Source organism: Aplidium turbinatum, chromosome 5 (genome assembly GCF_918807975.1).
Source record: "Aplidium turbinatum chromosome 5, kaAplTurb1.1, whole genome shotgun sequence".
Lineage (NCBI taxonomy): Eukaryota > Metazoa > Chordata > Ascidiacea > Aplousobranchia > Polyclinidae > Aplidium > Aplidium turbinatum.
The window spans coordinates 8,201,006-8,332,853 of record NC_137476.1 but is presented as its reverse complement, the minus strand read 5'-3'; the positions used below and the strand labels follow the sequence as shown (position 1 = coordinate 8,332,853).

Below are 131,848 nucleotides of genomic sequence, written 5' to 3'. Positions count from 1 at the left end.
TTTAAGAAAATAAAGTTTTTCATACCGATTGTTTTTACAATGTTAGGTAAAAATATAGTTTTTTGCATTCTGTGTTACATGCAGATGGCATCATTACATCACGCGTCAATCACACAGATATTTATTTACCTCACGTAAGCCGCAATCAAGTTTCGGCAGGACGATATTGTCCAAAAATATTCTCTGATATACCATTCAGTAGGCCGTGTGTTAATGTTTCAGAGGACGTTCGCGCCGAACCCCTGAAACAGCTTCGTCGAACCCCAAGAGTTCGATCGAACCCTGGTTAAGAACCACTGTGTTAGAGCAAGAGAGAACTGTGATACCGTCAAAAGAGATTTTCACTGTCCGAGCATATAGATTTCCTCAACCAAACATTTAGCCTATGTACGAATAAACATAAAATCAAAAAGATTTCTTAGAAAGCTAACGTACAATATTTAAATACACTAGGCCTATATTAAATACTCGTTTTATCAACGTTAGTTGCTTACATAAGTTCAAGAGGTAATGCATTGTGATGGCGGAGTGATTGAGATAATCTGAGAAAGCTTCTTTCAGAGCTCAAGGCCTGACACTTTCGCACACTTGTACAATGAGGCTTTTAACCACTGTCGCAGACCCGGTCACCGAGTTTGACAAAGGGAAGCTTCCGATTACTGAAATGTTGTTGTCTGTAAATTATTTCCGTATCTGATTGTTCCATCTATTAGCCTATAAGTGCCGCTGCATGGAGAGCAGTCTTTTTAGTGCGTTGCTCAAGCGCACACCTCGAGTCGAACCAGCGCAACTTGGATGTCGTTAGGCCATGTTACAAATTTAATAGCCTACTGGAATATTTCAATTTGTGACGTAACAGGAACATCAAATGGAAGACATCCTCTCAAGCCTTAAAGTCACGTGACCAAATGGAGTTAAGCGAAATGTCTGTGTACGACGGGCTTCCAGACGAGTTTTCGAAAAATATTACACCTCTTCAATTTGAAAAAAAAATTTTTATAAGGTGATATCACTCCTCGTTTATTAGCCAAATTTTTCTCACCAAATTAGATTGACTTTGTTTTCACGACAAGCTCCTGAAGAGAGTCAGACGAAAATTAGCTGCTGCAACTTCGAAGTAGGCCTAATGATTAACTTTCTTTTCGTCATATGCAAGTTCTGTACCTCAATCAACTCTCTGTGATTGTTTTGCACGTATTTATTATGATTGCTATTGTTTAGTTAGGTCAGTGTAATTGTTAGGTCATAGCCTAATCAATCGCTACAGTTTCGTAATAATGAGTTCACTTCAATTTTATTTTTTATTGCTTGCGCGAACATGTAGAGAAAGATAAAGTAAATACCCGAACTTGGCATCAACAAAAGGAAAAGATGACAAAACCAAAAGGTTTAAAATATGCATCGATAAAACAGTGTTAAGTTGAATACACATGCCAAATTATGTGGTTGTTCAGTAAAGAAGTAGCCTAACTTGTTAGATCGTCCACATTTAAATCTTCAAATATTTAGCTTAGCTATGATAAAATAAAAAAAAATATTGTGAAAGCGTTTATAATTTTCTACTGTAGCCTACTTCTATCACCAGGCCGGAGCTGCACTCCAATGGACGAGTGTTTATGACTTTCTTTGTCAAGACGGCTTGTGAGCGAATAAAGAACCGAAACGTCATCAGATCGACTTGGGGCTCGGTAGTGTCCATCAACGAAAGCAGGTACATTTTTCTGTCGCAAAGTAAAAGCAAACCACAAGCAAGGAGTATTTAAAATGCCCACAGGAAAGACCGACCAGATTCTGAATGGACAGTGGGTTGCAGTCATGATTTTTATTGCATTGTTCGCTTAACCAACATATTTTTAATAAAAGAACATACGGTAATGTTATTGGAGCTTACTCGACAATTTTTTAGCCCTCAACATTAGCACAATTACAGGCCTACGTCTTGTGATTTATCATATGGATGAAATGGTCTCATGCAGTTTTTTTTCAAAACCCCAATCCTGAACATTTTCTGCGTATGCCACTGGTCTGCTATAATCTCATTTTTTTAATTTTATGATACAAGGTTCAGAGTTGTCTTCATTGTTGGTGAATCGGATCCGAATTGCTCCCAAAAACTTTTAAGGGAAAGCAAACGGTTCAATGACATACTGCAGGCCGAGGTATCCGACTCTTACAACTCCTTGCCGGATAAAGTCCTTTCTGCTTATCAATGGGTTTATGAGGACAACCACAACAGCAGCGACTTTTTCGGTTTTACCGATGACGATTTTGCAATCAATTTGTTTAAAGTCTATCACCACTTTCATGAAAAATACAATTTCTTCATCTCCAATGACAGTGTCTTTTGTGGATATCACTTGACAAAAAATGAAAGACCTGTCAGGTAAAGCATGATGATAATAGTATTAATAATAAACTAAATAGGATTATAAATAAATAATTATAGCTGTATATATATTAATTTATGAACTGTAAACAAGTTTAATTATACTTTATCCTTTTGTTCAGCATTAATAGCGCTTGTGTGGGCTTTATGCTTCAAATCAATGTTTCGCTTTGAAATCAATTAGCGCTGTTATCTATAGTAGATATCTACAAGTGCTGTCTGTACACGGCAACAAAATTAAATTTATCTAATAAAATTTATAATTATAAAAATTATATAATCCCATGATTGTAAAATTTATCTATAAAAATTCCACCCCGTTAGTTCAGTGATTAAGCACTCGCCCCATAATCACGCGGCGATGATTGGGCTGTTGGAGTATGCACTAAATAAAGCAACGCATTTCAAGACCGCTCTTCATTTATGATTATGCAAATATCCTCAGAAAATTTAACTCAACTGTGAAAACGTGTAGCTATAGGCCTAGCCTACCATGATCTAATAATTCATTCACAGAAATCTTGCTGTTTAAAATTTTTTTTTGCAGGGACTCCACTTCAAAATATTTCACTCCGTTGCAAGTTTACACCAAACCCCGATTCCCGCCTTTTTGCAATGGAGGATTTACCGTGATGACGTATCATTCACTGAGGGGCATTTTTGAAATGGCAAAGATAACAGACAGAAATGGAATGATTCTTGAAGATGTTTTCATTAGTGGTATTCTGAGAGAAAAACTTAACAGAGGAGAAAACAGTATTCTCGACTTCTCAACAGAAATAAAATTTACATCTGACATAATGAAATGTGATCAATTTGCTCTTCATATGGGGGAATCCCGGAATCTGAATATCAGAATGAAATCTTTTTGGAAATATTTGCTGCACAAAACAACCAGGCCAAACAGAAACAACTCAGATCATGCAGAAGAAAATAGAGTGGTAATTGACCGTAAAGGAGCAGTTGTTGTTATGAATACAAGTATGTTCGGTTATAGTACACCATGGCCACGAGTACACCTAGTCCATTAGTTCAAAATTTTGAACTATCCTGACATGTTTTTAAATTAAACGAATTCTTGGAAAGGTGCTACAATTTTTGGACTTTGCGTTTTGTGACATTAGGCCTACTATTCACGCTGTTCATATTTTCGTCATTAACGTAACACTAACATTAACGTAACGTAAAATCGGGACCTAAAAGGTGATACCAGCTGTAAAAATTGATTTTTGCCGGCTTTCAGATTGAACAATATAGACATACGAAGCCGAGTAAAGTAATCAGATTGAACGTATTCACGTTTATTTTAACTTTTACAGAAAATAATAACTACATTGAAACAAATTAGCCTACACATCGAACGTTCCGACATCACATGATTTCCTTTTCAGGAATAACACTGTAATTTATTTCAATGTAGTTTTCTTTTTGTAAATGTTAAAATAAACGTGAATAATTAAATCTGATCACGTTACTCGGCTTCGTTCAACAAAACAAACTCTCTACCGAAGCTCTAATCAGATTGTTGACGAGCAGTCGTTGTGGCAGGTTGGAGGATAAAATCGAATATAAACTCAGAAGAGGCCTAGGCAGTAGACCCTTTCCATGTGTCCCAAATAAGCATAGTGGTGACTGACTGGTGAGCTCTTTCCACCGTCAGGCCACACACCACGTAGTCTACCGATGGTGGTTTTAAAGATAACTGATGTTTGGAATAAGCCTAATGGATTTGCTTTTGAATTTAAAGCTCTTCTATTATTCCGTTAAATACCCATTCAGACCTTCATTACAGAAATTGATAATTAGGCCTAAGTTATAAATCACAATGCTCTGTTAGCCTAATCAAGTCTTTTTTTTAGGCTATGACTTAACAAGTGATTAATTAATCAATTTCTCACAAAGTTTTTTCTCTGCAAAACGTATTTAATCAGATCATCGCTTATTGTGCTTTTATCGGTTGTGTTACGTAATCTATTCTCTAGTAACTGTAGCCTGCTAATTTTGTGGATTGTAAACAAGCTTTACAAACATTTGAAAAGAGCTAAACGTAAAGCCGAAAACGCTCAAGATTTTTTCTTTATAGGCCTACATCATGATAAATTCTGTGAAGAGGCTTAGCTATGGTTAATGTCCAATGCCTGCCAACAAAGCGAAAAATTTTTATTCTGTTTAGATCTATATGGTGTGTTCGCACGCAATTAGCACAATGAATGCTGGCCGGATTATGGTAATAACTAATAATAATCATAGTTATGGTTTTATTTATTGTCGCTCTTCAACAGTGTTGTGTCTGCCTAGCCTGCTTTACACAACTTGATAGTTCAGATTTAACATAGCACTTGTATTTGCGTGGCGGAACAAAGAAAACAAACAGCGAGACACGAGTCATTTATATACTAGCACGTTACGGGTTTCCAATACAGATTATGTAAATACACAGACACTACATCTCTTTCCTTTTCAGAATCAAACACTATTTCGAAATGTAGTCAACAGATCAAGAATTAAACATAACAGTTCTGGCTAAACACAACACAGTAAATTACATAACAAAGTCTTTAAACCGTTGCGGTGGTTTGATGTTGCGGTGCGGCCTGGTTAGAATAACAGCGTCAGTAAGGTTATCAGGCGAAACATTTTGTTCAGGTATTACATCAGTTGAGTCAGAGAAAGCCTCAGTCGAGACATTATGTCACGAAGACACATCAGTGGTTGGGTCATTGTTTGAATCATGAAATTTCTTAACATGGGTTACGTTTGCAGTGTCACCAGGTTTAATATCAGCTTGAACTGCACCACGTCTAAGATCAGCATATAACTTTCCCTTTTCCTTCATTTCTGAATCTCTGTCACGAACAGATTTAGAATCATGGTCATAAGACCGATCAATGCATGGTAACTTAGTACGCAATTTTCGTTTGAACAACAATTCGGCTGGACTAACTCCAGTCGTTGAGTGTGGTGTAGAGCGATACATAAGTAAATACGAATACAATTCATTTTTCCAGTTTTTACCTTCAGCTTGTGCAATTTTAATGCGTTTAAGCAATGAGCGATTTTGAATTTCAACTTCTCCGTTGGCTTGAGGCCACAATGGAGTCACTCTACGATGCAATATTCCACATTCGCTCAAAAATGAATGAAATTCGTTGCTAATAAATTGCGGACCATTATCAGAAGTTATTGAACAAGGTAAACCATGCGTTGCAAACATTTTCTTTAAACTTCCAATCACTTTTTCACTAGTAACTGTTTTCATAACATCAATTTCAAAGTAACGACTAAAATAATCGATCACAACAAAAACATAATCACCAGAAGGCAGAGGTCCCATTAAATCAATAGCAAGATCTTGCCAGGGTCCTTCCGGCAATTCGGTACGTTTCATGGGTTCAGGGGATACAGGTTTTGAAACAAGTTGACACCCAAAACAATTTTTACAAAAACGATCGACATCTTTGTCTATGCCAGGCCACCATACTTTAGTACGAAGACGTCTCTTCATGACAACGATACCAGGATGGCCCTCGTGAGCTAACGTAAGAACATGTTGTCTCAATGTTTTTGGAATCACAATACGTGTACCGCGTAATAGAAGACGGCCAATGACAGCTAATTCACTTCGAACTGTTAGATAAGATTTACATTCAAGTTCACACCAGTCGTTCGAAAGAATGCAATCCATGACATTGCGCAACTCAAAATCAGCGTTTGTTGCACGCTCGATGTCACGTGTGCTCATGGCAATAGGCGTCGCTTCTTTTGCTACAAATTTCACATACTCATGCGTGTCATCAACGTGTTTGCACAGCGCTTTTGAAGAAAATAAGCGAGATAAGCAATCGGCAATGTTTTGCCTCCCTGGAATATACTTCACTTCATACTGATAAGGCATTAATCTTAAAATCCAGCGTTCCATTCTAGCATTCGGCTTGGAGCGGGGAGTGAAAATGAATTTTAACGGTTTATGATCTGTTAATAAATCAAAACTGCTCCCATACAAATAAACGTGAAATCTTTCGCATGCCCACACAATAGCTAAAGCTTCTTTTTCAGTTTGCGAATATTTACGTTCAATTTCAGTTAAAGTACGGCTAGCATAACTAATAACATAATTTTTTTCATTTTGGTTTTGCACCAGCACTCCAGCTAAACCATAAGGACTAGCATCAGCAATTACTTGAGTTTTAGCATGTTTGTCATAATAACCCAAAGTTACACAATTGCACAATGAAGACTTTAGCTTTTCAAAAGATTGCTGTTGAGCTTTACCCCAATGAAAATCAACACTTTTACGAGTTAACATACGAAGCGGTTCCGACACCGTGGCTGAATCAGGTATAAATCTAGCATTATAATTCACCAGTCCTAAAAAACTTCTTACTTCAGCGGCGTTTTCTGGTGCTCTTGCTTCCTTAACAGCTTCAACTTTTGCCTCTTCCGGGTCAATTCCTTTAGACGACAGCACATGTCCCATAAATACAAGTTTGTCTTTGTTGAATTCGCACTTTTCTTTGTTCAGCGTGAACCCACTATCTCGAATTCTTTCAAGTACCTTCTCGAGTCTTCGGTCATGCTCTTCTTGAGTCGATCCGTACACGATAATGTCATCAAGGATATTCTTGACTCCTGTACAACCTTGTAGCGTTTGTTGCATTACTCGTTGGTACATCTCCGGAGCACAACTAACTCCAAACATCAGTCTCTTGTATCGATATAATCCTTCATGCGTCACAAATGTAGTAATATTTCTAGAACTAGGTTGTAATTCAATTTGGTGATACGCCCATTTGACATCTAGTTTAGTGAATACCTTGCTTTGGTTCATGTCATGCAGCACTTCTTCAATGGTAGGCATCGGGTGACGTTCTCTTCTGACAGCTTTGTTAGCTTGGCGCATATCGACACACAAACGAATGTCTCCATTTTGCTTGGGCATGATCATTGCAGGTGAAACCCAAGTTGACGGTTCTTCAACTTTTTCGATGATGTCAAGGTCTTCCAACTGTTTTAATTTTTCTGCTAACTTGTCCCGAAGGTTAAATGGTATTCGTCTTACAGGTTGACACACAGGCTTTACATTTTTATCAACAGGTATTGTTAATTGAAAGTCTTTTAATTTTCCCACACCATCGAAACATGACTGATATTTATTCAAAAACGAAGGACTTTTAGTTACAGCATTTAGTTCACAATCAAATTTAATTATTTGTAACTCTGTGGCTGTTTTCAATCCTAGCAGCGGTTGCCCTTTTCCTTCGATCACTACAAATTCGACATTTTTCAGTGCTTTTTTTGTTGTTTCAACGTCTGCAGTGAAAATTCCTGCTATTTTCAAAGGTGCATCACTTCCATAAGCGTAGATTGTTTTGTCCGAAAGATGGCTTTTGCACTTAATGCGCTGTTTTTTTAAATCTTCCCACAGTGCACGATCAATTACATTACATGTAGCTCCCGAGTCGATAATCATTGAAATATTGATTCCACCAACATTTACCGAAACTTTTCCAGTATTGTAACTACATACATTAAAGATATAGTCCAACTCACCATCAGCATTTCGTTTTACTTGTCTGATGTTATTTTTTTGGTTCGTCCTGTTGCTTCCATTCGTCGGGTTCTTTTCCACGTGGCTGGTTCCAACAGATTTTGTTCTGCAGCAGCTTGCAAAATGACCTATTTTATTGCATTTTCTACATTCTTTTCCTTGCGCTGGACAATTCCTGTCGCTGCTTTTGTGACCTTCCCTTCCGCATCGGTAACATCGGAATCGAGATTGATAGCTTTTCTTAGCTGATTTAAACGTCGAGATTTTGTTGACTTCCTGACTGTATGATCTTGATTGAATTTCTGACACTTCGAATGCCAAGGCCAATTCTCTTAACGTTTTTAGGTTCAAGTCACTTCCTTTTTCTAAGAGTCGCCGTCGTAACGCATCCGATCTACATTTTTCCACGACTTGATCACGAATTTGATCATCCATGTCTTCAAAACTGCACGTTTCTGCTTTTTGTTTTAATCGAGTTATAAATTGTTCTACACTTTCTTCCTCTTTTTGAAATAGAGATCTAAATACATGGCGTTCAAACGGGACATTGTTTAACGGCGTAAAATAATTAGTTAGTGCTTGAACAGCAGCTTCATAGCTGTTCAATTCCCCTTCAAAGGTAAAGAAAATGTCCTGCACTGCCATTCCAGCACAATGCAGCAGCAGAGCTCGCTTTCTAGAAGCATTCGTGACATTCTTTCCTTCAGCATACAACTCAAAAGCTCGCTTCCATCTGGTCCATCGCGTGCTTGCTCCAGGACTTTCACAGTCAAAAGGTTGTAAATCAAACGTAGGTATCTCCATTCTTTTCTGAGTATTATCCTACTATCCTCGTCGCCAGAATTGTTGTGTCTGCCTAGCCTGCTTTACACAACTTGATAGTTCAGATTTAACATAGCACTTGTATTTGCGTGGCGGAACAAAGAAAACAAACAGCGAGACACGAGTCATTTATATACTAGCACGTTACGGGTTTCCAATACAGATTATGTAAATACACAGACACTACAAACAGCAATGGTCTCTTAGCGATAGGGTTCATATTTAGTTTTATAGGTTTACGTTGTCATAACATTATTACTCGGCTTATCCTCATTGGGTTATGACGTCACCTCCGGTTATGCACAATCGGTACCGTTTCTAAAGTCTTCGGTTTGGCCCGACCTGGGTTCGAGCTAAGATCAACCAGCACCAGAGCTGAAGGCAATTACCACTCGGCCAGTGAGCTGGTTGCTGAATGAAGGTAGGTTAATACCTCAGCGCTTAATTAGCCAATCATTCAGTCTTTTTCACGTTGATTAAACATGCGCAGAGATTGAATCAATATGAAAAAGGATTCGTTCGCTCGATTCGTTCTCTCGATTCGTTCAAGGACTCGTTTGCTAGTAAGCAGTTTGACGTGCAACAATACTGCACATACCTGAGTGTTAAAAATGCCGTTGAATGTGTTAGCTCAAGGCCAACGCCTGCTGCTTGCACGCGAGGCTTATGAGAACTACTTGCAATATCCAAAAAGTTTCGAGGACTGCTAGGAAACCATTCACAACTTCAGTCACTTTTAATGGTTTGTTTCACAAGATGTTGACCATACAAACAAATCATAGACCTTGAACAAATAAAACTGTTTGCTTAAAAGGATGTTGAGTTACCAGAAACAAGCGTTCGAGCACGCGTGAGTACAAATAGAATCCAACACTTTTATTCTCTCGGCTTGTATGTCAGCTGGTTAGTGAAATGAACATGCGTCAAAGGTGCAAACTTAATGAAACTATTGCATGTTAAACTACCAGGAGAAAGCTTTCAGAAGGATTCTTAAAGACTAAATCAATATTGCAGTCCGAAGCTATTTATTTAGAATACAGATAGCCTACTTAAAGCCCAAGTTTAAAGCTTAAATATATTGCCGGACACCTTTTTAAGTAGGCTAACTCTAGTTTGAACAAAGGGTATAATGGCTCAAACTGTTTGCTCGTATTTTTATAAGATCGGTAGCTTGAAACAATATTTCAAATGAGTAGGCTATAGGCTTACAACCAGAGGTGGGCAAACTACGACCGCATGCCGCTCGAAACAATTTTCTGTGTGGCCAGAGAAAGCTTGAAGCAATTATATAAAAAATAGTAATAAATTGGCTTGAAAAGTTTAATTGATATAAGTAGGCTACTTAATTTAAACTTTTTCTGCATGTATTTCATCTTGATAAAGATAAATTATAGTCTTTTTGCCGCATTGTAGTGGTTTGTTGCAAGAAAGAAGCAACGATTGCGAAATCGATTGGAAAATCAACCTTAAAGATTTTGCCAAAAAAGTTGTTTGTGATATTTGCAACAACGTACATTTGCGAGCAGACTTTCTCTGTAATAAAAATCAACAAATCTAAGAATAGAACACTGCTTACAGATTCAAATCCCCATTCTGTTTTAAGAATCATTGTAGGCCTAACCAAATTCATCCTTTATTTTGACAAGTAGGTTAATGACCAACTGCACAAATCTCATTAATGCTTCTGATACATGTGAGCTAGATGTAAACAAATAATTGAAACAGACATTTTGTATATCTTTTATGTAATATATAAAATCTCCATTTCTTTGATCACTTTAAAATTAATAAAAGCTTATATTTTAACTATTTTAAATTTTATGCTTTGGCTTATAATCTTAATTATACTATAGTGTGACCTTCGAACAAATTTAGACTCTGCGGCCCTCGAGATAAAAAAAGTTTGCCCACCCCTGGCCTACAACTGCTTTGGCATATTGAAAATTGCAGTTTTCCTATTTGCGGTTGACCAAGTTCAGTGATTTGTTTCTCTTTTGAAATTTTTCACCTTGGCTATTGCTTTATGCAAGATTTTAGGTCATGGCTACCAAAAATTACCGCGAAATTGTGGTAACGTTTATATTTACGTACAAGAATGATTTTCATGTGATAGCATTTATATTTAAAGTCTAATAAAGTGTTTATATTGTGAAGAAAGGGGCTTTCTTCCCGGCTATCAGCACAAGGCTGAGCACTCACTAGTACAGCGAGCAGTTGCGATTCGCTAACCATAACGGTGTAGCTTCCACCCTAGCCATTCAGACCATCCAATCAACAATATGTTTCTCGGCAGCCGATTTGTAGCAAGAATTGACAGCGATAGACACCGTGTTTCGCCCATGAGGCTGGGCTCGTCAGTATCGCACCACTAGTGTTGAACTGTTTTATTCGCATCAGTAGCTCACGGTACAAAAGATTGACACGGTGAGAGAGTACAAGTGTTGAACTGTTTTATTCGCATCAGTAGCTCACGGTACAAAAGATTGACACGGTGAGAGAGTACAAACAAACATAGCCAGGTCGAAGACTTTCAGAAACCGGCCTGCCACACCCCGCGGCGGCGGGGAGCGGCGTGATTTATGGGGTGACGATGCACCCGGAGGGTTAAGTCCACCAGCTTAGGTCGCGGGAGCCAGGCTGGGGAGTCGAGGTACCTGTGGAGGGAGAGTGTGGATCGAAACACTATATGGCCCGTCCGCAAATTTAGAATGGCGGAGCGGGCCAGGGAGACAGGCTCTTTCTGCATAGCCCAGAATGAAGCCCTGCGACGGACCGGGCGACCCGTCGCGTGTGGACGCTGGAACCGGCAGTAATTGACCGCCGGGCAGCGCCCACGTCTCCTTCACGCGTCCTCGCGCAGGTACTTTGACTCTTATACCCGGTCTGCCAGTAGGCAGAGCGGATAAAATTGGGGTCTCCCATGAGGAAGAGAGTCGAACCATTTAAGGATAATTTGGCTCTCGTGGCAGACGAATATTCAATAAAAATGTGAAGCAGAGGCTCGATGAATCAATATAATGTAATAAAAAAAAAATATATATATATATAGGTGGGAGTGTAATTAATACTCACTGGAGAAGAGTAAGCTTTCATTCGGCGAGCACGGATGTGCACTGGCCAGACGTTGAGGCAGGTTTGCCCAGCTGGGTCGGGGAGGCTAGCGATCGAAACCAGAGGCACTGATAGGCTACATTTCCGGTAAAAATAGAAAATTGGGGTAGAAGTTTTGAGGCTGCATCGAGTTGATCGGGGGATCTTGTTGATCAATGCATTGAAAGCGGAGCGATGTTGATCCGAGCGGGCAAGAACAGCATTACAAGGCGAAAGCAGCGTATGACAGTTCGAAACAATTGATTGATTAGTACATAGAGAATCTAGTGATGATTGAAATTGCTTAACTGCTATTAAACCAGTTTCAAGTCACAATGTACATTAGACATTTTATTTCCTTCCTTTTTACTTTAGAATGATTGTTTTTGAAGAGACTGGAGTATCATGTAAAAGAAATGGCGCAGGTTTATAGAAATAAGGTGATGACATAAGGTGATCAATTTTAAGCCAATATTGTTATAAGGTTATAACGTCTAAACGGTTTGCTGTCTTGCGCGCTCGGATACTTACTGCAACGTTATTAGGGAATAAGTTTCTGATCGCTGATGTCGTCTTTTCTATGACGTAGCCCCTCCACAAGTGAGCCCGGCGTTCCAAGCTTTCCAGACGCGGAAGGATCCTTCGATTGAGAGGGAAGCCACTTTTCTAGCCACCTCTGCTACCCCACGAGCAGGAACGCCCAAGGCCGTCAGAGCTCGAGAGCTCGTCGGGGCATAGCTCCCGAGGGAGCCTACGACGAACGGAAGTGACAGGACGTCCCTGCAAGGGCGCTTCCTGTCTTCCTTTATGTTGACACATAACTCGCCGTACTTGTCGTGTTTCCTGTCGGCGGCTTTTCGAAGAGAATCCGCGCCGTTGTCGAACGGACATGTGACGTCACATACGACCGTGACACCGTCAGGGCGTTGCAAGACGATGTCAGGACGCAGATCGGCACCGCCCGCTTCCACGTGCTGTGGAACCGTACTATCTATGGAAAGCCCGGGTTGCCATTCGGCAGGAACGTGCCCCACGATCTCCCTTAATACTGAATTGTGTCGTTCCGTGATGACAGTCATCACGGTAGGGCAGTGATTCAATATGTGGGGGAGAGTCTCTTCCGCTTTCCCACACGCACGACACATGGAAGGTAGGTAACGGCGGCCATGGCTTGGTTTTAAATCAAGTGGCATTAGATTCAATCTAGCTTTGTACGCAAATACTCGGTCCGCGTGATCCAGGAGCTCCGGGCGCCGGGTCCAGGAATTTGAAAATCCGGACAGGTAGTGGGCACTGACCGTCTTGCCTTGGTCAGGTTTGGATTCCCACTGTCTCTTCCACCACAAGTCATTGTGTTGATGGAGGGTCGGCACCACTTTTTTCCTTATAGGAGAGGTGATTGTGAAGCTCCCCGCGGCCAACTCAAGGCCGCCATCCGGGCGGGCGGACCAACGTACGTTCAGGCGACGGGTAGCCGCCGGGACACGGCCCCACAGGCTCTCGCCTGTAAGGCACGGTCTAGGACGGGCGCCGTCAGGAGGGGGGTCACTATTCAGATAACTAGCCAGGTGGTCAGTCGTGGGATCTGGAGTGCTGAACCTCAGACAGGCATGACGCCTAAGCTGCCCGAGAGCGACGGCAGAGACAATGCTGTCAGGTGACGTCAGCATCTTGAAAGCATGAGCTAGCGAAAGCGTGTCACTTTCGCGACACAAGTTCGTGATGCCCAAACCTCCCAATGCAGGCTTACAGTAAAAGAACGCGCTGCAGGCCCACTTGGGAAGACGCCACGCCACCTTCAAACACCGCAAAACCAGTCGGTCAAGCTTCAGAAGCTCATACTGTCTAAAGCGCCGCACTCGCAGATGGTATGACGCGGACGGGAGAATTATAGAACTGAGTGCCAGAAGTTTCTGGCTTGGGGTGAGAAAAGATTGCATTAAAGAAGAAATGTGTTTCTCCAGAGTGGAGATGAAGGGTTGGGTTAGGGATGCGTCCAAGGCGTAACCGGTTCGAGCGCCGAGATATTTATACGTCTCGCCTTTGGGGATGACTCGAATTTCCTCCCCGGCAAGGGAGAAAGGTTTCGGGTCGACCCGCAGACGGGACGCCTACACTTTCCCATAGGACAGGGTGCCACACTTGCGTGGGTTGAACCGTAGCCCGGACCAGGAGGAGAAGGGTTCAGTAGCAGGTCGAATACCTTTGTGGCAAAATTAGTGGTGCGATACTGACGAGCCCAGCCTCATGGGCGAAACACGGTGTCTATCGCTGTCAATTCTTGCTACAAATCGGCTGCCGAGAAACAAAGTGTTTATATTTTAATTAATATTAAGACTATCTGACTACCTGATGAAAATTCTATATATGTAATTTAGCTATCTGACTCCAATTAACTCTTTCCACAAAATTGTTACTCGAATTATAGTTTTAAGTTATCAGAAGGTGTTCGTATAATATTGTAGGTCTATAACAAAAATTAATTTAAACATTACAGGACAGTGAAACAATATCACGAATTATTACATTTCAACAGTCGTCCAAATTGTTACGTAAAACTACACAATCAATTTAATGTTTTATGAGCTGAGCTGGTCTGGTTCTTCGCCAAATGCGAACAAACCATTTTATCGTCTGCTTCCTTTTTCCTATTTACTTCGGGAACAGCCCAGGTTGCATGGAAAATTACAGAATCATTAGGAAATAATATATAGGTTAAACTGGTTCACTATAGTTAAAAAAAGGGAAACTTGTTGGACGCAATAATGGATCGCTACACTATAAATGGGCATGTTAGACTTGAATACATTCTATCCATTAGATAACGGACAACAGTATGGTACCGTATTTTCCTGTTGCCTTGTCCAATGTCCATGTAGTAAGAGATTGTCACGTTAACAAGCAGGCACAGTCTACTTTTTGTTTCTGAGACAGCAATTTAAGCTGGTATAGTCAGAGCTTTCGGCCTGCAACAACTCAGCAAATGCGTTAACTCAGCAAGTAGGCTACATTTCAGTTACTGTCCAAGTCAGAAAATGACATTTTCAGCAAGCATCAACTTGCTCAGTTAGGACTTGTTTAGTTGAGATTTGCTCAGTTGAGATTTGTTCAATTATAATTTGCTTGGTCATTGCTTGCTAAACTGCATTTCCAGACTGATGACATGCCAAGTTTCGGCTTGCTCAGTTAGGTCTTGCTAAGTTTCATCATGTGCCAACTTCAGCCACTTGCTGAAATGTCGCTTGCTCAAACGAAATTTTCTCACTTTACACCTGCTGAATTGAAGGCGACTCGTAACATCTCTCATCTGCTGCAACCAGTACTCTGTCTCAGTGTTAGGGTCTATGTCAGGGCTACTCAACTGCTGGCGGACCGCGGTCCGAATCCGGACCTTCTGGGTGTTGATGGTGGACCCTGAGCTTTTGCAAGAATAACCTCATTACCACGTTTCAGGGCTTCTTTAAACAAGATTCTACTGTGAGAAAACAATTTTTACTGTGATTATCCCCCAGACTTCCCAACACTTTTTCAGTAATCCAAGTCGAGTCACATTTTACCTAAAAAGTAGTTTGGTACAGGTAGTTCAACTTTCATGGTTGCGTGTGAAATAACTTATTCACCAAACCATTAAAAATATTCAACTTGTTAAACTGGACCTTTGTTAACATTAGTTGAGTAAACCTGGACTCTGTGTGGTTCACATGTCCTGTAGATCGAAAAACTGCAGCACAATGATGTGCTGTTTGAGGTTCGCTACAGGTGCAAGCTGGAAAGTCCCACAAACCATAGTAAAATGTAGGCCTATTGTGCTTAAAGCAACCAACACCAGTAGTCTACAGGGCGATTTAAAGTCACCCATTCGTTTCTTGGCAGATCTGTCGTCTAAGCCAGGTAGTATAGTGTACTTTAGCAGTGTCTGGTGTGCTTGATCAGGCCGTGAGGTATTTTCCAAGCAGTTTCTCATAACTGCATAAGGCGAAGTGGTCCTTATGGAGCGCCATAATGTGTCGAGAAAAAGGGCGCCTGAAAGGCAAACGTTGGCGTGTGAGCTGTTGTGCGTCAAGGACTATACAGTGTGATGAAGACAGCCATCATTGACCTTTGCCTTGCCAGTCATTTTCTGAAGTTCTCTTTGCCTAGTTTTAGTCGGAAAATGCCTGAAAGCACCGGTAATAGGTATGTGGGGTTGGGCGTAAGCACCCACTGATTATGGGCATAGTGTCGTTAAGGGCGATATCTACCTTCCTTGCATGTGTGCTGCGGCACCAGACTGGAGAAGCATAGCAGCACTGTAAGCTACACAAACGTAAGGGTGCTGGTGCGCAGTGTTGAGACTTTAATACCCAAGTCAACCTGACCATCTTAAAAGTTTGTTTTTAGCTGATGCTTTGGCACAAACTGACTCACAGTGTTTTTGTACTAAGTTGCCGATCTAGGGTCACTCCCAGGTATATAGGGCAGGGGTTTTGTCGGATAGGGATTCTATTTAGAGAGACTCGTAGCTGACGGCTAGCTTCCTTGTTGAGGACTGAGGTGGAAGGGCGTGATGGTAGTTGTAGCTGTGCTGAGTTTTAGTCTCCAGTTCTATAGGTATTGTGAAATTAGCTTTATATCCGTAGTAAGGGCATCCTTTATCTTAGTCTATGTTTGTTTGTATGCAGTGAGACCGAGTCGTCTGCATAGCTGTACTGTGTGGAGTTTGTCGGAGAAATATCGCTAATGTAAATATTGCACAACATGAGTGTTAAGCAAAGTCCTTATGGAACGCCATTTCTTAGACGGTGGAGTGGCTATAGTTTGTGCGTCGCTGGTTTTCAGCACAAATGTGCTGATTGCTATAATGTTGACCAGGAAGCGACCAAGGTGTTTGTCTTTGTGGAATCTTTGTAGGAGTTTTGGCCCTAGTGACGCACTGTGTCATAATTATTACACCTATTACTGTAGATCTACTACTACGTCACCAACTTTATTGCCCCTCTCGAAACTATTCTCTATGGCTATGCCATTGGTCAATTTAACTGTTTTGTCGGTTGTACTACGCCCGCGGCGGAAGCCAGCTTGTTCCGTGCAGAGTTGCAGATCAATGACCGGATCAAGGCGGGTCATAATGAGCGAATCAAGAATCAGGCACAATGAGGCACACCAATCGCATTTAAGTTTTCAGAATGAAAACATTTTTTGCGACTTTGTTATATAGTAAATTTTCAGCGATTTTTTTAGTGCATCACAAGCTGACAAAGTTTTAGAACCACTGCATTACAGCAGTCTGTTACGTGGCAATTGGACTGTGTTCGGAAACAACATGTTGCTTGTTGTAACCACGCTCTGCTGTGTCGTCATAGCATCTTGTCTGATATGGATGCTAACAAGACGTCGCCACGGGAGCAACGAACCTCCGATCGTCCCTCATTGGATCCCATACGTCGGTGAGATTATGACACATAATAAAGATTACTCATCAGTGATAACTTGAAGATATGCTTTGACTTTGTTTAATGCATCAGATAACTTTAGGACAGTGGTTCACAACCTGGGGTCCGCGGACTTCTTGGGGGTCCGTAAGAAAGCATTTGGGGGTCGGTGATTACTTTGATGAATTTTTGAAAAGAAATGAAAAGCGATCTTTTTACTTTCATTTCTCTCTTTAAATGCAAATATGTCAAGCTCAAGCCTGCGAGAATAACTGTACCGGTATGCATTAAAATAAATCTATTCTGCTGCCTACAGTGTGTATATTTCCCTTAAACTATATCTACAACAACGCATGTCGATTACAGTCAAATCAGGATGGGCTCGTCCATTACGTAGTAGTAAGTATGCGGTGCAACCAAAGTTTACCTCATAGTGGCGGGAACGACACCACTGCTTGCATTTGGAGACTACGCTGTAGCCTACTGGTAGGCTTGTAGAATGTAGATATGTACCGGTAAGCATATAGGTGAGTGGTGTGCATAGTCATAGTCATTATTACAATAGTCAATAATATGTTAATTGAATTTCAGGCAAAGATTAGGCAGGGTTCCGCAGAATTAACAATTTGTCTAAAGGGGTCCGTGACAACAAAAAGGTTGGGAACCACTGCTTTAGGATGTAAAGAAAGTATCACAATTTTATTTTATTGCCGGGAAAAGAACATTGGATGTGATGATGATCATTTTGTTTTCTATTAAAAAATACTATTAGTGCTATTATATTCATGGGCATTGTTTTTTACCATTTTACCATTTGAATTTATCTTATAGGTACAGTTGTAGGACGTGTAGGATAATATCTACTTTTACATTTTGCAATTTTAGTGAGAAAAAAAAATTTTGTGCAGGCAGTTGTCAGGTTACCTCATGGATATCGTTTGATCCAGTTAATTCTTTTCGTCGCTATAGTAGCCTATATTTGCTAGTATAGACGCCTTGTCAGTTAAAGCGCAGACTTTATACCATACTTTTATCCTTTTAACCAATATTTTCGTATTGTTGATGTGTTCCTGGTTATAGGCTTATGATGGTACTATCCTGTACCATACTCCTTCGTTCCATTTCCTTTTATTTCGCCTTTGATTGTTAGTTTTTCCATCAATTTTTTGACGTAGCAAGAGTAAAACGTTTTTCGTTCCTTCGCACTTTCATGATTTGATTTTTTGTGCTTTTTGCTTTCAGCTTAACTGAAGATGATCTAGCTACTAGCTGATCGAAATCGATTTTTAGATATTTATGATTGAACTGACTCGTGTGAGAATAGATTCCTTTGTATTGTATTCATGGGGGTGCAAAGTAACTAATTTTTAAATTTATTAAAGTTTATATCAAGAGAGCCCTATTTTTATAATTATTATGTAAAGCGTTGTGATTTTTAACCCACTGAGTAATTTTTCATCATGATTTTTGTTTACAGGATCTGGATTAGAATATAAAAAGGACCCTATCAAATTTTTAAACACATTACAAAAGAAATATGGCCCAATATTCACAGTTTATATGGGTAAGAACGGCTTAGAGTGTTTTTTTATTTCTCTGCACTAACATGCATAAAAAATAAATTCTGTTTAGTCAATTGTGTAGCCTAGTGGTGTAAAATGAATTTTGGAAACGTTATTTGTTTGTTTGTTTTATCTTTATCCTACATTGCGGGAAAGCGGACTTGAGCGCTATGCATCGGTGTACGCCGTCCAACGTACACCTGACCCACGCTGCAGCCGACGGTAATGTCTGTTTCCGACTGTCTACTCTATTTATGACTTAAATTTGGTACTACCCATTTACTCGAAATCGATCACTGGATAGAGGCAATTATCGTAAAGTTTCTTGCCCAGAGAAACAACAGCAAGTGCGGGTAGCTGGAGCCGAACAGGCAGGCTCTCGACTGCGAGCCCAATGCACTAACCACTCGGCCACTGCTGCCGACTGGTTAGTGCATTGGGCACTTGTTTATACCAAGAAGTTGCTGGTGACATTTGAGGTGCCAGGTCAGGGTGCCAGGCCTAAGCTGTGAAATATATGAGCATTCTCCAAGCCTGAAACTTATCAGTTCTACAAATATTTACCTTAAGCAACGCACATCTCCAATGTATTCGACGCTATACAAAACGGACATTATCATTAACCTCACTAGTAGAGGCAAAACCGATAATTTGGATGATAGTTATTCATCATCATCATCATCCAAACTTGGTCTTATCCCACTTGTGGAGGTGGCCGATTCTTTCGTTACAGCGATTGCCTTCACTCCTATTCTCTATCTCGTTCTGTTTATTGGGTTTTCTTTCTTCAGTCCGACTTTGTCTGCCCATTCTTCACTTGTTCTTTCCATGTTCTTTTTGGACGTCTCCGTTTTCTCTTCCCATCCACCTTCAAAGTCAAAGCCTTTTGAAGAAAACTTCCCTTCTCTCTAATTTATACATGTCCATACCATTTTACTTCGTTTGCCCTGGCAAACTTGTTTAATAGCAGTTGTTCAATAGTAGTTAATGTTTTATTATTCCAAATTTCATTTTTATCATCACGCAATGTGAAGGGTTAATGTATAAATACACTTCGTGCAGGGGGGGACTACTATACTTTCGTTGTGGATCCATTCTCTCATCCCTTCATTGCCAAGGAGAGTAAGAAACTTAGTTTTCGACTCCACACTCGATTGCTGACCAAGAAGCTGTTCGGATTCACACGACCACTCGATGTTCCTACCATGGGTGGATTTTTGCCTAAATACTTTCAGGTTTGCGGCTGGAAAACTCTCAAATACTTGCCGTTGAAATATTCTTACTTAAAAAGTCCCCTTTTTGAGGAGCGATCTTGTTTTCAATCGTAACTGATCAACTAGGTTCGTTGAATGTTGAGCTGCTGTGTACGCAATTCTATTAATGTTTTATTTTGCAGTCGCACACTTTATTGTTAGAGATTTTCTTGTCCATATTATCATGACGTTACTGGCTGTCATTCTCGCAGGGTGAAGGTCTGGAGCGTGTAGTGGAAGCCACCATGGATAACTTACACGAGGCTATAGATCAAAACCTCTCCACCTTCAAGGAGTGGAAGAAGACGACTCTTCACCAGTTCTCGTTTGATCTTCTCTTTCGTGCTGCTTTCAAAACCATGTACGTTGCATACCTCCTCATAGTAACATAGTTGGTTAGATTTGTCATGTATGAACAGCTTATCCAATAAACTTTTTAACAGTATCAGCAAAAATGCAGAAAATTCAACCATCAAGGTTTTCGCTCAGTTATCCATCAAAGCATGTTGGAAAGTACTATCTGTGTCTTTTTTTAAAAGTGACAACTGAGTTAGAGTAATGACAAACACGTAAGAAAAACTGACAGAAACCTCATCATCAATGAAGCTTGTGCTTCAGATAAAGTAAGTGACCTGATCAATGTAAATCATCAATTTGTGACAATTCAGGTTTGGCTCGGCAAAAGTAGGATTTCCTCCTGATGACATTATTGACATTATGAAGAAGTTTCAAGCTTTCGACAAGGTCCTTCCGCTCTTGGTGCAAGGCTACCCTATCACAAAATTGAAGGTTGGTCGGACAATAATGCTATACTGTACAACATCTTTTCTCCACCTTTGCAGGTGACGGTGGTATAAAGGATATTATGCAAACTTTAAGTTGGTTGTAATTGGTTTAATTAAATTTAAATTGGTTGCAATTGGTTTTAAATTGTTTAATTGGTTGCAGCAAAGTTTGTTCGTTGGCCTCCGAGTGTAGCAACAATTGGTGACAATAAACACCAAATTTGTGAAACTATTTACGTAAATTACTCGTTGCTTTAACGTATACAAACGTTGATGTTCAGTCTGATTCGTTGAACGTGGCAGAGGCTAGGAACAGCGTCATGGATACCATTAATATGAAGAAGAGAGATGGAGCTTTGAAAATCTTTGCAGACTTCCAGACACAGAGTTCGATTCCCGTGGATGATATGACGTCACAGATGTTTGGAATATTATTCGCAGGCGTGGTATGTTACGTCACGAGTTGAAGAATAGCTACTCAAGAAAATTGTTAGCCAACCGGCAGAAAATGACTATAGAACGTGTGGCAAAAATTGCACCTTTTATTTGGCTCCTTGTCTCATTATTTTCTCTTCATTTTCTAGGCCAACTCTGTACCTTCTGCTTTTTGGGCCCTGTATTTTGTTTTAAATGATTCTGTCGCTATGAAGGCTGCCATGGAAGAAGTCAAAGCTCTTATAAAAACGACTGGCCAGCAGCACAATGACAACTTCCGCCTGAACAGGCAACAGTTGGATAAATTGCCTGTGCTTGGTGAGTCTAGATTTATGCTTAGGTCATCATATTTACTTTAAGTTAAATTTGAATCATTGTTTTTTGCTTGGTGATGCATCTTCATCAACAGCTAATTTTCCAGAGTTTTGAGTCTTTTTTCAATTCAATTTGTGAGGTTTTATGGCCACGTTTGATGAATTTGTATATCTGCTCAACACAAGACGTGGTTTCAATTTAAGTGTGATTACAGAATCCAACAAGGCTATCTATGTTATCACATAGACATTTGATATCGTCATAAACCCTACATGTGTAACTATATCATGTTCGTCTTGAGATTACAGGAGTAACGCGTGAATGATGTGTTTTGCAGTCATGAAGTTTTCTCTTTGAAACTTCAAAACAAATACTTCTTTGGGATGCCTTGTGTTACAAAAAAGCAAGCTTTTTGCCTAAATCTTAAAGTAGACATGAAAAATTCTCTTGTATGTAGATTCTATCATCAAAGAATCTTTAAGGATGTGCATCTCTGCATCCACAGTCCGACAAGTGGTGGAGGATATGGATTTGAGAGTTGTATCTTCAGGAAGAAGTTACAAGTGAGAACGCCCCGAAAGTTTGAAAAGCGCTAAGTTATTATCCTCACACACACTATTTTAAAGTTGTGATTATGGTGAGGATTTGATCTGAGCACGAAGAGGTTGGAAGGTTCCATGCTTTTACTGTTCGTATCGTCATCACCATCACGAGCATTCTTTTTGAGAGCAGTCTTATTGTTTTAATACAATATATAATATTTCAACATTGCATTCAATATCTGAATAATTTTTTTCCAATTTGTCACCAGTTCAGCTATAAAAGATTCACTCTTTATGAAATCTATAATAGGCTAACCTGAAGCGGATTTATCAAGCGGATTGTGCTGCATTACATCATCATAATCCATCGTCGGTTTGTTCCCCACTAGTGGGGGTGGCCGATCGTTTAATTAAATACGTCTCCTTAAAGTTCTAACTGTGCCAAATGAAAATATCCTAAATCATTGTCAAGTTGTGCAAAACATGTGGAATGTGCCGATTCATTTGTGTTAAAAGTTCCTATAATACTCTCGTTTTTATCACACCACTAGGTGGCTTGACCTACTTGACAAAATATTTATTTGAACAGGGTCCGCAAAGGTGACAAAGTGATGGCATTGTTTCAACTTACCCACTACGACCCCGACATATACGAAGACCCTTTCACCTTCAAGCACGATCGCTTCCTTAACCAAGACGGGACTGAAAAGACGACGTTCTTGAAGGACGGGAAAAGTGTCAAATATTATTACCAGCCGTTCGGCAGCGGGTTAAGGTGGGTTCATGATGATTGGTGATCTGGTATGGGATTTTTAAATTACAGTATATCAAAGACAATACATTAAAAACTTGTTGTGAAATCGTGATTCTGTGAAATTGATTCCCACGTGAATCCAGTCTCTATCACTGTCCATTCTTGCTACACTCGACGACAGGAAAACAAACCGTGATTGAGTTCAAGCACATCCGACCATTTATTTGCTTCATGAGATGTAAACTTTCTGCTCTAGGAGGCAAAAAATTATAGTCAGTATGGTATTCTGTTTTCCCTGTGATATTCTCGGACCAGTGGTGAAACTCTCCTTTTTCGTCGTCGTCGTGTGAGCCTCTGGGGGCAAGGGTCTATCCTTTTATTACCCAAGATTTACGATATTTTTGGACTACACTGGAAGGCTACTAGAGTGCAGCTAGTCTTTGGGTTCATCATCCAAGACAAACAGACCTTTCACTCAGTTATATGGGTTGAAGATGGTGCAGTCATCTGTGATGTAGTCTGCGATCTGTTCCTCGGCACCACATTTACAGGAGGAGGAAAAGACCATTCCCAATTGTTACATGGTTGAGCGGAAAAGCCCGACACCCGTGCAAAGACGGTTGAGACGCACACACGCTTGTCTTTGTAATGTCAGGCCGATGAAGCGTGTGTCGGCGTTGGGGATGAACGAATGAAATCTAGTGGTACTTGACTTCCATTCGAAGTTCCATTTATTGTTTGCCCAATTAGCCGCAGAGATGTTTTGTCCATTAGTTTTGTTGATCAGAAGCTGAGCTGCTGGTGCGAATGGGTGTATTGATTTCAGTTGACAGGGGTGTTTATTTGAAGAAGCAGGGTCTTGAAGGAGATGGTTGGGCTCTAATGCCCATCGACCAATGCCCCATTTTGGGGAAGTTGCATACACACTGGGAACCTCGCCGCTTTGTGCCTCTTTTTGCCAACTAAGATTCCAACAACTGTCAAATCTACTTCAGCTCTTCTCAATCGGTTTTGGTGGCAATGTTTGAATTGGTTTGGTGGCACCGTATCATGATTGTTTCTTTTCAAGATAAATCTTTTTGACAGAATCAAAAATAATTCAACAACTTTTTGATTTAAGGCGTTAATTGACCTTGGTTATGAAATTTCAACTTGGTTGTTTGGCTCGCAGTTGATTGCAGGCGAGGTATTGATGTAAAACAAACCCTTCCTTCTTAGATATCCTTCGTTACACCTTTCTAACATTTCTTCATTTACGTACCTATAAAACGAACCTTAAAGGTTTTAAAATCACTTAATATGATGTTTGAGAAACATCTTTCAAAAAAAAATTCCTTTTTCAAATATTTTTCTTGAACATTTCCAGAATATGTGTTGCTGGCGTCGCACTCGCATTGATAATAATTTGATCATTTGTTTTTCTAGCAAGTGCCCGGGTCGTCTCTGGGCTGTGGCCGAAATCAAGCAGTTTCTCGCCTTGGCCCTACTCCGCTTCGACTTCGAGCTACTCAGCCGTGACGAGAAACCAGTGGTGCAAAACGATCGAGTTGGGTTTGGGGTTCTGTCCCCATCCATCCCCGTTGATATTCGAGTAAAATACAAAACGTTGTAAAATTCTGAGGCCATTGTTCCAAAGACTTCTGGTGATTGAGTGGAAATCAAAACAACATTTTTCAAAAATTATTGTATGCTAGTTTTGTGTCAACTATGAGGATAATACTATAGTGCAATAGCCTAATTGTAAGCAATGTAAGGTAGCCTACTTTCGCGTCGGCGATTTTGGATATATTATCAAAATTAAAGGATATTGGCAAAAATATTGAAAACACTTCTCTACTTTATTATACGATTTTTTCACACTTGTGTATTAATATCTTTGATTGCCTGTGATAGTAAATGTTATAACGTAGAACACATCACACGGTTACCATGAGTTATCCTATATGTCATCTCAGTCTCTAAAAAATGGTTGTTTTTTCCCCTTTGCTTGCGGATGTCATGTGTAAGTCTGACAAGGGATTTAAGAAAAAACACTCTTGCTTGAAAGCTTAACCCTACCTCTATTATATTTTACGTTAATTTAGTATTTATTTAAGTATTTGTCAAGCCAAATAACTTCATTTCATTCAAACAACGTTCTTATAAAACAATTTCTATCTAATTTATTCGACTACAAACCATGTTGATTTTAACATGTCTCTGTTTCTTGTTGATGTAATTGAACATGATTCACTGTAGGCTACATGTATGCCGAGATAGATATCTTGCTACATTTGAAGAAATTGACCCAAACAAGAACAAACTACTTTGTGTTACACACTCTCGAAGCCCTACGCTCTAAAGCAGAGGTGACGAACCTGCGGCCCATCAAGAATCTTGTGCGGCCCGCAAAACACTTTGACAATCGCTCATGCATTAAAGACAAAAGACATCTCAAAGCTGTTTTATACCTTCACTGGTACACCTTTCCTTTGCTATTTTCTTGCCCTAAACACTAACTTTCAGGGTTTAAAGTTAGAAAATAGGAAAGCTATAAAGCAAAGTCATGAAAATACTATTCACCAACTTCACCTTGTAATTTTGGTCGATTCCAATCTATGATATAATAGTAGATTACGATTAAAAATTTGTGTGGCCCGATAACTCATGTGTAATTGACAAAGTGGCCCGAGACCGCAAAAAGGTTCGTCACCCCTGCTCTAAAGCCACTAAATCACACGCTCTAAAGCCACTAATCGAGGCTCTGTTCTTTATATCAGACATTGTCAGGAGTTTGACTTTCTATTGTATATTTTTGAACCTTTACTCTATTTTTTTTTTGCCGAGTGGGCTACAGGCTTTATGCCGGTATTTGAAGATTTACAGAGTGGACGAAAAGACAAGAAAGCCAATCTTTGTGTCCACCTTCTGACTTGTCTTTAATTATTCTGCCAGTAACACAACCGCATGCACTTGAGCGGTGTCGAACCGGCGCCCGTTCAAAGATTGTTCCAGTAGGGTTCTCACCACTTTGCTATGCAGCAGACTAATCAATTAATTGTATCGTTAAGTTCTTTGTGACGAACATTTCTGATCACAATTGTGACAATAGCCTACTTGTCGGCTGGGTAGTCGATTGGTGAGAACGTCTGTGCGACGTTCGAAAGGACGTGGGTTCGATACCGTTCCAGAGCACTCGGCAAGGACACTTAATGGCAAGCCAACATAAGGGGAGCAGCTGACTCGAAGACTATATGTCATTTCGCTGCTTCCTGTCGTCTGTTGTATCGCAGTGTATGATATCGCAATGGGCGCAAATAAAAACACGATTATTATTATTATTTTACACTGGGTCATTTTCTCAATTGTAGCCTACGTCACCAATCGACATGAATTTTAACGCAAGCTTCCACCAGATATGTTATGTTGTAGCTCAAATTTGACTGGTTGAGAGGCAATGCCCACCTTTCTGAGAAGGGAATCTGTGAGGTCGATATTGCACACGTGCAGAACAAACTTATATTAAGTTTGCAGATCAATTGCTTGTCTTGCCAACTTGTCATCGTATGCAAGCATTGTTTCAGCAATTTTTGAAGCTAGCCATGCGCCAACATTCTTACCGACCAATTGTAATTTGATTTGATCATATCGACACATTTTGATCTACGAAAGTTATTAGCTACAAATTATTTTTTAAATTGTATTGCTGCCAAACTAAGTTGACGCCTGTTTTCTTAAAAAAGATTAAATGTAGCGGTTTCCACGCCATGTGTTTACTGTTTATTGCTAGGTTTTATAAAGTGCTGTTTGAAAAAGATCAGTTGTTTCTTTGTCATCAACTTGATGCTTTTATTATCAAATATACATTTTAAAAACAGGATCTCCGTTGCGTATTCTGCAGTCCTCAGAACTCAGTCAAGCTACCTGAAACCAAAGACTATCCAGCTAGAAAAATTCGTCTTTTTACATTCGTTTAACTCTGCAGCAGTAGCTCTTACCGTTTCCGTGTGGAGGAATTTACTGCTATGCTATGTAATTCTGGAGCTTTTCATGCGGACAGAAAAAAAGATACATATTATAGCCTAGCTTGTGGCAACACAGAATGGGTTCCACTACAACTGATCTTAAACTACCTGCCCTGAAGTTTGAAATTCTGCTTTATTCAAATGAACAAGACCAAAAAATTGAATTAAACCGAATATAGGCTATTATCGTCACAACTCTGAAACCTGGAATATTTCAACAAAAATGGTAGAAAAGATTAATGCTTTTGAAATGTGGTGCTTCCGTAGAATGCAACGCATTTCCTGGCTGGCAAAGAAAACAAATAAAGAAATTCTACACCAAGTGAACCAAAACAGAACTCTGTTAAAAAGTATGAAAACCAGACAATATAAATTTCTCGGCCATGTAGTAAGAAAGCAAAAACTGGAGCATCTCTCTTTAACTGGTAAAATTTTTGGAAAGCGGGCACCTGGCAGACAAAGACAAACACATCTGGAACAATTTAACGACAAGACAGAAACAATCATCCATGCAACATATAATAGGAACATTTGGTCTAATTATTCATCTGAGGCCGTCGATGCCTGGTTCAGGCAAGGCAATTGAAGAAGAAGAAGAAGAATAGGCTATTAAGCAAATTAAAGAGAAAACTTCAAGGAATTTAATCGAGCATAAAGTCCAGTATAGTTTTGTGCGAAGAAAATTAAATTACCATGTAAATGTTGTCTAATGTCAGTTTCAATTCAGTTCCGAAGCTGCCTATTTGTTAGCAAGCCCAAAAGCATCTCTAAATGCCGCACTTTTAAATCAAAATCAAGTTAAGAAGCTAACCGGGGTCCTTCGGATCCAGTTCAAGGGTTGCACTATACCTTTTACGTTTAGAACTTATGGATTCGCATAGGCCCGGATTTAGGGGGGCAGAGGGTGCAGGCGCCCCGGGCCCCCTTTTGAAGGGCCCCCGACGTGGAAAAAATGTGATTTGTGTTAGGCTTTTTTTCTTTCAGCCTTTGAAGATTCTGCAAAGTGCTGTGCAGTGCAGTGATGGATTAGTGCTACTGTAGACGTAGAGGTGTTTTTTTTGCACGGGGGGGCCTCGATCTAAAAGTGCCCCGGGCCCCACATCAGCTAAATCAGGCCCTGGATTCGAACCATGTCCGGTTATTTTCAAAAACTAATAATGCTTGAAATAAATGTAATGACAATTTTTTCACAAATTTCCTTCCTGCGTAACATCCAGTCATGGCGACCAATATCTAGTACACAGGCTTGCCAAAGTCCGAACTTCATATTTGACTAGAGGCCAATCTACTTAGCTTGATAGCAGTCAAAATTGCTTGGTTAAGTTGATAGTTTGAGTAGCTGCTAATACATATAGTCTGTAATTTTGAGCTACATTTTTTCTATTGTCACCATTCAAATATTGGAATATATTTCGCACTCGTGCTGGAAGTCCAGTAAACATCTGGCAACATCGGTATAGGAGAAAGATTTGTGATTTTTAGCAAGAAACTCAAATCGGTAGGAGCATATATGGTTTGACACCAAAAAATCGCAACAAAAGGTTTTTAACTGATTTGGGTAGTACTAGGTGTCCATTATCACATATTAAAAATGTTAAGGAATGCAACTTCCGGAAAATGATTATTTTCAAAATGGCTGCCAAGATGGCTGCCAAACCCACTTAAAATATATAAAATTACCATAGCTCGGTTATTTCCCGAGCTTAACCAAACGGGCGATATGTAGTAAGATGGTGCAACAAATTCTGGGCTGGACTAAGCTCAGGTTTTGTAATCGAACAGACGAGGTCTCTCAAAATGAGGTCTCTCAAAACCAGTGGAGGCTTGACACATGGTAGCGGGATGAATGAAGAACAGCGCTCACTCTAGAGTCTAGACAATTTCCATGCCAGTTACAGCAATGTACAACATGACAACGCAGGACTCAACCTGACATAATATACAACCAGTGATTGACACAAGAAAACTACAGATGCACGCCTAAATAGAGACATACATGATCTTGCTAAGATTAACTCCAGACTGATTCCATTCACATCGTTTTCTGAAGGTCGTTCATTACGAAACATTGTTATTGGCATAGAGGCTCCATCTGATAGCCTACCAATGTTCACGAATGCAAGGCAATCGGAATGAACATAATTAATACCATGGTTGGACAAGCTGCGTTTCAGTGTTCTTTGCCCAGTGTTCATTGCCCCAGATCGCACTATCGATCCCGCCTTGTTGTTTCAGAGATTCATCGTCGTATCCCAAACAGGTGATCTCTCCATGCAGGAAGTGATGAAGCACGAGCTCAGTACATACCTACCCGCCTTGTTTGAAGCTAGACATACTTTCCGAAAAGCCGATAAGCCTCAAATAGCTACCGCCATCACAGAACATGCCAGCAGTGTGACGTCAGACGATTATGAAGTACGGTAGTGAAAGAATCTGCCACAAAAACCGATCACTACGTCCTTGATGGAGGGTCCTTGTTGCATCGAGTGCCGTGGAAAGCTGGAGACAGTTATGGGTCTATTGCACAGTCGTATGCAGATTTTACCATTCGTCATTATGGCTTAGCAACGGTGGTCTTTGATGGATATAGTGATCCGTCTATCAAAGACAATACCCATCAAAGACGCGGCGTGAACGTCCACCCGGTTGTTCACTTTACTGCAGACACCAAGTTCATTGGAAAGAAGGAGCAGTTCTTGTCCCGAGCTTTCAACAAGGAAGGATTAATTTCTCTAATTTCTGTTCAACTGAGGAATAGAGGCTGCAATGTGATTAACGCACCAGGTGATGCAGATGTTGACATCGTCAAGACGGCAGTGGACAGCTCTCATCGACATAGTACGACTTTAATTGGTGAAGGCATGGACCTTTTAATATTGTTACTACACTATGCTGACACTGACCCAGACATTAAAGACCTTTTACTGACCTTTACTTCTGCTCCGACATAACTTACGCAACCAAGGTAGCCTACACGACATCAACAGACTGAAAGCAATCATCGAACCAGCCATATGCTCATTGCTCACAGCTCCTCTTCATACATGCATTCACGGATTGTGATTCAACGTCAAGGATATTTGGTATTCGGAAGAAGACGGCTTTCAAGAAACCATTGAAAGGTCGACCAATAATCAAAGAATGTGCAAGTTTCTTTATTCTTCCAAACCAAGCAGACCACATCAATACTGATCTTAGAAACAAAGCTATGACCGTTATGTGTGGCAACGATGGCAGTAGTAACCTGGAAACACTGCGCTACAATACATTGGTCAAGAAAATTACAACAGCCAAGTCCTTTGTTCACCCAGAACGTTTGCCACCTACATCATCCTCTAGCAAATTCCAATGCCTCAGAGTTTACTACCAGATTATGGTCTGGATGGGTGCTGACGATGGTATGGATGCTCTAGACTGGGAATGGAAAATAGACAATAATCAGATGGTTCCAATCATGATGGACATGAAAGCTGCCCCGACAACCTATTAAAAATGATAAACTGCAATTGCGAATCGTGTCCACTTCACTGTAGTTGCCGGAGATATGGGCTATCTTGATATGCTGGATGTGGAGTACTACCGGTAGCCTACTTGTTTGTAGTTATTTTATCCTACTATTATTATTATGACTGCTCATCCACATCAATATTGGAACTGGCAAATTCAATCCACAACACTTTTCATTAGGCTGTCATTCATTACTACATGTGTGCTTCTCCCTGTTTTTGTTTGGCAGTGGCTATTTGACCGGCGCCGGTCTTCGAATCTGAAACACTATTTGACCGGTCATGACGTCACTATACAGTCACTTTTTTTCTTTTTCTCTTTCAAAGCAAAAGACAAGAAGCGCGCATATAAGTTCTAAATCCAACCATTCCATTCAACTTGATACGTGACGCGTGCGATACGTCGCCCAAATACCCGGAAGAGTTCCTTTTTTTATTTTTTTATTTTTAACTAAATTTTGACACGAAGTGCATTTTTGTAGTCAGTTTTTAATTTGAGTTGCCTACAGCCCAATTTTTTATGTCTTTTTAAATGCCAGTAATAAAGTTAGAGTTTTTTTAATTTGCTGGAATTTGAGAATTTCTCTGGGTAATTTTCCGTTTGTGGCCGTGCTAACTACTGATATATATAGCCTACTACATAATTTAAACCTTTCAAGGTTTTGCCACCTTTTCCCGTTCATTAACGTGCTGGTAGGTCAGGGATATGTAGAGAAGGGAATATGAAGGCTCACAGCGATTGCCTTATTTTCGTGACACTACCAGGGCGGTAGTTTGTAGCGAGTGAAACATAAGGTTCTTTTCAAAATTGCAGAAAATTTTGTAGTGCAACTGGTACAGTCAGCTACCAAAGACAGTTAGTAAACGTTACATAGAGCATATTTAAAGAATACTTGTTTACAAAGATAGTTGAAAAGTTACCAGTAAACTGTTTTTTTAAACAAAGCCTTTGCAGTAGGCTAGATGTAAAGCAAGTATATGGGTAGTTAAATTAACAAGCAACCATGAGCATGCTGTGAATATCCAGGCCTGATGCTAATAGCGCAATGCAAGTTATCATAACAAGATTTATTATACTACTATCGGTGCCAATTGTCATTTTACGATAAACATAGATTATTTACGATAAACAAAAGCCCTTCTATTGTCAGACGTAATAAAAGCCTTCGTATCCCCTTCTTTAGATATCCCTGTGGTAGGTCTATATCGATTTTTGTAGTTAGTATCTTTTTCGTCCCGGACGCGTTAATGACGAAAAATAAAATGATTGATTGATTTTAACAAAAGTTGAGTGAATGCATGGTTGCCAATCTGTCTGAAAGATGTGAATAACTGGAAAAACACCTATAATTTGGGACTGATGATCGGGTGCAACCTAGTTCGTACCTTGAACCATTCGTACGGTCAGTTCGTACCCTGAAAAGATCGAGAAAAAAATTGAAAAAGCCGAAGTCGCTGATCGCAGTTTAATCATAGATATCTTACATATGTAAGATATCTATGGTTTAATAGCACAAAGCCGAAATCGCTGATCGGAGTTTCCCCAAACAAATTGAAACAAACTCGAGGGTTGGGTTAGCGGAAACTGCGGTTAGCAGAAACTGCAAAACTTCGGAAAAATGTTTGCGAAAACTGCGATCAGCGAGGGTTAGGGTTAGAGCATAGATTACTTTATGGTTAGAGTTAGGGTAAGCGGAAACTGCGGTTAGCGGAAACTGCGAAAAAATGTTTGCGGAAACTGCGATCAGCGAGGGTTAGAGCATAGATTACTCTATAGTTAGGGTAAAGGTTAGCGGAAACTGCGGAAAAATGTTTGTGGAAACTGCGATCAGCGAGGGTAAGGGTTAGAGCATAGATTACTCTATGGTTAGAATTAAGGTTAGCGGAAACTGCGGAAAAATGGTTGCGGAAACTGCGATCAGCGGACTTCGGTTTTGAGCTATTTTTTCTCTCGATCTTTTCAGGGGGAAAACTTTAAAATGATTGCGGAAACTGCGATCAGCGACTTTGGCTTTTTTTAATTTTTTTCTCTCGATCTTTTCAAGGTACGAACTGACGGTACGAACTGTCCATGGTACGAACTAGGTTGCATCCCTGATGATCAAGCTCTCTGGAAGAATTTTGTATAATAGCCTATCTCTTTGCTAGGGCTCCAATTTGGGCTCCATTTCAGAACCCCCAAAAAAATTGGGCTACTATTGGGCTACTTTTTGCATAAGCTTGTGCTCTTTTTTATATTAACCTCTGGCAAACTTTGGCAAACTAACCTCGGTTGGGGTTACAACCTCCCTTTGGCACCGTATGACGTCATGATATTGAGAATGATGCTTTCAGTCTCTATGTCTCTAAAAAAAGTTTGCCTAATTTTAAACGAAACTGCATTAAAAGGGCGAGTTTTGCCAATACCAAACATTCAAATAACTCATCCAAGAATTAGCAACAAGAAAACATAGAAACTTAGCTTTATTTCCGAAAAATGCCGAAGAAAACATGATCTTATCCTTTTGCCATGCCACCGGACAGCACCATTTTACAGGAATATTTATACCCACATTTTTGTTGAAAATGCTCTCAGAGTGCACCAAATTCAAAGTAATTTTTCAAAATTTTCTGGGGGAGGCCCCCCAGACCCCCGCTGCTGGGTGTCGTCTTCGGCAAAAACGCCGTCGGACTTTGCCCGCCGGCCGTCAAAACCTCCCCCTTTCACAATTCCTGGCTACGCTACTGCGACTAGGCATCTTCAAAGTTGTTTTTAGCTGGTGCTTTGGCACAAACTGACTCACAGTATTTTCTATGTAGTAAGTTGCCGATCCAGGGTCACTTCCAGGTATGAAGGGCAGGGTAGAGTCGAATAGGGACTCCATCCAGAAGGACTCGTAGCTGACGGCTAGCTTCCTTGTTGAGGACTGAGGTGGAAGGGCGTGATGGTGGTTGTAGCTGTGCTGAGTTTTAGTCTCCAGTTCTGTACCCCATAAACACGGGCTCGTGAAAAACACATGAAATTCTGAGGAAACTCGTGTAATACACGTCTATTTCTCGTGTTTTTACGAGCCAATGTTTATGGGGTAGGTATTGTGAAATTAGCTTCATATTGTTGTGCATCCTTTATGTCAGTCTAGTTTTTGTTTGTATGCAGTGGGACCGATTCGTCTGCATAGCTGTACTGTGTGGGGTTTGTCGACGAAATATCGCTGATGTAAATATTGCATAACATGAGTGTTGAGCAAGATGTTTATGGAATGCCATTTCTTAGGCGGCGGAGCGGCTAGTTTGTCCGTCGCTAGTTTTCAGCACTAATGTGAGGATTGCTATAATGTTAACGAGGAAGCGACCAAGGTGCTTGTCAGGAAACTTTTGTAGGAGTTTTAGCACTAAGCCCTGGTGCCGCACTGTGTCATAAGCACCTGTTACTGTAGATCAGTGGTCGGCAACCTGTGGCTCCGCAGCCGCATGCGGCTCTTTAGCTCCTCTGAAGCGGCTCCTTTCAGATTTGACATGATTTTGTATAGCCCAGTGGTTCTTAACCTGGGCGCTACCGCCCCCTAGTGGGCGCTGTTAACTTTTAGAGGGGCGGAAATATTCAGGGGGCGTTATAGGGGGCGCTACATTCAGAAGGTGTAACGATATTTTCCTCACTGCAAATTTGCTTTAGTAGTTCTGCTGGGGGTACGAGAATCCACCGAGGATGAGGAGCTATATACAGTATAGAGATTGTGTTTAACAAGGGAAGTAGTGATTCTCTCTCAGAGCATTCTATGTTGGCCTATACAGCACAATGCACAACACCATCCGACAAGCGTGGACGTCGGATGGTGTTGTGCATGGCCTTTGTTGTTGATAATGGGCATTGTTTCCCTTTCCTTGTAGTAAGTAAATGGCATTTTGTTGTCAGCTTTTGGCAGGGACAGCGGGCAGGCAGTGCAAGCAAACCATAAGGACTGGTCATAATAATAGTCAGTCAATAATGGTTATTAGTGTAACTCTTACTAACTACTAAAAAATCAGCAGAGATGTGCCTTAAGACTTTTAAGTTAAGAGCCTTAAGGCACATCTGTGCTGATTTTTTAGTATTAAAACTAACATCGGCTTAAACTAGTTTTTTCTTACTAACTAATAACTAATTACTACTGGCTGTAGGCTAGCCTTATAGTCTTGGAAGAAAATGTCATTAGTAGGCTACAGCCCTTATATTATGGTGGGCGCCAGACTATGGAAATCTCTGAAAAGGGGCGCTGGGGAAAAAAAGGTTAAGAACCACTGGTATAGCCTATGCGTTCGACTGTGATAAAGAAACAAAAAAACGGCTTCAAAACGTTGTTTACTAGTTGTGCAAGATGGTGCAGCAATGATCTAACTCTGATAGAGTGATAGCCTATACTCTGTCAAAAAATAATATACTTTTTTTACAATTTTTGTTATTCCAGTTTTGACTTTATCAGGTCAGTTTACAGCTTTTGGCGTGAACACTGAACAGCATACCCTTTTTTATCAGTAGCCATGCACAAATAAACAATTGAAAAGTTTTAAGCGAAAGCAGAGATGTTACTCAGCATGGACAATTGGACATAAACATGAACTTTGCATTCAATGTAAATGATGTTGACATATCTGCATGCTTAATTGCCTATGTGGGAAAAAATCCCGAAATCAATGACTTCAAAAGGCACTGTCAGAACAGCCATAGAGCATTACTTTTGCTGCACATTATCCCATTTTGGAGATTAGATAAAGTAGGCAGTATTGGAACTTATGCAAAGATCGGAGCAGAGTAAGGAAGCTTTCAATAACTGGATAACAGCCCCATGTCACACCAATGTTGCTAGTTTTGTGACAGCTCAATAGATTGTAAGCGAGGAAAGGCGTACAAAGATAGAGATGACGGCATAAAAAAGAATTGTTCGATAGCCAAGAAACTGTGGTCTGATCTACTTGAAACACATATATTACGTTTTGTGGCTCTCAGCTGGTCATTTCTGCCAAAATATGTAACAGAATCGCTCTTTTGTTAAAAAAGGTCGCCGACCACTGCTGTAGATCAACTGATACGTCACCAACTTTATTGCCCCTCGCGAAACTATTCTCTATGGTGAGTCTATGCCATTGGTCAATTTAACTGTTTTGTCGGTTGTACAACGCCGCGCCGGAAGCCAGCTTGTTCTGTGCGGAGTTGCAGATCAATGACTGGTTCAAGGCGGTTCATAATAAGCCAATCAAGAATCAGGCACAGTGAGGCACAAGAATCGCATTTAAGTTTTCAGAATTAAAATATTTTTAGCGACTTTGTTGTATAGTAAATTTTCCGCGAATATTTTAGTGCATTACAAGCTGATAAAGTTTGAGAACCACTGCATTACAGCAGTCTGTTACGTGGCAATTGGAGTGTGTTCGGAAACAACATGTTGCTTGTTGTAACCACGCTCCTCTGTGTCGTCATAGCATCTTGTCTGATATGGATGTTAACAAGACGTCGCCGCATGAGCAACGAGCCTCCGCTCGTCCCTCATTGGATCCCATACATCGGTTAGATTATGATACATAATAAAGATTACTCATCAGTGGTAACTTGAAGATGTGCTTTGACTTTGTTTAATGCACGAGGTGACTTTAGGATGCAAAGAAAGTATCAAAGGCAAAAGAACGTTGGACGTGATGATGATCATTGTTTTATTTTCTTCTTTCTATTAAAAAAATACTATTATTACCGTACTATTATATTCATGGGGGTTGCAAAGTAACTAATTTTTAAATTCATTAAAGTTTGCATCAAGTGGGTCCTATTTCTATATATAACTATTATGGAGAGCGTTGGGATTTTTAACCAAGTGATTTTTTCATCATTATTTTTGTTTACAGGATCTGGATTAGTATATAAAAAGGATCCTATCAAATTTCTAAGCACATTACAGAAGAAATATGGCCCAATCTTCACAGTTTATATGGGTAAGACCGGCTTAGAGTGATTTTTATATTTTTCTGCATTTACATGTGTAATATAAATTTTGCTAGGCCAATTGTGTAGCCTAGACGCTATACGAAGCGGACATCATCATTAACCTCACTATTAGAGGCAAAACCGATAATTTATATGATACTATCATAGTTAGTTATTGATACTATCATAATGATAGTTATTTAACATCATCATCATCATCTAAATTCGGTTTTGTCCCACTTGTGGAGGTGGCAGATTCTTTCCTTGCTGCAACTGCCTTCACTCCAAATCTCCATTTCGTTCTGTCCATTGCATATACAGTACTTCAGGACTTCAGTCCAACTTTGTCTGCCTCATTCTTACCTTGTTCTTTCCATGTTCTTTTTGGACGTCCCCACTTCTTCTTCCCATCTACCTACAAAGTCAATTCCTTTCGAAGAAAACTTTCTTCCTCCCTCTTTAGTACATGTCCATACCATCTTACTTCGTTTCTCCTGACAAATTGGTTCAATAGCAGTTGTTCAATAATATTTAACATTTTGTTATTCCAAATTTCATCTTTTTTAACACGTCAATGTGAAGGATTAATGTACGAATACACTTCGTGTAGGGGGGGACTACTATACTTTCGTTGTGGATCCATTCTCTCATCACTTCATTGCCAAGGAGAGAAAGAAACTTAGTTTTCGACTCCACACTCAATTGCTGACCAAGAAGCTGTTCGGATTCACACGACCTCACGATGTTTCTACCATGGTTGGATTGTTTCCGAAACACTTTCAGGTTTGCGACTGGTAGCCTTTGAAACGCTTGCTGTTGAAATACTCTAACTTAAAAAGTCTCCCTTTTGAAGATCAATTTTGTTTTCAGTTGAAACTGATCAACTAGGTTCGTTAAAAGATAAGCTGCTGTGTACACAATTCTATTAATGTTTTTTGCAGTAGCACACTTTATTGTTAGAGTTTTTCTTGTCCACATTATCATGACGTTACTGGCTGTCATTCTCGCAGGGTGAAGGTCTGGAGCGCGTGGTGGAAGCCACCATGAATAACTTACACGAGGCTATCGATCAAAATATTTCCACATTTAAAGAGTGGAAGAAGACGAGTCTTCACCAGTTCTCGTTTGATCTTCTCTTCCGTGCTGCTTTTAAAACCATGTGCGTTGCATAACTCAACTCTTAGTTAGAATCGTCATGTATGAACAGATTATCCAATAAAAATTTTCTTACCAGTTTCATTAAAAATGCAGAAAATTCAACCAATAAGGTTTTCGTTTAGTTATCCATCAAAGCATGTTGGAAAGTAGGCTACTATCTGTGTCTTTTTTAAAAAAAGTGGAAACTAAGTTAGAGCATTCATAAAAACCTAAAAAAAAAACTGACAGAAACCTCATCATCAATGAAGCTTGTGCTTCAGATGAGAGAGAAGCTATAAAGTAAGTGATCTGATCAATGCAATTCACCAATTTGTGACAATTCAGGTTTGGCTCGGCAAAAGTAGGATTTCCTCCTGATGACATTACTGACATTATGAAGAAGTTTCAAGCTTTTGACAAGGTCCTTCCGCTCTTGGTGCAAGGATACCCCATCACAAAGTTGAAGGTTGGTCGGACAATAACGCTACAACATCTTTTCTCCACCTTTGCAGGTGACGGTGGTATAAAGAATATTATGCAAACTATGGTTTACTTGGTTGCACCAAAGTTTGTTCGTCGGCCTCCGAGTGTAGCAATAATTGATAACTATAAAAACCAAATTTGTAAAACTATTTGCGTGAACTACACGTTGCTTTAACGTATACAAACGTTGATATTTAGTCTGATTCGTTGAACGTGGCAGAGGCTAGGAACAGCGTCATGGATACCATTAATATGAAGAAGAGAGATGGAGCTTTAAAATTCTTTGCAGACTTCCAGACACAGAGTTCGATCCCCATGGATGATATGACGTCACTGATGTTTGGAATATTATTCGCAGGCGTGGTATGTTACGTCACGAGTTGGAGAATAGCTACTCAAGAAAATTGTTAGCCAAACGGCAGAAAATGACTAACTTATAGAATATGTGGCAAAAGTTGCACCTTTTGTTTGGCTCCTGGTCTCATTATATCCTCTTCATTTTCTAGGCCAATTCTGTACCTTCTGCTTTCTGGGCCCTGTATTTTGTTTTGAATGATCCCGTCGCTATGAAGGCTGCAATGGAAGAAGTCAAAGCTCTTATAAAAACGACTGGCCAGGAGCACAATGACAACTTCCGCTTGAACAGGCAACAGTTGGATAAACTGAATGTGCTTAGTGAGTCTGGATTTATACTTACGTCATCATATTTACTTTAGGTTAAACTTTGAATCATTGTTTTTTGCTTGGTGATGCATCTTCATCAACAGATAAGCTTCCAGAGGCCACGTTTGATGAATTTGTATATCTGCTCAACACAAGACGTGGGTTCAATTTCAATTGTGATTACCGGATCCAACAAGGCTATCTCTGTGATCACAAAGACATTTGAAATCGTCATAAACCCTACATGTGTAACTGTATCATGTTCGTCTTGAGATTACAGGAGTAACGTGTGAATGATGTGTTTTGCAGTCATGAAGTTTTCTCTTTGAAACTTCAAAACAAATACTTGTTTGGGATGCCTTGTGTTACAAAAAAGCAAGCTTTTTGCCTAAATCTTGAAGTAGACATGACAAATTCTCTTGTTTTGATGTAGATTCTATTATCAAAGAATCTTTAAGGATGTGCATCTCTGCATCCACAGTCCGACAAGTGGTAGAAGATATGGATCTAAAAGTTGTCTCTTCAGGAAGAAGTTACAAGTGAGAAAGCACCGAAAGTTTGAAAAGCGCTAAACTATCCTTCCACAAACTATTTTAAAGTCGTGATTATCTTAGCCGATTACTTATTGGCTGTGACAATCACAATGAGGATTTGATCTGAGCACGAAGAGTTTGGAAAGTTCCATGCTTTCACAGTTCATATCGTATCATCATCACGAGCATTCTTTTTGAAAACAGTCCTCTTGTTTTAATACAATGTATAATATTAGAACATTGCATTAAAAATCTGAATAAATTTTTCCAATTTTTCACCAGGTCAGCTATGAAACATTCACTCTTTATGAAATTCAAAATAGGCTAACCTGAAGCGAATTCATTAAGCGGATTGTACTGCATTAGATACTTCTCATTAAAGTTCTAACTGTGCCAACTGACAATGTGCTAAATCATTTTCAAGGTGTGTTAACCAAACATGTGGAATGTGCCGGTTCATTTGTATTAGAAGTTCCTATAATACTCTCGTTTTTATCACACCACTAGGTCGCTTGGCCTAATCAGGGATATCTACAGTAGAACAACGGGATTGCTGACTTTGCAAATTTCGATAAAGCGGTGGACACTAGAAGGGTCAGCGCTGTTAACGCCCGAAAATGAAAAAGGCGAAAGCGCGTGTCAGTTACGCTGTTGAGAAGTCGCCTTTTCTAGATATCCCTGCTGTGAAGCTAAAATAAGGTCTTGAAATTGGGCACTCCTAGGCATCTTCCCTAGCAACGACCATAGCAACAACTAATGGCTGGCCTTGTCTATAACTTAAGATCATCATTTTAAAGCAAACTTTTGCTGTTAGTCATCCAAGACTATTGAGTATTGAACACAGCTTTAGTTTTCATGTATAATTGATCATTGCATCACTTTGGACAAGTTTTAGTCATCAAAAATAGGAAATAAAAAAAACATGAAAAGAAGTAAGAAAAATCAATTTCGTGGTATTGCTAAACAAAGAAAGTTGGATAAGGTTGGTTGTAAGTCTAACAATGGTGGTAGACTTGATGAACTGTTACTGTAACACAAGTGTAACCTTTCCTGTAACACCAGAAAGCCATTCAACAACAGAAGATCAAAGCCCTTTTTGCCAACCTTCTACTTCAGCAAAAAAAATTAGGAAAAGAAAACAGTGGCAAAATCTCTGCATATTCAGAAATCTGCCAAATACTCGACAAGTTTTGACTTGACAAATCAAGAAAAAGAAGCTTCGACACATCCAAGGCCAGGAGAAAAACATTAAAAGCACTTAAAAAAAAATTACAAACCCAAGTAGAGGCAAAAAAGGGGTCTACTTATGATAAAGGAGGCTTTAAGGTGTTGAAAATGTTTATTGTTGTTTTTCGTAAAATATGATTTTTGACCAAGTACCAAACTTTAATCCCAAATATCTCTTTCATTCATTTGTCAATCGCTTTCAAATTTTTAACACTATCAGGCAATGTAAACATGCAAAGCCTCTAATCAAAGAATTTTGGAAACTTTGCCCATGATGTTGTTGGCACCTATTTGTTTCATGTCCGAGGATCAAAAATTTTTGAAAAAATGGAACAATTCGAATAACTTTTTATTTTCTCAAAATATCTTCATTTCCTTCCATAGAGCGTCAGTCTTGATACTTATAAACATTCTGTTAAAATTTGACTCAAATCCGGTAAGTGGTATTAAAAATATTTGTGTTTAAAATTTGTGTATTTTTACCACTTGGTGGCGGTTTGGAGAAAAGCGGCCACATTTTCAATTTTTTTTTGCTTTTTTTAAATTATTTGATCTTCAAGCATCATTTTAAAAACAAGAAGTGGGTTGTATGTTGAGAAATCTACAGTTTAGTTTGTGCAGTAATGATGCACATAGCCGTAGGAGAGTAAAACATTTTGGGGGGGCGAACAAAATTTGCCCAAATTTTTCAAAGTTTGCCCAAATTTTATCTTTGCGTGTATATTTCAAAAGCACAAAATTACTCACAATCTCTGAGGTACAGTAGTGCATTTAATAACTCTACAGGCATCAACTTGTCCGTGTACGAAAACACAGGCAACATAACGTAGGCTACAACAGCAAAACAAGGCTAACTTAACTTTAACGTGCATTCATATAGACCTGTCTGTGTCCCAATTAAATAAACGATCAAATTGAAACACTCTTGTGTGGCACAAAAATATATATTAAGCCAAGCTGGATTCAACAACAATTTAAACTGACTTCAGCAATAACCGGGTAACAATTGATGAATATCCTTGTCATCAGATTATTTGAAAATCTCCAGCCTAACTTCACTAAAAGACCAGACAAAAAATAGCTCAATCTTTACAATATAAAGATAGTCCAAAGACTCAGTATTTGTAAATTGCATTAAAAAAAATCTAGAATGACAACCTATTTACTTATCAAACTAGTAACATTACTTTATCCAATATCCATGCTACTTCAAATACTATGGCCTAAAAAGAATTTGACAGTTTATGATGCTATGCACATCAAACTTGCACCTTTGAACAAAATTACTTTTAATATCACAAATATTGATATCAAAATCATATTACAATGAAATCATACTCAATGTTCTTACAGAACATAATTAGAATGATATTCTGATATTCTTACTTCATAATGAAGCAGCTACTCAAATCGCAAGCACTGAAGAAAAGCAACTCCCAGGTAGTAACTTCAAACTTAATCCTAGCCACAAAATATTACAGACCTCATTACCAATAGCACTATTTGCATTGCCTGATGCATCAACTGCGTGAATTGGATGACAGAACATAAACAACATAACATGTGTTTTTATATTTGATTGTTGTTGCTCTAATACTGTATCATAGATAGTAGTATAGCTGAGCATATCAACCCCAGGACTAGCAAAGACAAACAGCAGTTTAAACAAAAAACTTCTTTACATAATTATAGAAAACAGTTAAACCGTAGCCCACAAATTACATAAAACTACCGTATGCTGGAAAATTTACAAATTATTTTCATTTAATATACTTTTTCACTTTGTGCAGGCCTATGCGGTAGTTCGTTGCCGAGATCAAATGTTCACAAAAGTGGTGTAGGCTATATGTGGCCTCACAACTGTTGATTTTTAAAGTTTATAACAAATGCTTAACTTGTTTGGCCATATCTAAAAATGATGAGCTATCTTTGTAGTATTTAAGTTAAGTTTTGTGAGCATAGCATAACTCATGATAAAATTAATTTATCCGAAAAACAAAACCTCATAAGGTTACGAGAATCCAGTAGGCTAGGGTTTCAAAATTCTACCAATGAAGAAATGAAAGCTAGTGTGTATATATCCTAATGAAGATCTGTAATAAGCTTACCTCAGCTCGCCAAATGCATTATTTTACATTTACTTTCTTCAGATAGTGAATCGAAAGTTACATTCTGCCCAAATTTCTATACCATACACAAAAGTTTTCAAAATTGTTGATGCTACATTTACATTCAAAGAAAAATGTTAATGTAGGCCTACTACAAAATGCAACACTAAAAAGTTACTAAACTGGTAAAATGTTGAAAACTCATGGTAAGAATTAACAAAGTGGCTATTTTTACACACTTGTTGCCATGGTTGCTAGTGAAAGGTGTTGCCAGAGTTAGGATTAACTTTTCTTAAATTAGGGCAGAATTCCTTATCTGGCAATACTATTACGGCTATATTCACACTATTATAGTGTAAATATAACCACAGCCAAGAATTAATTTATTCAAATACCTAGATATTTTTGCCCAAATGAGTTTTGCAAACAACTACATCACAGTAGGCCTAGTAGGATATTGTGGAAAAAAACAAAAAAACCCTCATAAAGTTACCAGTACCCAGCAAGCTTTTAAATCTTATATATCTAACTAATGCAGCCTATGTTTTGGTGAAAATCAGTGCTAAGCGTACAATGCTAAGTGTGCTCTTTTACAGTTACTTTTTGCAGTTTTGGAATCGAAACTTATCATTTAAATGCCCAGATTGCAATACCACATGCAATTGTTTCCAAAATCGATGATAATGCATTTTACATTCATTGAAAAATGTCAATGCATCTCATAAATTATAATCATTGAAAAAAGTCTATAAACTGGTGAGACTTCGAAACATACCGTAATGGTAAGATTGATTTGCCCAAATAACTTGACACTTTTGCCCAAATTCGCGACGTTTTTTTTTTCAGCGGGGGAGCGATCGCCCCCCCTGCCCCCCCATCTCCTACGGCTATGATGATGCAGTAACCCTCCTATTGTCCACTTCAAAACAAAGTCAGCAATCCCGCTGTTCTAGATATCCCTGAGCCTAATTGACAAAATATTTACTTGAACAGGGTCCGCAAAGGTGACAAAGTGATGGCATTGTTTCAACTTACCCACTACGACCCCGACATATACGAAGACCCCTACACCTTCAAGTACGATCGTTTCCTTAACCAGGACGGAACTGAAAAGACTACGTTCTTGAAGGACGGGAAAAGTGTCAAATATTATTACCAGCCATTCGGCAGCGGGTTAAGGTGGGCTCATGATGATTGGTGGTCTGGTATGAGATTGTTAATATATCAAGAACAATAAATTAAAAACTTGTTGTGAAATCGTGATTCTGTGAAATTGATTCCCACGTGAATCCAGTCTCTACCACTGTCCATTCTTGCTACACTCGACTGTAGGAAAACAATTCATGATTGAGTTTAAGCACATCCGATCATTTATTTGCTTCATGAGATGTAAACTGCCTGCTCCAGGAAGCAAAAAATTATAATCAGTATGGTACTCTGTTTTCCCTATGATATTCTCGGACCAGTGGTGGAACTCCTCATTTTCGTCGTCGTCGTGTGAGCATCTGGGGCCGAGGGTCTATCCCAGGGTTACTCAACTAATGTCATCAAAGGTCCGGTTTGACAAATTGAATAATTTTAGCCGTCCAGTGAATAGGTTATTGCACCCGCAATCACGAAAGTTAAATTATGTGTACCAAACCACTTTTTAGGTAAAATGTAACTCGGCTTGGATTTTTGAGAAAGTGTTGAGGAGTCCGGGGGTAGAAGGCCCCAGAAACTAGGATAATCATACTAGAAATTGCTTCCTCCCAGTAGAAATCTGTTTAAAGAAGCCCTGAAACGTGGCAATGAGGTTATTTTTCAAAAAGCTCAAGGTCCACCATCAACACCCAGAAGGTCCGGATTCGGACCGCGGTCCGCCAGCAGTTGAGTAGCCCTAGTATCCTTTTACACCCCAGATTTACGAAGTTTCCGGACTACACTGGAAGGCTGCCAGAGTGCAGCTAGTCTTTGGTTTCATCATCCAAGATGCGCAGACCTTTCACTCAGTTAGATGGGTTGAAGATGGTGCACAGTCATCGGTGATGTAGTCTGCGGTCTGTTCTTCGTCATCACATTTACAGGAGGAGGAAGAGACCATTTCCCATTGGTGCATGGTTGAACGAAAAAGTTCAACGCCCGTGCGAAGACGGTTGAGACGCACCCACGCTTGTCTTTGTAATGTCTGGCCGGTAGAGCGTGTGTCGGCGTTATGGATGAACGAATGAAATCTAGTGGTACTTGACTTCCATTCGAAGTTCCATTTATTGTTTGCCCAATTAGCCGCAGAGATGTTTTCTCCATCAGTTTTGTTGATCAAGAGCTGAGCTGCTGGTGCGAATGGGTGTATTGATTTCAGTTGACAGGGGTGTTCATTAGAAGGAGCAGGGCCTTGAAGGAGATGGTTGGGCTCTAATGCCCATCGACCAATACCCCACTTTGGGGAAGTTGCATACACATTGGAAACCTCGCCGCTTTGTACCTCTTTTTGCCAACTAAGATTCCAACAACTGTCAAATCTACTTCAGCTCTTCTCAATCGGTTTTGGTGGCAATGTTTGTGTTGGTTTGGTGGCAATGTTTGTGTTGGTTTGGTGGCACCGTATCATGATTGTTTCTTTACAAGATAAATCTTTTTGACAGAATCAAAAACAATTCATCAACAACTTTTTGATTTAAGGCGTTAATTGACCTTGGTTATGAAATTTCAACTTGGTTGTTTGGCTCGCAGTTGGTTGCAGGCTAGGTATTGATGTAAAACAAACCCTTCCTTCTTAGATATCCTTCGTTATACCTTTCTAACATTTCTTCATTTACGTACCTATAAAACGAACCTTAAAGGTTTTAAAATCACGTAATATGATATTTGCGAAACATTTTTCAAAACAAATTCCCTTTTCAATTTTTTTTCTTCAACGTTTCCAGAATATTTGTTGCTGGCGTCACACGCGCATTGATAATAGTTTGATCATTTGTTTTTCTAGCAAGTGCCCGGGTCGTCTCTGGGCCGTGGCCGAAATCAAGCAGTTTCTCGCCTTGGCCCTACTCCGCTTCGACTTCGAGCTACTCAGCCGTGACGAGAAACCAGTGATGGAAAACGATCGAGTTGGGTTTGGGGTTCTGTCCCCATCCATTCCCGTTGATGTTCGAGTAAAATACAAAACGTTGTGAAATTCTGAGGCCATTGTTCCAAAGACTTCTGGTGATTGAGTGGGAATCAAAACAACTTTTTTCAAAAATTATTGTATGCTAGTTTTGTGTCTTGCTACAATTATTAGGATAATACTATAGTGCAATAGCCTAATTGTAAGCAATGTAAAGTACTTTCGCGTCGGCGATTTTGAATATATTATCAAATTTACTTGATATTGGCAAAAATGTTCAACACGCTACTTTATTATACGATTTTTTAACATTTACGTATTAATATTTTTGACTGCCTGTGATAGTAAATGTTATAACGTAAGTGGAACACATAACACGGTTACCACGTGTTATCCCATAGGTCATCTCAGTCTATAAAAAATGGCTGTTTTTTCTCCTTTGCTTGGGGGTGTCATGTGTAAGTCTAACAAAGGATTTAAGAAGAAACACTTTTGTTTGAAAGCTTAACCATACCTCTATTATATTTTTGCGTTAATTTAATATTGATTTAAGTGTTTGTCAAGCCCAATAACTTCATTTCATTCAAACAACGTTCTTGCAAAACAATGTTTATCTAAATTATTCGACTACAAACCATGTTGATTTTAACATGTCTCTGTTTCTTGCTGACGTAACCACGTAACTGAACATGATTCACTGTGGGCTACATGTATGCTGAGATAGGTATCTTGCTACATTTGAACATGTAGTTTGAACATGTAGTTTCTTGCTACATGTAGTTTTTTTATGTTTTTTTTTGTGTGTTTAATGTTAAATCCATTAACGTTACTGAGTGTTATATGTATCTGGTACAAGCCAAGCTCTCTACCAAGGCTCAAACATAACATCTTGTTAAAACATAATCAAGTTAATCATCTGACCAATCCTAACCTTTCTTCATTAACTTTTGCATTCACCACATGCCCAGCACTAGCAGAGGTGAACGAGAGGAGTCACTTTTTTTGACTTCGGCTCTGGCCCTGCTCCGAAAGTATTCTCCTGCTCTAACTCCGAAATTCATTTTCAAGTGAAATAAGCGTGAAACTACCTCTGTCAAATAGTTTTTAAAAAACACAAAAGAAACAAAAACACTCGGGCGTTTTGCCTGGGTTTTTCTCAAACCTGCTTTTCCTACACTCTTCAGAAATAATTATAAGCTACATCTAAGAGAAATAAAAAAATGAATTTAAAAATTTTACATTAAAGATGTACAATAAGCGACACCTCTCAACAGCAGTAGAGTACCATCAATAATTGACACACGAATTCAATGCAGGATACAGAAAGTGGCGAGGGTCAGATCACATGATATGCACAACACAAAATAATAGTTTTATTGAAGCCTGATACTATTATTGCGCACAGATGTCCAATTCTGCAGTAAAATGTTGTATGGTGTGCAATACGTCTAAGCAAACATCACACTTTTTGCCCAAGACAAAAGGGGCCCGGAGTGAGACAAAAGGGGCCATGACTCTTCGTACCCCTAGTGAAAATTTCTCTCAGAGGCCCTGCCTGCCTGCCAGTAACACAACCGCATGCACTTGAGCGGTGTCGAACCGGCGCCCGTTCAAAGATTGTTCCAGCAGGGTTCTCACCACTTGGCTATGCAGCAGACCAATCAATTAATTGTATCGTTAAGTTCTTTGTGACGAACATTTCTGGTCACAATTGTGACAATAGCCTACTTGTCGGCTGGGTAGTCGATTGGTGAGAATGTCTGTGCGACGTTCGAAAGGACGTGGGTTCGGTACCGTTCCAAAGCACGCGGCTGTGTCTCGGCAAAGACACTTAATGGCAAGCCAACATAAAGGGAGCAGCTGACTCGAAGACTATATGTCATTTAGCTGCTTCCTGTCGTCTGTTGTATCGCAGTGTATGATATCGCAATGGGCGCAAATAAAAACACGATTGATTGATTGATTTTATTTCGTTGTAGGTAAATATAGTACAATAAATACAGCAATAAAAAAGGATTCAATTATTATTTATTATTGGGTCATTTTCTCAATTGTAGCCTACGTCACCAATTGACATGAATTTTCACGCAAGCTTCCACCAGAAATGTTGTCTTGTAGCTCAACTTTGACTGGATAATAGGCAATGCTACTTTTCTGAGAAGGAAATCTGTGAGGTCGATATTGCACACGTGCAGAACAAACTTATATTAAGTTTGCAGATCAATTGCTTGTCTTTCCAACTTGTCATCGTATGCAAGCATTGTTTCCGCGTTTTTGAAGCTAGCCATTCGCCAACATTCTTACCGACCAATTGTAATTTGATTTGATAATATCGACACATTTTGACGCACGAAACTTATTAGCTACAGATTATTTTTTAAATTGTATTGCTGCCAAACTAAGTTGACGCCTGTTTTCTTAAAAAATATTAAATGTAGCGGTTTCCACGCCATGTGTTTACTGTTTATTGCAAGACTTTATAAAGTGCTGTTTGAAAAAGATCAGTTGTTTCTTTGTCATCAACTTGATGCTTTTATTATCAAATATACATTTTAAAAACAGGATCTTTGTTGCGTATTCTGCAGTCCTCAGAACTCAGTCAAGCTACCTGAAGCCAAAGACTATCCAGCCAGAAAAATCCGTCTTTTTACATTCGTTCCACTTTGCAGCAATAGCTCTTTAGCGCGTCCGTGTGGAGAAACTTACTACTATATGATGTCATTCTGGAGCTTTTTATCAGGACAGAAAACAAGATACATATTACAGCCTAGCTTGTGGCAACACAGGACGGGGTCAACTACAACTAATCCAACACTACCTGCGCTGAACTTTGAAATTCTGCTTTATACTAATGATTTAGACCAAAAATGAATTAAACCGAATATCATCATCATCGTCCATATCTGAATAAGGCGTCGGCTACCGTGTCCGTGAGTCTCCACAACGATCGATTGTCCATAGTTCTTATTAAACAATATTAAACATTATATATTAAAACATTAAACATTTAAAATATTAAACAATATATTATACAAATTAAAGCGAAAAGTCAATGCATGTTAATCGAGCATAAAGTCAGGTAGTTTTGTGTGAAGAAAATTAAATTACCATGTAAATTCTGTCTAATTTCAGTTTGAAATCAATTCCGAAACTGCCTATTTGTCAGAAAACCCAATACCATCTCTAAATGCCCCACATCAAAATCAGGTCGGATCCAGTTCTTCGGAGTCCTTCGGATCCAGTTCTAGCGTTGCACTATACCTTTTACGTTTAGAACTAATGGATTCGAACCATGTCCAGTTATTTCCAAAAACAAATAATGCCTGGAATGAATGCAACGACAATTTTTTTCACAAATTTCCTTCCTGGAAAACATCCAGTCATGGCGATCAATATACAGTACACAGTGGTGCCAAAGTGCAAACTTCATATTTGAATAGAGGCCAATACTGTAATTACTGTATGCTTAGCTTGATAGCAGTCAAAATTGCTAGGTAAAGTTTATAGGTTGAGTAAAAAAGGTGAGTCCCATACTGGAATCCAAGTATCGGGGGATGAGAAGATAAGGTTCTCATTATACTAAGTCATTGGCACTAACGAAAGTAGGGTGGCCAGTTCCTTTCTCTCGGCCGCCTTTACTTCAGCAATTATGCCCACCCAATTTATTACACCCTGGGTAGAAGTGAGCGGTGTTTGTCAACAACCAGCATAAGCCGGGAGTCAAACCAGGATTAATTTTAAGCTAAATTTTGCTATTGCTGCCATACAAATATTGGATTAAATTTCGAACTTGTGCTGGAAGTCCAGCAAGCAGCTGGCAACATCGGTAAAGGAGAAAAATTTGTGATTTTTTAACAAGAAACTCAAAGTTTTGCAGTGATTTGAGGTTACGTGACCACACGTTGGCAATTCGGATTCTCAAAACTGTCATTTCAGGTAGATTTCGAGCAGGCTGCATTTAGCCTGGAGTTCAAAATCAAAGTTAACATCGACCCCAGCCTTGTGTGTTGGTTTGTACCTTGACTTAGATAATCGCATGGTTTTTTCGGTGCCTCCATGGTGTAGGCGAGTAAGAAGTGACATTGGACCCAGACATTTTTGATAACAACCATTTTTTAGTTACAGGAGGCTTGTCTGGTAGTTAAACCGACGATTCTAAAATTCGGCAAAAATCGGACCTAAGGAACTGCCCCAAACCGCATTTTAAATTTGCATAGCGCGCCATCTTTCGGTTGTAAATATCTGCTCTAAATAAAATGCAACATATGACGCATATATTCACGTAATTAACAATCACAAAAAGATAAGTGTATTAAAACTATTTAAAAAGGTTGTGATCATAGGTGTCGCAGTAAAGGAGCACTAAACCTTCACCCGGATTATGATTTTACAAGTAATTTGCTTGCAAGAGTGCAATTTTCCAAAATCGGATTCGCCTTCCAGGCAAATACTTTCCCATCAGGTTTTCAACCAACCCTATTTTATTTTTTTGATTTCTCTAAAAAATTTTCCGCCGTAGGTTCAACAACCACATACACCAGACGTTAACAGTAGTTTTTTTCACAATTCTCGCACCTCAACACTCAAATGTTACTTTAAATTGAGAACTTTTCTTACCTATGTTGCAGCTTACAAGATGAATTTGGCTTTAAAAATTGTGTCTTTGCAACCCCCGCCTCTCCCCCACCCCTGCATTTTTTTTATGTGGACACCCATGTTTGTGACGTATTTGGTCATTTATTACAGTTTAATGATTTTCACGCAATTATAAATCGCCTACGTTAAGTTGTAATGTAGGCTATATGACACTTCAACAACATTAGCAACTGAAATAAATGGTGATGCAACGTTGGCAGATGTAGAATCAACGTGTAATAGGCTAATAAAACGATGAACATCAGCAATTTGAGCGATTAATGCTTCAAGAGAAAAGACAATATTTAATATATGCGTTCACTTTCATTAACAAATCATTCATTGCAAAACATATTTTACTTGCAAAAACTACCACAGTAACAATTTGAGGTCCCGTTCTACAGATACAACTATTTTTATTAAAGTAAATATACTTCTACACTTACAGCTATTGGGTATCTAACACTCTAAAAGTGATGAATTTTCACACTGAGCTTCACAAGCACAGTGAATACTGCATTTAAAGCTTTTCTTGGAGCAACCACAAGATGTGCATAAACGTTTAGCGCTCCTGCGATTGCACCTAATTTCTTTCAGAAAGGTTTTGGGTGCACATTCATTATCTGTCATTATTGGGACCAGACCAGAAGTTGTTTCCTTGTATCCATAGAAAGTAGGATTCAGCACAGTTTTTAAATGACGCCATGTTGACACTTGATGATGCACACGAAGGCTGTGAAAGTAGCATGCTCTACTTGTTGGAGGCATTCTTTCAACTGATATATATTTGGAGAAAAAGCGTAATTGTAGCGCAATAAACTCAAAGTATCCATGGAAAACCCTTGCTTGTACAGAATTTTTGGCAAATTCTTTTTCAATTCTGGAAATGTCTTCTTTCAAAGCTTCCTTGTTTTCGAAGGCGGCACATTTACGTTGCACTTTGTTCAGACCTTTTAAGATTTTAAAAACTTTTACTTTTTCTATTCTGTAAAAGCAGGATGTTGTATCGCAGCCAGAGAACGCGTGGCAAAATAGCAACGTTCGGCACATATTTTCTCGGAGAGCAAGCTGCTGCAAGCAAGCTGCTCCGAGAAAAAACATCAGTTGATGAAAACCACCAAGTCGTAAGCAAACATTTTTGAAAATGCGAAAATTGTCCTGTTTAATTTTGAATGCTCTGAAGTAGAGGAGTTGGTCAAACGTTAGTGGTGCACAACATATGCTCATTTTCCTCGCTTGGTCTTAAAGGAATATCATTGTACTGTGAACAGCTTCATCTGTTACGGGATTAAGCGGTATCATAGGATTAAATGATACTGACGAAACTTGAAACTCACCTTTAACTACATTGGTCATGAACCCTTGCCATTTTACTGGCTTAGAATTGAATATATTTGAACACAGCCACAGAGTGTCAAGCAATTCATAGTGCGTAAATAACACAGTAGAGGCATTCAGCTGCTTGATTCGTACGCTTTCCAAGTAAGCTACCCATCTTTGCAGCAGTATACGGTTTGATTAAATTGCCAAAATTACCTAATTCCAGTAGTTCAGTTGCACTGACGTGTCGTTTTTCAATAACTAGTGGCCGAGTTGCCGTTTTTGGTGTTTGACAGTTTATAATGCCCATCACATGCGTTGTATCATGATTCATGACCTGTCAGAGTATCTTTGTTAAAATCGAAGTTATCTGCTACCCACTGACAGAAAGAACCGGGATGACTTGTAGAGTCTATTGTCTCATCCGTATTATCACTATTCGCTTGGCTTACAGTAGCCTAGCTGATCGTTGAAACGCTATTACTTGACCATAACTTACACAAAAACCAAGGGATGATAGTAGCCTACATCCAAGAGAATACGCGATCTTGTGACCTGATGTATAAAATGCCAATTGACAATAAAAGAGGGGAAATGTAAAATAGCCTGCTTGCTGACTACAGAAATACATGGGGGTCATTCCATGTCAACTCAACAGGGTGTGCAAGCTCGACCCTCTTAGATTTTCTTGAAATTCACACTAAAGTTTCATATTGATGTATAATGAACACAAAAAATATTTCAGCTCATTATCTCAAAACGTTTAGAAATTACAGCCCTTCAAAGTCACCAAGGTCCCTCAAAATGCGTTCGCATGTAAATTTTCCTCCATGTTTGGGTCTTCACAACTTTTCATGTAAAGCATTTACCAATCTGAAATTTGGTATTCTGATTAAGAAGTAGCCCTAGTTTTCATATCTACCATCGAAATTGCTAATTTCAAATTAGTTTTAGATATAGAACCTTTCAAAAATTGAAATTTTTTACATTTGAAAAAATTACATCAATTTTTGATGTCCGCTATCTCCCAAACCAATAGTCCCAGAACTACCATTTTGCATATTATTATTCTATACTAGTTGGTAATTAACCCCCATGAGACTTACACTAAAAAAATGTGAAATTATTGAAGTTTGGAGGGTGCAAAGATGAAGCGCGAGCAAAAAAGCGCAAAATGCGCCATCTTGTGGTTAATATTTGACCCTGTGGACAGTCATTCAGGAAGTTGAAACTTTCAGAAAAAAATCTTCTTTGCCTAAGCTATAAACAGTTCAAGTTTCAAATATGTAACCCAACTCCTTCAATAGTAAATGCAGCTGTGAAATCATGAGTTTGACCATCACATGCAAAAGTCTTGGGGGTGTAAGGTAGTGTAGCTTACTTGGCAAACATAAAAATGTTTTGAATTTTGCTGAGGACACCCTTTTAAATTGTGAAGTTGTCAGAAAAAATAACTCCTTCAAAACATTTTTGAATTTGAAATTGATTTAGGGGTGGCCCTCTCCCCCTGAAGTTCTGCGCCCTCCCCCAAAATACCAAATCTTCATATCTCAAAAACTGCTGGAGCTAGAGATACAGTTTTTGTGTCAAAAGATGCAGAAAACATGATTTCCTATCTGCTTTCTGAACAGTGATTGTGTCTATCTTGAGTAGAAAAGCAGTTATTTAAAAAAAAACTTGTTTTGGGTATTCTAGCACAAAACAGCGCTGAACAAGTATTGTGGTCCAAGCTATTCAATACACAAAGTTCATAAACTAACTTGTATATAACTGGTTAGTTTCAAGATAAAAATGAAACTAAACAAACAAGCAAGCAAACAAAGAAAAAAAAGTCAAATGAATCAGTAATAGGTCACAACTCGCAGCTATAACTAAGTCAAAACAGGAGAGTTGTATTGTTTCATGTTTTTGTGAATCTCTGCTATTTACTGTTGACTTTTTAAGATCATAGCATGCATAACCATCACAACGGGCAGATGGCTTTTCCGTGTTTCAGCATAATTATCTTTAAATGCCTTGCTCTATAGCACATTGAGTTGGTAACAGTAAAATAAAGCAGCACTAACACAACAAAGCAAGTATGGTACTGTAGTTAGCAAAGCACATTCAACAGTATGAGGCAAAGAATATTGCACAGCAAAATAATATAACTCCATAAGTGTACAGGATATATTTGTCACAGGACATCCCCGGCCAGGAATAAAAAAAAAAAAATAATACTGAGATTTGCAAGTCAGAACATCTTACATAAGACTTAAACACTGGAAGCAAAGTAACGGACCCAAAAGATTGTGTTAAGTCATTACAATTCATTTGCAGTGTGATGGCAAAATAATCATAATTCGATCATAGTCCATTGTGTTTAATCTGTACTGTCTGCCACCATGCCCTTGCAACTGTAGAGGACTTATTATACACAAAATATCCCGAAATGGAACCCAGTACTCATTCGTGAGTTGTGAGAGCATCTTCTGATGTGATGCTGCTACTACCTATTGCTGATTCCTTTGTTGTCCATGGGACACCGATTTGTAGAAGCTTCTTCTGATTCACTCCGCGATCGAGGCATTATTTCAGACATTCAAGACTTTAAGCGACTTCGGTATTTCGGAAGCAAGATACTCCAGATTAATGTCTTCAGGAACAGGATAAGATGTTTGAGCTTTATCAATTTTTTTAATTTTTTTCTTTATAACACTTCCAGCTTGCTACTCAGTGCTGCTCAGCTGCTCATCAAAGTGCTCCAGCAAACGCCATTTTAGATGTTTGCTACTGTAAGTTTGAACATCGCTAGATGAAAATGTCGACATATGATCGCGTAGCTCTTGCAATGTATATTGCCTACCTACTCGATTAATATCATTCATCCACAAACAGAGTTTTTTGAATGCTTCTTCCTTCAACAAATCTGAGTTGCGGAAGTTGAGCATGCTTCCACCAACCTGATCAGATTTTATAGTACAGCTACTGAGAAATCGCTGAAGACAATCTCTGTGATATGTAGCTTCTACAGCTCGTCTATCTCCTGCACAAAGTATCCTAGATTTAATTTGAATTGAAATGTCATTTGTTCTCTTTTCACATTCCGCTATTAATGTATCCTGTAGCAAACTTCTCTTTTTTTTTTTGTCAACAATTTCCACATTTTCTATCGAGGAAAATTGCTTTGGATTCTGTTTGAGTTTTTCAAAATCTATTTCTTCACCGCAAATCAAACAATGGGTTTTATAGTCGAATGTAGTTCTCCTTAATCGCGAAGCTGTAGATTGCGGTTTGTGTGCATCTGCTTGGTTTCGAGCAAAAGCTTTCGATTCGTATAATTTCTGTAGCAAATATTATGTACTGCAATTTCCCGTTGGTCGCCAATATTCTCATTTATTTGATCACGATACTTAACAGACCACTGGGTTAGTGTTGATACTGCTTTTGAACCCAGCGTTCTACCATTTTTTCCACAAACAACCACTTTCTGACAAATTTCGCAGATTTTACTTACATTGCTTTCCATATTGGCTCAAAAACTCAACGTTTTAAACTACTTGCTTGCACGCGTATTAGAAGTTAGAACTAAAGAATTGGTCATGTAACTTACTGTCCCATAGCTCCGGCCACGTGTCAATATGAAATCAAGTTGACAACCTGCTGAGAAAATTGCTCCATTTTACCTAAACTTAACGTTTGGCGACGTTGCATCGAAGTAAGAATGGCTACCTATGTAACGACATATTTCTTCAGATAACCACTTTTGTGTTGCTTTGGCAATGAAGTTATTGATTTAATGATTTGGCTGGTCTGATGTTATAGGTGTTATCCAACTCCTTAATTATGCAAGAACATTTGTTCGGAGCATTTTCTGAAATCTTTTTTTTGTAAAAAGTTCAAAGTATAAATCATTACCAAATTTTATGTGCTCGTAGTTTTCATGTTCTTCAAATACGTTTTAACAAACGAAATTACGTTTTCCGAAATCAATCTTAGTTAATTAGTATTTTGCATAATTTTACAACCACTGCACTATCATTGCAGCCTAGTTTCTGTTACATGAGGCACTCAGTAAACAAAATATGTTATTTTACGTCGATTCAACGTTGCCAGACGTTGAATCAACGTAAAATAGCTAATTCTGCTGAAGGGTAATTCTAGACACTATGTTAATCATCTTTGTTTCACTTGAAATTTGCGAATTAGCACGACGGAAAATACTTATGTTTTTCTTCCGCTAGACGGCGCGCCGTTCAATAATTGCTTCCCTCAAAAAGGCCTTTCCTTATGTCCGAATTTTGCCGAATTTTAGATTTGGAGTCTCAAACAGGTAACCTATCTTTTTATGAAAAAAAATGGTTGTTATCAAAAATGTCCGGGTCCGGCTATTTTTATGTCAATTCTTACTCGCCTAGTGTAGTTTCCATATAAAAAGCGATTTGTTATATCTTCTGATGTGTACATTGAAAATGAATGTGGAGCTATGCCGAAATAAACTTGATTGATTGATGATTAATTGATTTGTACGCTAGCAAAGCCTGGGTATATTTGTTGCTATTGTAGCATGGCGTACTTAACAGAGGCCAAACCAACGTGCGTGCTGGAGTCTAAACTGGAGGCGAACATTTTCATTGACATATTGCATTGCAAACACAGTATATTTAAACCTAAAACGATTATAATGAAAATTTTGCTTTTAAATTTCAAAATGTAAAATACATTTTCATCCATGGCATTTCATATGCTTGACATAGTCTATTCCAATGAATAGTTGTTCCCGTGTGTGTTACAATAGTAAAAACAATTACAGTAGATGTGTAAGGTTTTAACTTTGAAGTTATTATTTTTTATAGAGCTGATTCACAAAAATACAATGTACCTACATGGTCAAAACTACTACATGAAAGGACTGTGGCCAGTAGCGCAACCAGGATTTTAGTAAAGTGGGGGGGGGGGCTAAACCAAGCCCCCCTGGTTGCGCAACTAATGTGGTGCTACTTTAGTTCAGATAATGAACGAAAAAATTATCTGTTACGACAACTTTAAATAATATCAGTGCAAGGACTTCTCAGGAATGAAAATGGACATTTAAAGAAGTTCTATAACAGTCCTTACAGAAGTCTCAACAACAAAGAAAAACAAACAAAAAACAAGTTTTTAATGCACAAGTTTTAAAATCTTTTGTTTTACTTCCTTTTCTGATACAGGTAAAAATAGACAACAATAATTTTTAAACTTTAATATTGGCCAATGTAGCTGCATACTTTTTGTTCACAGATAACTGGTATTGATCTGATATAGAGTGAAAAACACGACATAACGAGGTTCTGCAACAGTGGTTAACAACTTCATGAAACATGATATAACCATAAAGTACCCATTGGCAAACTGTGTCACCTGATATATGTATAATTGTATATATGTGGTATATTTCTTTTCAGGATTTCGAGGTAAACGAAAAGTTGTTTCTTTGTTTGCCTCATCATAATTTCCATGGCAATTAGTCACACAACATTTTCTACCCATCTTAATTAAATATCAAATAACCTCTTAACATACTTTGAAATATACATGAAAATGAAGATGTAATGAAAACTATGCCTGCACTAACTATAGGCTACACTTTGCAATGGCACAAGTTTGACAAAATTCACAAATGATGCTTTGAGACCGCATAAACTGACCAAATTCAACTTATCAAACTTTAAGCAGCAAAATTTAAATGCACAGTTTTTATAAGAACAATCTAAACATGTTAACGTTTTGCTTTTTTTTTAAAAACTTTGCTGGTCTCAAAATTGGAGACTAAATTTTTATTAATGCACACAAACTTAAACGCGTTTGTTAGACTATTCCTTCTTATACCACATTAGACTATTCCTATTTATACTACATGCACAGTATAGAACAATCGGGTATATTAGACTGCAACAAAATTTTAAAACCAGGTTCGAAAATGAAAGTGTCTCTTAATTCCTGGATGCCTTCATGCCACATTTTTGCTGTACTGTTCTACAGTGTAGCAAAGTATTAGCCTGCACAAGTCTAGCCAGACTAAGCAATTATTTTTCTAAAGTAGAATTTCAAAATGCTGCATAGGATTTCTAGATTTGTCTGAGCCATGGCGACCTTGAAATACTGACCATGCAAGCAATTTTAGGCTTAAGAGCTGAAGGCTGACACTGCAATCATGCGTTTAATATACTACAGCTCTACTAAAAATAAAAACAGCTACAACAATTTGGAAAAAAAAAACAAAGCTAGCCTCAACAATTCCCATCATTCTCAAAGGTACCGTACAGTACCTACAGTACCGTAAGTTACTTTTCACACAATTTCATAACACTTCTGGGTGTGCCCTCAGCCCCTCAAGTAGCCTAACATTATTTTACCAAAACCGACGCGGCTACCGGCATTCGCTAGCTGGCCTTCAGCCTCGGTACTCAATATTTGTTTGCATGGCCAGTATTTCAATAAATCAACATTTCATTTATCCAAATATCCTACCCTAAATAACATTTCAACAGCAAGCACCTTAAAAACTACCGCAAAACCTAATTCAATTATTGAACACAATATCAGTGTTGCCAGAAGTTTAAAACAATTAACTTTTTAAAGGAAATGCCATGAAAAGAAGTGCAATTTTCAAAACAAAGCTGAGTAAAATTAAAAAAATTGCTCAATATATAAATTATAAAAACCGCAGATAAAGCTGCTAAATGAAACGTTTAGTAAAGTTTCATCACATAGGAATTATATTAAAATTGAAAGAAAAAAAAAGTATTTTAAAAACTAAGACTTTTCTGCGTTTTTGAAAAGTAAAGATAGTTCTTGTAGATTTTTCCTGTTCAAAGAAGGGTATGTTAAAACAATTGTGCAATTTCAATAACAGAACAACGGGACAGTACCGATTAAAGCACACAGATATCTGTTGGTGTTTTCACACCTGGCAACTCTGCATAGTTTTAGTATGCTTGCGCAAATGGCGAATGAATATACAATTAAAAATTGATTTTCTAGCAAACTTTTTCATGTAAGATAAATATTTAAGGTGAAAAACGTTCACTTCAACTTTTTATACATATCTTTTCAATATGATATGTCAAAGTCATGAAAACATGTTCGCCTCCAGTTTAGACTCCAGCACGCACGATGACATGGCCTCTGTTGAGTACGTCATGTATTGTAGCAATCCAATATTATGCCAATTGCCAAACACGTTTTCCTTCCTAACAGTTTGACCTCTAATCTGCAATTTTGTATTTTTCCATCTCAGCTGTTCTAAATAGAAAAAAGGTAACAGAAAATAAAACTGTTCACCCTCACCCTTTGATTTGAGAAGAGGCGGACTGCGGCACGTGAGAATGAGAGACTAAGAGACACAAGAGAGAATAAAAATTAGATCGTATACAATTTGGATGACGGCTAAAATGTGATAATTTGTAATCTCTTATTATTCCGTTAAACAAAGGCAGACCAAGAATGATTTGGACAACAAACATGGACAAAATTAAGTTATGAAAGTGCAGTACGAACAGCTCATGGTCAAGAACAACGGCGCATTGTATTCAACCCTCGATACGAGAAAGGAACATAATGATGATTAGGCCTACTTCGTTATTCTATAATGCTTAAATTCATTTTTGCTATGAACCTACAATATTATATGAACACCTAATGATCACTAAAAATTATAATTCGAGTAATAATGTGTGGAAATAGTTTAATGGTGTCAGGTAGTCAAATCAGTTAGGATATCCGTCAGGCAGACAGAATTTCATCAGACAGCCAATTAACATTCAAAATCTCAATAAGACCACCTTTACACGTAAAACATATGTTACCATCCTATGCAATGCATACGGCTTTGTGAAGCGAAATATATTTTATATGCCTTTTAAAACGATTTTATGTTAAATTTGGTTACCTTCAACAAGTTTCACTTGGAAAACTATAACGTCAGTGTTGAGAGTTTGTTATTACTTAATTATAGTTAATTTTTAAGACATCGATATTTGTTCTCAAACTTTTACAATTAGCTTTGAACTTTTTGGCATTGCGTATATGGTCGGTTTGTTTCTGGTTACATATTTGTAAACTTTCACTTTTGTTACGTCCTTTTCTTTCCTTGTTATGTCTTGACAGCCCGCGCTTCTTTTTTGTTGAAGATGACGGATTTGATGTAAGTTTACTTAATGACTGTTGTTTTTCTGGAGTAACTCCCATGACCTCAGTCGGGTTTATGATTAAATTTAAGACGTGCCAAAGCAGATACTTCTATCGTATATAAAAGATAACGCGTTCTGCAACACTGTTTTTTGCACTCTGCAATGCCTGATGCAGATTTATCTGTGGATTTCCATCACGCATTGAAGCGGTGATCTGACAATGAAATTTTCTACGGTTCGAGAAAAAGTTTTCTCTGCCTATAAAACGTTGAATAGTAGTTTAACTAATGATTTCTGAAAGTTCCTTGGTTTCATGTTATCTGAAAAGATAAAGACAATGCGTTTTTTTTTTTTAAATGATTTTCCATTTCTTTTCATTTGCTTTTTTAGACACCGGTTCTAAAAAGTCGCCTTCTCTCAGACATTGACCATCGTTTGGTTGCACTGCACTCTGCACAGTTGATGAATTGATTGATTGATTGATTGAATCTTTATCCTCGGACTGGGAAAGCTTCTTGCAGAGCTTATTCCTGGCAGTTTCGCATACTTGTAGAGGCTTTGAATCACTGACGCAGGCCCGGTCACCGAGGTTGACAGAGTGAAGTTTCCGATTGTTGAAGTCTTGTTGCCGGGGAACTATTCCATCCATTAGATGCCGCTGAATGGAAAGCAGTCCTTAACGTGCTCAATTCTTTTATAACTTGTAATTGTCTGTCACACCGTCACCGAACAACCCGAACAAAGCTTGAGAGAGATCAATGTTTACCGTTTTACTCATTTTAGTGTGATGATCGTTGCGATTTGACTACTGCAATACAATAAAAAGTAATTTTCACACTCCAATATATAATTGTGCAGCAGGTAGCCTACTTCCAGATTTGTGATCTACCTTTCAACTTTACAACCGTGATTGAAGTAAAGTTACTTTGGTCATAAATCTTCTTCTAATCGGCGCCATGAAGACTTGGAGTCATATCCGATGAATCAGTTCCCTAACAAAAAAATCATCCCCTTTTTACATTGATTCAATGTCTACAGACGTTGACTTGTTGGCTGGGTCGCTGTTACCCAAAAAAGCGTCCTCCTCTGATCTGCAAACCGTCTACGTGCAAACTTTGCAACAATTGCTATTAGGAAATCACCTCCTCAAACGGGCAATTGATCTCTTCGCTTTTGATGCTATAAAACAAACCAACCATTGAAGTGGAAACTGTGCACACAAAGCCTAGTTGATTCTTTCGACACTTTGTTGATTCTTTCGATGATTCTTAAAACGCTTTTCTTCATCATAAATAGTTGTTCATTTTTTAACGTTGCAATGCAGTAAAATGCATTAATTTTTTTCGCTTTAGAAAATGAGATTAATGAGTTGAAAATGATGAAAATGAGATTAATAGACCTGAAGACATCGCTGCGCCTCTATACGGCTGCATCGACAGTTGACATTGTCTGCTTTGCAAAGCGCTGAGAAACAACGCATTCTGCGATAGATGCAGCGCTATGTAAAAACAAGCATTATTATTATTAATGTAAGAGCTGAGAGCTGCCACACAGTAACGCGTGAGATGATCTGTTGACAGGCAAAAGAAAGGTGTAATCAATAAGCATACAGTATGCATCATATCAATGTGAAGCAGCTTGATATCTTTGAACCAAAGTAACGTAATAGCTTCAAACCACCTTCAAATCTTTAGAAAGGTTATTGAAATAAAAAATAAGAAAACGTTATTCCAATATAAAGTAATATGAAGAAATGAGTTTGTGTGGGTCTTCAATAGATAGCTATCTTATATTGGAATCTCTTACCAGGGAGTGAGTCATTTTATGTTTGTTCAGTGATTCTGAAAGTATACTTTTCCACCCCGATTAGGTCGCGACCGATAGTTTGGAAAAGCATGCCCTAGAATCCTAGATTCTTCTACGTAAAGCAAAGATTTATAAAGGAATTAAACAGTCTACGATAAAATTAACAAGATCCGAAATGCATACAGAGTTTGCAGATTTGGCTTTTACTAGCGACAGTGATGTTAAAGTTTATGTTACTTGTGGGATTGTTTCCTTTCTTGGCTTTCGGTAAGCAATTTACGATTAAGCAAATTAGATTACTTTTAATTATAGCCTATGAAGTTAAAAACATACCACCGCACTACATTAGTATGCGGGGTATAATGATGCAGTGTAATTTGTTGTGCCATTGAATAAGTTTGATTGAGCATTACAGAACGGTGTTAGGCGATAGCACACCAAGAGGTGCAGTTAGAATAGAGTTTAAAACTTTGTAAATTTGTACCACGTATGATATTCAAAGTACAACTTTTTGCGTGTAAAAGGCGTGGCTTCTGTCTAAACGTAAATTATCATGATATGAATACGAACAAAACAAAATATTGGTATTTAAAAGATTTACTAAATTTTAAACCCAAAAACAAAAAGAGTGAGAGAAGAGAGTGGTGCTGCCTAAATAGAGCCCGCTGCGGAGTCGGGAGAAATAAAAGCAATCTTTTCCGATGGAAGATGACTCCTGACCCAACGTGTGATTGCGGCCTAGACAATCAGACGATGAAACACATCCTCGCCAACTGCTCCCTCAGCCCTTTATGTGATGACAACGACCTCAAAAACATCACAAACAATGCTCTTACCTGGCTCCGACACTGGCGTGGCAAGCTATGAATGAATGAACCCCAAAAAAAAACTTTTCTTATTGCATTAAAATCCAAATTTATTGTATGCCATGTTGGTTTTTGCCATAAAGTGAGAAAAAATAATAATTGCCTTGTAACCAATAAATAACTGCAGGATTGCAATTCAAAACTCAAAAAAAACTATAAATTAGAATTGTAGCCTACTCTAAATTTCTACATTTCATTGAAATTAAGGGGAAGTGAGATTTGTAAAGTCATTTAAGCCCCGATCGAACGAAAATGGAAGAGGTCATACTCAAGTTTCATTCTTGTTTAGATTTATCAGTGGTGCATACAGTAGCATAGGCCTATCCATGATTATATCTTGAGCAGGAATCAAACTTCCAACTTGATGGGAATTGTAAACACATGGATATGCACCACTGATGATCCCAAACAAGGGATAAAACTCGCCTATGGGGCCTTCATTTTTGTTCGTTCATGGTTTTTGTGACTTTATCGAAATTGTTCAGCTTGTCAAAGCTATCTGTCATGAAAACCTCAAAAAATGTATTTCTACAGAAAACTGATGTTAAATAGAATGAATCAAATTAATTTTTAATCTACATGCTTCTTGTTTCAGCAACCACATCTTCAGTGCATTATGATGTGATTTGTGAGAAATCCAAATCGACCATCAAGTGTCCTAATGGTCAAGCGATCGAAGTGATCGCAGCATTTTATGGACGAAAAGACAAGATAACGTAAGATTGGCAAACAACTTTTATATGAGTAGCCGAATTATTCAATGGCTAATTCATTCTAGCAACCCACTTGTACAATATACAAGCAAGCACCTGTCACATTTTGCAGATTTTGATTAGCCTACAGCTACTGCTAGTGTTTGACTGACATTTTCTGAGATTTTTTTTACTTTTTGCTGTCTCCTAATGATATAAAAGCTTTTTGTTGCTTTGGGGAAACAGTAGCAAATGAGAAAAAGTAAGTTGAAAAACGCTGAATCAGACTGTTATTGAAAAATTAACAGTATGACTAAAATCTTCGAAATCAAATTTTCTTTGTTTTTCTACATGTGAGGATGTTAAAACCTATTGTGTCATCTGGGGAAAACAGAAAAGAAAGCGTAAAAATATAATTTAGAAAAATTTATGTAAGCATTCACCCAAAGTTAGCAAACTCCGGAAATTTCTGCAAAATGTGAATCAGACCGTATCTTTTTTCTTTAGGTAGCCATGCAAGTACTAAGCTTAATGACGTAAGTTCACGTCCGAACACTATTTTTTATTTGCCAAACATCACATGCTTTATTTTAACCCTAGTATATAACTGTGATAGTTACCACATCACAATTTGAAAGCGCTTATTTACGATATAAATGTGATAATGAAAACAGACTGATAACTACATAACACCTTAGAATATGTGGCTTCGTGGCATAAACAAGATCTGACTTTGTCAAGTGACAAGTTGGTCTGCCTCAAATGCTCAGTTGGTTAGCGCCTGCCATCTTGAACGAAGAAGCTTTCAGATAAAGCGGCGCTGGTTCGACTCTCTGGGTGTGCGCTTGAGCAACGCATTACAAGCACTGCTCTCCATTCAGCGGCACCTTATGGATCAGCAACTTTACTGCGTCCCACACCTTTGGACAATCTCCCCATTCTCGCTGGCATCCAACCCGCTGAGCTTCGTCGCGAAGAAGCTACTCTGTCCCTCGGTCGACGGGCACTGGAGCCTAACCACCTTCTCCACCACAAGATCTCTGCTTTCCCAAACGAGCACCCCCGTCGACTGAAATCAAGACACCCATTCGTGCCAGCCGCTCAACTTCTTATCAACGACGCTGATCTTACAAGACATCTCTGCGGCTGCTTGGGCGGACCATAAATGGAGTTCTGAATGGAAGTCAAACGCCACCAGACTCCATTCGTTCATCCCCAACGCCGACACACGCCCCATCGGCCTAACACTACCTAGACAGGCATGGGTGCGCCTCAACCGTCGTCGTACTGGCGTCGGGCTATTCTGCTCAACCATGCACCAATGGGGAATGGCCTCTTCCTCCTCCTGTGAATGTGGTGCCAAGGAACAGACCGCAGACCACATTATCAATGACTGTTCCATTTTCAAGTCACCTAACGGAGTGGAAGGTCTGCGTGTCATGGATGATGAAACCAAAGACTAGCTGCTCTCTAGTAGCCTTCCAGTGTAATCCGGGAACATCGTGAATCTGGGGTGGTAAAAGGACAGACCCTCGGCCCCAGAGGCTCACACGACGACAACGAGCAACTTTACTCTGTCAGTCTTGGTAACCGGCTCTGCGTCAAAAGCCTCTACAAATATGCCAAACCACTAGGAATAGTGCATTAAGTTTAGTTGAATTTACTGTTTTGCTGGCGATTGTCACGCTTTCTTTCTGTCTCTTACCAGGAAAAAGACTTGAAAAGGTTTAGTGACGTAGTTTAACACTTTAATAGGATATCACCAAAAAGCAGTCAATTAAATGGTCGAATAGTTCTACTGGTGAAATGATAAATGAATATTCTTGAAAGACTTTAACAAATGGTTCACCACTTACAGCAATTAGACTAATCAAAGTAGGCTAACAGTAAACAGCAATAGATTCCAACGCTTGCGGCTTTTGATCGAGTTTAACGTGATCCACTCACAGCTTCTCATACGATTCTAATTTCAATCAGAAATTATATTAGCATCAACTTTGCTTTACTCGTATTCATTACTTCAACTCTCGATCAACAATAATCTTTGCGTCTATTAACAACTGCTACTACTACAACAATGATCTCTCATCACCAACTCATCATAATAATCAACTCATCATAATAATCATGATTACGCAAATTACACCACTATTTATAGCAGGTTATTCGGTATAGTAACTTCGAGAAGGTTACGTAATGTTACATCATAGGACTCATGGTTCTGTCAAGTTGCACTAAATCGTAAACAAGCCCAAGGTTCTAGATTGTCACGTAGGGAAAATGATTCTAGAAAATACATTGCATAATAATGATTTCGCAATCAGAGATCCATTGGTAAACATCCTTGTGACATCATGACAAACGATGTTTGGTGATTGAGAAAACAACAGAATGTTCGAGGTTCGCATCTTACAGAATGGTCCAGAACTGCGTTACATAACAAAGATTTGCAACAAAAGTACTTACAGATTGAGTGACTATCAGCACAACAGGATGGCAACGAAAGACCTGTAAGGTGATCTATGTCAGCTTCCACCCTAGCCTGGCTTAATCAAGGCTTAGTCAGTCCGAGGATGAAGATTCAAACCAAGAAGTCATAACAGCAGCAACGAAATATGCAAGGAGATCAAGGCAAGCAACTTTCTCAAACAAGCTGGCATCACTCATCCATTTCAAAAGTTGTAATTGAATTTTTTTTGATTACTTTGCAAGCGGTTGTGAGCAGTTTTTCGGTTTGTTTTGTTTTCCAACGTTCCAGGAACATTATTTTAGCTTGCTACGAGCTAGTCCTTTTGTTTTCAAATTATAAGGATTCATGGGATTACTGAGCGACGCCGTGTGTGGAACAGCAACGCAGATGTCTCATGAGTTGGCTGTGTTGTAAAGCATTCAGCCGTAATGATTCCGCCTTTTTTTGCAAACTAGAGTTTAGTGTTGCTTTAATTCAGTGGTTCCCAACCTGGGGGTAAATTACCCCCGGGGGATAATTTGCTTATTTTTGGGGGGTAACGAGACCCTATTTGGAAACAGTAAAGGTTGTGAACTTTACAGTATAAAAGCGAATGAATTGAAGGAAATGTGTCTTTTCAAGGAAATGTGCAAGAAGATGGGAAAAAGATACGAAGCATTACTGTACCGCACAGAAGCACGGTGGCTGTCTCATGGCAAAGTGATTACCCGCCTGGTCGAATTTCGTGAGGCTGTCCATGTCTTTCTGGTAGAAAAGAAGTCCGACTTAGCTGAATACTTCTCTGACCAGCAGCGGATTTCCCAGCTGTGCAACCTGCCTGATATCTTTAGTGAATTGAACACAGGCAATCTTTTAATTCAAGGCAAGAATGTAACTGTGATCGACACCAAAGTAACCGTAGCAGCATTTATCGCGAAGGTTCAGTTGCAAGCGAGTTGGAAGAGCCACAGTGGCGCAGTTTCAGACACTCGACAAGTCGTCGTGTACCTCGAAGGTAATGGACTTGACTTGACAGCGGCACTGAAGGAGGACATAGCTGACCACTTAGGCCAGCTAGGCAAGAAGATAGACAACTATACTTTCCGAATTTGGACGCGCTAGTCTCCAATGGTGCATTGAGCCCTTCACGTGATGACAGCCAGGTGGATGATGACGACTTTCCGGCACTGAAACTTGATTTCAAGAGAAAGGCTTGAAACCCTTCTGGATTGGCAGACTTCAGAACGCACCAACATTAGCGACACGGTCATTAAATATCCTGACATCTTTTTCAACAACGTATCGCTGTGAACAAGGATTTTCAATGTCTTGCGAATGAAGACAAAAAAGCGTAATCGCCAGGATGTCAAAAGTGACGCAAGAATCGCCCTCAGCACCACAAAGTCCAGGATCACAAAGCTAACGTCCAGGCCCAACCTTCGCATTAAATGTTTACCACGCATTGTTATCTTGTATTCAGTATTGTATTGTACATTGAAATACATAGCAATAAACACCTTTGTTTTTGAAAATTGATCTTGGGGTAATTGGCTCACTTCAGGGTAGAGATTAGGGTAACAGCCAAAAAAGGTTGGGAACCACTGCTTTAATTAATCTTTTAATTACATCTGAGTTTCTTTGAAATTTTCAGAGAGCATACGATAAGTCATGCTGAAAAAGATGTAATTTTACGTTGTTTTCTATGGCCAATACAATTTGTTTCTAACTTATAACAAGAAGCAGTAGGAAAATTCTGGACAAAACTCAGTTTATCTTTTAAAACAAACAGACTGATGTGGTAAGTTTTTTGTTGATTTCTTGTGGGAAAGCAACAAGGAGTGAGTTCTTGACCCGCCAATAAACTTCTGCATGTACCGGTACACTTATATTCATATAAATATTTATGGATGTTGTTAAAATGTTTTATAAAAACGATAGATTGAAGGATACTGAAAAGAACTTGACGTCGGCTATCTAAACTGATCTGCTTTTGTTGAAAAACAAGCGCAGCTAAATTATTGTGCTTTGATAAACATTGCACATATTGTAGGTTATCAGCACTGAATCTTACCTAAATGGTAATTTTGCAGTTGCTTGAGAGATTACAAAATTAATTGTTCTCTAAGAGGATTTGAAAGTTTTGATATATCTCAGCAGAAACACTATAAGGACCAATAAATTCAAACTTTTTATTCAAATGTTGGTCTTCAAAAGCTTATTTTCACAAAAGCTTACCTCAAAACGGTGTAGGCCTATATCTTTTTCTTAATAAATTTGGACGTTAATGTCATTTGGAGCAAAGTTGTTTGTTGGGTTGAAAGAATCTGCTGATCTGAAATCAATGCCTCGTTTTTGTAACGTAATCTATCAGTCAGCCGCTTTTGCGCCTTTTTGATTTCAAATACATTTTCGTGACAAATATCCGTGATATTTCCGTTGTGATAATGCCATCAACCATAAAGTTGCATTCTCTAACAGCATCTCAGATTCTATACCATACTCAGCAATTTTTCTAAAGCATTCTTGCACAAAATACATATCTGACAAAACAAGTGAAATATGTTCTGAACTGAATTATTTTTTTATGCGGATCGTTTTCCTTGTGTCATAAAACTAATTAAAAAAAGGAAAAACGATTGGTATCGTTTGGCATAAAAATATGTATATTGAGGTTCACGTTGGTTTGCATAGTGAAAAAGGAAAATGATAACAAAAAATTGCTCGAAGTGATTTACACAGCTATTTGATCCTTTGCGATGATATCAATTATAGTTTCTATCAGATGAAACTTGTTTAAATTATTTTTTTAAAGTATGGTTCATTCAAGAATATGATACTCTGTAAGCTGCAAAAAGTGCACACCGTTTCGGCCTTCCGGTCTCTTCAGTGCAGTGGGTACACTGGTATGGTCATGGAGATAATCCTGCTCCATGTGACATTTTTCCATTGGTGGAGCCTAAGGTCCGAAAATGGTACTACTGCCAAAGTGCTCAAACTGTAAGCAGCGAGCTTTGTGCAATGCATAGCAAGGCGCCTCCAGGAAAGTGCTCAATCGGCGTAAGCCAAGAGCGTCCATTACTGCAGACAGTGCACACCTTTTCGGCCTTCCTGCTTCTTCAGTGTTGTATTGCAATAAATTTTTTAGGTAATTTTTCGAAGAGTGTTAGTAATTGCAGCATGGTTGCAGTAGCATTGCGGTTTTTTGATGTGCATCTATCGCCACCCAGACTTTCTTCGCTACTGATGTAACACCACAATTAAACAGTTTCTTTTTGTGTATTCTTATGTTACATTATGGTTTTGCGTCAAATCTTAATTAAGAATTGTATCCTGAAAGGTTGTTGCATTACCCCTTCTTTACTCTATGTACAAACAAGTAAAAATTTTACCGTATCAAGACAGTTTTGACATATTCACAAGTTGGCTACGTTATCAAGGCATTCGATTAACAACAAAAACAGCCGTGTTGCTGAAACTGCACCAATTCAATAGTTTTTATGTACTTTTAACTAAAAATTACACAGTGGAGTTACTAGACTGATATGTATCGTTTTGACGATGTTAGATAAATCGTCACTGTCATTAAACATCGTTCAATAAACCGTTGTTTGATGCAATTGATAAATTATTGCGCCTTAATGAGAGCCAAAAAAAGTCTAAGCTTGGGTTACTTGGCAAGGTTAGCATGTTTGAAAAGAACTTTAAATAAGAGTACCTCACTTAATTTAAGTTAAAAATTCATTCTCAACTATAAAAACTAAACTTGACACATGGCTTTATTCTGCAGATGCTCTGCGGGCCCTATCTTGACAACAAACTGTGAAGCTAATGGGTCTTTAGCAATTATTAAAAAAGTATGCGATGGGCACAATTTCTGTGTAATTAACTCTTACAACTCGGTATTTGGCGATCCATGCAATGGTACCAGCAAGTACGTGGGAATGCAATACGCTTGTCACAATCGTTTTGACTGGTTGGAAGCTACCATTTGTGACTTTGATGAGCAAAACATCGCCTGTCCACATGGTCAAGCCATCACTGTGACATCGGCTTTCTACGGCCGAATGGATTCAACCACGTAAGCTTGTGCTTCGATGCCAATAATAGGAATGAAAAATCAGCGTAGTTTTGAAGCAATGAAGTTCAGTTTTGTAAGCTGTTGTTTTCTCTCAAACCTTACAAGCCTTTGTGATTTTAACAGTTTTACAACTTTACAGGCTTCCATTGAATAAAAACCCATTCCAAAAATCCATTAACATAAAACACCATATTAAGCAATTTAATAAAACTTTTTATCTTTGTGCTAAGTGTGGGACAGCTGGAAAAAGCCGAAGCACATCGAAAAATGTAAACCCCAAATGTTCAACCCAATTTGTGCATAAAATTCAAATTTTATGGAAAAAAATATTGCAAGACAATTTGGAGGAAAAAAGCTATAACTAGGTTTGCAGTAAAGTAAATGGTCTTGTTTTGGTTAAAGTTATAAACAGTATGAATAGTTAAACAAAGAAATTTCAATGGTAACGGCGATGCTACAAGAAGGTTGTGTGACTAGCAGGGTATTTTGTTTCAACATTTTCATTTTTTAAATAATGTAAATGTTCCATTGTTTCCCTTGTCCAATTCTACGAAATATTTTGATGACAATTGTGTCAGTAATTTGAATAATAATTTAATAAGTTTAATTATTTTTTTTGTGCAAAATAACAAACGATTACAATCTGAAGATGTCCTGGCCCCTTCATGACAACAAATTGCGAAACAAATGGAACTTTATCAACCATCAAAGAGAAATGCGATGGACTCAATTTTTGTTCGGTGTTTGCCAACAACTCTGAATTCGGAGATCTGTGCCAACATACAACAAACTACGTGAAGATGAAATACTCCTGTAGCATTTTACCCGAAGGTGTTAAAGCTGCCATCTGCGAAGGAGATCGACAAAACTTCACCTGTCCATTTGACCAAGTCATTAACATAACATCGGCTTTCTATGGTCGAATGGATTCAACTACGTATGTACTTGCGTTGTTTATTTACGATCAATAGAATCTTAATTAATGCAGCAATGATGTAGTAGTAGTCCGGTGATGTCCCCGTTACCGAGGGTGGCCGGATTCATGTTTTGTCAAAATTGCAACAACACTAACGGCAATGTTGAACGGTCAAGCCAATAAAGTAGGCTTGTTGTTACCGTTTGTAATGCTTTATGACATGATTTCTCATGGTAATTTGTACAATTAATATCAGATTGTAAATTTGATTTACTTATCTTCGACATTTTGTCAAATTTAAAGTTCTAAGAACTACATTTACGTTTGAGATCTCTGTTTTTAACGGTTTCTGTTTTTTGTGCCGTTACCTCTGACCTCGAGTTCTTTATTTTCATTTTTGCAAGTTGTTTATATTTTGACTTTTGTTTTGGCATTGCATCTTCATCTTTTAAGAATTTCTGATTACGATAAAAGTCGTGCTATTTACCTTACGAAAGTAGAAAATCAGTAGATATCAATTGTTTTTTAAATGCTCATGTTTTTAGATGCCCTATCAAGCCTTTGTGGACAACAAATTGCAAAGCTAATGGATCTTTATCAACAGTCAGAACAATGTGCAACGGGCGTAATTTTTGTTCAGTCTATGCCAACAGCTCTGTATTTGGCGATCCATGCCAAGATACTACAAAATACGTGAAAATACAATACACTTGTCATACCCCATCCGAAGGTGTAAGAAAAATTGTTTGTCAGCATCATTGGCAAGCCATCACATGTCCATTTGGTCAAGCCATTAAAGTGCTATCGGCCTTCTATGGTCGAAATGACTCAACCACGTAAGTTTATCTCTCAGCTATATAAAAACATGAGAAATGGATCATTGTACGTTGTAGTGATGGTGCAACCTCCGGATCCGACTAAACTCCGCCTTTTTTTTCAACTCCGGCTCTGGCCCTGAGCCGGAGGCGAAATTTTTTCCCACGAACTTTCTGTCTCATTTGCATATTTCTGTAAGTGTAGCCATTACTGGTTACCGGCGGCGCGCGTAACTGTTTTTACCGATTCATTTTTTTGCACGGTTTTCAAAGTCAGCAGCCAATCTTTGCCCTCCAGGTCCAAATCTAAAAATTGAACTTGAAAAAAAAACATAACCTGGAGACACACCTAGTCTAGTCAAGTTTGAAAAAGTTGAGAAAAGAAATTGATTGTGGTCACTCTAAAAATAAGAGTTTCCGAATTGATTAAGAATTACCTTAACCCATTAACCCTAACACGACTTTTTTATGAAAAGCTTTTGTGCACCGCAATAATTAATTTAAAGAAAAATGTTGACTTTGATGGGAAACGAACCGTTGTCCTCACGAACATAAGGCACAAAATGAAACCACTAAACTAAACACATGAACGCATTCTCATGGTATTAATACAAAGTCTATGCAAAGTAACAAAAAGTTCGTGGGAAAACAATTCGCGAGCCGGAGATGGGTGAGCCAACTGTGTGTGTGTGGCTGTGGTCAAGTTTATAACCTTGGATAAATCCAATTTAATATGTCATTGTGGTATTACGGTGATGCAAGGATGCACAATTGCACATGTTGGGTGTAACATTAAATGCACATATTGTTGATTGGATGGTCTGAATGGCTAGCGTGGAAGCTACACCGTTATGGTTAGCGAATCGCAACTGCTCGTTGTACTAGTGAGTGCGCAGCCTTGTGCTGATAGCTGGGAAGAACGCTTCCTTCTTCACAAATGCATATGTAAGATTGAAATTGGGTTTAAAGAAGTCTTCAATATCTTAAAAAACAATAGTACATCAGGTGGATAGAAAACATAGCCAAATTTAAAATCTAGCCTAATGTTCACTTCTAAAAGAACCCTTCCAAAGGACCCCAAGCATTTCCATAAAGCACCTTTTTTAAGAGTAACTGGCTATCGTGTACCAAGGAGACTCTCAGGACCCAAATTCAGACACTTTAAAAAAAATGCGCCATATCCAAAAAAATACGAGGTGATTTCTTTAAGTTCCCGGGCCTCTTGAAATGATTACTGCTTCTAAAATCATTCCGAGTCCAAAAGTACCATCTGGACCTCCCTATCAACGCTACTACCCACAACTGCTTGGGTAAACCTTAGACGTTAACAAAGCCCGGAAGCTTTGGCGTTCTGCCGGAGTTGCCATTTTTTGCTGCTTTTGGCCTCCGGTCAAAATGTTGCCTCCGGTGTATGACTAGTACGTTGTACTGATAGGTTAATCAGTCAAACAACTTCTTAATATTCTTCTGTAGGTGATTACGCAACGATGAAAAAAAATGATTTTTTTTCTGCTGTTCACTAGCCGTAACAATTTCGAATTGTACACAGCAGTAGCCTAGACACTGTTACAGTGGCGTAGCCAGAAAAAAAATTTGGGAGGGGGCCAAATATTTGATGAATTAAAGAGAACGACAAAGTGTTTAATTTAAGCCATCGCCACCTGATGTGCAGTGGCCTGGCGTATCCTGGTGGCTTGAGCAAGGAAAGCAATGAAACTGGGAGTTAGAGCGTGCCTAAGGCACGCGTACTCTAGGGGGGTCCGGGGGCATGTTTCCCCGGAAAATTTTTGCAAAATTACACTTAAATGATGGATTATAGCGCTTTCTGGAAACACTTTTAGGGTAATATTTGTATGAAATTTATTAGCAGATAAACAGCTATTAACTTATTAAAGGTAGCTCTTAGACACAAACGGGCAAAATCTGAGGCTACAATTAGAGAACACCAAAAACTCAGCGACACAAAAACCCAACAGAGTAAGCCATTCTGAAATTGCTTCCACAAATTAGTTAAAAAAAATGTAAATTGCGTAAACTTTGCGCGATTTACAATTTGCAAAATTTATTGGTGTCTTTCTGTGTGTCTAAAACAAGTCCTTGGGGATGTTAATAGCCAGATGTCTTGGAAAACGTTATAAATTTCTACAAATTTTATTATATTTTCAACAAAGGGCTCAACTTCGGAAGCCAAACTTTGAAACTTAGCGGCGGCCATGGCCGCTTCCCCCCCCCTGGCTACGCCTATGCACTGTTAGGATACGTAGAATGGTAGATATAGGTCAGGCATTTGGTATGTATAATGCTCAAGTGTGCCATGTTTTACATTTGTGAACATATAGTTTAATGCATGTCCATACTTTTTCTTTAATAGATTATTATAAACTTTAGATGCCCAAGCAATCACATCAATACAACAAGTTGCGAAGCCAATGGGTCTTCGTTGGTTATCAGAGAAAAATGCAACGGCTACAATTCCTGCTCAATTTTTGCCGACAATTCTATATTTGGAAATCCATGCGAAGGCACCACAAAATACTTGGAGATGCTTTATCGTTGCGTACGCAAACCATGTAGGTAACAATAATCTTGTTCAAACAGTGGGTTGTTTTTTTTTTTTGGATCGCAGTGGTTTTTATGTTTATTGTTTTCGCTGTAAAAGTCAAAAATGAAAACAACTGATCTGAACTGAACTTTATTGACAATCGGACATCAATCCAAAATATTGCAACTCTTTTCGGTTGAATACAAGTAACCACTGACCCATATGTGATCGGCATTGATGAACTGATGCTAATCATATGCATTTCAATATGAGTAATCGCAGCTGGAGGTTACTGATATTGATATGTAGGCTAACATTTACTGACATCTGTAGCAGCTGCCTGTGAGATTTTACGGCCCTTTATACTTATTTATATTAACGGCCCTTTATAGTGTTAGTCTCCATTGTAGACTACACATTTTGCATCATAACTTCGTTAGAAAACAATTATGCTCTTACGGTTCTTAAATTCGCCCAGCATATTGTGTGTTTTTTTCATAAGCTATACTTTAAACTTCGTATTTATGTCATGCTTACACGCTATGCTTAAAAGTTCTTAGCAGCGCCTACACTTATACGCCACACTTTAAAGTTCGCTTCGCAAAGAAGTAACTTCTGTAAATGAAAACTGCTATAACGTTCTATTAAAATATTTGTTGGCGAAATGAGGTGTTTTAAGCCAAACTGACAAATCGGTTGAAAATCACTGCCTATATCAGGGCTACTCAACTGGCGGACCGCGGTCCGAATCCGGACCTTCTGAGTGTTGATAGTGGACCTCGGGCTTTCGGAAGAGTAACCTCATTGCCACGTTTCTGGGCCTCTTCAAACAGACTTCTACTCGGAGAAAGCATTTTCTTCTGTGATTATCCTTGTAGTTGGGTGCGTGGTGCCCCAACACTTTGTCAAAAATCCTAGAAGAGTTACATTTTACCTAAACAAATGGTTCGTTACTATCATTGATACTTTAACCTTTGTAGTTGCGTATGAAGTAATTTATTCACCGGACCGCTAAAAGCATTCAATTTGTCACACTGGACCTTTATTAGTTGAGTACCCTTGGCCTACATGCTTGTTTAATATTTTCTCGAAACTTTGCATTGTGTTAAAGATTGGAGTCCGTGGATGGAAGTTGGAGAATGCGGAGTCACTTGTGGAGGAGGAGAAGTCGAAGAAAGTCGAACCTGTATCAACGGTCCCGGATGTGAAGGGAATGTGAGTAGAATATCAAGATGCAACACTCAACCTTGTCCATGTAAGTTGCTTGTCTAAGCATTGGTGTAGGCCTATCTAATCTTATCCTATCCACAACTTTTTGCTGCCACACACAAAAATACATTAGGTTATAACTGGATGAATAGCTCAACCTCTGCCTTCGGTCGATAATATTCAGCCAGATAACAGCTTTGCTTGATGAGAATCCTCACTTCACTTAATACTGATTTGACCAGACATTATTCTGTTTTATCCCGATTTTACCTAACCTGGTTTAATTTGACCCGCCAAGTGCGTTGCATCTAAACTACATAAAATGATTATCTGGGCAAGGCTGTTGGAAATCAAAGACTTTCTTACATTGCAATTTAACTTTATCAATAAACACTTTCATTATTAGTTTCTTTGAAATTAAGGCCATATACTGTAACTTAAGTTAGTAGTCTAATCGAAAAAAACGAAACCCCACAATGCAGCCCCATGCTCATTCAAATACAATTAATCAACTTAAAAACTTATTCTATTGTATTACGTATCTCTCACATGATGGCAAACGTACGTACAACCTTAGTAACTCTAAATAAAAATTAATAATTGCTTGAACCTTTGTGTCATGGTTAAGATTGGAGTTTGTGGATGAAAACGGAAGAATGCGGAGTGACATGTGGAGGAGGAGAATACGAGGAACGTAGAAGGTGCATCAACGGTCCCGGATGTGAGGGAAATGAAACCAGAATGATAAAATGCAACACTGAGACTTGCCCATGTAATTCAATTACTATAAATAATGATGTAACTATATAATTAAAATTATAATTATAGGCCTGCTCTATTTATTCTTACAGCCAGTAGCGTATTTAGGTGGAAGGATAAAGGGCGATCTCCCCTAATAACCAGGTAAAAAAATATAAAAAAATAAAAATTTTGCAAAAAAAAAAAGTTGTAGCGCAATGCTCGGATGATTCATTTTGCGCAACTGTGTTGCAAGACCTAAGGGGCGATAATAGACTTTTTCATCAACTTTTTGGCAAGGCTTGCTCAGTTTTTGGCGAAGAAATCCGAATGCCAAGGAGAGCACCTAGACAACATCATCGACCTAACATTCCAGCTGAAACTGCGGAGATCTATTTCAAACGAACAGTTTTTCTTCGTTTTCTTGACAATTGCATGGCACAAATTCACGAGAGATTCAATGAGCACAGCTCGCTAGCTTTTAAAGTCAGCACATTTTCATTGATTCATGAAGATGAGGACTGCCCGATCGACGAGATTTTCGACTTCTGCCATGAAATGCTGGTGTTGAACCAAGCAATTGCTTTGCAGCTACTATTGAATTGCGAAGATGGAGAGCGCATTGGCTTGCAGTTTCTGTGGATAAACTACCTGCGACTCTTGTGGATGCGTGTCAAGCTGCTGAACAACTCGGCACTTATCCGATTATCCATAAATTACTTCGAATCGTTGCTACGCTTCTAGTTACAACTGCCTCCAATGAGCGATGTTTCATTTCACTAAATTAGCTCACCTGAAAAATTATTACCGCACGACCATGACAGAGTCGCGTTTAGATGGTCTAGCTCAGATGTATTTAAACAAGGATATTGTAGCCTACTCGAGTATGATGCAGTCATTGATATATTTGCCAAGCGCAGCCATCGCATTAAACGGTAAATTGTCATTGCGAATCGCCGAGAATGCTCAAAAGGTATTCGAGGTCGGTAAAAGGTATTCCCCCTCCCCCTATCTGACGGTATTCTGACGGTTTCAGCTAACCTCCTCTCCCCGTTCTGACGCATCATATGACATTTTGGTGTACCACTATTTAAAGGGTCAAACAAGTCTAATTTTAACCCAAGTAGAAAAAATTTGAACCAATTAACAGCCATTTTCATCAAATTTGACCTTTCTTTGTACTACCATTGAGACTACCCCGTGTGTACTACCGCCAGACCCCCATTGGCCTCCAGACGCCAAGTAAGCCGCTACGCGGCTGACTGACACAATGTCTTGGCCGTCCCCTAACAAACTTTCTAAATACGCCACTGCTCTCAGTCTGTTTAGTCTTATGTTGGCCCAATGTAAATCAAATGTAATCTTTTGTCACAACATCATTTAACAGAGTTTTTGTATTAATTTGGCTAAAAGTACTCTCAGAATGCTTATTTGAAAAGTATTATTTTCAATACTTTCTAGGGGAGGGCCCCTCAGACCTCCTCTGGGTGTGCACCTCACTAAATCAAAGTCCAAATTTATTGTAAACCACATTGCGTTTTTGCTAGAAATTGAGAAAAAATAATTTCTTGCTAACAAAATGCTGCATACATTTAATTTAAAACTCTACATGATTAGCTGTGCATTACACCAAATCTCAAGCCTGTTATGAAAACCGTAAAAAATGCACGTTTGCAGAAAAACTGATCGAACCAAATAAAATACCGTAATGTATATTTCAGATTAAGATCTAGCTTGATTTGTCTTGTAGGCCCATGTTTCTTGTTTCAGCAATCACATCTACAGTGCATTCTTCCGTGATTTGCGAGACATCGAAATCGATCATCAAATGTCCTAATGGTCAAGCCATCGAAGTGATCACAGCATTTTATGGACGCAAAGACAAACAAACGTAAGATTAGCAAACAATTTTTATATGAGTAGCCAGTGGCAGATCAGAGAAGGGGAGCGATTGGGGCAAACCTCCCCTAAAACACTGAAAAGTTACTTCATTAAGGGTGTATTTGCAAGGTTGGATTAATGTTGATCTATTTGGATCCTGTGTGTAGCCGAAATATTGATATATTCAAAGGCTAATTCATTATATTATTATTTAGTTAATTAATTATTCGATTATTACTAATTCAAATTATTATAACCTTTAGATGCCCGAGCAATCACATCAAGATAACAGATTGCGAAGCCAATGGGTCTTCGTTGGCTATCAGAGCAAAATGCAACGGCCACAATTCCTGCTTAATTTTTGCCGACAACTCTATATTTGAAAATCCATGCGAAGGTACCACAAAGTATGTGGACATGCTGTATACATGTAGCACTCCAGACGAAGGTATAAAACTGACTATCTGTGAGGGAAGTATGCAAACTGTCATCTGCCCACCTGGTCATGTTATCACTGTGACATCGGCATTCTATGGTCGGAATGATAAAACGACGTGAGTCTACATCATTTTTCTATGCAAATTTAGAAATCAACAACTTGGGGCAGTGGTTTTCAATTTTTTTTGGCCTACGGCACATTAAAGTATTTCAGAATCTACCGCGGCACATTTATTGACTTACTTTGTTAATATTTTTTTCAAAATATTGCATTTTTCCAATTGTTTGATCGAAACTACTACTTTGAAGAAACTACACAATGATAGACGTTATAGGCTATAAAGCAGCTCCACTTGAATGAACACATAAACCAGTAAAACCGTTTACTTTTACTGGAATGTAAAATGTGTGCCTGTTCTTGCTCACCAATCTTAGTTTGCGGCTTCACATCAGATGAAAGTGGTTTGATTATCAACATATTGACTCAGTTAATTTCGGTCGATTGTAACACGAAAGCACATGCCAGGGATGTATCCTCAATGGAAGCAAGGGAAGCATTGCTTCCCCTGTCAAAATTGAAAAAAGAGAAGATGATGTTTTTTTAGTAAAACGATTTGGTAATTTCTTTACTTGAATACGACTTAAAACAGCTTGTAACTCATATCATGTCCCCGCATGATTTCAGCTCGGTTTTAATTTTGAAAAAAGTTGGAAGTTTACGAAAGCAGAGAATCGTTTCCCATCCTTTGCTCTCGTTTTTGTTGTAAGAAGAAACACGTGGGAAAGAAAAGAAAAAAAGCAGCGCAATTTAGGTTTCTTTAAACTAATCTGTGGAAGCAATTTCAAAATTGCTTACTCGGTTAGGTATTGTTCAGGGTAGCCAGATTGCCCTTTTAAGGATTTTTTTAGTCTGTTGACCTTAGAAATTATACATTTGGCCTTTTTCTAGATTGGGATTTTTTTCAATTTACTCGTCAAAATGCATGTTAGCGTTATACACTGTTACACTGTTATACTGGATGGATAGACTATGGCATAGCCTAAGACATGATATGTGAGGTCTAGGCTAGACTTGACTAAAATGAATACTGGCTTAAGCTACTACAGCAGTAGGTAGCTGTAGCTGCGTGTTGCTAGGTAGTTGTTTATCTGCTAATAAATTTCATGCAAATATTACCCTAAAAGAGTTTCCAGAAAACATTATAATCCATTATTTGAGTGTAATTTTGCAGAAATTTTCCGAAAGCATGCCCTAGAATACACGTGCCTTCGGCACGCTCTAACTCCCCCACGAGTTTTATTGCTTCCCTTGCTCAACCCACCAGGATACGCCACTGGCACATGCTATCTTTTAAACTAATTTGACATTTCCCAACTTCCTCTTCGGCTACGACGTTTAAAGCAACAGACTTTTGCGACACACTTGCGACCCCCTACGGCACACAGTATCCTGCCCTAGAATATTTACACTTTTCGGTAATATTTGATCCAGTTTTTTTTTTCTTTCTATAAATATTACTTCTAAAATTGTAGGCTAATCAATTTTTCTAGCCTGCATATTTGTAAGCCTGCCTGGGTAATAACCAAAAATGCAAAGACTATAAATGTTCAAAATCCTGAGGGGTTATGATTTGATTTTTCTTGAACATGGTACTCAGAAGTGAGTGTATAAGGCACTGGTGCACAACAGATTGCATGCGGTATGTAGGCCTACATTTTGCGATGGCTTACTCAATATGTATTAGAAGTTTTATTTTGTAGGCCAACAGCATTGATGTAAGGTTTATTGAATGAACATTTACGTTTCTTAGATGTCCTGTCAATCCCATTTTGACTACGGATTGCAAGGCTAACCAAAGTCAATCAATCATCGAAGCTAAATGCCAGGATCGGAATTCCTGTATTCTTCGAGCCTCTAGTGCTGAATTTGATGATCCGTGCGTGGGTACCACAAAGTACTTGGAGATGCTTTATCGTTGCGTACGCAAACCATGTAGGTAACAATAACCTTGTTCAAACAGTGGGTTGTTTTTCTTAGGATCGCAGTGGTTTTTGTGTGTATTCTTTTCGCTGTTAAGGCCAAAAATAAAAACAACTGAACTGCACTTTATTGGCCAATTGGACATCAATCCAAAAGATTGCAACTCTTTTCGATTGAATACAAGTAACCACTGACCCATATGTGATCGGCATTGGTGGAATGATGTAATTATATGCATTTTAAATAATGACTAATGACAGCTAGAGGTTACTGATATTGACATGTAACATTTGCTGACATCTGTAATGGCTGCGCGTAAGATTTTACGGCCCTTTATACCACTAGTATTAGTATACCGTGTAGACAACACAATTTGCATGATAACTTCGTTAGAAAACAATTAAACTCTTACGGTTCTTCAATTCGCCCAGCATATTGTGGTTTTTCCATAAACTATACTTTGAACTTCGTATTTATGTCATGCTTACACGCTATGCTTAAAAGTTCCTACACTTATACGCCACACTTTAAAGTTCGCTTCGCAAAGAGGTAACTTACTGTAAATGAAAACTGCTATAACATTCTATTAAAATATTTGTTGGCAAAATGAGATGGTTTGAGCCAAACTGACAAATCGGTTGAAAATCACTGCCTATATGCTTGTTTAATATTTTCTCTAATCTTTGCATTGTGTTAAAGATTGGAGTCCGTGGATTAAAGTTGGAGAATGCGGAGTGACTTGTGGAGGAGGAGAAGTCGAAGAAAGTCGAACTTGCATCTACGGTCCCGGATGTGAAGGGAATGTGAGTAGAATATCAAGATGCAACACTCAGCCTTGTCCATGTAAGTTGCTTGTCTAAGCATTGGTGTAGGCCTATCTAATCTTATCCTATCCACAACTTTTTGCTGCCACACACAAAAATAAATTAGGTTGTAACTGGATGAATAGCTTAACCTCTGCCTTCGGTCGATAATATTCAGCCAGATAACATCTTTGCTTGATGAGAATCCTCACTTCACTTAATAGTTAATACTGATTTGACCAGACATTATTCTGTTTTATCCCGATTTTACCTAACCTGGTTTAATTTGACCCGCCAAATGCGCTGCATCTGAACTAGATAAAATGATTATCTAGGCAAAGCTGTTGGAATTCAAATTTTCGTGTTTTAAGGCTTTCTTTTGTTGCAATTTAACTTTATCATTAAACGCTTTCATTTTTGATCTCTTTGAAATTAAGGCGATATACTCAGTCTTCGAAATTAGCCTCGGCAATCGGCAATTGCCGAGGTGATTGCCGAGGCAGATGCATGAATGGCACATTAGCCTCGGCAATAAAAATGCCGAGGCCACACGAGCGCTTGTTAAGACCGCAACATTACAAAAATAACCCTAATTTTCTTAGACCACACCAGACTAGGAGGTTGATTCAATCTTACTATTGCTTGCCAGCTGGCAGAATTGAATCTTTTATAGAAATATCACCCTATTTGCATTGATTCAACGCCAGCAGACGTCAAATTTTTGTAAGCATTTACTCCTAATCGCGCTTCGCCTTCCATTATCTCGTCCAGCTGTATCAGAAACGATCGCGCCGCTTTCACAACGAACCACACAACATCAACAGACGTCGAATACATGTAAGTAATAGGTTAACGCGCTTTAGAGTGAGCTTTGTTAATTGCGGTTTGTGATAGATGTCTGGTTGCGTAACAACTACAGGTGCAATTTTATGCGCTGACAATGCTCATGTGAACTAAGTTATAAAAAAAGTTTGCAACCTTATAAATACTGGCTTAATTGTTACGCAAAAGTTATTCTTTCATCGAATGCTTGTTCTTTACCAGTGTCATTGCCAATATATATCATGGTAAAGGAAGATACAGTTAAAAAGTGGAATTTACCTGCTATAGGTTATGAAACAGAGGGGACAGAAGGAAAAGTTAGTGTAGTATTTTGTAAAATTTGTAAAGAATTTTATGAAGGAAACAAATCGGAATTAGAAAAGCTACGGGGCCCAGTTAAAAAAGTAGCACAAAATTGGATAAATGGTACTTCGGCAGTAAAGAAAAGTAATGCTTCCAATCATATGACATCGCGCGTTCATGAACGGGCAGTTTTGCGTATTCAAGAAACTAGCACCAGCAGCGAAAGTTTGACTCCAGGGGAGACTGCAGCGTGTGCTGTTTCAAGTACCCAAAGTAGCATTCTTCACCATATTCAGGCGCTAAATTTGCAGCAACGGGACCAACTCATGAAAAAGTTCCAAATGGCCCATTTCTTGGCTTTGAACAATAAATCTTTCAAATTTTACGAAGAACTATATAAATTTGAAAAAGACGTTTTTAATGCTGACTTGGGAATTGGATACTCTACTGATAAGGCTTGTAGAGAAATGATTCATTTTTTATCCAACGCATTAATACAAGACGAGGTTACTGTGCCTTTAAACAGTAAAAGCAAGCAATATTTCAGTATTTTGTACGATGGGTCGTCAAGTGCCAAAACTATGGACGAAAAAGAAGTTTTCGTCATTAAAACGTGTTCTTTGGGAAAACCTACCTTTCACGTGCTATCTGTCGAGGAACCAGAGGACTGTAATGCAAAGGGTTTGAAGGATGCATTCGACGAAGCGTATTCGAAGGGGAACTTCGAATTTCCGAAAAACAGCCGACTGATAGGCATTGGGTCCGATGGTGCCAGCGTGAACAAGGCCGCGTTCAACTTGCAAAAGGCAGAAGTAGGCGATCATTTGCTTTTAATGTTATGCTCGTCACATAAGATTGAGTTAGCCGTTAAAGATAGCTTTAAGCATTCCGAAATTAATAAAAAAGCTGAAACATTGCTGGAAACTGTATATTATCTGTTCAAACGGGCTAACCTGAAATGGCGATTGTTTAGGCGACACGCCACTGCAGCAAACAAAACAGTATATCGATACAAACGTTCCCTCAGCACGCGGTGGTTAGAGCACCAACACAACGCTATTGACGTCTACTTAAAAAATTTGGAAACGTTGATCAGTTTTTTAAACCATCAAATTGCCCAACCTTTCAATACCACCATGAAGAAGGATGCAAGCAAATTAGAAGGAATTCGGCGGGAAATTTGTAATCTTCAAACTATCATCTTCCAATGCGTCAAGTTTGACGTAGTTGCTTGCATAAAACCACTTTCTTTAATTTTGCAAAAAAACGAGTTATTGCTTTCTGAAGCTATCACAGCTATCGATACCTGTTTGGAAAGTATTCAATCCATGCTATCGCAGATTGAAAGTGGGGTCGACGCGATGTTTTCGAAAGAGTTGTTTCCTACTCTTAACACTGTGCTTATTCCCTGTATCGCCACTAGTTTGACTCCCGCCCCAGCCGAACAAGCTGCGCGCTCACGCCAATCTACCACTCAGAGCCAGGGTTCTGTAACTTTCTGTTCATACGCGATGCGCAATGGTAATCTTGAGGAAGGGGTAGCTCGGGTTCGCATTGAAATGATGGACGTGCTGGATGCATTGCAAGTTTCGTTGCAAGAACGGATGAAGCAAATCACGGAAGACTCGTTTTTTACTGCAGCGGCTACCCTCCTGGACACCAAGTCTTACGTCAGTCAAGAGATTGAAAATATCCGAAATGCTGCAAACCGAATCATGGAACAATTTTCATCTGTGCTTGAGCAAAACAACTTTAACCCAAGCCGCATAGGTGAGTGCTATTTTCATCTGTATTGGTTTACTAGAGGTAAAAAGATGAACAACATTCGGTTGACGTTTTATTTGTTCTTTCAACAAATTGGTAATTTTTTTTAAGTAGCTGGTTACTTTTATGACTTTATTACGTTGATTCAACGTAGTGAGACGTTGAATCAACGTAAAAATAACCGATTTTTGCCTGTGTGGGGATTTTGCCTGTGGGTTGTCTCTGGCAAGATTGTAGCGAAATAAAATGGTTGTTCCTGATCGCAATACCACACTTTTGTAGATTCCACGTCTGACGATGTTGAATCGACAAAAAATATTTGCAGATAAGTTCACCACAAAAGGCATTTATCAAGACGCATTTTCTTTAGGAATTGAAGTCAATCTGGCTGTCTCGCACGTGCGACGTTTCTTCCCTTGTTCCGAGCCAATGAAAGTATGGAAGCAACTGTTTATGCTACGAGACAAGCTGCGACTCCACAACGTTCTGCAATTAATTGAGATATGCGTCGTTTTGCCTCTTTCCAATGCTGAAGTTGAGCGTGTGTTTTCTTCATTTGCAAGAATGCTCAGCAAAGACAGATATATGGATAATGAAATTACGTATGATAAATTGATAATCTATATGTATAAAGATTTACCAATGAAATGTAATTTATTGCGTACGTTTTGGTTTACACTGTACTAAATCAAGGATAAATGTAAAAAAATAGTTGGCTATGTTATTGAAACTGTGTTATTCTTTTCTCTAGAATGCGTCTCAACAATGATAGCCAAAGAGCACTAATGCGAGTGCGATGTGCTGGAAGAGACATTCCTCCCAGTCGATATGCTACAGGCATAGATTTGTTCCTTAGTCAACACCCCAATGGAGTTTTGCGAAAGAGAAAGAGGCGTGTTGATGGGTATCAAAGCACGAAAGCCGCAAAACGTGGACGCTTCATTGCGAACGACGAAGACAGTGTAGATTTACAGCCAAGCGTTGAGCCTCTTGATGTGTCTGATTCCAGTGATGACGAGATAACCTCATCCTCCGATGCAGCATCTGATGATTCCGATTCTGACTAGTTCTTATCAAACAGTATTTGTGTTGCTCGCCGTATTCCAATTGTGCCGAAAGTATGTTAGTGTAAACGTAAATGGAGGCAATCTTCTCGCAGGAAGCTATTAATTTGTTACCGGTACCTGGTTGAGCAATTAACGCTATTTTATGATAATTCAACGTCGCTAGATGTTGAATTAATGTAAAACAAATGTAAATTTCTTTTTGGGCATTGTTGTTACGCAATACAACCGGTCGGGAAAATTAAATCGATTTGTGCTGACTCGAACGTTGAATCAACCCAAAATTAACATACTACCCCCTCCCCGTGAGTTATTTAACATGAATTATCGTAACAGCGTGCGTATCGCGTTGCTCGCTTTATCGCTACTTTTGGTATTATTACATCACAACAAATCAAACAATGCGGTCTTGATAGACTACTCTATTATATTTTTAACTTCTCGTTTTACATGTTGTGGTAGCCTGCAATTTTTTCGTAATAAACGTTCACAGCAATTGCCGAGGCAATTTCAACTTTTGCCGTTTGGCCTCGGCAACGTTTTTGCCGAAGTAAAAATATGCTAATTTCGAAGACTGTATACTGTAACTTTATTGTCTAATCGAATAAAACGAAACCCCACAACAATATGAGAACAAACAATAACATTTAATTTGAGAAATTCGCAATCATTCAGTGTTGCTGGTGTTCAAAGAAGAAGTAATCAAACAATTTTCAGACCAACACAAATCATTTTTTGACACAAAATTCGTTTTACTTTTTTAACAATGATAGGCCTTTTTCATCGCAATATTCTGTCTTGTTACAGTTTGACAAAACAAGTTGTTTCAAACAGCCTTGGCAACACTTTTTCAGCCCCATGCTCATTCAAAATACAATTAATCAACTTACAAACTTATTCTATTGTATTACGTATCTCTCACATGGTGGCTTAGTGGTTAGTACGCCCGCCTCTGAATCGGTAGGCATGGGTTCGATACCTTGTCGGGTCATACCAAAGACTTTTTAGAAATGGTACTGAATCTAATTCCTGCTTGGCCCTGAGCAATGGAGTGGATTCGGGTAATAATGTACTCAGTGGTGCCTCTATACGTCTGCATTGACACTGTCTGCTTTGTAAAGCGCTGAGGAGCAACGCATTCTGCGATGGATACAGCGCTGTATAAAAAATAACCTTATTATTATTATGACAAACGTACGTACAACCTTAGTAACTCCAAATAAGAATCAATAATTTCTTGAACCTTTGCATCATGGTTAAGTTTGGAGTTTGTGGATGAAATTCGAAGAATGCGGAGTGACATGTGGAGGAGGAGTATACGAGGAACGTAGAAGGTGCATCAACGGTCCCGGATGTGAGGGAAATGAAACCAGAATGATAAATTGCAACACTGAGACTTGTCCATGTAATTCAATTACTATAAATAATGATGTAATTATATAATTAAAATTATAATGATAGGCATGTAATTATAGGCCTGCTCTGTTTATTCTTACAGCCTGTTTAGTCTTATGTTGGCCCAACGTAAATAAAATGTTATCTTTTGTCACAACATTATTTAACAGAGTTTTAGTATTAATTTGGCTAAAAGTACTCTCAGAATGCTCATTTGTAAAGTATTATTTTCAACACTTTCAAGGGGAGGGCTCCCCAAACCTCCTCTGGGTGTGCACCTCACTTAATAAAAGTCCAAATTTATTGTAAACCACGTTGCGTTTTTGCTACAAATTGAGGAAAAAACAATTGCTTGTTAACAAAATGCTGCAAACATTTAATTTAAAATGTTTGATATAAGAAAACTAGCGTTTACTGTCGTGTCAACATTGAGAAAATTCCAAGTCTGACTAGTTAGATTGCTAGAAGATGAAGACTTCCGTTTCTTCGACTTGTTGTTTTTCTTTAGCCATTGCAAACAAACAGTATTTATTCAGAAATGTCTGCATATAAGCTAGCACTAACCGATCAATGCAATAAACAAAGAGAAACGAAACACATGATCAGACACTGCTTCAACGCGTGACGGAAACCTAAAAGAAATTACCATCAGGCATTGCAGAGTGCAAAGCAATGTTGCATAACGCGTTTTTGAATAATAAATTCTCATCAGTGCAACTACGTTTGAACACGTAATAACAACATTACAATTTAAAACTCATTACATATATTACAAAGATCATAAAAACATATTCTCAGCGTTCAATTGAATATGATATATTGAATTGATATTGATTACAGTACCATCTATTAATTTGTTACTTACTATAGTAATTTCAATTAGTAGGCTATACTACGGTAGATGTTCATTGTGATGGTTGTTTTGCTTTGAACATTTTAAGTCTTTTCATAAAAAAACACTCAAGCGAGTAATGTCGGTCTGGAATCACATGCGGGAAATTGATTTTCTGATGTCTCTGGGTTTATTAATATTTAATTGAACACTGAGAATATGTTTTTATAATCTTTGTAATATAAAAACTCTACAAAATTAGCTGTAGGCTACATTATTTCATAGAATCTGTTTACCAAATCTTAAAACTATTATGAAAACTGTAAAAAAATGCACTTTTGCAGAAAAACTGATCGAACCAAATAAAATACCGTAATGTATGTTTCAGATTAATTTCTAACTTGATACTTGTAGGCCCATGTTTCTTGTTGCAGTAACTACATTTTCATTCTTCAGTGCATTCTGACGTGATTTGCGAGAGATCGAAATTGACCATCAAATGTCCTCTTGGCCAAGCGATCGAAGTGGTCACAGCATTTTATGGACGCAAAGACAAACACACGTAAGATTAGCAAACAATTTTCAAATGAGTAGCCAGTGGCAGATCAGAGGAGGGGAGCGATTGGGGCAAACCACTCCTAAAACACTGAAAAGTTACCTTATTCAGGGTGCATTTGCAAGGTTGGACTAATGTTGGTCTATTTGGATCCTGTGTGTAGCCGAAGTATTTATATTCAAAGTCTAATTCATTCTAGTAAAAAACTTGTGCAAGATGCGAGCACATAGTTTACTGACGTGAGTGATGAATGAATAAAACATGTTCACATCTGAATATTATGTTTTATTTCCTAAACATCACATGTTTTATTTCAAGACTAGCATGTGAGTGTGGTTACCAGGACCACAAGGCCGTTGACAGGATTGCTCGGGCCTGGTACCAATTTATTTTCGGGACCCCTTCATCGACAATGTTATGAATAGAAAGATTGTGTACCAAATTTTATTGATGTCGTTTAAGCATAGACATTTAACAAATCTTGAGCAATCTTAAAATTTCTTGAACAGCAAAACTTACTATCTCTATATAGTGGTTGCTTTTTTGAACTTTTATTTGTCACATAGCGCTAGAGTATTACTTCCCGATTCCATTGGTGTTTCACTGGTCCTTCTAGGTCAGAGGTGACGAACCTGCGGCCCGCGGGCCGCATGCGGCCCGTCAAAGAATTTTGTGCGGCCCGCAAACAATTTGACAATCGCTCATGCATTAAAGACAAAAGACATCTCAAAGCTGTTTTATGCCTTCACTGGTACACCTTTCCTTTGCTTTTTTCTTGCCCTAAAGTCCAGTGGTTCCCAACCGGGGGAGAATTCCCCACTATGGAGGAATTTTGCAATTTTAAGGGGGAGTTTGGTTTTAGGATTGTAAACCTTTTAAGCCTAGTAAGTTGGCCTAGATTAGAGCGTTAAAGAGGAAATTATTATTAGATTAACTCCCGATTATTTAAGTGCACTGACAATCTGACATGGATGCAATCCATCACGTAGGCCTACTCCTTTTTCATTTAAATACTCCATGGCTTTCATGATGAGGAAACGTAACCAAACGAGCGTTTGAGCTCATAGACGAGCTTAAATTATTTTTTGACTTTTAAATAAAATTGAAATCTGTTTCATTGCTGAATGATGACAGATGGATTAGATTCCTTTCTTATTTGGTTGATATGTTTGGTCCATTGAATAAACAAAATCTGAAAATGCAAGAGAAAAACAACAATATACGGTATATATTCAATTGCCATCTCTGTTTAAAGGAAATTGCTCATCAACATGGGTTATCTGTATCCATGAGCCATTGACATATTGATACAATGGAAATTTACAAACTGTAGGCTACTGCTTCCATGATGGTTCAAGGAAGGTTGGAAGAGAGTGATTGATTTATGTCATCGTCATTTGGAGATTGTCTTAAGGTACTAGAAGCAGTGCCGGTCTTTGGGGTGTGCAAACCGCGCGGTCGCACAGGGCCCGCAAATTAGGGGGCCCGCAATTCACTCAAAAAATGCAATAATTTTTGTCATTTCCAATGGAAAAATTCAACAAAGGAATTAGCAACAAGAAAACATAGAAGCTCAACGGGTGCAACCTATTTCGTCCCTGAACATTTCGTACCTTGAAAAGATCAAGAAAAAAAACAACAGAGCCGAAGTCGCTGATCGGAGTTGTCGCAAACATTTCAAAATTTCTCTCGATCTTTTCAGGGGACGAAATAGGTGGAAATCTGATTTGTTACTCCAATTTCAGGGTACGAAATAGGTTGCATGTAGAATCAACATAGAGACATAGCTTTATTTCCTAAAAATGCCTAAGAAAGCATGATCTTATCGTTTTGCTATGCCACCGGACAGCACCATTTTACAGTAATATTCATGCCCAAATTTTTGTTGAACATGCTCTCAGAATGCCCCAAATTCAAATTAATGTTTCAAAATTATCTGGGGAGCCCCCCCAGACGGGCCCCTGCCGCTGGGTGTTGATTTAGGCGAACACGCAGTCTGGCTTCGCCCGCCGACCGTCAAACCAGCCCCCTCCCTTTTCAAAATGCTTAGCTACGCTACTGAATTGGATCATTGTCGTTGGGGCCGCAAAGCATATTCCGCACAGGGCCCGAAATACCCTAAGACCGGCACTGCTAGAAGGCTCTGCTGTCTTCTTCGTGAGGGGAGTACGTTTTGTCTGGCCTCTACATTTCGACCAGCCTGGTTTGGGTGGCCCTTCCAGGAGTAGCTACCAGTACCGTTCAGCACTTAAAGATGCTTTGGAAGCTTTCACCTGCAAGCTTGATAATAAATGAAAGAGAAAAGTTAGAATGGACGATTGAACATGTTCCCATGTTTAAAGAATTAGCATTGGTGCTGGTTGTTGATGGCAAAGAACAAGTTCTTCCAGAGTTGGAAAAAGAATTGACTTTGCAACATCTCACAGCATTAGAATTAGAACTGGAATTCATTCGATATTTTCCTAAAATTTATGACGATGAGCTTGATTTAATACAAAATTCATTCACATTGCTGGTGGAAAAACTTCTCGATAAATTGCAGGATGAATTTTTAGAACTCAAAACGGATTCTTGCCCAAGAGACTTAGTCAGAAAGATATCAATCACTGGATTTTGGCCATTGATGTGTAATTCCTATCCCAAAGTGGCAGAGAAAGCTACTCGAAGTATCCTTCCGTTTGCTTCCACTTATCTATGCGAATCAGATTTTTTAACTCTTGCAAATGAAAACAAAACAAAGAAACAGATTAGACGTGGAGAATGATAATCGTTGTGCGCTTTCCAATACTCTTCCACGACATTCATGAGTTATCGAAAAAAATCACAAGATTCACACAGACTGTTAAATGCATTGACTCTTAGAATTTTGAATGCCTATTCTTTGAATAAAATGCTTTTCAGCTACGTTTTTTTTTAATTAAATTATTTTAGTTTGAAAAGGAATATTACCAGCTAAAAAGCTTATTACTAGTGAAAGTTTACTTTATCTTCCAAAACTTAGATTAAAATATGTAAACGAGTTTTTAACAAACTAAATTTATAGGGGGGAGGATTTAGATTTGAATATCGACTAAAAGGGTCCACCAGGTAAAAAAGGTTGGCAACCACTGCCCTAAACACTAACTTTCAGGGTTTAAAGTTAGAAAATAGGAAAGTTATAAGGTAAAGGTGTCGTCGTCGTGTGAGCGTCTGGGGCCGAGGGTCTATCCTTTTACCACCCCATGATTCACGATGTTTTCGAAGTAAGGTGTGGTGTGTAAAAGTGTGAAAACACTATTCACCAATTTTGGTCGATTCCAATCTATGACGTCATGGAATTTTGACGATTAAAAAGTTGTGTGGCCCGATAACTCATGTGTAATTGACAAAGTGGCCCGCGACAGCAAAAAGGTTCGTCACCCCTGTTCTAGGTTCACCAGAAGAGAATTTACAGCAAAGTTAGTGCAGACAGTCAGAAAGTTTTCAATTTGATTTGGGAAAGGTGTTTGGGCCTAGGTCAAACATTTGCTGATTGCTGCAATCTGAAAAGCGGTTTTGGTCTAATTTTAGTGCAGAAATAGGGATAGCAATCTTCTTACCTGTGCCATTTCAGTTTTTGAGTTTGAACAAATATTAGCCTGTTCATTTTGAAATTCGTGTTTCGGGTAATATTCGTGGTTAGAGAAATCACTATAACTAGACGAAATTCTTATTTTATTGTTTGGTGGCTGAAGTGGCTATTTTACCACCAGAAAGCTGCACTGGGCCCGGTACCCAGAAGGGGGCGCGGTACTTTACCATCTGACGGCTGAAATGGCTGTTTTAACCTCTGATGGCAATTCCTTTAGAATTTAGATCCATGATTAACTTATATTAAGAAGTTGATAATGTTTGAAGACGCTGGAAATTTTTTCAATCCGGGCCCCTTAAATATTCCGGGCCCGGATCCAAAAGTACCACTTAGATTAGACCTCTTTGTCAACGCCACTGCAGGACCACATCACAATTTGAAAGCGCTCGTTCAAGCTAAAGATGTGATCAAAAACGATACCAAACTTAGTGGTTCTATGAATATAGATTAATGGACATATAAAACCTTTTTTAAAATAGATGGTTTCATCGAATAAGGAGTAAACAAATTATAACAACTAGGTTACAGCGATTTATTCAAGGAGATTTTTTTCAAGCCCATTAATTGACTCTTTTTTTTTTTTTTCGCGCAACGCTCAGAGTTCAAGATGGATACCACTACATCTTGCAGGTTTACAAATTGTCCATATGGAATAGATTTGTTTCCTGTCTCATCATTAGTGCGTCCGCTCCGGGAGCCGTCCACACACCCAAACACTCAGCAGGCACACCATACTTACATGAAAGATACCTACCAGGGAGGCGAGGGACTCACTACGACCGAAGGGACCCACCGCGGTAGATGGTAATCTGTGGATGTAAATGTTTGGTTAGTGGCTGCCTCAAGCTGATCTGCCTGTCTCAACTTTCCTCTTGCTGATCTTGGAGCAGTCTAGGAGATGGCGGGTCAAGCTCAAGAACTAGCGCGTTTTGGTAGAGAGTTAATTTTAATTTTATTTGTAATTGTTTATGTGTGTGTATCTTCTTGTTGCCCGCTTGAAGAAGGGCACCTGCTTGTGGGAGACGGGCCACTGCAGTCTGACACCTCATTTGGCAGAGATGCCAGAGAGGAGCGGCCAGAGAGAGGGTAGCTTTCGCTGACCCCAGAGTCGTCTTGGAATGGGCCGCTGCAATCCTGTCATCCCAGAGCGAGTGGGACAACGGAGAGGGACGGTTAAAGATCTCCCGCTGCAGTCACTCTTCCGGCATCAGGCCGTTGTAGATGAGTGAGAGGGACGGGTTAAAGGTGGGTTGTTACGCCCTTGGCTGTTTAAGCTTCTTCAAAGATGATCTACGACCGTACTGTGCTAGTGAGATCCACCGCTGCAATCAGTCATCCCTACCACCAAGGACGACTGAGAGGGCGGTTGAAGAGTGGATCTCGACTGGTTCTTTTTTCTTCTGACCGTAGGAGGAGGTTTGGAAGGAGTAGAAATGTCAGATGACAAAGGAATGTTATGCTTTTGTGTTATGTCTTTGGTTTTTGTCATGATGACCCACAGGGCTTGAATGGTGGACCGTTTTGTGTCCTGTATATATGTGTCGCCTATGTCCAGAGATATCTTCTTTTGGATGATGGTGTGCTTGGCGATATTCATCATGGTCAGAAGGATCAGGTTGTTCTTTTGTCCTCCAGGGAGTTGGTTGTATAGGATCATGTCCTTTGTTATTTCTATGTCTTCCTTGGTTAGGTCAAGATATTGTTGTTTCAGGCGCTCCCATATTCCTTGTGCAAAGGAGCACTTGGTGAGGACGTGGGCCACATTGTCTTCTGGTTTTCTGCAGAATTTGCAGTTTGTTTTTCTGTCGGAATGTATTGATCTATTAACATCTCCCCATTTGTATCCTCCATGTGCAATCCGAAAGGACATGGAGGATAGGTGAGGTGGAAGGAGGAGTTTGATTCCCTTGTTTTTCAAGAGGATCTCATTCCAAGGAATCTTCTTTCCGTTTTCATCAATCTTGTCAATCTTCTTTTCATTTTGCGTTTTCAGATTGATGTAGATATTTTTGTAGGAAGTATTTTCCCAGTCGTGTTTCAAGCCTTTGAGTTTGCAAAAGGACTTGAAGATGTCCGCATACATTTCGTTTGGAATTGGAGCATGCGGAATGCTGTTGGAGAACAGATGAGGATTAATGTGTCTCATTCTGTGGCTCAAATTGAACATGGCCCATTCGTGCCAGATTTCGGTGGCGTCTTCCAGTGAGAAGAGGTGGCGAATTCTGTCGATGCGGCTTGTTTGAAATTTTGATTGGATGTCCACCATGTTGATGCCTCCATCTTTGACAGGAGTAAACGTCTTGCTTCTCTGGAGCTGTTCGAATGGTGAAGGATACCAGAGGAAGTTGAAAAGGATTTTGTTGAGTTCTTTGATGTGTTGTTGTGTTGGCATCAGGACTCTACTCAGATGCAGAGTGACGGGTACCAAGAGAGTGTTGATGATGGAGATCTTTCCATGGAGGGAGAGTCTTCGTGGTTTGTGGATGTTGGCGATCGTTTGAGTTTTCTTGATGGCGGTCTGCCAGTTCATCTTGTCAAGTTGTGTTTTGTTTGTGCCTAGCCAGATGCCCAGGATCTTGACGTTGTTCAAGATCGCAGCTTCTGGAAAGAGTTGCTGAGCTCTTTAGCCAGGTCAGGTTTGGACGCCAGGATCTGGGTCTTTCCCTGGTTCACTTTCTGGCCGGACATCGTCTGGTAGATGGCTAGTTCTTTGTTGATTTCCTTGAGAGATGGAATGTCTCTTGTGATGAATGTGGTGTCGTCCGCATATTGCTGGATTTTGATTGTCAGCTTGGAAAAGCGAAAACCGTTGATCAGATGGTTTTTCTCTATGCGTCCGGTGAGAACGTCAGCACAGATTATGAAGTAGAGCATGCTGAGGGGACAACCCTGTCGTATGTCCCTTTTAACGTTTATTCGTTTTGTTAAAGCTCCATTGATTTCTATCTTGCTTGGAAGGAGTGACTAACTCTATCTAAAGCTTTTTCAAAGTCAGTTACCATGACGTACAAGTCCCTGTGTTGTGTTTGAGAAGCTTCCAGGGCAGCTTGTATATTCATTGTAACATGCTCTATTCTGCGGTTTGGCAGTCCACATTTTTGATTCGGACAAATCAGGTTTGTGATCATGGGTGTGAGTCTGTTGGAGAGGATTTTGCTCAAGATCTTGTAGTCTGTGTTGAGCAGAGAGATCGGTCTCCAATTTTTGAGCTTTTCTTTTTCACCTTTTTTAAAGATTAACTTCACTTTTGCTTCTCTCATTGAGGGAGTCATTGTTTTTCTCAAGTAGCAATTTGTAAGCATCTCTAGAATGTCGTGTTTCAGGAAATGCCAGCATTTTTGGTAGAATAATGAGCCGAGACCATCTGATCCAGGTGCAGAATCCTTGTTAAGAGAATCGATGGCGGTTTTTACGTCTTTGAGACTGATCAGCTGCGTCTTCCTCAATTTTGGCCTCTCCAAGAATGTTTAAGTAGTTGTTTTGTTCTTGAGAGTTTATGTTGTCTTTTACACCCCATAGGGAGTGGTAGAAGCTGTGTACTTCTTTGAGAATGTCTTTTTTCTTGGTGAGTGTTGTGTTGTTTGCGTCGTGTATCTCAGAGCTACTTTTACAATTTTGTTCCTCTGCTTTGAAGAAGCTTTTAGATGGCTCTTCATCGCTAGTTCTGGATCTGATTTGCGATCCTACTGCTTTATAATCGTAGAAGTTGTTGATTTTCTCCAAAAATTCGGGGCGACGATCTTCCAGGACGTGGTCTGGATGAGCGTCCAGAGTGTGGAGCATATTTTTCGCTTGATTGTAATCTTCTCTGCGCTTGAGTGCGACATCTTGCGAGAGTTCGATCAGTCGATTTTTCAACATTTTCTTGCCATGATCCCACCTTATAAGCATGTCTGGTGGTTCTATTTGTGGTACGTTTATAGTCCAATTTTTCCAAGCCGTTTCAAGCTCTGTTATGACGTGAGCATATTCTAATATGCTGTTATTGATTTTGTATGAATATTCACCCCATTTGGTGTGTTGTTGATATTGGAGATGAATTATTGGTAATGTGCAGTGGTCTGATGATGTGAAGTATTCATGTTTGATGTTATGATAATTTTCAAGCGCATGTTCATTTATGTATATTCTATCTATCCTGGTCTTACTGTTGTGGTTTTGGCGCGTGAACAGTCTTTTGTAAGGATATTTTTGTCTGAATATGTCTGTCAATTGGTTATGATGTATTAATGTTCTAAGTGCTGTTTTATCCGGTGTAGTGAAGAAAAATTGCGGCTTAGCAGTGTCCAACGGATCAAGGATCACGTTAAAATCACCAAGTAAGACCACATGTTGATGTTCATATTCCAGCATAGCCTCGGAGAGCAGTTCAAAACATGACTTTCTCTCTCCGCTGCTCTGCGGAAGGTATGCATTGAATATGTTTATGTTATTTTTACCACATTTGATGTTGAGGTGATGTATTCGATTTTGTACTATGGTGTGATGTGTGATTTCGGACCTATCGTGTATGTCCTTCTTTACGATGAACATTGTCCCTGCATAGAAGGGGGTTCTATCAGGTTCTATGTTGTTGTATGTTATGTAATTGTTATGTTGAGCCCACGTCTCGAGTTGATCGGTGGGGATTCTGTGTGTTTCCTGAATTGCCAGTAGGCTACAGAGAGTCTGCGAGATGTAAAGAACTGTTTGACATCTCGCAATTTCTTGGATATTCCGTTGATGTTCATTGAGCCAACCTTGAGGTTGCCCAGTCCGGCGTCCGAATCGTCACTCTCCGTATCTGCGAACATGATTATAGATAGGGAAAAAGCAGGTTAAAGTTTAAGGGGTTGGACTAGACCGTGTAGATGGCTGGGTCGTCGCCGTCTGAGTCCGTGAGCTCACCCACCGAACTGAAGACATTTCGATGGGGAGGAGAGGTCTCGGGCAGTCCAGCCGGCAGAGACTCTCTCGAAGAAACGGACTCCAAGTCAGTTGACGAGTTGTCATTGTCAACTGAGACCGACGCATCCTTGGAGCTGGCGTAGGATGCATCGTGGTCTGTAGGATTCGTCGTCCTGGGAGATGCTGTTTGGGGAACCGATCTCCGCTTGTGCAATGGTTCTTTTGGAGTCGATGTCTTGGACTCTATATTGGACGACATGGGCTTATCCAATTCAGCATCTGGCGAGAAGATGCTGCGCACGTGGGTTTTGGGTTTGTGTTTCCCTCCTTTGCCCACGGTGGTAAAGCCATCGTCGCTCGTGGGGGGGGTCTTCCTCTTCCTGTTGTTTGGGGCGGGGGGGGGAGTTCTTCCTCTTCCTCTTCCCCTTCCTCTTCCACTACACATTTCCCGGAACTTTTCTCTTGCGTCACATCCAGGCTTGTGAAGGTCTGTTGATCGGCAAACATGGCAGGGGAGACGGTACCTGGCCGGTGACGAATCCTGGGAGCGTTTTGTGTGTACTTTGTCGCTCCTGTCCCGGGAGTGTTTTGTTCTTCTTTTTGGCGTCCGGTTTCTGGTCGGCTTGGACGCCCGGTCACGGGGTGGATCAGTTTTGGACGCCCCGTCTCGAGGTGGGTTGGCCTGGGTCTTCTTCGGCTTCGTGGGGCATTTGGAAGCTAAATGGCCCCGGGCTTTGCAAATTTGGCAGAGAGGCAAATGTCCTTCCCCAGGCTTGGTGATGGATATCCATTCACCAAACATCTGCACTTTTTCTGGGATGTTATTCAGTTGAGTGTTCTGCAGGTAGACATGCAGAAACTCGTTGCAGATGGTGGGGTGCTGCTTATGTCTACCTTTGGTCATTTGATAGACTGTTCCCCAGTTTGCTTGGCAAGCAAACTCGTTGATTAAGTCCAGATGCCACTCGTCTGGCACTGGGTATAAAGTAATCACGTCGCATGGTGGCATAGGGCGCCATACTTTGATTACATAATCAGTTTCTTTGTGCTTGTAGGTCACGGGTGACCGATGGTCTAGCGCCAGCTGTTCCATCAGCAAGGATTTTGTTTCGTTCTCAGAAGCTGAGAAAGTAACGGTGAAAATGTGCTGCCGCAGGCTCTTGGCACGCACAGCTTTTAGCTCCTTTCCATATTTGGCAAGGAAACCGCCTTCCATAAAGAAACCTATGAAAGTGCTTACATCAAGCCAGGACTGGCTTGATGCTTGCACCACCAAAGTTCTTTCATATTTAAACTCGTTGGTCTTGGAATCGCCCATGAGTATAGATTGTATGTAGAGATTGTAAATATAAAGAAATTAACAAGACTTACCAAAGTCCAAGCTTTAACAGTTTCAAACTTTCCTTCTGAAGGAAAGTTCAGCTAAATTCTGTTTTGACCACACCCTTAAAGCTGGTCACGTACTGTCTAGATTCGCTGTAGCTAACTGGCTATTCTCACCTGACCTTTCTACGTGGCAATCAACTAATTCCCTTAAGGGGAAAAGGCTGATTCCAAAAAAAATCTAGGGAGGGAAAAAAAGCTAACTACTCGCCTAGATCAGTGGTTCCCAGCAGGGGGCCACTGATCTAGCTGACTTAGGCTATTTTCTAAACTTTCTAGTTATTTATCTAACTGACTTTAAAAAAAAATCTAAAAAGGCTGGTAAAAGTTAGGCCGGTGTCGCTTTCACTCGCTCGCTCTAGCGAGGAAAGCAAGGCTTGCTTGTTAAACGCTTTTTGGCAGCAATGTCTCCAAGGCCACCAAGTTGCAGATAATCGTTCGCAGTGAATAAGGCTCGTGAGACTTACCTTATTCAAATAGAATGGTTGACTCAAAAAAGCTGAGGTCACACACCCACTTCCAAAAGTTGCGTGACTTGCAGTTGAAGTTTTTTTTTTGCAACGTTGCAAGTGTCTGTGAGGTTTTTTTGATTTGTTTTGTTGTCCGACGTTCCACAAACGTATTTTATGTTGCTTGCTGTTGGTAATTTGAACAACTTATTGACGTTGACTAAAATGTGCCTTTAAGTTGAAATCTCAACAATAGCAGTGTTGCAGTGTTTGCAGTATTGCTCCATCTAAAGTTATTTCGCTTCTCATGTAACACCACAAATAGACAGCTTCTTTTTGTGTACATATTGCGGTATTGTTATTTAGCAATTTGCTTTGTGTCAAGTTTTAATTAAGAGTTGTATCTTGAAAGATTGTTGCATTACCCCTTTTAACGTGAAAATAATTGTACAACGAATTTTCATCATATCAAGACAATTTTGACATTCATAAACAAGCGATGTTATCAAGGCATTTGGTTAGCAATAAAAACGGCCATGTTGCTGAAGCTGCACTAATGTCATTGTTTTTATGTGCCTGTACTATAAATTACACAGTAAAGGTAATAAACTGATATGTGTCGTTTTGATGAAGTTAAATAAATTGTCGCTTTCATGAAATATCGTTTGATAAACCATCGTTTGAAGTAATTCATAAATTATTGCGTCTTTGCGTCTAAAGAATAAGGAAAAAAGTTTCCAAGCGTACTTGGCAAAGTTGACATATTTCACAAGTAACTTTAAATAAGAGCACTCTCTCTTTTTAAGCTTAAGATTCATTCTCAACTATAAAAACTAAACTTGACACATGGCTTTATTCTTCAGATGTTCTGCAGGCCCTATCTTGATAACAAACTGTGAAGCTAATGGATCTTTAGCAATTATTAAAAAAGTATGCGATGGGCACAATTTCTGTGTAATTAACTCTCATAACTGGGTATTTGGCGATCCATGCGTTGGTACCAGCAAGTACGTGGGAATGCAACACGCTTGTCACAATCGTTTCGACGGGGTGGAAGCTACCATTTGTGAGTTTGATGAGCAAAACATCACCTGTCCACATGGTCAAGCCATCACTGTGACATCGGCTTTCTACGGCCGAATGGATTTAACCACGTAAGCTTGTGCTTTGATGCCAATAATAGGAATGAAAAATCAGCGTAGTTTTGAAACTATGAAGTTCATTTTTGTAAGCTGTTGTTTTTTCTCAAACCTTACAAGCCTTTGTGGTTTTAACTATTTAGACAAAGATTTAAACAAAGAAATTTCTATGGTAACGGCGATGCTGCAAGAAGGTTGTGTGACTAGCAGGGTATTTTGTTTCAACATTTTCATTTTTTAAATAATGTAAATGTCCCATTGTTTCCCTTGTCCAATTTTACGAAATATTTTGATGACAATTGTGACAGTAATTTGAATAATAATTTAATAAGTTTAATTATTCTTCTTGTGCTTTGTATGCTAGTAACCAAGTTTGGATGTTGATGTTGAAAATAACAAGCGATTATAATCTGCAGATGTCCTGGCTCCTTCATGACAACAAATTGCAAAACAAATGGAACTTTATCAACCATCAAAGCAAAATGCGATGGACTCAATTTTTGTTCGGTGTTTGCCAGCAACTCTGAGTTCGGAGATCTTTGCCAACATACAACGAACTACTTGAAGATGAAATACTCCTGTAGCATTTTACCCGAAGGTGTAAAAGCTGCCATCTGCGAAGGAGATCGACAAAATATCACCTGTCCATTTGGCCAAGTCATTAACATAACATCGGGTTTCTATGGTCGAATGGATTCAACTACGTATGTACTTGCGTTGTTCATCTTAATTAATGCAGCAATATTTTTTATTCAAAGAATGTAGAGCATGCAAGGTACCGAGTAGGTTTATCGTTACCATTTGTAATGTTTTATATCTTGGTTCCCAATCGCCAGTCCACGGACCGGTGCCGGTCCGAGTAACTTTTTTGAAAAATAGAGCCCCATATCTTTTAACAGTTTTTGATTGAATTGTCACGTCTAGTGCTTCTCGAATTTTTACTTTGTTTGTGCCACTATCTCGTGTTGTGTTTCTAGTCCGGCAGAAGTATGACTGAACCTGGAAATTTCATGCAAAATTTTTTTTTATTGATTTTGGTAGCCTAGGCCTTAGGGTCTACTCTTTCAGAATCTGTCGGGTGCACTCTGTGCATACTTGAGCGTTTTGAGAAATTCAAGATGGCGTCCAAAATGGCTGTCGTTTCAGATAACTCCCTATAACTCAGTTAGTATTTGACCTAGGATGATAATTTTGGTGTCTAACCATATGTTTTGAGGGGCAAGGAATACATTGAAACTATTTATTTGACTGGTTGGGGATTGCATCATGTAAAAATGCAATAGTGCCACCAATAGGGCTGCCATATTACAAAATTAAAACAAAAACAAACAAATTCACTTGTATTTGGTCTAGATTCTAGAATGATAATTTTGGTGTATATTAGGGTGTTGCAGGCGCCCCATAAAATTTAAATCTTGGTCTCACCATGCTTACCTTTTTTGTGGTACTGTGTTTAGATCAGTAGACCACAAATATGAAGTTTCATAAATTTTCATCGACGTTTACCTCCACCGCCGAGGCCATTTTGAGGACCACTTTTTGAAATTTTTCATGTTTTTTGCCACTAGAGGGCAGTGTATAAGTTTTACAATATTGGGGGTATATTTAAAAGATGCCCTATAATGTTCTGAATTGTTAAAAAAAAAAATTGGGGAAATGGGATGAGTATATCCAAAAATATTCAAGTTTTTTCACTAATTTTTTGCACAATACTGCTCCTAGTGGTGAAAAGAAAAATTAAAATATCTCAAAAACTACTCATCATATTGTTATGGAACTTGCATGCACCCCCCATTTTCATGGGTAAGGAATTTGATTTTAGCAATATTTTTGCAAAATATTACCACTAGAGGGCGGTAATCCTAATTTTGATCTATTTTCCTGTAAAAAGGCGATATTGTTGCATTTCTTGAGCTGTGCTATCTGAAGAATACAATTTCATGACTTGTGCACAACAAAATTTATTCAATTGTAAAGAAACTGCATGCATGCACTATATCAGTGGTTCTCAACGGGTTTTGATTTTGTAGGGGGGCGGTATGATTACTTCGGCTTAAGGGGGGCGTTTTGATTATTGGGGGGCATTCTGGTTTAACCTATCTACCACCCAGCGTAACGATTCGTCAAAGAGCTTGTATCTTCGTGGTAGCATTTCCTACCTCATACCTTGGTGGAAAAGGGATTCAGCTGTGTTGTTCTGCTACATACCAAACAGCGAAACCCACTTGACATATCCATAAAAGGTGATCTTCGAATGTTTCTCACTGGCTTTACATCGGATGTGAAGAAACTGGCACTTTCTCACCAAGCCCAAGGTTCACACTGACTACCAGTAGGCCTATACTGTTTTCATGCTCGCAAATAAATATTTGCTTTTCATCAAATATAGTTACTAGTCTCTAAAACAGTTACAGCCTGTTTAACCCTAAAAGGGGGATCATCAAAAGATCCTTATCCTAATAGAAATATAATTCTATTTGAATAAGGACCTTCTGAATTTCTTAGAATTCTATTTGAAAAAGGTCCTTATTCTAATAGAAATAGAATTCTATTTGAATAGGGACCTTCTGATGATCCCCCTTTTAGGATAAAACAGGCTGTAGCCTAAGGGTTTTAGAGACTGGTAACTAGTTTATATTTGATGTAATTCGCTCTTCTTGGCTTTTTGGATGGCATTGAGCACTTTTTGTAGTATTGTTTTATATTCGCTTTTCGTAATTAATCGTTTTTGTTGGGGGGCGGTAACATTTTGCCAGTTCATGAAGGGGGCGTTGGGCCAAAAAAGGTTGAGAAACACTGCACTATACCAATAAATCCAAACAGGCATTGTGAATCTTAGTTAACACAATTTCCGCAAAGGCAGTTTTGCATCTTCATTGTGTTGATAAATGACGTTTTCTATGATGTGGTATCTTTCTTCGATCCTCCTCCAATACTTGAATATAGTTTTGCAGATTTTTTTCTTGTTTTGCTAGATGAAGAAGGTCGGATACCAGTTTTACCCCTCTCTCTGCTGAATCATTGCAGACTCTGAGTGTGCTTATGATACCATTAGCAGAAGCATAGCCATCATCTATTTCCCACTCTTTCGGGTGTTTGGCAAGAAAAGTTGTTGAAATGTGCAAAAGTTCAAAAAACATTTTGCTGCTGGCATTTGCATAGGAGCACAATGACAATGAGTTATCATTAACAATATCTGGCAGCTCTGGCTTTCCGCATCCATTACCAAACCTGTTTGTAACCTGGCCATCGAAACTTGCATTTAAATGCAACAGAGTTCCAGCCAAAGCTTCCTTTTCATCCATAGTGACTTGTTCGTTCCATAGAGCTAAGGGGAGCAGTTCCTCACAGTCCCCAGTTACATACCATGTGTGCCTACCTAAAGCTTTTAAAGCAGCAACAGTGCAACACTGATATTCAAGAGTTGGGAGAATTTGTAACAACTCAAAGAAAAATGGAAGCACTTATAAATTTTGAGAGAGATATGCAAAATTATCAGAGGGGTAACTACCGTAACTACAAAGAACTTTTAAACCTGATGGTGATGTACATTGGAATCAACAGTGGACAGTTCAACTTCATGAAATGTGGTACAGTCCATCGAGCAAGGTGGATGGGAAAGCAGCTCTATTGCTATATAAGATAGTAATGCTGCAAGACTTTCTACCACAAGGAATCATTTCCAAGTCACAAATACAAAACATATAATTTAATGGATGGTGGTTCAACTGTCCAATTGCTGCATCAGCACCCCGAGAAGATTTGCAACTGGTAAGTGACATCAAAAGCTATGCTGCAGTAGACAAAACTATCAGTGTTGCTGCTTTAAAAGCTTTAGGTAGGCACACATGGTATGCAACTGGGCAGCTGATCCCCTTAGCTCTATGGGACAAACAAGTCACTATGGATGAAAAGGAAGCTTTGGCTGGAACTCTGTTGCGTTTAAATGCAAGTTTCAATGGCCAGGTTACAAACAGGTTTGGTAATGGATACGGAAAGCTAGAGTTGCCAGACATTGTTAATGATAACTCATTGTCATTGTGCTCCTATGCAAATGCCAGCAGCAAAATGTTTTTTGAACTTTTGCACATTTCAACAACTTTTCTTGCCAAACACCCGAAAGAGTGGGAAATAGATGATGGCTATGCTTCTGCTAATGGTATCATAAGTGCACTCAGAGTCTGCAATGATTCAGCAGAGAGAGGGGTAAAACTGGTATCCGACTTTCTTCATCTAGCAAAACAGAAAAAAAATCTGCAAAACTATATTCAAGTATTGGAGGAGAATCGAAGGATACCACATCTTAGAAAACGTCGTTTATCAACACAATGAAGATGTACATTGTACAACTGCCTTTGCGGAAATTGTGTTGACTAAGACTCACATTGCCTGTTTGGATTTATTGATATAGACATAGTGCATGCATGCAGTTTCTTTACAATTGAATACATTTTGTTGTGCATAAGTCATAAAATTGTATTCTTCAAATAGCACAGCTCAAGAAATGCAACAATATCGCCTTTTTACAGGAAAACAGATCAAAATTAGGAATACCGCCCTCTAGTGGTAATATTTTGCAAAAATATTGCTAAAATCAAATTCCTTATCCACGAAAATGGGGGGGTGCATGCAAGTTCCATAACAATATGATGAGTAGTTTTTAAGATATTTTAATTTTTCTTTTCACCACTAGGAGCAGTATTGTGCAAAAAATTAGTGACAAAACTTGAATATTTCTGGATATACTTATCCCATTTCCCCAATTTTTTTTTTTAACAATTCAGAACATCATAGGGCATCTTTTAAATATACCCCCAATATTGCAAAACTTATGCACTGCCCTCTAGTGGCAAAAAATATGAAAAAAATCAAAAAGTGGTCCTCAAAATGGCCTCGGCGGTGGAGGTAAACGTCGATGAAAATTTATGAAACTTCATATTTGTGGTCTACTGATCTAAACACAGTACCACAAAAAAGGTAAGCAAAATCCGAGAGGGTCGGGGCGCCTGCAACACCCTAGTGTATATCCATATGTTTCGTTGACAAGGATTCCATTTAAGGGATTAAAACAGTTGCATATGAATTACATCACAGTAAAATCCAAAATGGCTGCTGATATTTTTGCTGAATACTTACAGAAAATCATTATTTGTGCGACTTTGCTTGTGAAATACCATCTATCATATAACATCACTCACAAATGTCACCATTAGTTATCACAAATGTTACCATTAGTAATGTACAAGCCTCTCTCACAGTCACAGGACAGTCAGTTGTGGTTATCATCTCGTCATTAAGCTAGTCCATAAATCTGTGACGTTGTCCAATTGAATTAAAATGCTAAGTAAGAATCTGGCTGCAACCTGCAGCATAACACGCACAGAATATTGCACATTTCAAACCATTCCTTGTGCAGCTGCAAGAAAGCGTTCTGCAGGGGTTGTCACACTTGCATCAACATCTGATCATGCGCATGACAGTTTCTGGGACGAGTTCAAAATTCGCGGGAAGGAGGACCGGTTGTAGCGTTTTAAGTTTTAAAAGGGCAGTAAACCCCAAACCATACTTTTCGATTTTTTTGTTTGTAAGTGCTCTAGACATGTATAATAAGTAGTTGTCGTTGAAATTTTCCCTTAATTTCATTGCGTTTCCTTTGTAGGGCCGTTTTAGTTAGCCCTTAGTTTCAGAGCGACGCGTGCTCAATGAACCGTGCGATAATCACGTGTGACGTCATAAGAGTACTAGCCGATCTTATGTTCGCGCAAGATGCATTGTAAGCAAGTGTTCGTAGTGTCGTTTCCAACAAATACAATGAACTACATGTATTTATGTCGATTGTAAGCGGCTTAGTAGTTGATAAAATGAACACTGAAAGTAACTACCTTTCGACAAGTACCATATTAGTTTGTAAAGAACTAGGTCAAGAAGATTCTTAAGACCTCTAGTATAGCTTACTGTACTGTCTGTACATGTACAAAATTCACTCTCTCTGTGCACACGGAAAAGCTTTTTTCAAAGCAGACTTTGAATTCTGACTTTTTATTTCAAATCAGGATATTTAAATCCAACATATTCGCCGCTATCTTGATTTGAAAATTTCGACCTAATTGCCGAAACGACGCATGACGGCAGAGGCACACGGATTGAACGTCCAAGGTAACCCCAGATCCAGCGAACAAACTGTCTATAGGCAATGTGCCTATAACGTCTGTAAAAACAACTTTTGGTTACATTTACTCTTGTTACGGTAACTCCTTCAAATTCAAAACAACTTTTTAAACAAACAAACTTTTAAAACAACTTTTGTCTGTCTATGGTTTTTAAAAAGTACCTCTCTACCAAAGCTATACTTTTTAAATGGCCGCGAGTGTTGTAGCCTATGTGCCGATTTGATGGGAGACGGCCATGGCCGTAAATTTTTCTTGACTTGGCAATGGGAAGCATGTACATTGTACACTGTACAGCCAAATACAACTTGTATTGTTTCAGTGAATTTGTTTCAGTGAAATTGTTTTCAGTGAAATAGCTTAGCATCAATAAATCATCATTACATTGTTGCTTTCTGGGCGAAGTTGGCCTGTTTACGAGCAGTTTTGAGAAAAGTACACATGATAGCAAATCAGTCGCTTTTTTACATTGGTTCAACGTCTGCAGACGTTGAATCAATGTAAAAAGCGACTGATTTGTTATCTGGGTATGTTCACACTGAAACGACCATTTATTAGGTTTAAATGAAGTAAGAGAGTAAAGAGACGAAGTACATCTGCAAAACACAAGTCAACAATATAAAACGAACCAATTAAATCAGTCTCACACGATCAGAACTTAAAGTAACAAAAGTCCCTTTTACTGAACACAGCAAGAAAAGCTCTTATGAAAATGGGCTTGCAGAGAAAACAATCAATGGAAAGCGCGCCGAGCAGAGAAACTATAACGTACAAACATACGTAAAATAAACGTAAATTTGTTATAAGACACACTGGCTTTTCAATGAGTCATGTAAAAGAAGCTGGATTTGCTAGCTAAAGTATGAAATGTACTGGCTGAAGTCCATACCTGAAGAAGTTGCAAATCCACTATTTTATTCAATCTTGTGTCCATGATCGTGTATGTGCCGTGCTTCCCACAATGTCCAGGAGAATCTACCCTTCCATCTCCTGCTAACATGAGGTCAATACCATCACCTTCCAATTGTTGAAGTACAATGTTCTGCTCAATGACATATTAAAAATTCTTATCAATGACACTATTTTAAAGAAAAGATTGAGCACTTCCGTTTACAGTATGTGTGTGTTTCCATACATCAGGAAGCATTCATAAAATATCTATAACAGATATATCATTGTTTACAAACTTCTATTTGAATAAGTTTATACTGATGAAGCCACACTTGTGTGGCGAAAGCTCTGTATTTAAATAAACCGATTCTTCTGATTTGGTGTGATATTGTTTACTTTATTTAAAATGTTTTGTCACACCGTGCATCCCAGTGGATCATCACTTAAATTATAGGAAAATTTGATGAAAAGTTTAGGAACGAAGTTTTGTTTTGGAATTTTACAAACTTACCCCGGCTTTTCACTACGTTCATTGCTAGACACCTCCGAAAATGTATTTATTGAGAAATTTGGATAGTGCATTTCATTATCTTCAAAAGATATGTCTTGCAAAGCCATTCCTGCTTTTTTGGAAGTGGAAGTAAGGTAATCTGGTGGAATTCATTTTCTTTCTTGCAAGTTGCAGGTCACATCTACAGATTGTGTTAATACCAGGGCATTAGCCTGAGTTGCTGCACTGCTGCAATAAACATATTCCAAATCAAGCAAAGCAACTTTTACAGTATTATTTGGCATCACTTCTCTTTCCAAAGCTATTAAAATGTACACTACTGTTATTTCATAATATGTCATATTATAGAGTCAAAGTTTCTTACCTTTCGCCGCACTCATTGGCTTCAAGGCAGCTTGGCATCCTTTTGATGAACAAGCACGAAAATCTAATACGTCATATTGTGTTACAGCATCACAAGTAACCATTTCTGTTTGGCATGACTTCGGCTTTTTTTTTTAAATTTCTCTCGATCTTTTCGGTGTACGAATTGGGGGTAGGAATTGTTCAGGGTACGAATTTGGGTGCATTTCTAGCCAGTAACTGAAAAAGAAAACAACAATGTATATATGAAGAAACATTTTTTGTTGATGAACTTGGTGAATTATACATGGGACGTTCTAAAAGTGCATGTAGCTGGGAATCACTATACCAGCAGGCAGCATACATATTGTAAACTTATGGAAAACAATTTCTCAAGGATGCTACTTCGCTACTTATGTGCGGTACTTTATAACAAACATGTAGTAATATAATTGTTAGCTTAAAATTACCTCAAGAACTTGCCGCTTCCTAGCAGCCGGTCGCATGGATAAAGTGGAATTTTGTTGTGGAGTTGTCTCTCTACTGGACTTTGAATCCAACGGTTGCAAAGTTGTTGAAATGTTTTTGTTTGGAAAAATTGAAGGGCATGCATTAAAGTTTCAATTGAGACGTGTGGCATGACCCATGTCAAATTGAAAAGATTTTAAAAATCTATTTCCTTGAAATGGAGTCGCCATATTGTGCTGGACTCTGTTGATCCTGGCCACACTCTTGTGGTGTTTACAGACTTGTTCCATTTCTTTTTTATGGTACGATTTTATGGAAAATGGAACAAAGAAATTTTATCAGTAGCCTAGAACTGTCAGATAAACAGTTATATACGGTACAACACACCGATTTGGCATGATGAGTACCAAATTGTAACAGGTTTAGCTTAGTTTACTCACACAGCACTGGGGAAGAATGCATATTGAGACACCAGCATAGGCCTACATGTCTAGCCAATACACAATCACAAATTGAAATACATGAGTAAATACTAAGACTGGTAGGTAGGCCCATCGTGCATACAGCACAGGGTGCAGCACTGACTAATCATGAAGTAAAAAATAAATGCAAATCTCTGCAACCTTTGACTGTCTGAACCTCTTGCTGTTAAATACCATCAAAACTATGCAAACACTGCAAGGTCTAGCCCAAAATGTTTAGGTTAAACGTCCAATAAAAAGTTTAGTGTAGTCTGTAAAATGATGTAAGCTAGCACCAAGGCTACAATAAACTAAATCTGAACTTCAATTGTAACTTGGAATAATCTTATCGACTGCTGCAAACGCATGCCACACCTCAAACAAGCAAAATATTTGTCCAGCAGTACTGTTATGACGTCACCGGAGAAAATTTTTTATTTCGACAACAGTTCGTGCAGTGTGTGTTCGAATTACAAAACCAAAACTTTTTATGTATTTCAACTCTCAATTTGCATTTGAAAATGGGGTTGTCTGCCCCTTTAAGTCTTTCACCCATCCGTACATTTCTACATCAATTCAGGCGGATTGCTGTCTTCCAGTAAACGCCACACAATGGCTTGGTGATGGGCCCTTCTTACATTCTCTTTAAAGGCCTCACTTGTAGGAGGAAGGGAACAAAGTTTTAGTGGTACCGCGGAGGCCCGATCCGTTTTGAATTCCCATACCCTCCAGCGTGTTTCGGACATTGATTTACTCGTAGTATATTGGCCGTAACAGGCTGACATGAATGTGGTTGCCTGCGCAATCACTGATTCTATGGGAGAATCAATGACCCCTAAAAGTGACAGTGAGTGACCATCTTTCAGGACCTTCAATGCAGTACCTTTGCCAACCCCATAGCGGCATGCTACCGTATCACACCCAGTAAGAGCATGGGCTGGCAGGAGTTCATTCACAAAAGACACATGCTTCTCTACGGTTTTTCCAATGTCAATGACTGTTCGTTCTTTAATTGGGGATTCTATGGTGATACGATTTTTCAGGCTTCCAGCGAGATAATAATGAAGCAAGAGAATGAAAACGTCAGTGTCATCGGATATCACAGTTATACTTATACCACTCTCTTCATTATTTCGAGCAGACAGCATCACCTGTTGGACAATGATATTGTCCGCTTCCTCATGACTAGTTAAAAGCCTTGAAAGGTCCGCCCTCCTGATCACTACACCACCATGGCTGATCTCAAATGGGGCAATGTCCTCACCAATCACTATCAACTTGTGACTTTGGGTGTACTCATGGAATGACTCGTCTTGAATGAAGAGCTGTGTTGTAGCCATTGTACTCGGGACAATTCTGTTTCTGAACATCCTGAAAGAAGGCGAAGTCAGTTTCGTCTGCTCTTTGTTTTAGAGTAGCCTGTTGCGCAAGTAACTTGAGTGAGAGAACTGTTCTAACAGCAGCACTCTCGGGCATTTTTGGTTTCTTGGGACGATTGTATCTCTGTATGGTGACATCATATTCTATTGGCTCCGACATCTCCTCCTTTGAAATTCGTGGGATTGTCTCTCTATGGCATCGATCAGCATCAGATGGTGATTCAGGTTGTGTAACCAGAACAGCTAACGAGTGGGCGGAAAGTTTTCCATTTTGCGACGAGATTTCAGCATCAAAATTATCGACAACTACTTGTACCAAACCTTCTGATGCATCAGATATGCCAAGACAGGATCGTTCCATTGTTGCAGCTTTCGCAGCTGAACGCAGCGTAATACTTCGTCATAAGAACATGTCACACCGAATGACTGCATGGTTGTGATGATATTTTTTGATCTGCCCAATTTTGAACTTAGTGTTATCTGCAGTGCCGTTGGGTTGTTCTTGACAGCCCCGGTCAAGATTGATCCCATCATTATGGCTGAGAAAGTCCTTTCCAGTTTTGCGGATACAAGTCCTAGTAATGTCATCAATGTTTCACTTACTTCGTTCATTGCAATGTCCTTATTGATTGTTGTTGAGTAATGGTTTTTATCCAAGTTAATGCCTTTGACTTCACTTCTAACCTTTTTCGCAATTCTATTTAAGATCACATCAATATCACCATCATCCTCATCTATTAGTCTTAGGGATTTTGCCGCCCGACAACGAGACGCAGACGAGCTGGCACTCCTGCACTCAGCAGGAAACTGGCAGTCAGTGGAGAGGAACCTCAGCCAAGACATGCAAACACTATCAGCATACCTCCAGAAATGGAAGCTACAGCTCAGCAAGTCAAAGACAGTGTCGGCGGCCTTCCACCTTAACAACCGGAGGCACAGCGTGAGATAAACATCAACATTGATGGGGAACGCCTGCCTTACTGTGCCGAACCTACATACCTCGGCATAACCCTGGACAGGTCACTCACGTACCGCCGGCACTTGAAGTCACTGCGCAAAAAACTATCTACACGGGTCACACTTTTGAAGCGATTGGCGGGTTCCGGCTGAAGAGCTGGTGCTAAAACTCTTCGTACAACTACCCTAGCCCTTGTTCATTCCACCGCTGAGTACTGCGCGCCGGTTTGGTGTCGTAGTTCTCACACCCACCAGATTGATATCGCCATCAACGACGCACTGCGTACTGTGACTGGATGGCTGCGTCCCACTCCAACGGACTGCCTACCCATCCTAGCAGGCATCCAACCCGCTGAGCTACGCCGTAAAGGAGCCACGATTTCTCTCGCCCGCCGCGCTTTGGACCCCGACCATCTCCTCCATGCAGCACTCAAGAGACCACCACCCATAAAGCAGCGGCTGAAATCAAGACGCCCCTTTGTGCCTGCCGCACAACAACTACTTAAGAACGCAGAAGAACTTGGTTTAAGTGCGGCACACTGGACGAACCATATGTGGAACACGGAGTGGCAAAATCACACCTCCACGCTCCGTGACTTCATACCCGACGCCGATCCCCGTCCACCAGGGATGTCCCTCGCAAGGCTTGCGTGGGTCAGGCTTAACCGCCTGCGAACTGGCGTTGGCCGCTTTCGTTCGGAAATGCACTAATGCCTAAAAAGATCGCTCATACGCCATCATCATTCATCCTAACTAAATATTCACAAAGTTTTCTTTTTACTTCTCTGACAGTCTGCTTATTACTAGAACATTGAATTAAAACAAGCACTGCGGCTTCGAAAGAGAGAACGCTTTATCGATCTTTCTTACAAGCCTGCTGAGACGCCAGTTCGCGCTTCTCAGTCAGAAAGCAAAGTGATTACGTAGCATAGTGGGAGTTCGAGATTAAAAAATTTACAATAAGTATTTGGCAAATATTTCAGCAGCCATTTTGGATTTTACTGTGATGTAATTCATATGCAACTGTTTTAATCCTTGAAATGGATTCCTTGTCCACGAAACATATGGATAGACACCAAAATTATCATTCTAGACCAAATACAAGTAATTTGTTTGAAATTTGTAATATGGCAGCCCTATTGGCGACATTATTGCATTTCTACATGATGCAATCCCCAACCAGTCAAATAAATAGTTTCAATGGATTCCTTGCCCCTCAAAACATACGGTTAGACACCAAAACTATCATCCTAGGTCAAATGCTAACTGAGTTATAGGGAGTTATCTGAAACGGCGGCCATTTTGGACGCCATTTTGAATTTCTCAAAACGCTCAAGTATGCACGGAGTGCACCCGGCAGATTCTGAAAGAGTAGACCCTAAGCTACCAAAATCAATAAAAAAAAATTTTGCATAAAATTTCTAGGTTCAGCCAAAAATTGGATTTGGCAACCGGACTATTCTTTCCATCTTGCGCAATCTGCTTGAGTCCTTTTCTGAACAATTAATTTTACCTGTCAAATACTTGACCCGTTGTGCTGCGTATTTTTTCAGTTATCATTTTGTGTGAGCTAGTTAAGCAAGTTTTTGAAATGTCTAGATTTGAACATATTTTTGCTGTTATAATGTATTATTCTTTAGTATTTCTTTTTAAAATATTTTCTTATAGGCTTGAAAAGGGCTGTATGACTAGACGAAAACGTTCGCTTATTGTTTTTTATTTTTATAATGTTAAATGTAGTGTTGTTGCTGAGTCATGTTCGTTTATTTAGTAAGTAGACCAACAGCATTGATGTAACGTTTATTGAAGAGACATTTACGTTTCTTAGATGTCCTGTCAATCCCATTTTGACAACGGATTGCAAGGCTAAACAAAGTCAATCAATCATCGAAGCTAAATGCAAGGATCAGAATTCCTGTATTCTTCGACCCACTAGTGCTGAATTTGATGATCCGTGCGTGGGTACCACAAAGTACTTGGAGATGATTTATCGTTGCGTACGCAAACCGTTCAACAGTGGGTTGTTTTTATTTGGATCTTAGTGGTTTAAATTAGATATCAATTCTAAAGCATCGAAATTCTTTTCGATTGAGTAGAAGTAACCACTGACCTGCAAAGGTGGGCAGTAACTAGTTACAAAAGTAACTAGTTACTGTAACTAGTTACTTTTTGAGTAACTGTAACTTCGTTACTATTTTCCAAAAGTAACGAAACGCGGTAACTACTGTAGTTATTGAAATTTCAGTTTCTAATTGCCGTTTATTTCTCTGCACGTGTTTGTGTCTTGCTTTGTGCCGTGTTTGCTGCGCTTTGTGCAATAATGCATTTTTCTCGCAGGCGTATCAGCGCAGCACTGCGCATGCGCGGTGCTACTTTTGTTTTGTAGTCTTGTGGAGCAGGGTTCCCATATTGGCGAATTTATCGCCAAAATCTAGAAATCTGGCAATTTTTTAAGACGTTTGGCTTCATATTTATGGTTTGGCTTTTTTTTGGCGATTTTTAATAACTGATTTGGCTAAATCAATTGTTTTTGGCGATTAATCAATATGTACCAAAGACAGGCAAGACACAACAATATAACAGGGTTGAGCATTATAACAATATATTTTACATATTTACAAATAGTTTAACGAGGTCCCTGAGTTTAACAGTCAAACGTTTTCGGTTTAACTCAAGCCCTCATCAGGAATCTGAAAATATTTATAAAAATGCAATAAATTTCAACTTCTTGATAGTAACTAACTAACAGACTATAAGCATCAAGAAACACGCAGCGATTAAAAGCAATTTCTTGACGCTTATAGTCAGTTAGTTAGCTCGTTAACTTCAAGAAGTTGAAAATTATTGCATTTAGTGCAACACTTGTAATGCCTCTAAAATGATTGTCTGACATCAAAACCAGCAACAGCATTGCTGTTTGCTTGCCGTTGGTGGACGTTCTTTTGTAAGCAATACAAACCAGATTTGGCCATTGGTTCGAGGTCAGCGACTTTCAGCTTGCGACTGCATTCCACTCAAAATTTAGACTTACCTATGTTTAATGGCTGACGATGTGACACTGCTGAATTGAAGATCAAAATAAAACAGAACATGCTTCAAGCAATTGAAGAAGCAAACTGCTCTGCTGAAGAGGGGAGTAGCAGCGACACTGAAGTGGATGGTGGTAGAGCCACAGAGGTCTTTTTTGCACCACTTTACGCCAAAACCAAGAAAAGAAAACAATGCGCGTTGATTCTGATACAGGAGTATTTGGAAGAGGATCCTGAGCCCAAGTTAAGCGGATCCAGATTCACAAGCGGACCGATGAAAAACTGTTTTTAAAACATAACACTCCCATTCCGTCAAGCGCTGCAGTGAAAATATTGTTTTCATTGCAGCACTTGTTCATCAACAGATTTTGCTTGTTCATCCCAGACGCCAACACACGCCCCATCGGCCTAACACTACCAAGACAGGCATGGGTGCGCCTCAACCGTCTCAGTACCGGCGTCGGGCTTTTCCGCTCAACCATGCACCAATGGGGAATGGCCTCTTCCTCCTCTTGTGAATGTGGTGCTGAGGAACAGACCACACACCACACCATTAATGACTGTACCATCTTCAAGCCACCTAACTGAGAGGAAGATCTGCGTGTCATGGATGATAAAACCAAAGACTGGCTGCTCTCTAGTAGCCTTCCAGTGTAATCCGGGAACATTGTGAATCTGGGGTAGTAAAAGGATAGACCATTGGTTCCCAACCTGGGGTTCGCGGATCCTTTGGGGGTCCGTGAAAAAGCATTTGGGGGTCCGTGATTACCTTGATGAATTTTGGAGAAAAAAGAGAAAAGCGATCTTTTTACTTTCATTTTTCTGTTTAAATGCAAATGTGTCAAGTACACCGTACTTTAAAGCGCTCTGTCAAGAAGTAGGGTCAGATTACGAAGTACTTTTGTATCATTTTGAGGTACGTTTGTTATCTAGAGGAGAAGTTTTAAAACGACTGCAGCAGCTAAAAAATGAAGTATCAACTCTTTTCAAAGCAAAAAGAAGTCCACTCTCAAAATCATTTGAGAGTAAAAGTTTTCTATACGGCATGGCCTACTTAGCCGATATTTTGGGTCATATTAAAAATGTTAATCATGGCATTGCATGGCACTATCAAGGACCAGGTGTGACAATAATTGATGCAGCTGAAAAGCTGAAGGCGTTTTTAGCCAAGTTGCCGGTTTGAAAACGCAGATTGGAAGCAGGTAATTACTCTAACTTTCCAATGTTAGAAGATCTTATCTTGATGGATGAAACTCAAAGAGAATGTACTCTTTTGATCTCTATGAGAGAAAAATTTTGCGCACACTTGAAAACCCTGCAAATGTCATTTCGACGTTATTTTAATTTAGAACACCTGCCGAACGAAGTTGAAACATGGATTCGAAATCCTTTTCTTTTTGACTTGAACAACATTAGCGATGACGATCTCAGTAAAGATGACCTAATGGATTTGAGATCAAAAGAGTTATTACGCATTGAATTTCATTCAAAAACTGTGGAAGAATTTTGGTGCTCACAACTGCAAACCTACCCATTCTTGGCAAAGCAAGCGATTATTATTTTGTTACCCTTCATAACCACTTAACCTTTGCGAGGCAGGATTCTCAGCTCTTGTTACAATAAAATCTAAATATCGAAATCGCCTGGACGTTGAAGATGACATGCGTGTTGCATTGTCAAAAACTCAACCACAGTTCAGTCGTTTAGTTTAGGAAAGGCAACAACAGCCCTCTCATTAAATTGGCTTACGTTGAAAAAGTTTCGGCATGGCACTTTGGGTCACCTTAATATTCAAATACTGCTGACATTTCTTGAACAATTCATTCATTTTCTTATTTGAGCAACTGTTTAACCTGATATTTGCCGCAGGAGTCATAGCGGCAATACAATGTGACACAGTACAGTATAGTTGAGGCAAAATTTAGGTAGGGGTCCGCAGAATTAATAATTTGTCTAAAGGGGTCCGTGACAACCAAAAGGTTGGGAACCACTGGGATAGACCCTCGGCCCCAGAGGCTCACACGACAACGACGATTGGGCAAGGACATTTTAAAGCCCAAAAGGGCAGGCCTAAGTGACGAGCACTTTGAAAAGCTCGTATTTATCAAAGGAAATAAACATATCGGCTACTGAGTAAGTTTTTTGGATGAAACATTGTTGGTTTTGTACTTGTGCTGTTATGTTAGCATGGATGGCTCTAACATTGCGATTAAACTGGACTCGCATGCAGAGCTGGCCAGGTGCAGAATTTTATGTTCAGATTTGTGAGTAACTGAAAGTAACTAGTAACAGTAACTAGTAACTGTAACTAGTTACTTTTTAAAATCAGTAACTGTAACGGTAACTCAGTTACTATTTTGGCCAAGTAACTGTAACTGTAACTCAGTTACTTTTGAAAGTAACTTTTCCCACCTTTGGACCTAAGTAATCACTTTTGGGTTTACCAATCTCAAAATTGTTACGAAAACCGTAGAAAATGCACTTTTACAGAAAAACTGATCGAACCAAATAAAACACCGTAATATATATTTCAGATTAATTTCTAGCTTGATACTTGTAGGCTAGGGTGGTCCTTATATGTAGTCAAAAATTTGAGTTGGAGGAAATTGTATGGGCGCCCCTTACATTGATTCCACTTGATGTAAAAACACTTACTGTAAAATATTTTGTATTCTAAACGAAAATTAAGGTAACGTATGCTCAATGCAAACGAAATTTCACGTGGCTGAATCCAATTAATATGATAACACAAAATGTTAGCGGTTATCAAATGTTCCACAAAAAAACAAAAGGACGAATGTCTCTTTACTCTTCTACAATAGTATGTCTTTCTGATTCTTAACAAGAGCAGCTTCAGTTATGTGGGGCAGTTTCTTTCGGTGCTCAGCCACTACTTGGAGGATAAATTGTGTTTGTTCCTCTGATTTTGTCCGCAACCCATGATATTCCTGAATGAGGGCTACACCCCTCTCTGATGTGTCGTTCGTAACACGAAGTGTTCCAACAGTTTTCTGGGCCTCAATGAATGCTGGCAAACTGGACCATAAATTAGGATCTTCTTCTAGAAATGAAGTTGAAATACTCAAAGTCTCAAAGAAATTCTTTGTGTTTTTTGTGACGAAGTCAGGGATCTCCTTCGTTCGTATGTCTTGGTCTGACAAACTGACTTGCTTGGCTGGATGTTCTGCTCCTTGTTCAACCAATGCCTGAACCATCTTTCTCTTGTCTTCTAAGGAAATGAAGGCATCAAAGAATGAAAACCCAATAGTTTCTTCAGACAGGTACCAAAAGTGTCGTTTCAGTTTCTTTAGGGCAGCGAGTGATACTTGGTCACCAGATGCCAACAATTCTTTAGCTAGTTGGAGGTCATTCTTTGGAGCTGAAATTCCAAGAGGAGAAGAAAACCAGCTTTTAATATAAAACTTCACTGGAAAGATACATAGGTCTTTGAGACCCTTTAGCTCACGCTTAGTCAGGCAAAATCCACTGTTTCGGAAGATGAATATCTTCATGGTGTAAATGAGAGGAGACATAAATCTTGCTCGGTGCATGGCTCCAGGCTTCATGAATCTTATCCCTTCAGGTGGAAATCCCCCTAAGAAGATAATCGTGATTTCGAGAAGTTCTCTGTAATCATCTCTGGGATGTTTGCTGTCTAGCTGCTCCTTGGCATAGGACAGCACCCTCTGTTGAGTTTCAGTATCCAATTCAGCCAGTACAACTTCATCCTGAATTCCAGGAGTGTAGTCATGATGCTTAACCTTAGGCCAGAACTGCTTAAACCTCTTGAATAGCTGTATTTCTGGGGCAGATGAAGGGCCAAAGCAAGACGAAAACACCTCCTCAAGTATAATCTCATGAATATGGTGGCGGCATGCCAGATACAGAGTATCATGTTCAAGCTTTGCTTCAAGAAGTGCACAAGCTTTTTTAAGTCGCCCAGTGTTGGCTGCTTCGGTGTCAAAGCTGAAGGCCTTAATGTCTTCCTTGATATTCCACTCATCAACAGTCTGGATTATGGCATCACATATGGCCTGTCCTGTTCCAAATGGAAGTTTAGGTACTGCTAGAAGCTGATCAACGCCATCAGAAGAAACTATAATGGGCAGTCTATCAACTTTTTCATCTCCTGTCAAATCAAGCATCAGCTTTCCATACCAGTGAATCGTTCGTGGTTTTCCATAACTCTGAAACCCTGCTTTCAGGTCCCTTGACCTATCTTCACGATACTTTCTGCGATATCGTCGAAGAGAAAAGCGGTTAAAGCAAATTCTGAAAGATTCAAACCTGTTGCAGATAGCACAGATGCTCCAGTGTGAACTGCATGCCTATCGCTGATCCTACCTCTGTCAAGAGAAGCAAGGACATCTGGTTTAAAAATTTTCTTTTTGCCACGTTTTTGAAGAGGTGAAGGTCTGAAGTCAGATGATGAAGGTCGTATGAAATCTTCGTCTCCTTGTGAATCCTCTTCACTTGAAGAAGAGCTGCTCTCTAGAACAACTTTATCAAACAGTTCCTTCCTGGCTTCGTCACTAGCAATTTTTCGTTTCTTCATTTGTTTCACTCTTGTTGCCTTTTCATTCTCTCTTTTCTTCAGCTTCTTGTCCAATCCTGCCATATACCCTCTCCTGCCAGGTTCCCGTTGAGCAACCAAAAATTCTATGTCCTCTTGAATGTCAATCATTTCGAGAGCATTGCCATGAGAAACATCAAACAAATTTGGATATTCTGCAGTGAAGATTTCTTCATTCATTTTCTGCGTGTTGGTCTTTCTATTCTTATTCTTTTTTAGGTTTTTCCATGCTGTGATAAGACCATCCAACTTCTTAATTGCTCTTCTTTCATCCCGTACTGGAATCTTTGCTCGGCTCCAGTATGCGAAAAGTTTCTGGATAGTATGCTTGGCTGCCTCCCTTTTTGTTTCCTTCATAATCTTTAGCCGGTAAAAGTACACGGCGAGAGCATCATGCACAGATGGCAATTTTGAGCCAGTAAACTCATCCTTCACTGGCCCAACTAACTATATCTCAGACTCAGTCTTCGAAATTAGCATTTTTTTACTTCGGCAAAAACGCTGCCGAGGCCAAACGGCAAAAGTTGAAATTGCCTCGGCAATTGCTGTGAACATTTATTACGAAATGATTGTACCAAAACATGTAAAACGAGAAGCGAAAAATCTACTAGGGTAGTTTATCACGATTGCATTGTTTGATTTGTTGTGATGTAATAATACCAAAAGTAGCGATAAAGCGAGCAAGCGATACGCACGCTGTTACGTTAATTCATGTTAAATAACTCCCGCAGGGGGGAGAAAGACTGTTTTCTTGTAGATTCTGCCATTTACGCTTACAGTACCAGAGAAACAAGACTATTATATTATTATTAATCAGGCTGCTACAATATTCAGTAGCCTACTCAGCAGGCAAAACACGGCGTAGAGTGCAGACATAGCATTGTGACATCACTCAGTACGATTTGGCTGCACATGTGTTCGGCGTGTCTATCTCGTGATCACGGCGTGGAAAAGAAATGCCAAAATTTTTTATAGTTTGAAAGATTTGAAATAAGGATCCCCCTATAGTATCTATCGTTATTAACTTCTCATTTGATATATGCGAGCCCCCAGTAGAATGAAAGTGCAGTAACACATGTGCACCCATGCCTCAATGCTATTACCGACTTAAGCCGTTATGCGTAGAAAGTTTAAGCTCTTTGAGCATGTAGGGTTTTTGCCTAACTTATGTCCCCAGCGTAGGGTTTTGGGCTATCTGATAGCTGTAATTTTTGTTTATAAAAAGTAAAATTTAAAGGATAATTTAAAAGAATATTGAGAGACTCTAAGTCTCTATTTAAAAAAGGATAATTTAGGCTTCTGGCTGTCTAGTCTAGGGGTATGACTTTCTACATAAAAAGCAAACGTATTAAATAGTATTAAACATTTTTATTAAATCAAAGTTACAAATTCGGGAAATTGAAAAATATCTCTAATCAATATAATTTATTGCGACCGGTGTCAGAAGAGCGACATTCCCCAGTTGTGAATTTAACTTTCTTGTTCTAAAGTTCAGTCCGTTCGCTTGCAAGTCTATTTTTGAATGCCTGTCTTTTTCAATTCCTCGCTTACTTCATAATATACCGGTAGAGCCTTTTCATCAATAATAGCTATCGTAAGAATCAAGGGAAAAGCTATACCGGTTACATAGTTATGTCGCATTAAAAATACAGATGTGTTGAGTTAAATTCCGTGTGACATTGGTTAAACAGGAAGCGTGACCTATGTTCTGTGAGAACTTTAGGTTTTGAATTTGCAGCGTTGAAATGCATTTTGCAATACTGATAAATTTCGGTTAATTGTAATATAAATTTGTTAGTTAAAAACATGGTACATGTTACACACTTCCCTCCTTACGGCAAAATATCAGATGAATAATACTACAATAACTTGGTTATACATGCTGCAATACTATATAGGGTGTGGTTATAAGATATGTACTTTACAAAGAAATTTGACAATTATAGGCTAACAATTGCTAGGGGAAGACACATGACCCCCCTCCTTTCGTGGGATGAGGAGATTAAACGCACACATAAGTTAATAAGTAGTCGATAACGTGATTGTAGGGTAACAGTCGTTTAGCATAAGAGATAAGGCGATGTCTTAAGTTCCCTGGGAGCCATTTTGGCTTAGTAGGCTACGATATACAATAATTGCAGGACTGTAATAGGCTACAGTAATTGCGGTTACAGGGGTAACAGTCGTTTATCATAAGAGATACAAGGCGATGTCTTAAGTTCCCTGGGAGCCATTTTGGCTTAGTAGGCTACGATATACAATAATTGCAGGACTGTAATAGGCTACAGTAATTGCGGTTACAGGGGTAACAGTCGTTTATCATAAGAGATAAGGCGATGTCTTATGTTCCCTGGAAGCCCTTTGGCTTGTGTAGGCAAGACAGCAGTGGCTTAACTAATGGGTTGGGTACAGTTTTACCTCTCGTCCATGAGGAATGCAGTTTCACCTCGTGCTCAGGAGGAACTATGTTACGGCAGTTGCAACGTTGCTGCATCATTCTTGAGTAAGCATTACAAATAGTTTTAAAATAAAATACACAAATATCGTAGGCTATATAGGCAGGAGAGTGTCCTTGATTGTTAATACCCCGCGTCCGGGAGATAGGCTTGACACTCATAGAAGCAACCATAATAATAATAGAATAGCGGTGAGCTACGCGTGCGCGAAGGTTGTGCTAGACGAAGATGGCTTTCATGAGAGTAATGTCCTTGAGGCAGTAGCGCACCCACAAAAAAAGTTAGGGGGGGGCTAATTCAGAAATGTCGGCCGAGTAATTTGCCACAATAGTGACAGTGACAATAAAAGGCACTCACAGCCAGTGGCGTAGCCAGGAATTTAAAAAAAAAAGGGGGGGATTGACGGCCGGTGGGCGAAGGCCGACGGTGTGTTTGCCTAAGACGACACCCAGCGTCTGGGGGGCCTCCTGCAGAAAATTTTGAAAAATTACTTTGAATTTGGTGCATTCTGATAGCATTTTCAACAAAATGTGGGTATGAATATTCCTGTAAAATGGTGTTGTCTGGTGGCATAGCAAAAGGATAAGATCATGTTTTCTTCGGCCTTTTTAGCGAAATAAAGCTAAGTCTCCATGTTTTCTTGTTGCTAATTCCTGGCTGAGATATTTGCATGTTTGATATCGGAAAAACTTGCTCGTTTAATGCAGTTTCGCTTAAAATTAGGCAGACTTTGTTTTAGAGATATAAAGAGATTGAAAGCATCATTCTCAATATCGTGACGTAACACGAGTGCCAAAGGGGGGAGAGGGGGTGTTGGAACCCTTCACTCTTGCAGTCTTCTGTAGATCTCTACTTTTTCGTCATGTATGATAAAATAGAATTAGCTTTCCGTTTGCCAACACAAATAAGTGCGAAAACAACAACTAGCACGAAAACAGTTTGAAACAAAACACTAATTTTGTAAACAATAAATTTGATGTGGACGTTTTTTCTACTTACAAACATTCAAATGTAGTTCGTATTTTCAATTAAAGTCCCAGACGCCTTCGTCTCTCTGCTCAAACGTCGTATACAGTTTTACATGTCCGTGTGATTCGGCATTGACGTACGGTACATCGGTACGTATGTCCACTAGACATTTGACCGAGAGTACAGGAGCACAGGCCCGGATTTAGGGGAGGGGCAGAGGGGGCAGTTGCCCCGGGCCCCCCGACTTTTGAAGGGCCCCTTTATGTGGAAAAAAAAAGTGATTTTGTGTTATTTTTTTCCTTTTGGCCTTTAAAGTTCTGCAAAATGCTGTGCAGTACTGGACTGATGCTACTGTAGACGTAGAGATGGTTTTTCGCTCCGTAGGCTTGAAAATTTTTTTTGCACGGGGGCCCCCCGATCTAAAAGTGCCCCGGGTCCCCCATCAGCTAAATCCGGCCCTGTAGGAGCATCTGAACTTTAGGAAGTTAAAGAAAGGTGCCATTAAAGATATCACGGAGTGTTCTTTTTGCTCTGATCGAAAATTCTCAGCCGACTCATTTAAAATTTTACGCAAAGACAAATCCCAATTTGACACCAAAATTTAGGAAGCACTGTTAATCAAACGCTATAACTCAAATTTAAACTAACAATTATTTGCTGGAGGCGAGTCCATTCTCTTCAACATTTACTTGATGTATCACCTTCCCTGTGGAGCAAATTTTTTCGTAGTTATTTATGTAGTTGCCTTTTCCTAATGTAATTTTACCTTCAAGAAGTTGAAATTTATTGCATTTTTATAAATATTTTCAGATTCCTGATGAGGGCTTAAGTTAAACAAAAAACGTTCAACTGTTAAAACTATTTGCAAGTAATTATGTAAAATATATTGTTATAATGCTCAGCCCTGTTGTATTGTTGTGTCTTATTCATACCTAACCTGTAAGCAAAATTTATAAATGAAAGCATACAAATACTTTATTTTTAGTGGCGGGTTTGGGGGGGGCTTGAGCCCCCTTAGCCCCATGCTGGGTGCGCTACAGCCTTGAGGACAAGATATGCTATTGAGTTCAGGCAATGTTGAGTTCGAGACTATGACAAACAGTGCTGATAAGCAGTTCAGTTTATGTCTGTTGACGGATGATGAGCAGTGACATGGGAGTGGCCAGCTTGTAAAGTCGCAAGCTGTAAAGCAGTCGTCTTGAGATGCTGGATAGACAGTGCAACTGTGGTGCACGTCGGTGTGTCGCAAGCAGCAGTGCTTCTTGTGTGAAGAAGGCTTGAGTGCGTAGCAATACAACTACTGTGCACGGTATCGCAGTTGACAGGAGGACATGGGTTTGACCATGTTGGAAGATAACGATGCAGCTTCGGTGCATGTAGGCGGCAATGAGGTTAGCCGAGTTGACGTCATTAAGTACAGGCATATCGAATAGAGGCATCTCACGTGGAGGTAAGTTGATGAGAGTCACCGTGTGGTGGCGATAGAGAACTCTGTCGTGTCATCCGTCGTAGTGCTGTAGTCTCTCAAGGTCTCTTGCATCTCATCTAGCAGCAACCATGCGGTGAGGTGGCGCATCTGCAAAATTCGATACAGAGTAGCATCCGCAAGATACATAATTACGGTAGCATAACACAATAACAAAATATAGCATAAAATTGTTGAAACCACTAGGCGACATGATTTAATCATAGCGGCAGATGCCAGCTTATGAGGTTCTAGAAGCTGTTCAAGTGTGAGAACAGGCAGGAAAAATCGGTAGACTGTAAGTATGTACAATGTGATACAATAAAGGGGATGCAATGTCAGTGAATGAGCGAAGTCGTTGAGAACGAATAGCTTAGTTAACGTAGGCAAGGTGAAATGATGAGCACCTAAAATTGTAATAAAATGGAGTGAAAAACAGGTGGTGATGCGATATCAGTGAATGAACAATGTCAGTGAGACATGGCGTAGCTTGAAGTACGATATGTAAAAGCGGTAAATAATAACATAAGATGAATGGGAATACTACGTAACATGACAGTGTTATGGCGTAGGCTAAGCTTACGGCTAATAGGGTGTATGTAACAGGAAACAGTAATGGTTCAATAGAACATACCGAGATAAAATCGGTAGGCATAAAACGTCTAGCATGTTTTGTAATGGTTAATCAACGTTTGAACGACGTGGGATGAATGGTGTTGTTTATTCTAATGCACGAAATTTTTGTAATTGAATCTCCCATGGTACATGTTACAAGCGCACCTTAGACGTCGATGACTTTTTTTTTAATTTGAGGTTTTCCATTTTAACCAAATTGGAACAGCTTGAGAGGGCGCCCGCTTAAAAATTCAAAAGTTGATAAATCACCCTATTGTAGGCCCATGTTTCTTGTTGCAGTAACTACATTTTCATTCTTCAGTGCATTCTGACGTGATTTGCGAAAGATCGAAATCGACCATCAAGTGTCCTCTTGGCCAAGCGATCGAAGTGGTCACAGCATTTTATGGACGCAAAGACAAACAAACGTAAGATTAGCAAACAATTTTCAAATGAGTAGCCAGTGGCAGATCAGAGGAGGGGAGCGATTGGGTCAAACCTCCTGGTCACAGCGGTAAACCATATATCTTCGTGGGAAAGTTGTATGATAAAATTTCCAAATCCTTGGTCTGTATGCGATGACCGAAAAAAAACACTCTTCTGAAAAAGTCTTTCACGAATTGTATTTCAAGAAAACACAGCAACACGGGCTGTTAAAAAGAGAGCACACCACGTACGCACCAACGAAAAATTGTCACCACAAGCAGATTTCCAGATAAATAACGGAAATTTCGTCTACTCTAGTTATTACCCGAAGCAGAACTGTTTAATATCTGACCAACTTTCACAGCGACAATCTACAAAATGAGAGAATTGATTGCGATATTTCAAATGCACGTAACCCGCCTCTATGACGGAACAGTCCATATGCATTGTTAAGCAATTCCACAGGTGTTAAAAAGGAATGATGCAATACCTTATCATTCAAGATGATGCAATAGTTTACAGGTGTTACAAAAGAATGATGAAATCTCTGCTTATTTTTTAGCAATATTCCATGACGTAAGACGCCAGGTTAAGTAGACTTTAACGGTTTTATGTGACGTATGATTTAGGGAACGATTATCCGTAACATAGCGCCCCCTAGTTATGACAGTCCTACATGGCATAATTAAAGAAAAATTTATCGTAACACCTTCCCTAAAACACAAAAAGTTACTTCATTAAGGGTGTATTTGCAAGGTTGGATTAATGTTGATCTAATTGTATCCTGTGTGCAGCCGAAGTATTGATATATATTCAAAGGCTAATTCATTCTAGTAAAAAAACTTGTGCACGATGCAAGCACAAAGTTTAATGACGTAAGTGATGAATGAATAAAACATATTCACGTTTGAATACTATTTTTTATTTCCTAAACATCACATGTTTTACTTTAACACCACCATGTGACTGTAGTTACCAGGACCACATCACAATTTGAAAGGGCTCGTTCATTGTGGCAAGTTTTGATTAAGAGTTGTATCTTGAAAAACGGCCATGTTGCTGAAGCTGCACTAATGTCATAGTTTTTATGCGCCTGTACTATAAATTACACAGTAAAGGTAATACAGACTGATATGTGTCGTTTTGATGAAGTTAAATAAATTGTCGCTTTCATAAAATATTGTTTGATAAACTATCGTTTGAACTAAGTAATTCATAAATTATTGCGCCTTTGCGTCTAAAGAATAACGAAAATTTTTTCCAAGCGTACTTGGCAAAGTTGACATATTTCACAAGAAATTTTCAATAAGAGCACTCTCTCTTTTTAAGCTTAAGATTCATTCTCAACTATGAGAACTAAACTTGACACATGGCTTTATTCTTCAGATGTTCTGCGGGCCCTATCTTGACAACAAACTGTGAAGCTGATGGGTCTTTAGCAATTATTAAAAAAGTATGCGATGGGCACAATTTCTGTGTAATTAACTCTCACAACTCGGTATTTGGCGATCCATGCAATGGTACCAGCAAGTATGTGGGAATGCAATACGCTTGTCACAATCGTTTTGACGGGGTGGAAGCTACCATTTGTGAGTTTGATAAGCAAAACATCGCCTGTCCACATGGTCAAGCCATCACTGTGACATCGGCTTTCTACGGCCGAATGGATTCAACCACGTAAGCTTGTGCTTCGATGCCAATAATAGGAATGAAAAATCAGCGTAGTTTTGAAGCTATGAAGTTCATTTTTGTAAACTGTTGTTTTTTCTCAAACTTTACAAGCCTTTGTGATTTTAACAGTTTTACGACTTTACAGGCTTCTATTAAATAAAACCTATTCCAAAAATCTGTTAACATGAAACACCATAAGCAATTTAATAAAACTTTTTATCCTTGTGCTAAGTGCCAGACAGCTGGAAAAATGCCGAAGCTCATCGAAACATGTAAACCTCAAATATTCAACTCAATTTGTGCATAAAATTCAAATTTTGTAATAAAATATATTGCAAGACAAATGGAGGAAAAAAGCTATAACTAGGTTTGCAGTAAAGTAAATGGTCTTGTTTTGGTTTCTAAAGTTTCAACAGTATGAATAGTTAAACAAAGAAATCTCTATGGTAACGGCGATGCTGCAAGAAGGTTGTGTGACTAGCAGGGTATTTTGTTTCAACATTTTCATTTTTTAAATCATGTGAATGTCCTATTATTTCCCTTGTCCAATTCTACGAAATATTTTAATGACAATTGTGACAGTAATTTGAATAATAACTGAATAAGTTTAATTCTTCTTCTTGTGCTTTGTATGCTAGTAACCAAGTTTGGATGTTGATGGAGAAAATAACAAACGATTATAATCTGCAGATGTCCTGGCTCCTTCATGACAACAAATTGCCAAACAAATGGAACTTTATCAACCATCAAAGCGAAATGCGATGGACTCAATTTTTGTTCGGTGTTTGCCAACAACTCTGAATTCGGAGATCTGTGCCAACATACAACGAACTACTTGAAGATGAAATACTCCTGTAGCATTTTACCCGAAGGTGTTAAAGCTGCCATCTGCGAAGGAGATCGACAAACTTTCACCTGTCCATTTGGCCAAGTCATTAACGTCACATCGGCTTTCTATGGTCGAATGGATTCAACTACGTATGTACTTGCGTGGTTCATCTTAATTAATGCAGTAAAGATTTTATTCGAAGAATGTAGAGCATGCAAGGTACCCGAGTAGGTTTATCGTTACCATTTGTAATGTTTTATATCTTGGTTCCCAATCGCCAGTCCACGGACCGGTGCCGGTCTGAGTATTTTTGAAGAATAGAGCCTCATATTATTTAACAATTTTTGATTGAGTTGTCACGTCTTGTGCTTCTATTACTTTTACTTTGTTTGTGTCACTATCTCGTGCTGTGCTTCTGTCTATCTTGCTTAATCTGGTTTAGTTTTTTTAGTCCTTTTCTAAACAATTAATAAATATTTCCTCTCAAATACTTGACGCGTTGTGCTGCGTAATTTTTCAGTGATCATTTTGTGTGTGCTAGTTAATAATAATAATAATAATGTTAGTTTTTATATAGCGCTGTATCCATCGCAGAATGCGTTGCTCCTTAGCGCTTTACAAAGCAGACAGTGTCAAGTAGTTAAGATAGTAGTTCACAGTAGTTATCGAGTTTCTCAAATATTTAGATTTCACCATCTTTTTGCTGTGATAGTCTATTATTCTTTAATATTTCTTTTAAAAATATTTTTCTTATTTGCTTGAAAAGAGCTGTATGACTAGCCGAAAACGTTTGCTTATTGTTTTTTATTTTTATAAAGTTAAATGTAGTTCTGTTGCTGAGTCATGTTAGTTTATTTATTAAGTAGACCGTCAGCATTGATGTAACGTTTATTGAAGGGACATTTACGTTTCTTAGATGTCCTGTCAATCCCATTTTGACAACGGATTGCAAGGCTAAACAAAGTCAATCCATCATCGAAGCTAAATGCAAGAATCGGAATTCCTGTATTCTTCGAGCCACTAGAGCTGAATTTGATGATCCGTGCGAGGGTACCACAAAGTACTTGGAGATGATTTATCGTTGCGTACGCAAACCATCGAACAGTGGGTTGTTTTTCTTTGGATCTTAGTGATTTTTATTAGATATCAATTATAAAGCATCGAAATTCTTTTCGATTGAGTAGAAGTAACCACTGAATTATATTTTATCGGCGTTGGCGAATTGACGCTAGTTGCGGACATCTTAATGACTGATCACAGCTGGAGGCTGCTGATATTGACATGTAACTTTTATCGACATCTGTAGCAGCTGCGTGTAAGAGTTAACTGCCTTTGCACCACCAGTAGCCTATTGATCTACAACATTGGCAAGAGAACTTGTCGGTAGCAAACGATCAAACTCTCACGGTTCTGTACCATCAACTTCTGTAACGTCCTGTATCATCAGATCATGACCAAATAGAAATGTTGTCTGGCAGGGTTGTTGGAAATAAAATATTTTTTTTTTTAGAACAAAATTGTTGGTTTGATTTGCTAACGTTGCAATTTAATTTTATCAGTAAACACTTTCATTTCTGGTCACTTTAATTGTTGTTGTATTGATTGAGTTGTGCAAAGTAACAACCCATTTTTAAATAAAAAAGCTTGATTCCATTAAAGCTTGAAATACTTAACATTTGAAGAAGCAACCCACTGTAGGCAAAAATGGTTTTATTTTGTCTTTTCTCAATTAGGATCGTGGTCTTTCTGGGGTGCATGGAGTCCTTGTGGATTTGGACTAACAAAAAAATACCGAACAAGAACTAGACATTGCGAAGGAGGAAGTCGAGTCTGCCCTGGAGCTAGTGAAGATCGTGGCCCATGCTCTTCATTTACGCCATAAACATCCGTATCAAAATCTTAATAGGTGTGGAAAAAGAGCATACCACCTGTTATTTTAAATAGTTTAAAAACAAAAATGGATTGATGATGCTCCAAAGGACTTTCTTTATCTTTGAACTATATCAGTCACGAACTTTTAGTTTTGATGTCTTTTTCATTAAATAAAAGAAATAAAATTGCGTTGTGAATGGAAAGTTTGTGCAAATGTAAGTTTAAAACAGAGGTTTCTTCAAAATCTTTACAAAATATCAAACTATCCAATTGTACTGATTTGCAATTAATAAAAGCAAGAAAAATATTTACCCTAGGTCCACCTAGGTCTATTACAAGTCGTAGTCATAGTTTGGAAAAAGAAAGAAAATGTTGTGAAAGAAAGCAGTTTCTGATTTAGACTAGCTTATTATGCAATGAAGTGTTTTATGAATACTAAAATGGAACACAGCAAAGAGCTTAAAGTGGTCTATATATCCTAATTGCTTACAGGTGAATGTACCGTAACAAATATTATATTCTGGGCGCATTTTCCTCATATTTCAGCTAGTTTTTATTCATGCAAACATGGCAGAGCTCTAGGAAGAAGTAAAAATCTGTCGCATGCAAACAAATACTAGTAAAGGTCTTAGGGGTGTTACACACAGGTTTTGTATTCTATGAGATGCTGCCAGTGGTGCACACAGGATTTTCTCGTGGAGGGGGCCATTCGAATTTTTTTTTAATCGAAACGAATTAAAAAACATTCCTATTTGCTAATAATAACCAGTAGGCTAAGTCAAACTGTGTAAGATTAGTCAACCATACTCAGCTTGCATTGACGATAATTTTTTAGTTTGCAGCAACTAGCTTACAGTGGCGTAGCCAGAAAAAAAAATTTGGGGCGGCCAAATATTTGATGAAATAATGAGAACGACAAAGTGTTTAAGACATCGCCACCTGTTGTGCAGTGGTGTATTCTGGTGAGTTGAGCAAGGGAATCGATAAAAGTGGTGGGGGGTCCGGGGCATGCTTCCCCGGAAAAATGTTGCAAATTTACACTCAATAATCGATTATAGCGCTTTCTGGAAACACTTTCAGGGTATTATTTGTATGAAATTTATTAGCAGATAAACAGCTATTAACTTATTAAAGGTAGCTCTTACACACGAACGGACAAAAACTGCGTCTAAAATTAGAGAACACCAAAACCTCACCTACACAAAAACTCAATAATTACACAAAAACCCAACAAAGTAAGCCATTCTGAAATTGCCCCAGAAATTAGTTAAAAGAAACGTAAATCGCGTAAATTTTGCGCGATTTACGATTTGTAAATTTATTGGTGTCTTTCTGAGTGTCTAAAACAAATCTTTGGGGGTGTTTATAGCCAGATGTCTTGGAAAACGTTATAAACTTCTACAAATTTTATTATATTTTTAACAAAGGGCTCAACTTTGGAATCCAAACTTTAAAAATTGGGGGGGGGAGCATGGCCCCTTTCGCCCCCCCCCCCCCCCCTGGCTACGCCTATGCTAGCTTAGCCTACTCATTTAAATCGATTTTGCATAGAAAACATAAAAATGTGTTACAACACTCGAAGTCGACACGTCGCATATAATGCTTTACGTGCATGACGTAGTGAGCTTACTCATCGCAATAAACCACACGTATTGACGGTATGTTCCAGGGACGGAGGAACCACGTGGGCCTGGGCCCACCTACTTTATTTTCTGAGTGGGCCTGGCCCACCCACTTTTGAAAACCAAATTTGTTTGAAAAGGTAGCGAAAACGGCGATTCAGAGAGGGAGTTCCAAAAAAAGGTCTTCACTCATTTGATACACATTACTTTGATAGCTCAATGACGAAATCCAATCTTCAAACTTTTCTGTTGAGTCCATTATTAATGTGCAGCACGTGTAGGTGTGGTTGCGTGTGACTGGTGGAGCAATCTATCAATCAATATAATTATTCTCTATGCTCTCTATGGTTAGAACAGTGTATCATTACATATGCACGTGCTGTATAATCAGAGGTGGGCAGTAGCGCGCTACTTTTTTGGTAAAAGTAGCGGTAGCGGCGCTACTTTTTAGTTGGAGTAACGGCGCTATTTTTTCTCCAAAGTAGCGGTACCGGGAGAGGCGCTATTTTTTTTTTCAGTCGCACTCCCGCTACCCGCTACTTTTTAAATTAAATTGAAAAAAATGCATGTTTTTTTGGCAATACTGGCGTGGTCAAGCAGCTATATAATCGGTTTGGTTGCAAAGTTTCGGTCTTTTCTAGCTGACGTCAACTTCTTCGGTGAACATCTCCGTGTGATGAAGCCTATCTGTCAGGCTTTAGACATTCTCCAGGGCGAGTCCAAGGCGTATTACGGAGTCTTGCTTCCAACCATCACAATTTGCGCGAAGAAGTTGACCGAGATCAGTGATCTTGTGACCTGTGAGGAGTTGAAACTGAAAGTCCTTGCAGGGGTGAAGAAACGATTCAACAAGTGCTTCAACGACATAAAATGCGTTATGGCATCATGTCTTCATCCCTCCTTCAAGACGTCGTGGCTACTATTCCTGCACTAAGTTTCCATGAACTGCGAAAAAAATTAAGACAGATGTAATTCGACTGTTGCGGAGACATCAAGTCAGGTTGATACCGAGAAGAGTGACACTAACACCAGTCATGACTCCGAGGAAGAATTTTTTGGTGTATTGGTGCCATCCCGTGAAACGTCGGTGCAGAAGGAAGCAGCAATTATGGACGCCTTTTTTTTCGGACAAGAGCAAGTTCTTGAGCTTTTCGAGTACCGAGTTAAAAAGTCTGTTGATTAAATACAACATCCCCATTCCTTCCAGTGCTGCGGTGGAGAGACCTTTCTCTGTTGGAAAAGATGTGCTTAAGCGAAAGCTGGCAGGACTTAGGGACTCTCATTTTGAAATGCTCGTGTTTTTGAAAGATGCATAACACTAAATTTCTCTTAGAATGTGTTTTCTATAACGACGTTAAAATGACAGTGTAAACGAATGATAACATTCGTTTTCAAGGTTATTTTTGAATCACTGGGGACTTGAGTGCTTCCTAGTGTCACTTTAGAGTAGACAAAAGTAGCGGTAGTGCGCGCTACTTTGGCCCGAGTAGGGGTAGCGGGTAGCGCGCTACTTTTGTAAATTGGTAGCGGTAGCGCGCGCTATTTTGTCCCAAGTAGCGGTAGCGGGTAGCACGCTACTTCAAAAGTGGCGGGTGCCCACCTCTGTGTATAATGCTGCATATTATCACTCCCAGGTGGTATTATAACTGTGTGGGTATTGTTGCCTTTTTATTAGTGTGTACATCGCCACATTTTGTACAGCGCTATAGAGCAATTCAACAATTTTGTAAATTTGACCAAGGCAATTATGAAAACGCAATTTGTAAACCAGGGGCCGGCAACCTCTTTCTAACAGCGGGCCAAAGCCAAACTTTACATGGTCTTGGCAGGCCGTAGCCTATTAATACCAGTTTTGATAGATTCAGATGCATGATTTCAAGGCGTTGACGTAGCCTAATGCCTTCAAAATATCGGCTAGTAATATCCTTGACGGGAATCAGCTGAACAAAAACATCAAAATCTTTGTTTACTGCACGCACAAATACTGCCAGCTCAGCTGTAGGTTTATCTGTCGTGTCTGCGCTCTCATCTATTGCCATTG

The 131,848-nt window shown here is 39.1% G+C and overlaps 5 protein-coding genes across 6 annotated transcripts; all 5 read left to right on the top strand.

Annotated features, from left to right (window-relative positions):
- Positions 1 to 895: 895 nt before the first annotated feature.
- Positions 896 to 3,734, top strand: LOC145770907 (lactosylceramide 1,3-N-acetyl-beta-D-glucosaminyltransferase A-like). The gene is made up of 5 exons (XM_082582650.1): positions 896 to 1,003; positions 1,586 to 1,711; positions 2,063 to 2,383; positions 2,934 to 3,367; positions 3,706 to 3,734. Exons 1-5 carry the CDS (start codon positions 909 to 911, stop codon positions 3,732 to 3,734), a joined length of 1,005 nt encoding a protein of 334 aa, XP_082438776.1. The 5' UTR covers positions 896 to 908.
- A 13,410-nt stretch (positions 3,735 to 17,144) lies between these two features.
- Positions 17,145 to 24,515, top strand: LOC145770905 (cytochrome P450 7B1-like). The gene is made up of 10 exons (XM_082582649.1): positions 17,145 to 17,272; positions 18,735 to 18,821; positions 19,882 to 20,054; positions 20,285 to 20,433; positions 20,741 to 20,861; positions 21,139 to 21,303; positions 21,442 to 21,610; positions 22,065 to 22,170; positions 22,739 to 22,924; positions 24,329 to 24,515. Exons 1-10 carry the CDS (start codon positions 17,149 to 17,151, stop codon positions 24,513 to 24,515), a joined length of 1,467 nt encoding a protein of 488 aa, XP_082438775.1. The 5' UTR covers positions 17,145 to 17,148.
- An 11,294-nt stretch (positions 24,516 to 35,809) lies between these two features.
- On the top strand, positions 35,810 to 45,703 carry LOC145770904 (cytochrome P450 7B1-like). The gene is made up of 10 exons (XM_082582648.1): positions 35,810 to 35,933; positions 36,267 to 36,353; positions 36,956 to 37,128; positions 37,356 to 37,504; positions 37,828 to 37,948; positions 38,164 to 38,328; positions 38,472 to 38,640; positions 39,062 to 39,167; positions 43,490 to 43,675; positions 45,462 to 45,703. Exons 1-10 carry the CDS (start codon positions 35,810 to 35,812, stop codon positions 45,646 to 45,648), a joined length of 1,467 nt encoding a protein of 488 aa, XP_082438774.1. The 3' UTR covers positions 45,649 to 45,703.
- Positions 45,704 to 61,681: 15,978 nt separating this feature from the next.
- On the top strand, positions 61,682 to 128,382 carry LOC145769992 (uncharacterized). 2 transcript variants are annotated; one of them, XM_082581565.1, is made up of 22 exons: positions 61,682 to 61,759; positions 62,954 to 63,074; positions 69,287 to 69,577; positions 70,227 to 70,514; positions 71,039 to 71,329; positions 73,697 to 73,878; positions 74,962 to 75,105; positions 75,688 to 75,831; positions 77,568 to 77,688; positions 77,942 to 78,232; positions 79,928 to 80,109; positions 80,797 to 80,940; positions 86,115 to 86,258; positions 87,537 to 87,642; positions 98,829 to 99,119; positions 99,521 to 99,808; positions 112,109 to 112,296; positions 123,710 to 123,815; positions 125,200 to 125,490; positions 126,175 to 126,462; positions 127,230 to 127,417; positions 128,047 to 128,382. In XM_082581565.1, exons 1-22 carry the CDS (start codon positions 61,711 to 61,713, stop codon positions 128,193 to 128,195), a joined length of 4,287 nt encoding a protein of 1,428 aa, XP_082437691.1. In that variant the 5' UTR covers positions 61,682 to 61,710; the 3' UTR covers positions 128,196 to 128,382. The 2 variants fall into 2 exon arrangements, with proteins under 2 accessions (XP_082437691.1, XP_082437692.1); XM_082581566.1 differs by lacking the exons at positions 99,521 to 99,808; positions 112,109 to 112,296; positions 123,710 to 123,815; positions 125,200 to 125,490.
- LOC145769993 (uncharacterized) lies at positions 83,515 to 86,056 on the top strand. Its single transcript, XM_082581567.1, has 3 exons — positions 83,515 to 83,795; positions 84,160 to 84,391; positions 84,541 to 86,056. Exons 1-3 carry the CDS (start codon positions 83,537 to 83,539, stop codon positions 84,854 to 84,856), a joined length of 807 nt encoding a protein of 268 aa, XP_082437693.1. The 5' UTR covers positions 83,515 to 83,536; the 3' UTR covers positions 84,857 to 86,056.
- Positions 128,383 to 131,848: the final 3,466 nt, after the last annotated feature.

What these genes read in the sequence shown, in the direction of transcription:
- LOC145770907 (XM_082582650.1), top strand. Translation starts at nt 909, where the DNA reads ATGGAGTTAAGCGAAATGTCTGTGTACGACGGGCTTCCAGACGAGTTT. An exon ending in GAAAAAAAAATTTTTATAAG is followed by an intron (nt 1,004 to 1,585) that starts GTGATATCACTC and finishes TTCTATCACCAG; the next exon opens with GCCGGAGCTGCACTCCAATG. An exon ending in AAAAATGAAAGACCTGTCAG is followed by an intron (nt 2,384 to 2,933) that starts GTAAAGCATGAT and finishes TTTTTTTTGCAG; the next exon opens with GGACTCCACTTCAAAATATT.
- LOC145770905 (XM_082582649.1), top strand. Translation starts at nt 17,149, where the DNA reads ATGTTGCTTGTTGTAACCACGCTCTGCTGTGTCGTCATAGCATCTTGT. An exon ending in GAATATTATTCGCAGGCGTG is followed by an intron (nt 21,304 to 21,441) that starts GTATGTTACGTC and finishes TTCATTTTCTAG; the next exon opens with GCCAACTCTGTACCTTCTGC. An exon ending in TCTTCAGGAAGAAGTTACAA is followed by an intron (nt 22,171 to 22,738) that starts GTGAGAACGCCC and finishes TTATTTGAACAG; the next exon opens with GGTCCGCAAAGGTGACAAAG.
- LOC145770904 (XM_082582648.1), top strand. Translation starts at nt 35,810, where the DNA reads ATGTTGCTTGTTGTAACCACGCTCCTCTGTGTCGTCATAGCATCTTGT. An exon ending in TCATTGGATCCCATACATCG is followed by an intron (nt 35,934 to 36,266) that starts GTTAGATTATGA and finishes TTTTGTTTACAG; the next exon opens with GATCTGGATTAGTATATAAA. An exon ending in GGATAAACTGAATGTGCTTA is followed by an intron (nt 38,641 to 39,061) that starts GTGAGTCTGGAT and finishes GTTTTGATGTAG; the next exon opens with ATTCTATTATCAAAGAATCT.
- LOC145769992 (XM_082581565.1), top strand. Translation starts at nt 61,711, where the DNA reads ATGTTAAAGTTTATGTTACTTGTGGGATTGTTTCCTTTCTTGGCTTTC. An exon ending in GGCCGAATGGATTCAACCAC is followed by an intron (nt 69,578 to 70,226) that starts GTAAGCTTGTGC and finishes TACAATCTGAAG; the next exon opens with ATGTCCTGGCCCCTTCATGA. An exon ending in CAACACTCAACCTTGTCCAT is followed by an intron (nt 75,106 to 75,687) that starts GTAAGTTGCTTG and finishes GTCATGGTTAAG; the next exon opens with ATTGGAGTTTGTGGATGAAA.
- LOC145769993 (XM_082581567.1), top strand. Translation starts at nt 83,537, where the DNA reads ATGCGCAATGGTAATCTTGAGGAAGGGGTAGCTCGGGTTCGCATTGAA. An exon ending in CTTTAACCCAAGCCGCATAG is followed by an intron (nt 83,796 to 84,159) that starts GTGAGTGCTATT and finishes CATTTTCTTTAG; the next exon opens with GAATTGAAGTCAATCTGGCT. An exon ending in TATATGGATAATGAAATTAC is followed by an intron (nt 84,392 to 84,540) that starts GTATGATAAATT and finishes TCTTTTCTCTAG; the next exon opens with AATGCGTCTCAACAATGATA.